Source organism: Urocitellus parryii, chromosome 9 (genome assembly GCF_045843805.1).
Source record: "Urocitellus parryii isolate mUroPar1 chromosome 9, mUroPar1.hap1, whole genome shotgun sequence".
Classification (NCBI taxonomy): Eukaryota; Metazoa; Chordata; class Mammalia; order Rodentia; family Sciuridae; genus Urocitellus; species Urocitellus parryii.
In genome coordinates, this window is record NC_135539.1 from 79,130,170 (window position 1) to 79,274,348 (window position 144,179).

The 144,179-nt window shown below is 40.1% G+C and overlaps 3 protein-coding genes and 1 non-coding gene across 6 annotated transcripts; 2 read left to right on the forward strand and 2 right to left on the reverse strand.

Annotated features, from left to right (window-relative positions):
• Positions 1–16,206: 16,206 nt before the first annotated feature.
• Positions 16,207–22,734, forward strand: Idi1 (isopentenyl-diphosphate delta isomerase 1). Its single transcript, XM_026412687.2, has 5 exons — positions 16,207–16,585; positions 18,373–18,545; positions 19,227–19,319; positions 19,890–20,020; positions 22,093–22,734. The coding sequence occupies exons 1-5, from the start codon at positions 16,455–16,457 to the stop codon at positions 22,408–22,410; spliced, it is 846 nt and encodes a 281-aa protein (XP_026268472.1). The 5' UTR covers positions 16,207–16,454; the 3' UTR covers positions 22,411–22,734.
• Positions 22,735–36,441: 13,707 nt separating this feature from the next.
• Idi2 (isopentenyl-diphosphate delta isomerase 2) lies at positions 36,442–55,320 on the forward strand. Of its 2 annotated transcripts, XM_026412726.2 has the most exons (6): positions 36,442–36,534; positions 45,187–45,315; positions 50,838–50,999; positions 51,811–51,903; positions 53,333–53,463; positions 54,840–55,320. In XM_026412726.2, the coding sequence occupies exons 2-6, from the start codon at positions 45,243–45,245 to the stop codon at positions 55,155–55,157; spliced, it is 777 nt and encodes a 258-aa protein (XP_026268511.1). In that variant the 5' UTR covers positions 36,442–36,534; positions 45,187–45,242; the 3' UTR covers positions 55,158–55,320. The 2 variants fall into 2 exon arrangements, with proteins under 2 accessions (XP_026268511.1, XP_026268515.1); XM_026412730.1 differs by lacking the exons at positions 36,442–36,534; positions 45,187–45,315 and adding an exon at positions 49,885–49,971.
• Positions 46,602–46,704, reverse strand: LOC113200214 (U6 spliceosomal RNA). Its single transcript, XR_003303011.2, has one exon. It is a non-coding gene; the product is annotated as a U6 spliceosomal RNA (small nuclear RNA).
• An 8,946-nt stretch (positions 55,321–64,266) lies between the features above and the next one.
• On the reverse strand, positions 64,267–89,466 carry Gtpbp4 (GTP binding protein 4). 2 transcript variants are annotated; one of them, XM_026412615.2, is made up of 17 exons: positions 89,359–89,466; positions 86,851–87,021; positions 83,415–83,518; positions 83,195–83,331; positions 81,609–81,709; positions 80,239–80,331; positions 79,138–79,329; positions 78,644–78,709; positions 77,360–77,449; positions 76,067–76,177; positions 74,283–74,360; positions 73,843–73,894; positions 73,181–73,281; positions 71,440–71,637; positions 68,830–68,895; positions 66,243–66,386; positions 64,267–65,088 (listed from the first exon to the last, which is right to left on the reverse strand). In XM_026412615.2, exons 1-17 carry the CDS (start codon positions 89,404–89,406, stop codon positions 64,936–64,938), a joined length of 1,905 nt encoding a protein of 634 aa, XP_026268400.1. In that variant the 5' UTR covers positions 89,407–89,466; the 3' UTR covers positions 64,267–64,935. The 2 variants fall into 2 exon arrangements, with proteins under 2 accessions (XP_026268400.1, XP_026268409.1); XM_026412624.2 differs by lacking the exons at positions 81,609–81,709; positions 83,195–83,331; positions 83,415–83,518.
• Between the last annotated feature and the right edge of the window lie 54,713 nt (positions 89,467–144,179).

Genomic DNA, 144,179 nt, shown 5'->3' on the forward strand with positions numbered 1-144,179 from the left:
ACCACATACAAAGATGTTGTGTCTGCCAAGAACGAAAAAATAAATATTAAAATTCTCTCTCTCTCTCTCTCTCTCTCCCCTCTCTTCTCTCTTTAAAAAAAAAAAAAAATAGGGCTGGGGATGTGGCTCAGTGGTCAAGAGCCCCTGCATTCAATCCCCAGTACACCTCCTCCCCACAAATAATAATAATAATAATAATAATAAAAACTATGTTAATGTTTGGAAGATCTATTTAATTCAGTTAAATCTATATTTTGCAAATGACCAATGTATGATATTACAAAATAACACATAAGAAAATATGCATTCAAGGGTACAATCAAAATCAATGTATTTTAGCCACACATGGTGTCACTTGCCTGTTAATCTCCGTTACTCTATGGGCTGAGCCTGAGAAACCTGGCCAGACCCTGTCTTAAAAAAAAAAAAAAGGAGGGGGGGGGGCTGGGGATGTGGTTCAGTGGTAGAGCACTTTCCTAGCATGTGAAAGGCTCTGTATTCAATCGCCAGTACCACAAAAGAAAAAAAAATGAATTTTAATACAACAATATGAAATGTTCATTATAATTCAGAATCCAAATAGCAAATAACCTTTAACTAACATACCTGTTTTGCTGTAGTATCAAAAAAGTTACCATGATCATTTGAGAAAGCTATTAAAATACTTCTCAATTTTCAAATTATGTATCTTTCTGAGGCCAGACTTTATGTATTTCAACTTATACAACATATACAGCTGTCTTCTACTAGACCAGAAATTAAGATTTACAAAAAAATGTACAATAAGTCTCTGAATTTTTTGTTTGGAAAAAAAAATTGCATAAAAATGCTTTTTATGATAAAATGTCACTTGTTAAATTGCAATATTGTTATTACTCCTAAGTGAATATTTTAATGTACCAATTTTAATTTTAATATAAACATGTACAAACAATAATAAGGAAAAGCTTTGGGGAGTTCTAGATAATTTTAAGTGTAAAAGTGTCCAGAGACGGGAAAGCTGGGAATGGAACCACCATTTGACCCAGCTATTGCCCTTCTCGGACTATTCCCTGAAGACCTTAAAAGAGCGTACTACAGGGATACTGCCACATCGATGTTCACAGCAGCACAATTCACAATAGCTAGACTGTGGAACCAACCCAGATGCCCTTCAATGGATGAATGGATTAAAAAATGTGGCATTTATACACCATGGAGTATTTCGAAGCACTAAAAAATGACAAAATCATGGAATTCGCAGGGAAATGGATGGCACTAGAACAGATTATGCTTAGTGAAGCTAGCCAATCCCTAAAAAACAAATACCAAATGTCTTCTTTGATATAATGAGAGCAACTAAGAATAGAGCAGGGAGGAAGAGCAGGAAGAAAAGATTAACATTAAACAGAGACACGAGGTGGGAGGGAAAGGGAGAGAAAAGGGGAATTGCATGGAAATGGAAAGAGACCCTCATTGTTATAAAAAACTACATATAAGAGGTTGTGAGGGGAATTGGAAAAAAAAACAAGGAGAGAAATGAATTACAGTAGATGGGATAGAAAGAGAAGATGGGGGGAGGGGGGATAGTAGAGGATAGGAAAGGTAGCAGAATACAACAGTTACTAGTATGGCATTATGTAAAAATGTGTATGTGTAACTGATGTGATTCTGCAATCTGTATTTGGGGTAAAAATGGGAGTTCATAACTCACTTGAAACTAATGTTTGAAATATGATATGTCAAGAGCTTTGTAATGTTTTGAACAACCAATAAAAAAAAAAAAAAAGTGTCCAGAGACCAAAAAATTTGAGAACTGGTGAAACACACGTGATTAGGTGACAAATTCAAAATTTTTAATTTCTCAGAACAGTAAATAAGTTTTATTTCAACTTCGTGTACATTTCATGATTGTTTTAAAATTTACAATTTCACATTGAAAAGACCCCCGATTCCCTGTCCAAGGAGAATCACACGAAACACTGGCTGCAAAAAGCAAGAGGGATTTATTGGGACACAGGTGCCTGCGGGTGCCCAGCAGAACCTCAGCCGGAGCTTTGGTGAGCTGGCACCCCGGGCTTGGGGATACAGAGATTTTTATAGGGTAAAGGGGCTGTTTTCGCGCGGGGGAAACAATAGGTTTCTTATTGGTTAATTTTAAACCCAGCATATAGATTACCTAAAGGGCAAAGTTGTTTTTCACTGTATGTTACTAAAAAAGAACCACATAAAAGCTACATATTTGCACTCTGGTCCTCCTGTTCCTGCTCATTCAGGCATGCCTAGGGACCTGGTCCTTTGTCCTTTCCCAACCGGTTACACCTAACTAATTATCTGAAAAATACCTCTGGTGCCTGCATAGGTTTGTGACATGCCTCGGTGGTTTTGCAACTAGGCCTGAGGTTGTTGGGCTGGGGTCTTTCATTCCCCCCTTTGTCTGGAAACTTGGGAACCAATCATGGTTCCCTCAGTTGTGGGCCTATTTGGGCAAACTCTACATCTTGGTAAACAGTAATCCTCAGGGGACAGTCTTTAACTTTCCAAACTTACTTAAAATTGGCCTCCTAGATCCAACCTGACCTGATTTACTTATCTATTCTGGCTTTGTTTACCCTAATTTTAGAAACTTTATTGCCGTAAGGAGAAGGAGTGAAAAGGGGCGATGGCTCGTTCTGGCTGCTTCAGGCTGAAAAGGGGTGTCGAACATGAGGGGGCTTGATGACAGGGGGAACGACGACATGGGGGGACATGAGTTCCCTTTTCAGTTCCATTTGAGGTCTGGTTGGGGAAAAACAGGTTGTCATCTGGGGATGGGTACCTCTATGAGAGAAACAAAAACCATGAGTACTGAATAAGTGTTGCAGCAGCTTTAACATGTCACTGTACATAAGTTCCCTCCAGTTACCAGGATTGTAAACATATCATTTAATTTAATATTATCTGATCTTGCAAAATCCTTTTACTAGTATGACCTGTGTCTAATAGAGAAATCTAATTCTGTTACTTAGGGCTGGATAACCATACTAGCAAACACCAAGCCTACCTGTGTAGGTCAGAAATATCTGTGGGCCTTAAACTAAAAACTATTCTGGCAGTTCCTTTTGATAGTTATCAGGCATTCCTACCTAAGAATCTCTTTCGCAGCCTCTAGTTTACTTATTTATGGAAGTTACATTTAACTATTATTATTATTTAAGATGTCCAGGAACAGCTGTGCTTTGGCTTTGACTGTCTTTGCTAAGTGTTTAAGATGAAGCAAGTCAAACTGACTTCTGTTTCTATAACAGTCAGCTGAATTTCTCTGGGAGTCCTCGGGAACTTCACAGCAGCTTCTCAGTTCTGCTAGTGCCATTTGCGCAAGGATGGGTCCAGGCCTTGCTTGACCACGTGGCTTCCCTCGGAAGCATCAGGGATGTCTCCCTTTTCTGATGACCCTCCTCTTCACAGCAAATGCACTGATTGGCTTTCTGTCCTCCACTGGTCTCATTAATCTCCCTGATCAGGAGGTTATGTGGCCTAGAGTTGCAGAGCTCTTTGGAGAAGTCCCCTATCCCTTGATTCAGACTGACTCAGAGGGCAAGAGCCAAATATTGGTTTTCTTGGCCCTTTTTAATTTAACTTTAATTTTAAAACTTAATCTTAAACATCCAGCAAATAAACTTTAACAGCCTTGTATTAAGAGTACTGGGCCTTAATGTTTATCTCTTTCCTGTAGGTGCTAACTCATTATCTTAAATTAACCCAAGTTGTGAGTTCTTAAAGCAGTACTTCTTTAAAACATTAACAGGCAATCCTTAGACCATCTAAAAGCAAACTACAAAACAAAACTAACTAGGATAAAAACATATTTAGTTTACGTAATACCTACCCTGAATTCTGGCAGAGTTATACATTATCATCCCCTGTTTGAGGTCCTGGCAATCGTGACAAAAACCAACTTTTGGACACAACCTTAAATGCACTGAAATCTGGCCTACTTCTTTTATAGTCACTTATGAGATGGGACATAGAGCCTTATCTCAAGTAAGGTGGGGCTCTTTATAAATCTTTTTTTTTTTTTATTGGTCGTTCATAACATTACATAGTTCTTAATACATCATATTACATGGTTTGATTCAAGTGGATTATGAACTCCCGCTTTTACCCCGTATACAAATTGCTGTATCACATCAGTTACCCTTCCATTGATTGACATATTGCCTTTCTAGTGTCTGATGTATTCTGCTGTCTGTCCTATTGTCTACTATCCCCCCTCCCCTCCCCTCCCCTCCCCTCCCCTTTTCTCTCTCTACCCCTTCTACTGTAAATCATGTCTTCCATTTGTATTCTCTTGACTTACCCCTCCTTACCTCTTATATGACATTTTGTATAACCCTGAGGATCGCCTTCCATTTCCATGCAATTTCCCTTCTCACTCCCTTTCCCTCCCACCTCTCATCCCTGTTTACTGTAAATATTCTTCTCAAGCTCTTCGTCCCTACCCTGTCCTTGTTTACACCCCTTATATCAAAGGAGTCATTTGGTATTTGTTTTTTAAAGATTGACTAGCTTCACTTAGCATAATCTGCTCTAATGCCATCCATTTCCCTCCAAATTCTATAATTTTGTCATTTTTTAATGCAGAGTAATACTCCATAGTGTATAAATGCCACATTTTTTTTATCCATTCATCTATTGAAGGGCATTTAGGCTGGTTCCACAGTCTTGCTATCGTGAATTGAGCTGCTATGAATATCGATGTAGCAGTGTCCCTGTAGCATGCTCTTGTTAGGGCTTTAGGGAATAGACCGAGAAGGGGAATAGCTGGGTCAAATGGTGGTTCCATTCCCAGCTTTCCAAATTGGCTGCACCAATTTGCAGTCCCACCAGCAATGAACAAGAGTGCCCTTTTCCCCGCATCCTCTCCAGCACTTATTGTTGTTTGACTTCCTAATGGCTGCCAGTCTTACTGGAGTGAGATGGTATCTTAGGGTAGTTTTGATTTGCATTTCTCTGACTGCTAGCGATGGTGAGCATTTTTTCATGTACTTGTTGATTGATTGTATGTCCTCCTCTGAGAAGTGTCTGTTCAAGTCCTTGGCCCATTTATTGATTGGGTTATTTGTTATCTTATTGTCTAATTTTTTGAGTTCTTTGTATATTCTGGTTATTAGGGCTCTATCTGAAGTGTGTGGAGTAAAGATTTGTTCCCAGGATGTAGGCTCCCTATTTATCTCTCTTATTGTTTCTTTTGCTGAGAAAAAACTTTTTAGTTTGAGTAAGTCCCATTTGTTGATTCTATTTGTTAACTCTAGCGCTATGGGTGTCCTATTGAGGAATTTGGAGCCCGATCCCACAGCGTGTAGATCATAACCAACTTTTTCTTCTATCAGATGCCGTGTCTCTGATTTAATATCAAGCTCCTTGATCCATTTTGAGTTAACTTTTGTGCAAGGCGAGAGATAGGGATTCAGATTCATTTTGGTGCAAATGGATTTCCAGTTTTCCCAGCACCATTTGTTGAAGATGCTATCCTTCCTCCATTGCATGCTTTTAGCCCCTTTATCAAAAATAAGATAGTTGTAGTTTTGTGGATTGGTTACTGTGTCCTCTATTCTGTACCATTGGTCCACCCGCCTGTTTTGGTACCAGTACCATGCTGTTTTTGTTACTATGGCTCTGTAGTATAGTTTGAAGTCTGGTATCGCTATACCGCCTGATTCACACTTCCTGCTTAGTATTGTTTTCGCTATTCTGGGTCTTTTATTATTCCATATGAATTTCATGATTCTTTTATCTATTTCTACAAGATATGCTGTTGGGATTTTGATTGGCATTGCATTGAACTTATAGAGAACTTTTGGTAATATCGCCATTTTGATGATGTTAGTTCTGCCTATCCATGAGCAGGGTATGTTTTTCCATCTTCTAAGGTCTTCTTCTATGTCTTTCTTTAGGGTTCTGTAATTTTCATTGTATAAATCTTTCACCTCTTTTGTTAGGTTGATTCCCAAGTATTTTATTTTTGGGGGGGATATTGTGAATGGAGTAGTTGTCCTCATTTCCGTTTCAGAGGATTTGTCGCTCATATACAGGAATGCCTTTGATTTATGCGTGTTGATCTTATATCCTGCCACTTTGCTGAATTCATTTATTAGCTCTAATAGCTTCTTTGTAGACCCTTTTGGGTCTGCTAGGTATAGAATCATATCATCTGCAAATAGTGATAATTTAAGTTCTTCTTTTCCTATTTTTATGCCTTTAATTTCTTTTGACTGTCTAATTGCTCTGGCCAGTGTTTCGAGGACTATGTTGAACAGAAGTGGTGAGAGAGGGCATCCCTGTCTTGTACCAGATCTTAGAGGGAATGCCTTCAATTTTTCTCCATTCAGAATGATGCTGGCCTGTGGCTTATCATAGATTGCTTTTACAATGTTGAGGTATGATCCTGTTATCCCTAATTTTTCTAGCGTTTTGAACATAAAGGGATGCTGTACTTTGTCGAATGCTTTTTCTGCATCTATTGAGATGATCATATGGTTCTTATTTTTAAGTCTATTGATGTGGTGAATAACATTTATTGATTTCCGTATATTAAACCAGCCTTGCATCCCAGGGATGAATCCTACTTGATCATGATGTATAATTTTTTTGATATGTATTTGAATCCGATTCGCCAGAATTTTATTGAGGATTTTTGCGTCAAGGTTCATTAGAGATATTGGTCTGTAGTTTTCCTTCTTTGATGTGTCTTTGTCTGGTTTCGGAATCAGGGTGATGTTGGCCTCGTAGAATGAATTTGGAAGTTCTCCCTCTTTTTCTATTTCCTGAAATAGCTTGAAAAGTATTGGTGTTAGTTCCTCTTTAAAGGTTTTGTAAAACTCTGCTGTATACCCATCCGGTCCTGGGCTTTTCTTAGTTGGTAGTCTTTTGATGGTTTCTTCTATTTCCTCTATTGTTATTGGTCTGTTTAGGTTGTCTATATCCTCCTGGCTCAATCTGGGCAGATCATAGGACTCAAGGAATTTATCTATGCCTTCACTATCTTCTATTTTATTGGAGCATAAGGATTCAAAGTAATTTCTGATTATCTTCTGTATTTCTGAAGTGTCTGTTGTGATATTGTCTTTTTCATCCCGTATGCTAGTAATCTGGGTTCTCTCTCTTCTTCTCTTCGTTAGCATGGCTAAGGGTCTGTCAATTTTATTTATTTTTTCAAAGAACCACCTTTTAGTTTTGTCAATTTTTTCAATTGTTTCTTTTGTTTCAATTTCATTAATTTCAGCTCTGATTTTAATTATTTCTTGCCTTCTACTTCTTTTGCTGTTGTTTTGCTCTTCTTTTTCTAGGATTTTGAGATGAAGTATGAGGTCATTTATTTGTTGGTTTTTTCTTTTTTTGAGGAATGAACTCCAAGCAATGAATTTTCCTCTTAGAACTGCTTTCAATGTGTCCCATAGATTCCGATATGTTGTGTCTGTGTTTTCGTTTAACTCTAGGAATTTTTTAATTTCCTCCTTGATGTCTTCTAAAACCCATTGATCACTCAGCAACCTATTGTTCATTCTCCAGGTGATGCTTGCTTTTTCCTTTCTTCTTTTATCATTGATTTTCAGTTTCATTCCATTATGATCAGATAAGATGCATGGTATTATCTCTACCCCTTTGTATTGTCTAAGAGTTGCCCTGTGACATAGTATATGGTCTATTTTTGAGAAGGTTCCATGTGCTGCTGAGAAAAAAGTGTAGCTACTTGATGTTGGGTGGTATAGTCTATATATGTCAATTAAGTCTAGGTTGTTAATTGTGTTATTGAGTTCTATAGTTTCCTTATTTAACTTTTGTTTGGAAGATCTGTCCAGTGGTGAGAGAGGTGTGTTGAAGTCTCCCATGATTATTGTATGTTGGTCTATTAGACTCTTGAACTTGAGAAGAGTTTGCTTGATGAATACAGCTGCACCATTATTTGGGGCATATATATTTATGATTGTTATGTCTTGTTGGTGTATGGTTCCCTTGAGCAGTATGAAGTGTCCTTCTATATCCCTTTTGATTAGCTTTGGCTTGAAATCTATTTTATTAGATATGAGTATGGACACTCCTGCTTGTTTCCGCGGTCCATATGAGTGATATGATTTTTCCCAACCTTTCACCTTCAGTCTATATATATCTTTTCCTATCAAATGCGTCTCCTGTAGACAGCATATTGTTGGGTCTTGTTTTTTGATCCATTCTACTAGCCTGTGTCTCTTAATTGGTGAGTTTAAGCCATTAACATTTAGGGTTATTATTGAGATATGGTTTGTTCTTCTATCCATATTTGTTTATTGATGTTACTAAACCTGATTTGTTATCCTCTTTGACTACTTTCCCCCCTTTACTGTCCTACCTCCCATTGTTGGTTTTCAATGTTGTTTTCCATTTCCTCTTCCTGTAATGTTTTGCCAAGGATTTTTTGAAGAGATGGTTTTCTAGCTGCGAATTCTTTTAACTTTTGTTTATTGTGGAAGGTTTTAATTTCATCTTCTAACCTGAAGCTTAATTTCGCCGGATACACGATTCTTGGTTGGAGCCCATTGTCTTTCAGTGTTTGAAATATGTTATTCCAGGATCTTCTAGCTTTCAGAGTCTGTGTTGAGAGATCAGCTGTTATCCTGATTGGTTTACCCCTAAATGTAATCTGCTTTCTTTCTCTTGCAGCTTTTAAAATTCTCTCCTTATTCTGTATTTTGGACATCTTCATTATAATGTGTCTAGGTGTGGATCTCTTATGATTTTGCACATTCGGCGTCCTGTAGGCTTCTAGGATTTGGGATTCTGTCTCAATCTTCAATTCTGGGAAGTTTTCTCGTATTATTTCACTGAATAGACTGTTTATTCCTTTGGAATGGAGCTCTGTGCCTTCCTGTATCCCAATGACTCTTAAATTTGGTCTTTTGATATTGTCCCATAATTCTTGGATGTTCTGCTCATGGTTTCTTAGCAGACTTGCTGAGCTGTCTATGTTCTTTTCCAGTTGAAATACTTTGTCTTCATTGTCTGATGTTCTCTCTTCTAAGTGATCTACTCTGCTGGTAGTATTCTCAATTGAGTTTTTAAGTTGGTTTATTGTTTCCTGCATTTCTAGAATTTCAATTTGTTTGTTTTTTATTACCTCTATCTCCCTGTGAAATTGATCTTTTACTTCCTGGATTTGTTTGTCAATGTGATCTTTCATTGTCTGATTTTGCTGTCTCATGTCTTCCTTGAGACTCCAGATCATCTGAAGCATATATATCCTGAACTCTTTATCTGATATTCCATCTGTTGCAGCTATTACCTCTTCTAAAGTTGAGTTGACCTGCATTGCTGTGGTCCTTTCTTTCCTTGTCTTTTCATACTGCTCGCGTTTCTTTCTGCTTGGTGCAACTGTTGTGTTTTGAAATTTACCCCCTATTTATTTATGTTGCTCTTGTATACTTGAAAAGTCTCCCTTGCAGGTGCGGGCGGCGGCTGTGCCCCTACTCCAATTGGGGTGACTTGTCTACCACGCTGGCGGCTCTCTGGGCCTGTTCCGGGAGTGGAAGGCGGCTCTGCTCTGTCCCTATTCCAATTGGGGTGTCGTGACTACAATGCTGGCAGATCGCTGGGCCTGTTCCGGGCGTGGGCGGTGGGCTTGGCTGGCGGGATTCCACCTAATGGCAGTCCCTAACCTCCCTGCTTGCTAATTAATGGCTTCTCTGAGGCGCCACGCCTTCTGTAGCTGCGGGGCAGGCCGCGCGAATCAGTTGGCCTGGATCTCCGGGGTCCTGCTGCTGGCTGTTTTGATGTTGCAAGCTGTTGGAGAGTGGTGGTGTATTCTTCAGCTTTCCCGGATGGTGGCCACTGACTGCCTGGATGGAGTGTCCGCTGTTTTGATGTTGCACTCTGAAGGAGAGTGGCGGTGTATCCTTCAGCTTTCCCGGATGGTGGCCGCTGACTGCCTCGGTGGAGTGTCAGCTGTGGGGGATGGGACTGTACCGCTTCCTTCCCCTTCTGAGAACCCGTGCTCGGCCCAAGGGTCCGTGTGGGCTTGGCTGGTGGGATTCCACCTAATGGCCTTCCCTAACCTCCCTGCTTGCCAATTAATGGCTTCACTGAGGCGCCACGCCTTCTGTAGCCGCAGGGCAGGCCACGCGAATCAGTTGGCCTGGATCTCCGGGCCCTGCTGCAGGCTGCTGGGATCCCTGGCACTCTATCACTTTGATTTTTTCTGCTTGCCCCTCCCCCAGCGCTGGCTAGCCAGGTTTCCTTTTGGCTGCTACTGGGAGGAGGGGTTGGAGGTCAGGTGTCTCTGGTTTCCCCCTAGCCTGTATGGAGGCTCAGCTTGATACTCCCTCTCCCGGCAAGCCTAGGAGAGATTTTATGCGAATTCCCGCTGTCTGGGGGGTGAGCTGAATGACACCGACCTGTTTTGATGTCGCACTCTGAAGGAGAGTGGCGGTGTATCCTTCAGCTTTCCCGGATGGTGGCCGCTGACTGCCTCGGCGGAGTGTCTGCTGTGGGGGATGGGACTGTACCGCTTCCTTCCCCTTCTGAGAACCCGTGCTCGGCCCAAGGGTCCGTGTGGGCTTGGCTGGTGGGATTCCACCTAATGGCCTTCCCTAACCTCCCTGCTTGCCAATTAATGGCTTCACTGAGGCGCCACGCCTTCTGTAGCCGCAGGGCAGGCCACGCGAATCAGTTGGCCTGGATCTCCGGGCCCTGCTGCAGGCTGCTGGGATCCCTGGCACTCTATCACTTTGATTTTTTCTGCTTGCCCCTCCCCCAGCGCTGGCTAGCCAGGTTTCCTTTTGGCTGCTACTGGGAGGAGGGGTTGGAGGTCAGGTGTCTCTGGTTTCCCCCTAGCCTGTATGGAGGCTCAGCTTGATACTCCCTCTCCCGGCAAGCCTAGGAGAGATTTTATGCGAATTCCCGCTGTCTGGGGGGTGAGCTGAATGACACCGACCTGTTTTGATGTCGCACTCTGAAGGAGAGTGGCGGTGTATCCTTCAGCTTTCCCGGATGGTGGCCGCTGACTGCCTCGGCGGAGTGTCTGCTGTGGGGGATGGGACTGTACCGCTTCCTTCCCCTTCTGAGAACCCGTGCTCGGCCCAAGGGTCCGTGTGGGCTTGGCTGGTGGGATTCCACCTAATGGCCTTCCCTAACCTCCCTGCTTGCCAATTAATGGCTTCACTGAGGCGCCACGCCTTCTGTAGCCGCAGGGCAGGCCACGCGAATCAGTTGGCCTGGATCTCCGGGCCCTGCTGCAGGCTGCTGGGATCCCTGGCACTCTATCACTTTTCCCTGGCACTCTATCACTTTTCAGCACTCTATCACTTTTCTAAATCTTAAATACTATAGTTCTGAAGCTAATCTCTGCTTTTTAGACATCATTTTATAAAGCCTACATAAATTGTTGTTCAAGTTTACATGAATATTAGCTAACACAACATAATATCACATCTAAAACAAGAATTAAAGAAAGGCTGAAAGCTTTTAACCTTTTGTAGAAAAGTAGCAAAGTACTTTTGTGTTTTGCAATAAAACCTTTACATAGATTAGGCTCTCATTAACTTAAAAATACATTTAAATGTATGGAACTTTACATAACTTATTGATAATAAGTACAGTTATAGAACACAAATGGTATAAATAAATTTTTAACATGTTTTTCTTTTAAGCCTAAAATTACCATACAATTTTAGAACACCAGTTTGATATAATGCTCTTTCTAAAGCTTCTGCCTTACAGACTTGTATACCTGGAAGATATGAACACATTAATGGCACCAATTACATTGATGTTTTATATTAACCAAGTTTAGCTTTTTAAGAAATAACATAGCACAATTCTCTAAAACAACAGCACTTGTTTAACCAGTTGTTTAATTTCTTTAAGATTACTTGTTCAAAAACTTACACAGACCTTTTTTATATCATTTACTTAAACTTTTTAATTATTTAACCATATAGACTCTTATCCAGAAATTTAGAACCTTTTAGTTTTTCTTTTTATCTGTTAACCTCCTTTTGTTCACATTTTGAAACAATACCTGTAAACCTTTGAATCTAAGCAGATTATTTCATAGACATCAACATTTTATTAGGGCCTTTTTGAACACCTAGGAAAACTTATAAGCTTAATTTTAAAGACATCTTTACTTTCATCTGTTTACCCAATTTAAATTGAACCATTTGAATCACGTGAATTAAAGATATTTGGATCCATTTTTAAATTTTTTCATGAGCGCTCCTCATTTGTCAATTTGTCATATCACTGCAGGATATATGGACATACACACATACAGACATACCGACATACAACACATAACAAGAGTGTGCACACATAATAGTGAAGGCCTTGTAGCTTTTCGCAGATGAAATCTCCATTGCAATGTTTCAAAAAAAACTCCAGTTGATCAAAAATAGAACTTATCAGAAAAACATTAACTTGTCTGTAGGAACAAAATCATGAGCTCAAAAAATATAGAAACTAAGAAAAGGCAAAAAAGTCCTAGAAAAATTGACCGGCCAGTAATTAGTAAATGCCATACAATTTACTCTTTGGTTTAATCTGGTTTGAGTTCCCATAAAAAGACACTTTTACCCTTTTTTTTTTTTTTTCCCTTGGGCCTGAGCTCCAAGCTGCTTCTGTTTGCATATTAGCTTAAACCCTGGCTGAGGTCTGGAAGGAACTGGGAAAACCGGAATTCTGAGCAGAAACTTTATGCCTAAGGTATTTTAACCATAAGTCACAATTTATCTTTTTACACTAGAAAAATTTGCTCACACAAAACTGAAAATAGGATCTTACTTGATAATATAAAAGCCACCATCAGAAGGAGTTTCTTCAGGATCATTAAGCTACTTTCTTTGTTCTGAAGTTTCTAAAGTAATATTAAGTTACATTAAATGGCCTGAAAAATTTTAAAAGAGAACCACACACCACCATGTATATCAAAATTAAGCTTTGAAAATTCCCAAGACTGTTTCTAATTAATGTCATTTCAATAAGCCAGACCAACGTTTTAATTTAACACTTTTTTAAAATTTTTACACAGAGAGAAACAGATACCAAATCATAATTTACTATCTTTACCCAAATCAATGCACTGTATACCTAGTGAAATCTCCTTAGGCTACCCAATTCAAAAACTGATAAAAAATAAAACTGAATGATTGGGAGTTACTTGCCAACTTGGAAGTAGAGTTCTTTTAATTTTCTATTCTAAGTATTTAAGTTCTCTGGCATGAATTATCTGAAATCACAAACTAAACAATTACCTAACCCTAACTTTTAACTGCAAGATAGTGCAATACTTTAGAAACCCATTCAGATACCAGATTGTTACAATAAAAAAATTAATTTTGTTAGACACACATTTAACTTAGATTATCCCCAAGAAACAATCTATAATAACCTTAAAACAGACCAGATAAGGAAAAAAAAATCTCTCCTAGGTTTTGAACTTCCATTTAATCATGACTTTTATCAGTGGCTAAAACAGACTATTGAAAGTTACCTATGTACCTTAGAGAACCTGGGCAGATTTTACTAATTATCTCATGTCTTTCTTAGTCCTACAACCTGAATTGCTAACATTTCTGACCTGCGAAGGAAGGGAAGCATCCAGGAGGAATGGATGCGGGGTTGGGAGTGTTGCATGGCCCATACGGAGGCAAATGTGATTGGGGCTTTCCCTCAGTGCCATTCATCTACCGATCACCCTAGATACCCCTGGGGGCTGTTGGAAGGGGGCTCAAGAGAAAGGAACCTTAAGAATTCGTCTGAGAGTAGCCCAGACCGGAATTCCTCAGTTGTTCCAAACTCTTTCCTCCACCTCCACGCATCCGAGGCAGATCGGGATTCCGGACACTGTGTACTCACGCCAATTGCTCTCCAGGCCCAGACAGAAAAGTTGGAAATGGCTTTGGCAGAACCCAACATGCCTGCTCTGTACTGAACAGGTGATTGAGAGCTGCTTAGGCCGAGAAACCTTTCACCCGAGTCTTGAAGAGTGGCGGCTGCACTAATTGCGTTTAAGTAGCCGTCGGGTGCCCACCTTATCCTCCAGAAAGAAAGAGAGAGAAAGATGCACCTCAAACAGACATGGGGTGTGTGCACTTACCTCGGTGTAGAATCTCAGTCTGGGACAGAATTTATGACTGAAAGTTTGGCTCCCATCCCCGAAGCCAATTAATGCTAATTTAATAATGAGGACAGGGTTTTGAGAAAAGTTAAAGCGAGATATCAAAGTTCTTAGATCCCCAGCAGGCATTTCTTAATTGCAGCAGGTGCACTCAGGCCAACTACAGGAAGAAAAGAAAACACTGCTTCCCTAATCTTGCTCACAATTTAGGTTAAAATCTAGCTAAAGTTATCTCCACACCTCTAAGGCAGATTGGAATTTGGGACTCTGCATCGGTCAAACTAAAACAATGCCATCACACTTAACAGAGACACAGACAAAAAGACACACACAAAGACATAGATTCCCTTTTCAGATTGTCAAAAAATGAAAGTGGGTGCTGGCCCCAAGCCGACTGGGGCCTTCCCTTCAGACAAGCGAATTGGGGGAGCATCCCCCTCAGATTGGGTCTGACAATACCAGATTGGGAGATTAGTTCTCTTGCTAATGGTCGAGGGTGAGACTCAAAGGGATCATAATTGATTGCCCCATGTTAGTTTCAGATGAAGGGATTGAATACAGAGACAGAAATAATAACCACAATAACACTGCAATCAGACCAAAGAGAAAGAGCACTGCGCAACTTCCAAACAGATGGCTTTGGTAGAGCGAAAGTTCCACCATTGCCTACAGATACAGATGGCTTAGATGGAGCGGGAGCTCCACTGTTGCCTACAGATGGCTTAGATGGAGCGGGAGCTCCACCGTTGCCTACAGATGGCTTAGATGGAGCGGGAGCTCCACCGTTGCCTACAAAAATCCCTGGGACGTCTCCCAGGGTGGCAGGGGAGAAGTCCGAGTTCGTCAACTCCTTCTCAAGCTGCCCAGAATACAGAGCGACTACGCGTAATCGTACAGGTGCAGCGCATAGAAACAAAGTATCAGCCAAGAATTCCAAACATTACAGACATAAAAGTGACACCAGACAACACGACAGACACGACATGAGCTGGCCAGCTTACCTCCCAGTGATGCCGGGTAGTCCTTGGGCAGGGATCCAGACAGGGTGGGGGAGGAGCAATTATCTCGGTGGAACCTCCAAATGAAAAGACCCCCGATTCCCTGTCCAAGGAGAATCACACGAAACACTGGCTGCAAAAAGCAAGAGGGATTTATTGGGACACAGGCGCCTGCGGGTGCCCAGCAGAACCTCAGCCGGAGCTTTGGTGAGCTGGCACCCCGGGCTTGGGGATACAGAGATTTTTATAGGGTAAAGGGGCTGTTTTCGCGCGGGGGAAACAATAGGTTTCTTATTGGTTAATTTTAAACCCAGCATATAGATTACCTAAAGGGCAAAGTTGTTTTTCACTGTATGTTACTAAAAAAGAACCACATAAAAGCTACATATTTGCACTCTGGTCCTCCTGTTCCTGCTCATTCAGGCATGCCTAGGGACCTGGTCCTTTGTCCTTTCCCAACCGGTTACACCTAACTAATTATCTGAAAAATACCTCTGGTGCCTGCATAGGTTTGTGACATGCCTTGGTGGTTTTGCAACTAGGCCTGAGGTTGTTGGGCTGGGGTTTTTCAACATGTAATCTTAAATTTATTCGCATGAGAAAATGATTGCCACCTTAGGGCTTAATAGGGTGCCAAATTAATCCTACCCAGTGTAGAACATACCCCAACCTGCCTCTCCGTCCCTCAGCTTTGCTAAACAATTGTCCTTGAGTTGCAGAGTATCTAGGAAATATCATGTAAAACAGTGGAGAAAAATTCTTCAACGATTCCAAACTGGTCACTTATGGGGCGGGAGGTGAGTCTTCTCAACGGACCCTGAATGGTGACTCCTGGGTTTTCCCTGACTTCCATCAACCTAGCCGGGCGGAAGTCCCCTGCCGCCCTCCGCAAGCGTCTTACAACACCCGCGGATTGCATGCCGCACGCCCACTGGGGACGCCCACGCTCCGCGCATCCTCTCCAGGTAGGAGCAAGCAGCGGCAGGACTCGGTGGCGAGCTCCGAGGCACCTGACGTCAGCAAGTACCCCAGCAGCGCCCCGGCCACGCCCTTTCCCCGCCTCCCGCCGCCGGGCTTTATCTGGGGCACAATTGGCAGGCAGTCGGCGGGCGAGTGGCAGCCAGGCGCTTGCCCGCTTGCGGGGCTTCTCCCGGCGTTGCAGGGTCCAGTGACCACCTCAGCCTCCCTCCGGGGTCCGTATGACCTCAGGCTCTCCGAGAAGGGGTCCCCACGCTCCCCGAAGGCTCCGGCGCGTCTCCGTGAACCGCGATCAGGAGAAGTGGCACCACCGCTCGACAGCCTAGCGCGGCCGTGACGTCAGGCGGGCGCGAGCTGCGATTGGCCAGAGCATGTGGTGTGGGAGGGCGCTGGTGCAAGTGGTTGGGCTCGCGGCTCGAGGGCGGAGCCAGGGAGCGGGGAGCTCGGCTCTCCGGGCTCAAAAGGGACGCGCTCCTGGGCCGGCTCGCATCTCTGGCCTGAGGTACGCGGGGATGGGTGGGAGGTTGGGAGATGGACTGGGAGCACAGGACGGGGCGTGGGGACTCTGCGAGACGCGGAACTTGGGTCACCGCGGCAGCAGCGGCTCCCACTCTCCCTGGGCCCCGGGTGCCCCGCTGCAGGCTGGTGGGTTCTGAGGCAGGCAGCACTGCCCGCCGTGGGAGTAGACGTCGACGGGGGCGGCGGTGGGCTCGTGGACCGGGAGGGACTGGGCAGGGTCTGGTGGCCCCCGCGCCGCGGCTGCGGACTCCGCCTGGGCTCCCTGAGCTGCGGGGGAGATGGTTAGAGAAATGCCCGGGCTGGTACGGGAAGTCCGGCTTCCCCTGCGGAACCGGCCTGAACCCCTGGGTTACTGCAGCGTGGGCGCCTTCACTTGTCTGCCCTGGCAAGAGGAGGTCAGTCCAGCCTTGCTCCTCCAGTTGGAGGGCGGGCTTGCAGGTTTTGTGCCTTGGTGTCCGTGTGCCTGTTTTAAAGGAGAGAGTGTGTGTGTATCAGAAATTATGGAACAAGTTCTTCTAGCTTTAGGCATTTTAGACTTTGCAGGAAAGTGTAGAAAGCGCTTTAATAACTGGTTTAAGGAGAGAAGAGTTGTTCAGTGGGAGCATCCTGGTCTCATTTAACAATCATATGCGGGTGATTTACAGTACCCTATATGCGGGTGATTTACAGTACCCTAAATGAGTCTGGATTGCCTAAGGGCAAAATCTGGCCTGCTGCCAGTTTTTGTTATGTCCCATGAGCTCAAATGTTCTCATTTTTAAATGAAGAAGAATCAAAAGAAAATATTTTGGAACACGAAATTTAAGTGCAATTCAGATATCAATGTCCATAAATGGGTTGATTGGAACACAACCACTCTTAGTGTACACGTTATGTGTGTTTGGGGCATTACATAGTTATTGCATTGCTTAGTCTACAAAAACAGAGTTGATAATGTCTGGCCCATTATAGAAAAAAAGTGCCAAGCACTGCAATGACATCCATTGAATATTATTAAATTTTGCCTATTTAGAATGAAATTAGCTGTGGAAGAATTATTGAAACAGTCACACAAATTATTTTACTAATTAGGAGCTCAGATTGACAAAGACTGAATTAAATCTCACTGGGACATTGGTAAAAAGTTTTGGAATGTTTAGCATTGAAAAGTGAATTCAGCAAACATTGGTATGCAGCATTCTTGGGCAGCTTTGTAGAGGCAGGGAATGGCAAAAATATTTGACTCTGGAACAGGGAATCCAGAAGTCATTGTAAAAAAAAAAAAAAATAGGTTGGGGCTGCATCATAGATGAACAAGACTCCTTAGGAAGAGGGTCATACAAAGGAAGAAAGACTGTCTATGAAGTGCTTCAGAATCTCAAGTCAAGAATTGGAGTAGAAGGCTGGGATATAGCTTAGTTGGTAGAACGCTTGTTTCTCATGCACAAGGCCCTGGGTTCAATCCCCAGCACCAAAAAAAAAAAAAAGGAAGAAAAAGCATTGGAGTAGGACGTTGAGTTGGCAGTTAAGAGAGTGATTGTGGTAAGTGATCAGCTGTGATTGTCGGTAGGAAAAATGATGGTCAAAATAGGGCTGACCAGTGGGCCAGCAGCATTCCTGCAGGAGCCCAGTGGATATGAAGAGTGTTGAGGCTGCAGATTGGAGTCATCATTGATAATCCGTGAAATGGCCGAATTCATTATTGGGCTCAGATCTAGAACTGCTCCTTCACTAGGGTTCTGTGACATTCAGATAAATATGATATAATGGACTTCTTTCTCTTAATATTAGTGTTTTAGGACAGATCAGACAATTTGTAACAATGCCTGAAGTAAAGACCAATCATCTAGATGAGAAACAAGTCCAACTCCTTGCAGAGATGTGTATTCTTATTGATGAAAATGATAATAAAATTGGGGCTGACACCAAGAAGAATTGCCACTTGAATGAAAACATTGACAAAGGTATTATTTAAAAATATTCTTAGTTATAAAGTGATTTAATCTAGGCATTTCAGGTTAGCTGAGAAAAGTACTCTGGTAAAGGAGATTCATTCTTTCTTTCGTGGTGGAGGGGAAGGGCCAGGGGAGTGCTGCACCACTGAGATATATTCCTAGCCCTAGGAGTTGCAATTCTTAATCCTGTATCTTATGTTTGATTCCAGTTATGTGATGTAATAAAAATCTGCCTTTCTGCCTTCCTTGGTTAATAGCTATTTCCACTTCATGTCTTTTACTATGCCTATACTGGTTTCGTGTAAAACTGGGAATAGACTAATTTATACCTGTGGAGCCTTAAACCTTTCTTTCTAATGAATAGAGAGAGGCAGGTATTGTAAAGAGGTGCATGTGTCTTCACAACTCCCCCAATAACAGAAGACTAATGGCCTAAGCTGAATCTCTCTGAAAAAACATTTGGCCTGTAGCAAAGCTGCCAAGATCACTATTTCTTTCACTTGGCAGCTAACTTCCTTGCTGGTATGCCAGAACTCTTCTCCATCATAGCACAAAGATTATTCAAAGGTAGAAGATTATGGGGAAAAAAGCAAAAATGGTAGCAAGTTGCTAGTAGTATTCTGAATTGCAAGGAGATAATTGGGCAAATAATTGGTATTTTTTGACTAACGGTATTTCTTTTGCTTTCAGGATTATTACATCGTGCTTTTAGTGTGTTCTTATTTAACAGTGAAAATAAGCTTCTGATACAGCAGAGATCAGATGCTAAAATTACCTTTCCAGGTTAGTACACTTAATGTACAAGGTAGATTTTTGGGAACTCTATATTTTATTCTTTATCACCAAACTTCCTGGAGCTATGTCAAAAAGGAAAATCCTGGGAATGACATAATTTAATAGTTACATAAAATAAACTTACAGAATGTGTACAGCCTAATTAAACAGCAATAAAGAATGTGTACTCAAGGGATAGGGGTGTGTGTGTGTGTGTGTGTGTGTGTGTGTGTATGTATGTATATAATGTTTTGTTTTGTTTTTGTGGTGCTTGGGATTGAACCCAGGGCCTTATGCAGGCACTCTACCAAATGAGGTATATCCCCAGCCCTGTATATATGTTTTCTAAAATTTTGAGTCTTCTACACATTTTGGTCTTTTCAGTTAAGGAGGCATTAATAAAAATCTTACCTACAGATGTCCATTTTACAAAACAATTGCTGATAGCCCATTATAACTGATTTTAAAACCCTAAAAGATCTTCTAACTTATTTACCTGTTAATTCATAAAACTTTGTCTTGATCTTTCAGACCTACCTTGAAGAAAAGTTAATTTATACCTATATTAACATTTTCCAGGTTGTTTTACCAACACTTGTTGTAGTCATCCATTAAGTAATCCAAGGGAGCTGGAAGAAAATGGTGCCATTGGTGTAAGGCGAGCAGCACAGAGGCGTTTGAAAGCTGAATTAGGAATTCCTTTGGAAGAGGTAACCAACTTTATTGAGCAGTTATATAAGCTGAAAAATAAGTGTATAGTAAGACATTTTTAAAAAATATATGTTAGAAATTCTTTGGGGGGCTGGGGTTGTAGCTCAGTGGCTGAGCACTTGCCTTACATGCGTGAGGCACTGAGTTCGATCCTCAGCACCACATACAAAAATGAAGGAATAAAACGGGGATATTGTGTCCACCTGCAACTTAAAAAAAAAAAAAATTTCTTTTGGCATCACTGGGGACTGGACCTGGGACCTTGCACATACTAGGCAAGTGCTCTACCACTGAACTACTCTTCCAACCCAACACAATTTTTAAATTCAAGTGTGAGGGCTGTGCTGTGTAACTTGAATTATAATTATACTCAGAAGGCACCTTGAATAAAGAACATTATTTAAATTTTGATTTCTTAATATCACTTCTCAGAATTTCACTCAGTACTGAAATCAGTTGATTTATTAATCGGTCTATAAAATTGACTAATTGGTCAAAACAATGATGGAGGGGCTGGGGTTGTGGCTCAGCAGTTCTACTGCACGTGTGAGACCCTGGGTTCGATCCACAGCACCTCATAAAAAAAATAATAATAAGTGAAATAAAGGTGTTGTGTCCAACTACAACTAAAAAATAAATATTAAAAAAAATGATGGAGCCAGGTATGGTGGCACATGCCTGCAATCCTAGCAACTTGGGAGGTTAAGTCAGGAAGAGCACACCAGCCTTAGAGATTTAGCAAGGCCCTAAGCAACTTAGCGAGACCCTGTCTCAAAAAATTAAAAGGGCTGGGGGTGGAGCTCAGTGGTAAAGCACCCCTGGGTTCAATCCCAGTACCCCTCTCCCCATAGTGGCTATTTTCTTGTGGAAATTGTAGAATCTTGAACTACAAATCTGGTTGTGCAAATTGAAATAATTCAGTTTGCAGGCACGGTGGTACACACCTATAATTCCAGCTATTCAGGATGTAAAGGCAAGAGGATCACAAGTTCAAGGCCAACCATGGCAACTTAGCAGGACTGTCTCAATTTTTCAAAAAAGGGACTGGGGGTGTAGCTCAGTGGTATAGTACCCAGGTTCAATCCCTAGTTCCAAAAACAAAAGCAATGAAAAAACCCTTTTTACCCCTGCTGTTGTCCTATGTATTTTTTTTTTTTTTACTGGTTCTTTTTAGTTATACTTGACAGTAAGATCCATTTTGATGTAATTATACAAGTGTAGAATATATTTTAGTTAATTTAGACCCCATTCTACTTAACAACACCTAGGTAAATAAAGAGTATGAGTATCTCATCTAGTTAAAATGGTAAATTTTTTCTCCAAAAGTAATTCTAAAACATGAATGTTATATTTCTAGTTTAACTACTGTTTTTTTAAGTAATTTTATTTTTAGTGCATTGTGGTTATACGTAATAGTGGGGTTCATTTTGACATATTCATAGATGCAAATAATATTTTTCTGTATTAGAATGTCTAGTACTATTCCCTCCCCTTCCCTCTCCCTCATCCTCTTCCTTTTCTCTATTGGACTTCCTCTTTTTTTTTTTTTTTTTTAAACAATACCTTTATTTGTTTATTTTTATGTGGTGCTGAGGATCGAACCCAGTGCCTCACATGTGCAAGGCTGGTACTCTACCACTGAGCCCCAGCCATTTTTAGGGCAGGGAGGTACTGGGATTGAACCCAGGGGTGCTTTACCACTGAGCTCCATCCCCAGCCCTTTTAATTTTTTGAGACAGGGTCTAAGTTGCTGAGGGCCTTGTTAAATCTCTAAGGCTGGTGTGTTCTTCCTGTCTTTGCCTCCCAATTGGTGTGTTACACATAACATTGGAATGAATTGTGATGTTTCTAAAATTTTTTGAAAAAAAATTCAACTATGTTTGGTTCTATGAAAAAAAAAATTAAAACATGAAACAATGTAATAATTTTTCCATTTATCCTCAATAAGAGAATAATACTTTAGAAGTTCTAATGCTACAACTGTACTGCTGTTCAAGATATTGATGAAATGTGGTGAGTTAATTTTGGATTACTTCTTGTTGAGGTTTTAATATTTCTTTTTACATCCTAGGTTCCTCCAGAAGAAATGAATTATCTAACACGAATTCACTACAAGGCACAATCTGATGGTATCTGGGGTGAACATGAAATTGATTATATTTTGTTTATGAAGAAGAATGTAACTTTGAATCCAGATCCCAATGAAATTAAAAGCCATTTTTATGTGTCCAAGGAAGAACTAAAAGAACTTATGAAAAAAGCAGCCAGTGGTGAAATTAAGGTTACTCCATGGTTTCAAATTATTGTGGACACATTTCTCTTTAAATGGTGGGATAACCTGAATCGTTTGAATCAGTTTGTTGACCATGAGAAAATACATAGACTGTGAATGTGTAAATGAATGATTATTGAAAAATTTCCTTACCTAGTAAACTTAGGATGGTTTTATTGTTGTTTTAAAATTGGATTCCCCATTAGGACAACTTTTATGATATTTGGATACATTACAACCAGAGTTTGTGTGGGGGAAAAAATTCAGTTGGCATATAATTTTGCTACACACCCCATCTACATGCACTGTTATTTGTAAAAAACATTTATGAGAGAATTGTAAAATGAGAGAACAAATAAAACGTGAACTGTCCAAATACACAGTTATGACAAATTGAAGAAATAGTAAAGTTCTTCATTTTTTTTATATTTTGAAAAATATTTTCAGAACACTCGGCTTGCTGTTGGCCTGGTGCTTTGTATATAAATGAATTTGTATCACAGTCCAGAAAAATGAGCAAAGAAAACTGTTTGCTTAGATCCTTTAAATCATTCCTTATTAACATATTAAACTGTCAGAGCAGGTTTAAGGGAAACCTGTGCACAGCCACCTCTGGGTATCCACACAGATTTTGTTTGGGGACTTCCTTCATACCAAAACCTTTAGTTTGCCTATGATCTACACTCATCGTCCCTTACACTTTAAAAATCTCTGGATTATTTAATAATGTAAATGCTACATAAATAGTTGTTCAATGACAAGGAAACGTTTAATACACATGTGATTTTTTTCCCAAATATTTTTAATCTACAGTTGATTGAATCTTTGGATATGTAACACAGATGTGGAGGGCCAACTGTATATCCTAATTTCTGTCATTCTAAGTTGATTCTGTGATTCAGCCTTTCTGAAAGTATCGTTTTGATACTTAACTGTCAACTTTTGGTAATGATTTTTTTTAATAAATTTTCTTTTAAAAAGTATTTACAACTTTGCAAAGTTTTTACAGTGAAAATTTCTTACTCTCTGTTGGGAATTGAGTCATACATTATAGGGTTAAGAAAACTATAGGCACTATGGACATTTGTTCTGGATAGTTCTTTGTTGTGGCATTAAGCAGCATCTCTGGGCTCTATACACTAAATGTCATGACAACCAGAATTACACCAATATCCACTAGGGGGCAAAGTTGCGTCTTGGTAAGAACCACGGTTCTATATCTTTAGTAGGGGAAGAATAGCGTGAAAAATCTGCATAGATTCAGATCATGCAATGGGTGTATGTTAAAAATGTACCTTGATTCATGCACTTTTTAAAACTTGCCATAGATTTCTCAAATTTGAAATCTTAAAAATAGTTTTATTATCTTTAAATGCTGTATAATAATAAAAAAATTATTTCTTAACAAAGCTAAATGTTTTACAATTCAATTTCTTGTTAATCCTGAACAATTAACTTATAACTTAAGACTGTGTTACAAGTATTTTATTGAGAAGCAAACACAATAAACAGTTACCACATTTTAATACGGTTGTCTAGTTTGTCAAGTATTAATAAAATAATAGGTTAGACCTCTATTTCTTTTGGTACCAGGGATTGAACACAGGATTGCTTAACCATTGAGTAAAATCCCCTGGCCTTTTTATTTTTTATTGGAGTCAGTTTTGCTAAGTTGCTGAGGCTGGCTTTGAATTCGCCATCCTCCTGCCTTTGCCTCCTGAGCCACTGGGATTACCGGCCTGCGCCACTGCATCTAACTCCATCTATAGTATCTTTTTTTTTTAAATATTTTTAGTTATAGATGGACACAATGCCTTTATTTTATGTGGTGCTAAGGATTGAACCCAGTGCCTCACACATGCTAGGCAAGCATTCCACCACTGAGCTACAACTGCAGCCCTGTCTATAGTATCTTTTCTTTTTTTAATGAGAGAGAAAATTTTTTAATATTTAGTTTTCGGCGGACACAACATCTTTATTTGTATGTGGTGCTGAGGATCGAACCTAGGCCGCACACATGCCAGGCAAGTGCGCTACCGCTTGAGCCACATCCCCAGCCCCTGTCTATAGTATCTTAAATATGATAAATGCCATAAATTTCAAATAGTTCTTTAGTTTTATTTTTTAGGAAGTTTTAGACTCCTTGAATGTGATTACTTTATAGCTGCATATAAGGAGTAGCTACTAAATTGGACAATGCAGTCTTAAACTGCTACCTGGTGCTTTGTAAGTACTAGCAAGTGTCAGATATTGCTGTTACTAGTGTGCCACTGCAGCACATATAAGCATAAATGACTTAACTCCTTTGAACCACTGCCTTTTTATGAAGAATAGTATCCTCCTGGAATATACCTACTTCTGACCCTAAAGGTAAGAATTTAGGTATGTTCGTTCTAAACTTGAAAGCTAACAGATTTTAACACTTTTTTGTAAACTAAAATTCTTAGTCTCCAGAATATTCGATTATTTGATTCTAGACAAACCATTGCCAGCTCCCATTCGGACAAAGCAGAGGTGGTTTATGAGATTGTCTTCCATACTCATATTGTCCAGAGAATAAGGGAGGAAGGAAGGGAAGTTATTTTCTTACAGTGCCTTTCTGGAAGCTCAGGCATGTTAGCAGACAACTGGGGCATGAAAGAAAACAGGTGCAGGACTGATCACACAGCCACATTCCAAGGACAGGGGCGTAAGCAGATTTATTATTAGGCCCCTGAAAAGTTGCTCTGCAGAAAGAGGGACAGCGGCAGGACAGGGAGAGCAACAACATCTCCCCCTTGAGCATTACGTTTTATAGTCTAGAATCATGGCCGCGCATTAGGGGCGGGCTTAGCCCTTGTGACTGGCATAGCAAGCATCACCTGAATTTGCAGCAAGTTTCTGTTCATTGGGAACAGACATGGGCATATCTTTTCTCTCTCAAGGAGAGACCAGTAAGTTTTTATCTCGGTCAAGTTTCTATTTCTTGAGAAAAAGAACAGCATTCATAAAGTGGGGGTGAGGAAAGGAAGATGGCTGTAATTTTGCCAACAGAGCATGCCTAGGGTAGTTTTCAGGTGACATTTGTCCTTCTGTCCATTCCCTTGAGGATGCTTTATGAGGAATAAAACATTTCCTCAGGTGGGTCAGTCCCATATGTTGGACCTTACCATAGTGGAGGCTCCCTTGTGGGTTGAGGTATGCTGAATCCCTTGACATTGGTTTTGCCTTTTTAAATTTTTTTTTCATTTCAGCTATATCTCTTCCTTGACCCAAAACTGGATGCTTTTGCAGCCCTAACCATGTACTTATGCATTGTACAGAATGGATTTGATCATATATTTGTGTGCATTTAAATATCATGACAAATAATTTTATGCTTTACAATTGTCACACATTTTTTACCTTATCAGTGACATGTTTTAGACTCCCAAATGTAAATCTTAGCTCAGAATTCTTTTTATTTTCATAAAGGTGAAAGAATAAATGGTATATTCAGATAATGGAATATTAATTATTCAGTGCTATAAAGAAATGAGCTATTAAGCTACAAAAATAGATGCACAGCGCCAAGTGAAAAAAAAGTCAAGGAAAAGACTGCATACTGTCTGATTCAAACAAAAGGAAAAGGAAAGGAAAAACAGGAATAATGAGTGGTTGGCAAGAGGGGAGAGGGAAGAGACAGATAAATAGGTGGGGCGTGTGTGGTAAATACATGTCACTGCATAATTGTCCAGACCCATTGAATGTCCAATACCAACAGTGAACTTTGATATGAACTGGGGCTCTGGACAGTAGTGATATGTCAGTGCAGGCTCATTAGCTGTAAGAATGTACCACAGTGGAGGGTGTTGGTAATGGGGTTGGCTGTGCAGGAGCAGAAGTGGGAGGGATATGGCAATGCCCCAGACCTTAAGCACAATTTTGCTGTGAATCTGAAGTGTAAAGAAGTTTTAAAAACATTCAACTGGGCATTAAACATAAAAATGAACTTAACATCATTAATCATTGGGTAGCTACAAATTAAAACCAGAATTTAAAGGACTGACATTACCAAGTAGTGACAGGATGTAAAGTAAATGCTGTACTTAAACTGGTGAGAGTGCAAATGTGCTACTATAAAAAATTAGTATGAATTGTAGCTAACAAGGGACATATCTGGATGGTTCTTATGGCTTGTTTGATTTCCATTTTGCTAATAGCATCTAGACCTTTGGTCCTCAGTGTGCAGATGTTGGCCCTCAGTTTGCAGAACCACGGATACTGTTCCAAGCCAGGAAATGATTGACATATTCATTCTTACTTGAGAAGCTAGAGTATCCAAGGTTCTCATACTACCTTACAAATATGATGCAGTATGAGGAGGATTTGTTCTTACATAGAGCCCTTTAGTGCATGTGCAGCCTGCTAGCTCCAGAAGCCCATGCAGAATAGCAATCTTTTGTACAATTGCTATACACAATATGAATAAATCTTACAGAAAAAATCTAAGACCAAAATGCCAGAATCATATTGTGTGATTCCAGTGAAACAAAGTTCAAAAAACAGGCAAAGCCAAGTGAAGATGTTGTAGGCTGAGTAGAGGTTACTTTTAGGGAAGTAGAGCCTGAAAGGGAACAGAGGGAGTCTTTTGAGATTTTTTCAGAAAGATTCTCTGTCTTGGATGGATGTTGGTTAAACGGATGAATGAATATTTAGAATTTATTGAAGTGAAAATTGTGCATCTTACTCTATGTAAATGATAGCTCAATGTAAGTGCAAAAACATAGAATTAAAGTCATAGAGATGGCATCTGTGGCCTCTCACCTCCTGGTGGTAGAAACCTGAGTATCTCCACTCACTACATCTCAGTATTGGAATCACCAGGAAAACATGAAGACAAGTAGAAGACTTCACTCACACAGAGAAGAGACAGCAAGTGTAGTTCCAATAGGGGGCGTCAAACCCCCACAGCTCCTCCTAGAGCTGACACAGGATATTGGTAGGGACAGTCTCATGCTATAGTAACCTTATCCACTCCCCACAAGGAGCAGATAGAGCAATGAGGCTGACCAGGTGTCATATGTTGTGCACATAGGATGTATTGTGTTTGTGCAGAATAAAGGATCACATGTTGCATCTGAAAAGGAAAGATGCCCACGCAAGGTAGCAAGTCCAATGCTGGCTGTGAGGACTCTGTCTCTTGGCTGTGTGAGTGAAGTCTTCTAATTGTCTTGACCTTTTGCATCTCAACGTCTTCATTCCTTCCCTTCCATCTGGAATGTGCATTCCCTTTGTGTGCATCTGGCTGAATTTGACTTTATCTTAAACTCTTAGCTTAAATGTTACCACATGTAATCCTTCCAGAACCCATAAATCTAAATTATTGAATAATGTGGAGCCTAATAACTATTGGTTGAATAAATGTCTGCATGAATGAAATTTTATAAACATGCTCTTTTGAGCAGGGCACGGGGGTACACGCCTGTAATCCCAGCAGCTTGGGAGGCTGAGACAGGAGGATAGCGAATTCAAAGCCAGCCTCAGCAAAAGCAAAGCGCTAGGCAACTCACTGAGACCCTGTCTCAAAATAAAATACAAAATAGGGCTGGGGATGTGGCTCAATGGTTGAGTGCCCTTGAGTTCAATCCCCAGTACCAAAAAATAAATTAAATTAAATAAACATACTCTTTTAAATATGCTTAAAAGAAAGGCATAATCTCTTTCACAATAGCTGCTGTTCTAACAACAGTCTTACCTCTCATATCAAAGACTGTTTGCTGTTCGTGCTTCACTACTGGTAGAGACAGGCCAAGCAATGGCACACAACCCAACCACCTAGAACATATGTCAAAGACTGAATGGCTCTCAAGAAAAGTATGAGGCCAAAATCCCAAGGAAGGAAATCTGGGCTACCTATTTCCATGGGTCACTGCCCAATTCAAGTAAAGGAGCAGAAAAGCTGAGAAGTCGAACAGAGTTTTTGGCAGATGGTTAAGAAAGGGAGAACAAAGACCAGGCATAGTGGCCTGCTGAGAAAGGTCACTTTTGTTGGACCCTCCAAGTTTTGGATCCTGAGATGAACTAAAAATAGGCTGGTTATCATAGAAATTTAGAGCCAGCCTAGAATGGTCTAAAATAAATCATCTCTGATTTAACATCATCATCTGTGAGAATAACATCATCACAGACTCCAAATTACCCCTCTGGACTTGTTCTTATTTAATATCAAGTCTCAATAGGAATAAATAGGAATAATAAGATATATGAGCCAAGGCAATGTGACTGATACCAAAGAAATAAGAGCTAGTTGTAGTAAACCCTTAGAGCACAGATAATGATTAGCCACAAACTTTAAAATATAAAGCTGAATATCATCACAGAAATCAAAGACATGATTGACAATTTTGAGATGAACGGGATGATATTTAGTGAGGCAAGCAGACCTAGATTTCAAAGGACACTCCGGAGAGCTCTGGGACACAGGCTGAATCAATGCTGATGAGTCAGCACCACCTCAGTCTGATATAGATAGATAGATAGATAGATAGATAGATAGATAGATAGATATAGATAGATAGAATAGATAGATAGATAGATATAGATATAGATAGATATATAGATAGATAGATAGATAGATAGATATATTTTTTTTTTTTGGAACCCAAGGAATTGAAGGGTGCTTACTACTGAGCAATATCCTTTGTTTATACTTTACTGGTGCTTAACCACTAAGCAAGAGCCCTTTTTTAATATTTGATTTAGAGACAGGCCTGCTGCAGTCTGGCTGGACACAAATAACTGAGCCACCACGAGGCACTTGTAGGTTCAAACAGGAACTACTTTATTGCCTGAACTCTCACCGGCACTCCACCGCACACTCCTCAGGAACTCTCCCAGCCCTCAACGGGGCTCTATGAGAACTCAACAGGAACTCCGGGAGAACTCAAAAGTAGCGGGCGCCTGAGGCAGCAGGAGCCTCCCTATTGCCGGACAGCAGGGGTCTATATACAACTGAATACACAGCCTGTTTCAATCCAGCATCATCCAGTCACAGCAATTATACACAGCTTAACTTAATTATCATCATCTTAATGGTTCGCTGGCATCACCTCTCAACTACTCCTTCTGGCAAAATGCCAGGCACCATCCCAACTCGGCTGTGGCTCTCAACACAGGCCCTTGGTGAGTTGAAGCAAAGTCTGAGACAGGCCCCATCAACACAGGTGTGATTCAGGTGACTTGCAAGAGCATCATGAAGTCATTTGCAGCACTGGAAAATGGGGCTTGAGCATCTGGGGTGAAATGAAACGAAGCATGAATCACATACTGGAGAGCTCAAGTCTCAGGATGGTTGAAGGATTAATGTTCTTACTTTTTGATAGCCTCTTCAATAAATGGTGCTGGCAAAACTGGAAATCCATATGTATCAAAATGAAATTGAATATCTCTCACCCTGCACAAAAATCAACTCAGGGGGGCTGGCTCAGCGGTAGAGCACTTACCTAGCACATGTGAGCCCTGGGTTCAATCCTCAGCACCACATAAATAAAATAAAATAAAGATATTGTGTCCAACTACAACTAAAAAATAATAAATATTAAAAAAATCAAATCATATACCCTGCGCCTAATAGAAGAAAAAATAGGCCCAAGTCTTCACCATGTAGGCTTCAGACCTGACTACCTTAACAAGACTCTTAAAGTGCAAGAAGTAAAATTAAGAATCAATAAATGGGATGGATTCAAACTAAAAAGCTTCTTCTCAGCAAAGGAAACAATCAATGATGTGAAAAGTCTGAAGAGAGACTGGGAAAAAAAATCTTTGCCACATGCACCTCAGATAGAGCACTAATCTCCCAGATATATAAAAACTCAAAAAACTTAACACTGAAAAAACAAATAACCCAATCAATAAATGAGCTAAGGAACTGAACAGATACTTCACAGAAAAAGAAATACAACTGATCAACAAACATATGAGGAAGGGGAGTGGGCCAAGCTGGTTCCAGACCAGTCTGCGGGTGCTGTGGTGAGGGCAGAGGAGTGTGGAGAGGAGTGAAGTCTCGCCTAGATCTCACACTGGCAGCCCGAGAGGTTCATAATAAAGGTGCTAAGAAATAATGTAAGACAGGAAAATAACTAAATATTTTTATCATGTTGTCAATGCAGTGCTGAGAATCAAACCCTGTGCTTCACACATGCCAGGAAGAAGAGAACAGGAGAGGAGTCTTTGGAGCAGACAGGAGAGTTTGGTTGTTATGAAAAGCAAGGAATCCATGTCCTCTGTTGCTGGAAATCTCCAAGTCGCTTGCTGGTTTTGCTGAGCCGGGTCTGGGTGCCATCTGGAAATGGAAGAGAATATTTACAAAAGAAAATACATTCTTCAGGTCTATATTGAAAGTGATATGTGGTTGTAGTGACCATTGCCCAATGTGCTTCAATTAATTCTGCTGTGAGAAACTGCCTGTGAAAAATCCACCTGAAATTGTCAATTCAGTAATCTTTTACATTTTAAGACTTGTCTGAAAAAAAACACTCTTGCAACCACAGTTATTCACACTTAAGATGTGAATAAAATTATGTATTTAAAAAAACATTTGAAAAAATGTTCATCATCTCCAGCTATAACAGAAATGCAAATCAAAACTAAGATTTCATCTCACCCCAGTCGGAATGGCAATTATTAAGAATATAAGCAAAAATAAGTGTTGGCAAGGATGTTGGGAAAAAAGTACTCTCATACATTGCTGGACTGCAAATTGGTGCAACCACTATGAAAAGCAGTATGGAGATTCCTCAGGAAACTTTGAATGGAACCACCATTTGACCCAGTTATCCCACTCCTTAGTATATACCCAAAGGACTTAAAATCAGTATACTACAATGGTGCAGCCACATCAATTTGCAATAGCTAAACTATGAAACCAACCTAGATGCCTGTCAATAGATGAATGGATAAAGAAACTGTGGTACTTATGCACAATGGAATATTACTCAGCCTTAAAGAAGAATGAAATTATGGCATTTGTAGGTAAATGGATGGAACTAGAGAATATCATGCTAAGTGAAATAAGCCAATCCCCAAAAAACAAAGGCTGAATGTTTTCTCAGATAAGTGGATGCTGACCCATAGTGGGGGGGGTATGAAAGAAAGGAATGAAGGAACTTTGGATTTTGCAGAGGATAGTGAGGGAGAGGTGGGGCTGTGGAGATGGGAAGGAGGGTAGAATGAGGCAGACATTATTACCCTATATACATGTATGATTACACTACCAGTGTGACTCTGCTCCATGTACAGCCAGAGGAATAACTAGTGCTCCATTTGTATACAATATGTCAAAATGCATTCTATTATCATGTAAAACTAATTAGAACAAAAATTTAAAAATTTCTTAAATGCTGTTCTTTTTTCCCTAGCTGAAGAGTAGGAGAGCTTGTGTGTGGAGGGAGCACTGCCAAGTGACCCCAAGACTGTGAAGTGGAGACTGGTTGTGAGAATCAGGCCATCCTGCCATTTTCTCCAGGAAAAGGAAAACATGTACAGCAATTCCTTTATTGAACTCCTACTGGATATATGAAACGGTATCTATTTTCTGCTAAATGTGAAATTTAGAAATACCTGGACAACACTGCTTTGTGTTAAGATGTGGACTTCTAAGTTATGTTGCCAACAGATCTCCAACCTACCTTAGCCACAAGAAGCCCAAGCCAATTTTCTTTTATGAAAAGCATTCATAGGGGGCTGGGGCTGTATCTTAGTGTCAGAACACTTGCCTAGCATGCGTGAGGTGCTGGGATCGATCCCTGCACCACATAAACAAACTAAATAAACAAAATAAAGGTATTATGTCCATCTACAAAAAAAAAAAACAGCATTCATAGCTGAGCAGGGAACATAAGTAAAGATGGATCATCCTAAGCAAGCTGCAAATTCATTTTTAAAACATGACACATGGGAGCAGACAACCGTGACCCCTCTGTGTCGCCTGTGCAGAAGGAGTAGGAGCAGGTGACCACGACCCTGGCCCGCCACATAGTGGGAGATTTGTCCCATCTACCAAAGCATGTGGTGGTTTTCCCCACCAGCTTCCATCTTGTGACAACAGCCAGGGCCTACAAGATCATCACCCAGGTTCCTGCAGGGATGCTACAAGATTATAAAGTAGAAACTGTAATACCTTGAATTCACACTGCTAGAGAGGAAGACATACAGACAATATGAAGAAACAAGAAAGTGCCTGAAACAAATCATGCTGATACAATAATAGATTCCATTGACAGCACAATAGCTGAAATGTCAGAGAAGGAGTTCAGAATTTACATAATTAAAATGGTCTACAAAGCAAAGAATGAATTAAGAGAGCAAATACAGGCAAAAATTGATCACTCCAACAAAGAGAAAAGATAGCAAATACAGGTAGCAAAAGATAACTTCAAGAGAGAGCTAGAGGGGGCTAGGGATATGGCCCAATTGGTAGAGTGCTTGCCTTGCATGCACAAGGCCCTGGGTTCAATCTCCAGCACCGAAAGAAAGAAAGAAAGAAAGAAAGAAAGAAAGAAAGAAAGAAAGAAAGAAAGAAAGAAAGAAGAAAAAAGAGAGAGAGAGAAACTCTGGAAAAAAAACCCAGAAATCCTTGAAATGAAGGAAGCAATAAATCAAATAAAAAATTCAATAGAAAGCATCTACAACAGACTAGCACTTGGAAGAAAGACTCTTAAGCAATGAAGACTAAATATATCATCTTGAAAATAAAGTTGGCCACACAAGATGGTGCAAATGGTGATAAACCATGAACAGAACCTCCAGAAATTATGGAACAACATGAAAATAACAAATCTAAGAGTTATCAGGATATAGGAAGGCACAGAGATACAAACCAAAGGAATGCACAATCTCTTCAATGAAATAATATCAGAAAATTTCTGAAACATAAAGAATGAATTAGCAAATCAAATATAAGAGGCTTACAGTTTACCAAATGTACAAAATCACAACAGATATGCACTAAGGCACACTATAATGAAAATGCCTAGCATACATAATAGGGATAGAATTTTAAAAGCTGCAAGATAAAAGTTTCAGATTACATATAGGGGGAAATGAGTTCGAATCTCAGCAGATTTCTCAACCCAGACCATCAAAGCTAGGAGATCCTGGAAGAACATACACCAAACTCTTAAAAGAAAATGATGCCAACCAAGAATCTTATAGCCAACGAAATGAAGCTTCAGGTTTGATGACAAAATAAAAACCTTCCATGATAAACAAAAACTTTAAAAAAATTAGAACAAGAAAGCCTACACTACAGAATATTCTCAGCAAAATATTCCATGAGGAAGAAATGAAAACAATAATGAAAAATCAGCAAATGGAGGAACTACACTAAAGAAAAATCTAATCAAAGGAGAAACCAACTCAAATTAAAAACCAAATGACCAGGAATATAAACCATGTCTCCATAATAACCCTGAATGTTAATGGCCTAAACTCATCAATTAAAAGATATAGCCTGGCAGATTGGATTAAAAAAAAAAGATCCAACAATATGCTGTCTTTAAGAGACCCATAGGAAAAGACATCCACAGACTGAAGATAAACGGATGGGAAAAAAATATATCACTCACATGAGCCATGTAAACAAGCAGGGGTTTCCATCCTAATATCAGATAAAGTGGACTTCAAACCAAAGTTAGAAGAGATAAAGAAGAACATTTCAGGGTTGGGGCTGTAGCTCAGTGGTAGACCGCCTCACTTGTGTATGTGAAGCACTGGGTTTGATGTACAGCACCACATAAAAATAAATAAAGATATTGCATATATATATATATTTTAAAGGACATTTCATACTGCTTAAGGGAACCATACATCAACAAGACATAATAATCATAAATATCTATGCCCCAAGCAATGGAGACTCTATGTATATCAAACAAACCCTTCTGAATTTCAAGAAGCAAGTAGATTACAACACAATAATAATGGGTGACTTTAAAATACCTCTCTCACCACTGGATAGGTCTTCCAAACAAAAACTAAACAAAGAACTATAGAACTCAATAATACAATCAATGCTTTAGACTTAACAGACACATATAGAGTATTTCATCCATCATCGAGCAAATATACCTTCTTCTCAGCAGCACATGGATCCTTCTCTAAAATAGACCATATATTATGCCATAAGGCATTATCTCAGCAAATATTTAAAAAATAGAGATACTACCCTTTATTCTACCAGATCATAATGTAATGAAATTAGAAATTGATGATAAAATAAAAAAATAGAAGCTACTCCAAAACCTGGAGACTAAATAATATGATATTCAATGAGCAATGGATAGCAGAAGATATCAGGAAGGAGATAAAAAATTTATTTGAGATAAATGAGAACACTGATACAACATATTAAAATCTCTGGGACACTATGAAGGCAGTGTTAAAAAGAAAGTTCATTGCATTGAGCTCATTAATTAAAAGAGTAAAAAGTCAACAATGACCTAACATTACATCTCAAAGCCTTAGAAAAAAGAACAAATCAAAACCAAAAAGTAGCAGAAGACAGGAAATAATTAAAATCAGTGTTGAAATCAATGAAATTGAAACATAAGAATCAATTCAAAAATTGACAAAAAGAAAAGTTGGTTCTTCAAAAAATAAATAAAACTGATAAGTCCTTGGCCAACTAATGAAGAGAAGGAGAGAGAAAACGCAATAAAATTAATGATAAAAAAGAAATTATCATCACAGACACTATTGAAATACAGAAGATCATTAAACACTATTTTGAAAATTTATACTCCAATAAAATAGAAAATCTCAATGACACCAACAAATTTCTAGAAACATAAGATCTACCAAACCAAATCAGGAGGACATACACAATTTAAAGAGATCAATTTCAAGCAAGGAAATAGAAGACGACATCAAAAGCCTACTAACAAAGTAAAACCCAGAACCATACAGATTTTTAGCCAAGTTCTACAAGACCTTCAAAAAAGAACCAATACTCCTCAAATTATTCCATGAAATAGAAAAGGAGGGAACCCTTCCAAACTCATTATATGAGGCTAGCATCACCCTGATACCAAAACCAGTCAAAGACAAAAAGGCAATAAAACTTCAGACCAATATCCCTGATGCACATAGACACAAAAATTCTCAATAAAATCCTGGCAAATTGCATATAAAAATATATTCAAAAGCTAATGCACCACAATCAAGTGGGGTTCATCCCAGGAATGCAAGGTTGGTTCAACATACAGAAATCAATAAATGTAATACATCACATCAATAGATTTAAAGACAAAAATCATATGATTATCTCAATAGATGCTGAAAAAGCATTCAATAAAATACAGTACCCCTTCATGTTCAAAACACTAGAAAAACTAGGAATAGTAGGACATACATCAACATTGTAAAAGCTGTCTATGCTAAACCCAAAGCCAAAATCATTCTAAATGGAGAAAAATTGGAAGCATTCTCTCTAAAAACTGGAACAAGACAGGGATGCCCTCTTTCACTACTTCTATTCAACATAGTCCTTGAAATTCTAGCCAGAGCAATCAGACAAAATAAATTAAAGGGATATGCATAGAAAAGAAGAACTCCAACTATCAATATTTGCCAACGACATGATTCTATATTTAGAAGATCCAAAAAATTCCACCAGAAAACTTCTAGAAATAATAAATGAATTCAGCAAAGTAGCAAAATCAATACCCACAAATCAAATGCATTTCTATACATAAGTGTAGAGAATCAGACGTGACTGCTTGCATGCTTGCAAACAAGACTCTTTGCAGTCTTTGGTGGAGGTTGTCTGCAAACAGGATGTTCTGCCAAGGATGTAGAGAATCAGATAGGATAACTGCTTGCGTGCTTGCAAACAAGATGCTTTTTGGTCCTTGGTGGAGCTTGCCTGCAAACAGGATGTTCTGCCAAGTGGGCTGGAAGGACTCTGAGAAAAGAACATTACTTGCAAACAAGAATGTTCATCTGTTCTTAAGGAGCAGAGCTCAGAATGCTCCAGCCCAAGAGTAGATTAAGACATGATCAGCAAGTTACTTCTGATTAGTAAGCTACTTCTGCACATAATGTTCTGCAAGCTTATAGACCTGAGTCATTGCTGTTGGAATGGTGCCTTCTTTGTTCACAATACTATATAAAGACTGCTATATTCAATAAAGGGAGCTTCTTCTTTTTCTTCTTGCTCATGCTGACCTGCATTTGAATTCTCTGCAACAATTGGTGTAGTTGACAGTATTCAGCACCAAAAGGGTAAGCACCCCCGGTTGAGAAAATGAAAGGGGGACTTTTGGAATTAACATGGGAAACTCCCAATCCTTAAAGGAACAATATGTAGAATTACTACAAGGATTATTGCATTACATAGATGTAAAAACATCTCATAAGAGACTTAGGGAGTTATTTAAAATTATAGAATGTCATTGTTACTGGTTCCAGTATCAAACCAAGGTCCAGTTAAATTTAGGGAAATGGAAACTCATTCAAAAAGAGCTCCATAAGCAGCATCATGCAGGAAATGTTATTTCTTTAAAGATTTGGACACTGTGTGGCGCTATTACTCAAACATTACAATTATTAGAGAGTAATAGTGAAAAGGGTTCTCATCATGAAGTCAAAGTTGATATGTCAAAATCTGATACTAAAATTAATAAAACGGAGCCCAGGAAAGATATCTGTGATACTGTAGGTGATTCTCCTAAATCAGATTTGGATGATGAAAGGGATTTAGAAAGCTCAGATAGTGACTCTAGTATGAAAAAAATAATGGAGGCCTTTGTAGAACAAACGAAATTAAAAAAGCGAAGGTCCTCTCTTAAACCCTACTGCTCCTTCTAATGCTTCCCTTTTTCCAATTACAAAGTCTAAAGTTGATGTGGGTAGAGAACATCAGCTCTTTTCATTTTCTCTTATTATGATATATGATGATGATGATGATCTTCCAGCTCCCCCTGGCGGTTTTATTAATCTACCACATTTGTTTCCTATTACTAGACAACAAAACCCTCATAATCCCCAAATGATTGATGTTCAGTATACTGCAATGGAATACAAGTTTATAAAGGATTTAAAAGCTGTGGTCTCTCAATATGGCCCTCAGTCTCCCTTTGTGCTAGGTATGTTAGAAAATTTAGGAACTTCTAAATTACTTATTCCTTTGGACTGGGAGGCATTAGCAAAAACAGTTTTAGAAGGATCTCAGTGGTTGCAATTGAGAAGTTGGTGGGAAGATGAGGCACGGAAACAAGCTCAAGAGAATGAGACTCAAAATCCCCCTGGACCTATGGAGGATAAGATAATGGGGGAAGGTAATTACCGTGCCTTAAGAGAACAGGCTCAATATACAGATCAAGATATTCAACAAGTTCGACAGGTTTTCTTGAGAGCTTGGAGACGTGTAGTACCCACTGGTCAAGCACAACCTTCCTTTACTAAAACCATACAAGGGGCTACTGAACCTTATACTGATTTTCTTGCGAGACTGCGTGCAGAAGTAATGAGGGCGGTGGGTCAAGATCAAATAGCAAAGATATTATTGGAAACATTAGCATTTGAAAATACAAAACCTGAATGTAAACGTACTTGGGGGCCATTAAAAGGACAAAACGCCTCATTGGGTGAAAATGTGAGAGCTTGTGCTGGAGTGGGAGGAATTAAAAATCAAGCTTCTATATTTGCTACAGCAATGGCTGGAGCCCTTAAACCCAATAAATCAGGAGCTTGCTTTAATTGGTGAAAAGCAGGTCATTTTCTAAAAGATTGTCGCAAAAAAAAGGTAATAATAGTAATAATAGTATATCTCCCAAGATGAAAAAGATACCTCCTAAAGTTTGCCAACATGTAAACCAGACAATGGGTGTCATCCCTGGGGCCCATAAACAATACCAGGGACCACTTCTCACTTGTTTCCCAGCAACAATGACCCCTGAGTTGGGTCACCCACCAAACAATCTCAGGATAATACTAAGTTAATATTGATAATCTTTATGCAGCTACCCAACAAAGTGCTGCTGCTGACTTACCTATTAGTGAAAATATCTTAATGTCTCCCAGAGGTGGTACTTACAAAATAAAGACTGGTGTTTATGGATCTCTTCTCTCTAAGAGTTTTGGATTAATTGTCGGACTTAGTAGCTCTGCCTTAGTAGGCATCCATGTAATTCCTGGAATTGTTGATCCTGATTTTACAGGTGAAATTTTCATCATGACATATTCTACCCAAACCCTTTCATTGATTAGTGGAGAATGCATTGCCCAGATTTTGTTGTTACCTTTTTTAAAAAAAATTCTTTCTAAAAATCAATCAAGAACTGGAGGATTTGGTAGCACAGGGAAGCATATATTTTGGTAAACTTTAATTACTGATCAGAGACTCTCTTTAACTCTTAATATTCAAGAAAAATATTCTGAAGGATTATTAGATACTGGGGCTGATGTCTCAGTTATCTCCATAAAACAATGGCCACAAGAATGGCCTAAACAAAAATGCCAAATAACATTAAATGGATTAGGGGCAGTGGCAGATGTGTGGGTCAGTTCTGGCCCTCTATCATGTCATACCTTAGAAAATATCAGGTTTCTAACAACTTTTTACATAATTAATGTCCCAATTAATATTTGGGGCCGAGATATTTTTTCTCAACTTGGAGCACATATTCACATTCCTTCAAAAAACTTATAACCACTGTTCAGTCCCCTCAAGCAATGCCATTAACACAGTTAACCAGTACTCTTAAATGGATTGACCAGTGGCCTTTAAATAAAGAAAAGCTGGAGGCATTAAAACAATTGGCTACTAAACAATTACAGGCTGGACATATTGAATATTCCACATCACCTTGGAACTCTACTGAATTTGTTGTTAAGAAGAAGTCAGGAAAATGGTGACTATTGACAGATTTAAGGGAAATTAAGAAATGTATTAAACCTATGGGGAGATTACAATTAGGACTTCCCTCTCCTACAATGATTCCAAATAAATGGTCAATTTCTGTTATTAATTTAAAAGATTGTTTTTTTTACTATCCCTCTCCAACCTCAGGATAAGAAAAAATTTGCTTTTACAGTACCTAAATATATAATCATCATCAACCTGTTAAATGTTATCAATGGACTGTGTTACTTCAAGGTATGATTTAATAGTCCTACTGAAAGGGTAAAGTTTCTAAGCTACAAAGCCTGAGTTAAAATGTAAAGGACCAGGCATTGTAAAGCTGCTTCTAAGCTGCAAAGCCTGAGTTAAAATGTAAAGGACCAGGTATTGTTAAGTTCCTATGCTACACTCAAAACCTGAAATTCCTGTAGCTGTTAGGACAATTCCCGGGACTGCCCAGTAGATATTCCCCCTGACCATTTTGTTGTTTAATAACCTAGGATCCTGTGCAGCTTGGCACGTAGGCATCTCAGGGCCCAAACCAATCAGTTTGAATGTACCCCCCTTCTTAGGACTGACCTATCACTCCCGCCGGACCTGTTCCCGCCAATGAATGTACTAATCATGTTTGAGAATTGTTGTTTGAGATTTTCCCACGGTGTATGGTGATTTGTTAAAGGAGACTGTGATGTATGCAAAGTCCCTGCCCTCCCTAAAAAAGTGTACTTAAGCACTGCTCAACCCCTGCTCGGGGCTCTTGGCCGTTCTCCCTTCTTGAGTGAGCACGGAGCCCCAGCTCGCCCTTCAATGGATGAATGGATTAAAAATGTGGCATTTATACACCATGGAGTATTTCGCAGCACTAAAAAATGACAAAATCATAGAATTTGCAGGGAAATGGATGGCATTAGAACAGGTTATGCTAAGTAAAGCCAGCCAATCCCTAAAAAACAAATGCCAAATATTTTCTTTGATATAAGGAGAGTAACTAAGAACAAAGTGGGGAGGAAGAGCATGAGAAGAAGATTAACATTAAACAGGGGTGAGAGGGGGGAGGGAAAAGGAAAGAGAAGGGAAATTGCATGGAAATGGAAGGAGACCCTCATGGTTATACAAAATTACATACAGGAGGAAGTGAGGGGAAAGGGGAAAAAAAACAAGGGGGAGAAATGAATTACAGTAGATGGGGTAGAGAGAGAAGATGGGAGAGGAGGGGAGGGGATAGGGGATAGTAGAGGATAGGAAAGGCAGCAGAATACTGCCGCAGTCTGACTGGGCACAATTCAGGAGCCACTTGTCAAAAGAAACAAACTTTATTTTTAAAACTACAAACGCCAAGCAAAACAGCTCCTCAGGAAAAACCCTCAGAGCCCAACTGCCACCACTGGCTTCCAGAAGCCTCTCCCCACACAAACCACCACACCTCCCCCAATCCTCCTGCTCTTGAGGCCGATTGGCTGGGTCGCGTGGGCGGAGCCAAAGAAGTCCCCCAATGAGCAGTTCCGTAGTCTGAAGGGCAGGGAAACAGCCCAATGAACATGACTGCAGAGGAGCCAATCAGCTAGATGTTGCTGGGGTCACTGTGAGCCAATCATCAGCTGGCAGCTTGAAGGGCAGGGAAACAGCCCAATGAACATCGCCGCAGAGGAGCCAATCAGCTAGATGTTGCTGGGGCCACTGTGAGCCAATCATCAGCCGGCAGCTGGGAGTTTGCTGGCAGCTGGAAGTTTTCTGGGGCCCCTTTGGCTGTGGCTCTCAACAGAATACAACAGACACTAGTATAGCAATATGTAAAACAGTGGATGTGTAACGGATGTGATGCTGTAATCTGTATACGGGGTAAAAATGGGAGTTCATAACCCACTTGAATCAAAGTGTGAAATATGATATGTCAAGAACTAGGTAATGTTTTGAACAACCAACAATAAAAATTAAAGAAACAAAAATAGCTTCAAGGGCTGCAATTGTGGCTCAGCGGTACAGTGCTCGCCTAGCACAGGTGAGGCCCTGGGTTCGATCCTCAGCACCACATAATAAAGATATTGTGCCCAACTACAACTAAAAAATAAATATTTAAAAAATAGCCTCAAAGAACATAAAATACTTGATCTAACAAAAAGAGGTGAAAGACCTCTACAATGAAAACTACAGAACACTAAAGAAGGAAATTTAAAAAGAACTTAGAAGATGGAAAGATCTCCTGTGCTCTTGGATAGGCAGAGTTTAAATTGTCAAAATGACCATACTACCAAAACTGTTATACAGATTTAATGCAATTCCTATTAAAATCCCAATGACATTCTTCATAGAACTAGAAAAAGAAATCATGAAATTCATTTGGAAAAATAAGATAAAAAAAAAAGTGAAGAAGGAGGCATCACAATAACAGAACTTAAACTATACTACAGAGATATAGTAACAAAAACAGCATGGTATTGGCACCAAAATAGACATGTACACCAATGGTACAGAATAGAGGACATGGAGACTAACCCACATAAATACAGTTATCTTATATTAGAAAAGGGTGCCAAAAACATACATTGGAGAAAGGATAACCTCTTCAACAAATGGTGCTGGGAAAATTGAAAATTCATATGTAGCAAAATGAAATTAAACCTCTATCTCTGACCATGCACAAAACTCAAAGTGGATCAAAGACCTAGGAATTAGACCAGAGACCCTGCACTCAATAGAATAAAAAGTAAGCCTAAATCTTCATCAAGTTGGTTTAGGCCCCAACTTCCTTAACAAGACTCCTAAAATGCAAGAAATAAAATCAAGAATCAATAAATGGGATGGATTCAAACTGAAAAGCTTCTTCTCAGCAAAATAAACACATTGAGGTGAAGAGAGAGCCTACAATATGGGAGCAATTTTTTACCACATGCACATCAGATGGAGCACTAATTCTAGGATATATAAAGAACTCAAAAAACTTAATACCAAAAAAAGAAACAACCCAATCAACAAATGGGCACTTCTCAGAAGAAGATAAACAAGTGAACAACAAATATATCAAAAAGTGTTCAATATCTTTAGAAATTAGAGTAATGCAAATCAAAACTACTCTAAGATTTCATCTAAATCCAGTCAGAATGGCATTTATCAAGAATACAAGCAATAATAAGTCTTGGAGAGAATATGGGGGGAAAGTTATACTCCTACATTGCTGGTGGGACTGCAAATTGGTGTAACCACTTTAGAAAGCAGAGTGGAGATTCCACCGAAAACTTGGAATGGAACCACCATTTGACCCAGCTAACCCGTTCCTTGGTCTATACCCAAAGGATTTAAAATCGGCATCCTATAGTGACATAGCCACACCAATGTTATAGCAGCTGAATTCATAATAGCTAAACTGTGCAACCAACCTAGATGCCCAGCAATAGATAAATGGATAAAGAAACTGTGGTATTTATACACAACGTGTTGTGGGGCAGGTCTCTCAGAAAACACACCAAGTTCCTGTTTTGTCCAAATTGAAGAGTTTTTATTTAGCTGGCTGGCTGGCTGGCGACTGCTCCCCACAGTACCCATAACTGTCTCTGCAAGGAACAGCCCTGAGCCTGAGCATTTTAGGTTATTTAAACGCAAAAACCACATCTGGGTTGACGTAGCTGCAAGCAAGCAGGTACAGAAGCTGAACTGGGCAGTTAGCGAGACAATGCAATGGGTACATTGGTATTTCCCACAGGACTTTCCAGGTTGGTATAGCAGCAAGCAAGCAGAAGGGAACTGGATCAAAATGACCCTAGTTCAGTACAAGTTAGAGAATGGTTACTAACGTCTAGACAATCAATCTCTGACAAGGTACATTGCCCAAGAAAAATGGAAACCAAAGAGAAAAAATTTACATTGTATAAGAATTGCTATTTTGTGAATGGCCAGGTATGCTATGCTAGGTAACTATTAATGGGTACAGAGCCAGGCTTTCCCATGGGAGAAGCATTTCTTACATGATATGGAATCTCAGGGTAAAATAGAGTCTTTTGGGGCATTGTTCATATACCCTGGCCCATAACAAATGGAATATTACTCAGCATTAAAAGAGAATAAAATTATGGCATTTGCAGGTAAATGGATGGAGTTGGAGAATATTATGCTAAGTGAAGTAAGCCAGTCCCCAAAAACTGAATGTTTTCTCTGTTTAGTAGATGCTGACTATGATGGCAGGGGAGTCATGGGAAACTTTGAATTGGGGAAACAGGAGGGTGGGGCGGGTTATGGGGGAAAGAAAGATGGTGTTATGAGATGGACATCATTACCCTAGTAACATGTATGATTGCATGAATGGTGCATCTCTATACTGTGTATAACCAGAGAATTGAAATGTTGCACTCCATTTGTGTGTGATGAATTGAAATGCATTCTGCTGTCATGTACTGCTAAGTAGAACAAATAAAAATAATAATAATAAAAATAAAACATGACACAGAGCACAACTCTGCAACTATTATCTGGATGATCTTGTACATATTCCCAAACTCAGCACTTGACTTTCCTTGACTCGAAACTGAGTCATGGTAGAACTCTGGGGTTTGTTGTTCAAATTAAATGAATTTAGATACAAAAGCATTTTTCATTATTAATTGATGTTAGTACCATTCATATAGGGAGAGAACTAATCCTCATTTTTTTCCTGTGTTTATTTTGTAAGGGAAGGACAGCTTTACATTCCAGGTTGCTTTATAAACAGACAACTGTGTTATATAGATAGTTAGGATACTCTAGTGTGGGCAATTTAAATTTTTTCTGTGTGTATTATTTTTTCTTCTCTGTAGTGAAATTTCAGGGTACCGTCCTCAGCACTGGGCTTCTTATAGGGAAATGTTGGTAGTCACTAGCTATAGAGTGATGGGAACTGCATCATCTGCTACAGTGAGAAAATCACAATGGTACTCTGGTATGGACACAACTGAAACTTTGGAAGTTTCTGTATTCAACACCCATGACATGACGAATCCAATGACAGTGACAGATATCAATGAGGTATTAAGTGATGCCAGCTGAAACCAACACCTGCAGTGGCACTGAGAGGACAAACTGACTTTGTACTAGCTCCATCCTTTGAACATGTTGTCTCTGTCATTCAGCAGATACCTCTGAGATTATTTAATGAAGTCTTCACGGAATCCCAGCCAAAGGCTGAGGAACACGTGCATGGGTACCTCATGTCTATTTTCCTTCTCCTTTTGTTTATTTTACTGAAATGCTTATTCTGCTGCAAAGTAAATCTCGTATTTTGTGTGTCCCTTAGAATGTGATAAGGTAGATTCTCTTACTCTCTCCACCCAGGTTTGTACCTTCACAGGCCCAATAATGTCTTTTCCTTGATTTCCTTGATAAAATGCCTCAAGTCAGCCATTCTATAGAACATTCCCTTTGAGTCACTGAGAGGAGTCGCCTGGAAGGAAGAGTTACCTAAGCTGTACATGTGGGAAAGAAGTGTAATAAACTCCTTTGCACTTTTATGACTTCAAGGAAAATCTGAGGATTTGGTAGTAAATCAGAGAAACAGAAGGACCCTAATCTGAACCCAATAAGGGCAGTCCTGACAATCAGCCCAAACCTGACTTTCTGCTGAAAGGGCTGGGAATGTGGATTTAGATAGGGGTTAGTTTAATTATAGAATACTTGGTTTCAATCTTAAATAGAAAATGAGGGCCTTGAAACTGAGTGATTACGAGAACCAATATGGAAATAAGTCATAGTGGACTCTGCACTCTAGCTAGCAGGACTATTGGACCCCTGTCAGTATAAGAGGCCAGAAGGTAGATTCGGAGGCCAAGGAACTGACTGTCAATGTGTGCTGTGTACCCAAATTTATTCTTTTCTATTTATTTTTTTACAAAATAAATTATTGTGAAATAATAAATGTATGCATTTATCCACATATTTTATATAAACATGGAAAAGTACATAAGATACAGCTGTTGGATTTAACAGATAATTATCAAGTACACACACAGGTGGCCCCCTCCTTGATTTCTATGGTTAACACATCTTTGTTTTTCTTTATAATTTTGCAGACTATGGATTCCCAAACAGTATAGCCTAGTTTTGCCTGATCCTGAGCTGCATATAAATGGAATGCATTTTTTCTGAATCTGGATTTTTTTTCCCACTCTGTATTATGTTTGTAATACAGGTACATACAGGTATGTTTGGCCCCCGAGGTTGTTTCAAACTTGGTGTTGTCTCTTTTTTTCATTTTGTCATTTCTGTGGGAATATGGGTGGTTCCATGTCATATTTCATTTTGCCTCTCACCATTACTAATGAATTGACTCTTTTTTCATGTTTATTGCCACTCAGATACTGCTTTTGTTTGTTTTGTGATGTGGTAGTTTGAGATTTTGCCAATTTCTGTTTTATTGTGTTGTCTTTTCTTCATGATTTGTCAGAGTTGTTCTATATTCTGAATAACACAGCCATTTTGGATATAAGCATTGCAAGTATCTTTTCCCTTTCTTGGGGGTTCCTCTCATTCTATTTAATAGTATCTCTTAGAAAAATAATTTCTTAATATGACCCAGTTTGTCAATTTTGTCCTTTGTAAGTAATGTTCTTTAAATCCTCTTAATTTTTTTCCTACTCCAAAGTCATAAAGATGTTCTGTTTTCCTCTAAAAGCTTTTATGGATTTACCTTTCATATTTAGAACTACAATCCATCTACAATCAATTTTGAGTATGGTATAAGGTCTATGTCAAGATTCATTTTTTCTTATGAATATCCAGTTTACCCAATATAATCTGTTGGACAAACCATCCTTTTCCAACTTGCCCTGCAGCACCGCCATGGTCATAAACCAAATGATAAAGTATATGGCATTACTATGTGACGTCACGCAGAGATCACCTTGATGAGGCGGTAGATTCAAAGTGCACTTCAAGGCAAGCCATTTCAGATACCAAGCTAAGCAATCTGAGTGAGTTTCATTTAATCAATGAAAACACAAAGTGAAAAGCAAAAGGAAAGAGAAAAGGGAATGAATTAAAAATTTTTTTCTTTCACTGTTTTTATTACTGCATTAGAGTTATATATAATAGTGGGGTTCATTTTGACAGAATTATACAGTCTTTGAGTACAATTTGCTCCAATTCTGTCCCCAGCGCTTTGCCTTTCCCTCCCTTCCTCTCTCCCCTGTTGTCTTTCCTCTGCTGGTCTTTCTTCTATTTTCTCATATTTCTTTTTAAATTAGAATTTTTTAAATGTATATCTCTGCTTTATAGATATACATAAAGGTGAAGTTCACTGTGGTATATTTATACACACTCACGATAGTTTGGTGGATATCATTTCTGGTGTTCCTCCCTTTTCCCACTGCTCCTCCCTGCTCCTCACTCCCCTTCCTCCACTCCCCTGATCTCTCTTCCATTTTCATGGGATGCCCCACCACCACTTTTCCCCCTTATTTTGGTCTAGCTTCCGCACATGAGAGAAAAAACTACGGAACACTTGGTGAATTTACATGTCATCCTTGCACAGGGACCGTGCCCATCTTCCCTGTATTGTTTCAATTCTGGTATATGTGCTGCCAAGGCAAGCGTGCGAATAAAAGTTGACAAGGAAGAGATTGGAAAGTGGATGAGTGGTGCTATGGATATCCACACTATCCGGCTCTCTGTTTCTCTCCCGCTCCTGGACCTTTCCTTCCTTCATCATCTTTTTTTGTATTGCCCTTTTCCCAATAGTATGTGCAAAAAGAAGAAAATTGGATATAAAGAAAATTATAGCCGGACACAGGGGCACATGCCTGTAATCCCAGTGAGTGGGGAAACTGAGGCAAGAGGATTGCAGGTTCAAAGCCAAACTTCACAATTTAGTGAGACCCTGTCTCAAAATAAAAATTAGAAAGGCTGGGGATGTAGCTCAGTGGCACCCCTGGGTTTCAACCCTAGTACCAATAGATAAATAAATATTACAAAAATTGCACTTAATAGCTTTGGAATAAAAAAGAGAAAACTATAGTGACAACAATTTTCAAGACACCAAAAATAAACTGACAGTCTTTTAACAACTGCAGCTTTGTCACTAAATCTGATTTCCTCACAGCAAATGTTCCAGAGCCTTGGGAGCCATTTCTATCACATAACTAGTCCCAACAGCTCAACCCTTCTGAGTCTCACTGGGACCATATACAAATGATCTATCTCGCTGTTATCAGTAAGCAATGCTGACAAAGTGGGAAAAACCACCCTAAGATTTCTTAGACCCATGGACACAAACCAAGACTATAAATTCATGTTATGCGTTTTACAAAGGGTCAATGACAAGTTAGAACTGCAGCCAATCAGCTCAGGTGAATTCTAGGTCCGCTGGAATAAACTCTCACAGAGCACATTAAAAGTAATTTTAGTGGAATGGCTGATTGAAGTGGATTTAAGAGAATATTACAGTGCTGTACTGCTGAGTTTAGTACATATACAGGCCTAATAGGAGCACAACAGAGGGGAGAGTGGGGCTGTTTTGGCTTAGGTCTGTATTTTGCTAGAATTAAGCTAGTTTTACTCTAAAGTAGAATGTGAAAAGTTCAGATTCATGTTGTAATGCCTAAAGCACCACTAAGAAAATTTCTCATAAAATATAAACACAAGAAGAAAATGATACAGCAGAAAATACATATTTACTATAAAGGAGGTGGTAAAGGAAGATAAATGGATCAAAAACAAAACTTATAGACAAAAAAACACAAAATAAAAAATGGGAGTTGTAGGCTGGGATTGTGGCTCAGTGGCACAGCGCTTGCCTCGCATGTATGAGGCCCTGGGTTCAATCCTCAACACCACATAAAAATAAATAAATAAAATAAAGGTATTGTGTCCATCTACAAGTAAAGAAAAAAAAATTGAAAAGGCAGGTATAAATTCATCTAATTCAATAATGACACTAAGGTGAATTAATAAAACATGCTAATATGAAAAAAGAATAATGATATTCAGTGTGAGTGGATTAAATATTCAAATCAAGTCAGAAATTGTCATTAGAAACTGGATTAAAAATTCAATTATATTCTCTCTACAAGAAACACACCGTAGTTTCAAAAACACAAATAGATTGAAAATAAAAGACTGGAAAAAGATACACCATGAGACCAGTACCCAGAAAAAAAAGTAGAGTCATATATTAATAATGAATAAAACAGACTTGGGACAAAATACATTCCTAGAAGCAAAGAAAGAAATTTTATATTGAGAGAAGGGCTAATCGATCAGGAAGAATTAAGAATTCCAAGCATATACTTATGTATGAAAGAGCTCCAAAATTGTGTATAGCAAAAACTAACAGAATTGAAGGGAAAAATATACAATTCATCAATAATAGAGACTTCAGTATCTATGATCAATAATGGACACAATAACTAAACTGAAAATCAGCAAGAATGTAGACTGTGATCCACCCAGTTGGCCTTATTGACATCTATGAAGCACTCCAACCAGAGACAACAAAATACATATTCCTCTCAAGCACATATAGTATACTCTCTAGGGTATAGTTGGCCATGTACAAATCTCAATAAATTTAAAAGGATCTAAACCATACAAAATATATTCTGTGACTTCAGTGAAATAAAATTAGAAATCAACAAATGAAGGACATTTGGAAAATCCAGGAATATTTGAAAATTAAATGCACACTACCAAATAATTCACAATTCAAAGAAAATCACAAAGGAAATCAACCAAATATTTATTTGTTCATTTATTTAGTGCTGGGGATCTAACCTAGGACCTCACACATGCTATGCAAGCACTTTATCACTGACCTGTATCCCCAGCCCTTAACCAAGCAGGAAGAAAAATGCCCACAACATAACTGGTACATGGTGTTTAGGAGAAAGTTATAGCTACAAATGCCTATATCAAAAAAAGAAAGAAAAGAAAAAAGGAAGGAAGAAGAAGTCAAATCAATAACAAAAGTTTACACATTAAGAAACTAGGGGCTGGGGATGTGGCTCAAGCGGTAGCACGCTCGCCTGGCATGTGTGCTGCCCGGGTTCGATCCTCAGCACCACATACAAACAAAGATGTTGTGTCTGCCGAAAACTAAAAAATAAATTAAAAAAAAGAAAGAAACTAGAAAAAAGAAGAGCAAACTAAGCACACATTTTAAATTCATATGGAGAAGTAAGAAAGTAACTTTATTCCTTTAAAAAAGCAAGCCAGATATCCCATCAATACTCAAATAATTACCTTTTCCATATCTATTTGAAATGCCACCTTACGCAAACATCAACATACCATGCAACAGAACATAACTTCTCCTAAATTTAAAAACCAAATGCAATGGGCTAGAGTTGTGGCTCAGTGGCAGAGCGCTTGCCTAGCATGTGTGAGGCACTGGGTTCGATTCTCAGGACCACATATAAATCAATAAAATAAAGGTCTATCTATCGACAACTAAAGTTTTCTTTAAAAAAATACACTAAAAAAGGTGAAGTTGAGTCAAAATGATTTTCTATGATCATCTGATTCACAAAGCAAGTCATTGAACAATGGAAATGGTTTGTTACATTCCAAGGCACTGGAGATGGTATGATCTGGCCTGTTAAACAAATGAGTGACACCTGGAACATTGGTTTACAGGTTGAATAAAAATTTTCAAAAGAAGGTGTGTACCACGAATACGCAGAAGTCTGATGGAAAGACAGAAGCAGAGAAAGGTCAGGGTATGGTTTCATGTTTAGAATATAAATCTTTGAGATCATCTTCATGGCATCTTTCCACACACCTCAAAGGTATAAAAGACCCTGGTTCAATCTGAGTGCTCAGCTCCACACCTGACACCCAGGAGTCTCAAATTTCCACGAACGGTTAGTGCGTATTCTTTTTCTCATGGGAATTCTTTTGCCTATTGATCAAATTTTGTACCTATTCAGCACTTGTTCTCTCTATATTTGTGTTCTGTCCCCAGTCCACATGTCTAGTCAAGCAGCCTTTTTACTAAGAGGATGAACGGATTGCTGAAAATAATAATAGAATAATGACAAGGGACAGAAGCAATTGCAATTCATTAAAAAGTAGGAAGGGATAATGAAAAGATTTTGGTGAAAATAAATGGTACTGAAAATATGATCTGGGGAAATTGTTATGTGGGGATCTATCTGGCTCTGAAGAGGATGCATGAGACTCAGGTCAATGCAGCTTTTCTAAAAGGTGGCGAAATCGCCACATCTGTTCCAATCCTGATTCCTTTTCCCAAAAAACACTACAAATAATGTTATCTGAACTTGCACTTATTTCTTTTGTGGGGGTTTGTTTGTTGTTTGAATCTTCATTGAAGGACCCCTAGGGAATATATTTTATATACACACACACACATATATACACACACATATCATACATATACATATATATTATATATACATAATAATCACACATATATATGCATGATATATATAATTTATATATATTATATATGATATGTATACATGACAAATATATATAATGTATATCATATATAACATGTTACATATCTATATGTATGATATTTGTATATATATCTCTCTCCAAGATTTCCTATTCAGAAAGACACTAAATTATAAACACCATACACCTCTTATATCTAACAATAGTTCTACTTCAATACCATATGATAAATCCTGAGGTGCTTGGTAACAAATAGCAAAAATTAGATATGATCCTCTGCACAAGAGGAAATGTCATGCACCCATTTCAGGCTGGCTCCAGCTCGCAGCTATGTCTGAAGTCCATCCCGACTGGCTCAGTGAACATCAACTACAACGCCTAAAGGAAATGCTTGTTGTGGTTGATGAAGATGACAAGGTCCTTGGGGAAGACACCAAGAGGAACTGCCATCTGAACGAGAACATCAAGAAAGGTGGCACCGCATGTTTTTTTGTTAATTTTGCAAGATTTTCTCATTTTTCCCACCTGAGAGAGATGGAGAGGCAGGCGAATCTGGGCTTTTTGCATAAGGAGGCCATATGGGCACCTTGTCCTTTCACCGCTTCTCTTTTTGGGAAAAGATTCTGAGGCACCCACCTTGACAAAGAGTCTCTGCTCAGCCTAAGTGTCAGCAGAGTCCGAGCCTCCCAGACAACTGTGCGCTCCCCTTATAAAACCCAGCTCAAGCAAGAATCCTGCTAACTTGGTTCAGAGAGACTCCTGCCCTCTGTATCTGCTCAGGTCCTCATGCCACACCATCCTCAGGTGATGTCTGATCACCCAGGTCTTGAGAAAGAACCACATTAATCCTGTAGACCTAATTGGAATGCCTCTTGCCCCAGACATACCCTCCTAGAAATTTTCCCTCGGCCTTCCTCCATTTTGCTCCTTAGGGACAAATTCCCTCCTGCCAGTGCTGATTTCAGAGTTGATACCAGAGCTACTCTAAGGTCTCTTTTCCCCTACTGCAATAGTTGTGAATAAAATCTGGTTTTCCTGATTGAACTACCATCCAGCTCTGGTCTTCTCTGACAAGCCTAAACTTTTACTTTGAGTTTCACTTTGTCAAACAAGTTTAATTACTTAAAGGTTTCAAAATGTCAATTTAGACAACTGCATGTGCTTGAGTAGGGACTCAAAGGTCATATACAGATTTTTCAGACAAGACGCAGACTGAGGACAGAACCGATGACTATTGCAAGGACTCCCCGTGTTCACTCACAGTCTTGGGCTTGTCCTCCCAGGGCTGCTGCACAGAGCCTTCAGTGTGGTTTTGTTCAATACAGAGAAGAAAGTCCTGATTCAGACGCGATCAGACATCAAGCTGACTTTTCCTGGTAAGTCCACTCAGTTGAACCTATGACTTAACAGAAACTTTCCATGTAATCTGACCTGGCGGATTCCGAGACATTAATTATCTGCACAGCCAGATGACATTTTAGGAGGAAACTGCAGACCCATACTTACCAATCTGGTATTTCTTCAGTGGCCTGGGTTTTTTCTAGTTGGGATTTTTTTTTTCTGGCAGTATAAAGCTATTTAAATCCAGAAGAACTTATCCGTCTAAGGTATTGGGGAACTAAAATAAATAATATTTAAACATAAAATTAAGAAGATAATGAGGGCTGGGGATATGGCTCAAGTGGTAGCACACTTGCCTGGCATGTGTAAGGCACTGGGTTCAATCCTCAGCACCACACAAAAATAAAATAAAGATATTGTGTCCACCTAAAGCTAAAAAACAAATATTAAAAAAAGAAGATAATGATAGAAACTATCATCCTACCATCCAAGTCTTAAGACTGAATTTTTCTATACTTCCTAAGATCATGACAAATGTAAGAATATCCCTTTAGAAGCGAGGATAGCAGATGATGACATTCATAAATTATCCTGAGCTACAGAAAAGAATAGGGGCAGGGACTTCTGGAGGGAAGTGGGACAAGTTATGGAAGAGTAAAGGAAAAAATAATATGGGGAATAAAGATTGCCTTGTGATGCAAATATAAAATCTTCCCAGGTAATAGGAGATCTCAAGGAGGAACTGTCAAAATAGGTGCCACCTGTGAAAAAGCTATCTGGGTGGGGAGCCCCTCCAATTTCTGCTGGTGGATCTTTGCTGGGCATCTTACTGACTTCCCAGGGAGAAGATGTATAATGTTGTTTTCATTTTCTCTGGTCAGATAGGGCAAGTTCAGAGCAAGCCCCCTCCTCCACTTGCTCTTTTCCAGGTTTTCTCAGTTTGGAGTCCAAAGCAGCAATTTTGGTGTGGCATTTCCCAATCTCCTATTCCTGCCATCATATTTCGAGGTGGTGTGTCCCAAGCCCAACACTCCCACATATGCCCTTTACTTCCCCAGCAAGACTCTAAATCCACCGATGCCATACACACATGCGCTCATCTCTTCTTCTCTCAAATGGGATTTCAGATCCATCATGGGACATAAATCTGCCCAAGAACCGCTTCTGGTCCTGAGACTGACTTGGAGAGTGCAACAGGGCATGTGGGTGAGCACCTGCAGCAGGCAGCCAAGGCTGAGTCTTAAGAACAGCTCCGCAAGTAGTCACCTAGAGGCACCTCACCCAAACCCTCACCCCATGGCAGCAGGAACACAGGCTCTGCCCTGAGCACCATAGCAAACCTGCACTTCCCACCTGCCAGGCTGATGATGACAGATAATGACAATTTTACCCAAAGAGTCTGTATTTGTATTTAATATATTCAAATAAAGTAAGAGGGATGTTTCCCTTGTATGTTTTTTCCAGGGCATTTTTCTGACTCCTGTAGTAGTCACCCATTATACAACCCTGCAGAACTGGAAGAAAAGGACGCCTTGGGAGTGAAGAGGGCAGCCCTGAGACGCCTGCAGGCTGAGCTGGGAATTCCCCAGGAGCAGGTACGAATATCTGCCCAGTAACAACTGTGCTGTCCCAGGAACTGGATCTGTGCCCTTGGCCTGGCAATGGTGCTGTTGCAGAGGACAGGGTCATAGCACATTGGTTTGTTCTTGGCAGGGTTGGGATGGTTCAGGAATCTGGTTTTCTATAAAAAAAAAATTGAAGAAGAAATTGCAGTGTACGCTAAAAGGAATGCCCAGGATCAGCCGTGACTGTCCATTACCCATTTGTTAACTTTATCTGTAAAGCCAGTAGGTGAGAGAGGATGGCCAGTTTTCATTGGTTTTTCTGTTGTTGCAGGTGGAGGAGTTGGTCCTTCAAAATAGGACAGAGATACATTTGTTACAGCAAGGAAACCAAAGTCAGATTATTATTCAGACTTGAGTCCACAAAACTTTAGTTAGTTCTCTCTGCTCCCTGGCTACCACAGGGTGAGCAGCTTTCCTTCGCCATGCTTTTAGCCATGATGCTACAGCTCATCTTGGCCAGGGCAATAGAGTTGGCTGATCATGGACTGAACCTCTGAAGTTCATTAACAGTGTAGACCACTAGCAGTCTTTGCACTTCTGGTACTAACACGGTAGATACAAGGACCATTGCTCCTTAGGAACAGTTTCCAAGTGAATACACAGGGAGTCTTAGGCCCTTGGACTTAGACATACCCATCACAGATGACATAGTTTCAAATGAGAAGGGCATATCCCATGACAGCAGGGGACAGGAATAGGCCTGAGCAACAGCTCTCCAGCTGTTCCAGAGCAATCAAACCAATGTCTACTGAGACAACCAATGGTTAAAAACAAGACCACACCTGTAGAGTGTTCACCAGAAACCCTTGACACACCAAAGTGCCACTGATTACATCATCATCATTTTTTGGAAGGAAAGAATATTCATGCCATATATGTCCCAAATATGGACCTGGTATTTGTCCATCGTCATAACATTAAGGAAAAAACCTGAGAAAGATCACATCTGCTAAGGCTAACTGACTTTTCAGGGAGTCTACAAGCTTTTCCCATCTGTATCAGCTGTTTTATACCCATTCCTAGGTCTCAAAGGCAATTTTAAAAGGTAGCATGCATCCATAAATCTGCATAAAAATGCATAATGCATACATCTGCATAAAAATTGTGCATTGTCAAAGTGATCTGCCATTTCTTGAATCAATTTTATTTTTGTGTTAGTGCCAATAAAGTTTGCAATCTCCCCTTAAAGAAAAAAAATCATTTAAAATTAAGGTTTGAATAATAATCAATTACCAACAGAATTTGTTTATCTCCTCTGAGGTAAACAAATGTGTTTATTTTCTCCTTTTTCCTGTACACTGTATTTTATGCTAATGTTATTAATATTGCATCAATTTCTGCCACAGCTTTCTACAGAGGACATAGTGTTTATGACAAGATATTTTTACAAAGCAAAATCAGATCAAATTTGGGGAGAACATGAGATCTGCTACCTTCTCTTAGTGAAGAAGAATGTGACCATCCACCCAGATCCCGACGAAGTTGACAGCTGCTGCTACCTGGCCCAGGAGGAATTGGAAGAGCTCCTGGAAAAGGCAGCCAGGGGCGAAGCGAGGGTCACGCCCTGGCTGAGAATCATTGCAGAGAGGTTTCTGTATAAGTGGTGGCCTCACTTGGATGAAGTGACCCAGTTTGTGGAGCTTCATAAGATACAGAGAGTGTGAAAAACAGGGAGGAAAGTGTCTGCCAGGAAGGGCCAGATAGCAAAGGCTATGCTTGCAAGTGGGAGACTCTGGTTTAAATGGGATTACGCACCTCAACCAAAAAAGGGAAAAAAAGGGGACTTGATTGCTAATCATCTATAAATCACTACTTTTGATCATTTAATCTGCTTTGTCATGTTGTCTTCATTTCCCCCTTTTGCTTTATTTCTGTCTTTCATCTGCCTAATTGAAGGGAGGGAATTTATTGTTTTCCCCAGATGCAATTTCTAAAAAATTTTAAAGTTCATTTTAAAAATGGAGGAAAAAAGAAGAAGAGAAAATCCCACAAGTAGAGATCTGAAATCAGCATTGCAGTAGCTAAATATCACATAACCATCTTTAGACAGCCCTTGGATGGGTCTCCAGGCCTCTTTTTTTTTTTTTAAGAGAGAGTGATAGAGGGAGAGAGAGAGAGAGATAATTTTTTTTAATATTTATTTTTTAGTTATCGGCAGACACAACATCGTTGTTTGTATGTGGTGCTGAGGATCGAACCCGGGCTGCACGCACGCCAGGAGAGCTCGCTACTGCTTGAGCCACATCCCCAGCCCTCTCCAGGGCTCTTATTGAAAGAAGCACAGGAAGCCAAATCCAGCTATTAATAGTCAGTAATAAAATTTGGCAAGAACTGAAATGCCTAAATTACACTTAAGCTGTCCTGCTTTAACTTGCAAGAACTAGATTGTCTTCTAAGAACTACCGTATTCACTTACCCACATTAAGTATTTCTACGTAATGCACAGTGGTCATAGTACATATTCATTAAATGAATGAATTAGGGATCCTTCAGACAAGCGTGAAATAATGTTTTAAAGTAGTTTCCTTTCTTGGAGTAACTTAGAATTTTCATTGACTTGAAACATACCCAAAAGGCCTGCCTGCTGTTAGCTGTTACACTTTACTTGTGGAGGGAAGCCAGAGCACCATTCTTCAACTGTCATTCTCACATTTTATTAAATTTATCCCTGTGTTTGGAAAGCAGTGGTCTATTTTTTTTTTTTTTTTTTTGGTACCCGGGATTGAACCCAGGAGTGCTTAACCACTGAGTCACATCCCAACCTCTTTGTGTACTTTATTTAGATACAGGGTCTCACTGAGTTGCTTAGGGCCTTACTAAGTTGCTTAGGGCCTCACTAAGTTGCTAAGGCTGAATTTGAACTTATAATTCTCCTGCCTCAGCCTCCCAAGCTTCTGGGATTGCAAGCATGCACCACCACACCCGGCAGCATTTGTCTATTTTTTTAAGTCTGTTCCCTTTGGGGATGGTGGTACACACCTATGATCACAGCCTGTTGGGCAGCTGAGGAAGGAGGATGGCAAGTTCAAGGCCAACCTGCACAATTTAGCAAGACCCTATCTCAAAACAAATATAAAAAGGACTGGGGATGCAGCTCAATGGTAGAGCACCTATGGGCTTCAATCACCAATACTAAGGGAAAAAGTCTATTTCCACAGTCATAGGTTCTGGCCAACATCTTAACACTTTTAAAATTTTTGTTGTTTTTGATTTAGCCCCCTTAATGGGTAGAGGTAGTAGTATCTCACTGGTTTTTTTTTTTAATTTGCATTTCCCCAAGACTAGGTGATGTTGAACATATTTTCATATACTTATTTGACAATTTGTGGATTTTTTTTGAGAAATGTCTGTTCAAGTCCTTTGTCTATACTTGGTTTGTTGTTGTTGAATCTTAGTTCTTTATGTATTATGAATATAAATCCCTTATCATATGTGAGTTTTGCAAATATTTTCTCCCATTCTGTCGTGTCTTTTCACTCTGTTCATAATGTCCTTTAGTACAAAAATTTTAAATATTGATGTAGTCCTATTTGTCTAATTTGCTTTAGTTGGCGTTGCTTTTGGTATCATATTCAATAAATCATTGCCAAATCCAATGTAATGAAGAATTCCACCCATGTGTTCTCCTAGAAGTTTTAAGTCTTACATTTAAGTCTTTAACCCTTTTAGAGTGGTTTTTTTCTTCCCCATACCCTCATGGTACTGGGGATTGAACACTGGGCCTCTACCACTGAGGTGCATATCCAGACCTTTTTATTTTATTTTGAAACAAATTCTCCCTAAGTTGCTTGGGCTGGTTTCAAACTTGCCATCCTCCAGCTCAGCTTCCTGAGCAGCTGACATTATAGGCATTCATCACTATGCCCAACTGTTTTTTATATTTTATTAATGCAGGACTTCACTAAATTGCCCAAGCTGGCCTTGGGATTGCTATCCTCCTGCCTTAATCACCCAAATAGCTGGGATTTCAGGTGTGTACCACCACACTCAGCTTCAGTTGTATTTTTGTGTTGTCCTATGAGGAAGAGTCCAACTTCATTCTTCTGCCTGTACGTATCAGGTTTTTCCAAAACTTGGAGAGACTCTCCGTCTCCTGTCTATTCTTGGTCTCCTTGTTGAGGTCATCTGACTGTGTGTGGAAGGTTTTATTTTGGAGTTCTATATTTTGTTCCCTTGGTCTATACATCTGCCTTTAGGACAGTACCACAATGTCTATTACCATTGCTTTGTAGTATTTTTTAAGAATCAGAACATGTGAGTTCTCCAACACTGTTCTTCTGTTTCAAGATTGTTTTGTCTGTTTGGGGGGCCCATGAGATACCATATAAATTTCAGGATTTTTTTCATATTTGTGCAATAAAAGAAAAAAGATCTCATGGGGTTTTGATAGAGGTTGCACTGAATCTGTAGATCTCCCCAGGTTTACAGACTTCCAATCTGGGAACAGTGGATGGCTTCCCTCCTCCCTGCCTCTCTTGCCTCCTGTTTTTGTATTTGATTTATCTTTATTCATGTTTTGTAGTTTTCAGTATTTTTCCTTCTTGGATTATTCCTAAGTATACATTCTTTTTGATGCTAATACAAATAGGATTGTTTTCTTAATTTCCTTTTTGGATTGGTCATTATTAGTATATAAAAATAATGCTGAATTTCTCATATTGAGTTTGTATCCTACAACTTTACAGAAATCATTAGTTTTAACTCTGTGTGTGCGTGTGTGTGTGTGTATATGTGTGTGTGATCTTTAGAATCTATGAAAAGAGATTTTACTTCATCCTCCCACTTTTGATCTCTATTTGCTTTTTGTCTAATTGCTCTGCCTATGTCTCCAGTAGCATATTAAACCAGAAAGGGAGGAGCGGGCTTTCTTACCTTTCTTCTGATCTTAAATGTAAAATTTTCCATCTATCAACATTACGATTTAGCTGGGGATTTTCCCATATCTGACCTTTATTAAGTTGAGGTAGTTCCTCAGTTTTTAAAATGTTGGGATTATTGATTAAATCTCCTTGTGAATTATAGGTTTATTAAAATTTACTATTTCCTAATGATTGTCTTCAGTTTTGCCTTTCTAAAAATTTTTCCATTTCATCTGTTAACCAACTTGTTGGATACACTTGTTTATAGTATTCCATTATACTCATTTTTATTTCTATAGAATCAGAAGCGATGTTCCCATCTTCATTTGATTTTAATAATCTAAGTCTGGGGCTGGGGATGTGGCTCAAGCGGTAGAGCATCGCCTGGCATGCGTGCGGCCCAGGTTCGATCCTCAGCACCACATACAAAGAAAGATGTTGTGTCTGCCGAAAAACTAAAAATAAATAATATTTTTTAAAAAATAATAATAATCTAAGTCTTTCTCAATGTAGCTAAATGAACTTTTCATTAACCTCTTCAAAGAACCAATTGGTTTCATTCATTTTATTGAGGATTGAATCCAGGGTTTTGTGTATACTAGGTAAGCACTCCACCACTGAGCTACATCCCCAGTCCTTCTTATTTTCTTTTTTATTAGCTCGTTTTAGTTATACATAATATTAAGGTTCATCGTGACATAATTAGACAAGAATAGAATATAATTTATACTCCAATTCAGTCCCTACTACTTTTCCTTTCCCTTCTCTCTTCCCTCCTCCTGTTCCCTTTCCTTCCTTCTAGTGATTTTTCTTCTATTTTTTTAAATTAGTGCATTATAATTTTACATAAAGGTGAAATTCATTGTGATACATTATTTTTAAAATATTTATTTTTTAGTTGTATTTGAACACAATACCTTTATTTATTTATTTTTTAAAATATTTAGTTAGTTGTAATTGGAAACAATACCTTTATTTCACTTATTTTTTTATGTGGTGCTGAGGATCGAACGCAGGGTCTCACACATGCGAGGCAAGCGCTCTACCGCTGAGCCACAACCCCAGCCCCCTTTTATTTTTATGTGTTGCTGAAGATTGAACCCAGGTTCTCGCAGGTGCTAGGCAAGCACTCCACAATCCCAGCCCCTACTGTGATATATTCTTCAGACAGGGTGTCACCAAGTTGCCCAGAGGGCATCCTTGTCTTGTTCCAGTGTTTAGAGGGAATGCTTTCAATTTTTCTCCATTAAGAGTGATGTTGGCCGGGCTAGGGATGTGGCTCAAGTGGTAGCACGCTCGCCTGGCATGTGTGCGGCCCGGGTTCGATCCTCAGCACCACATACAAAGATGTTGTGTCCGCCGAAAACTAAAAAAAATAAATATTAAAAATTCTCTCTCCCTCTCTCTCTCCCTCTCTCTCTCTAAAAAAAAAAAAAAAAAAAAAAGAGTGATGTTGGCCTGGGGCTTAGCATAGATAGCCTTTACGACGTTGAGATATGTTCCTGTTATCCCTAGTTTTTCCTAGCATTTTGAACATGAAGGAATGCTGTATTTTATCAAATGCTTTCTCAGCATCTATTGAGATGATCATATGATTTTTATCTTTGGGTCTATTGATGTGATGAATTACATTTATTGATTTCCGTATGTTGAACTAACCTTGCATCCCTGGGATAACCCCACTTGGTCCTGGTGTACTATTTTTTTTTGATATGTTTTTGTATTCAATTTACCAGAATTTTATTGAGAATTTTTGCATCTATATTCATTAGAGATATTGGTCTGAAGTTTTCCTTCTTTGATGTGTCCTTGTCTGGTTTTGGAGTCAGGGTGATATTGGCCTCATAGAATGTGTTTGGAAGTATTCCCTCTTATATCTCATGAAATAGTTTGAGAAGTACTGGTGTTAGTTCTTTGAAGATCTTGTAGAACTCAGTTGTGTATTCATCTGGTCCTGGGCTTTTCTTGGTTGATAGGCTTCTGATGGCACCCTCTATTTCCTTGCTTGATATTGATCTGTTTAAATCGTGTATATCATCCTGATTTGGGCATATCATATTCCTCTAGAAATTTGTCAATGCCTTCAATATTTTCTATTTTATTGGAGTACAAATTTTCAAAATAATTTCAATTGTCTTCTGTATTTCTGTAGTATACGTCGTAATATTTCCTTTTTCTTCAAGGAAATTAGTAATCTGAGTTTTTTCTCTCCTTCTCTTTGTTAGCATGGATAATGGTTTATCAATTTTATTTATGTTTTGAAAGAACCAACTTTTTGTTTTATCAATTTTTTCAATTGCTTTTTTTTTTCAAATTCATTGATTTCAGCTCTGATTTTAATTATTCCCTGTCCCCTACTGCTTTTGGGGTTGATTTGTTCTTCTTTTTCTAGGGCATTGAGATGTAATATTAGGTCATTTATTTGTTGATTTTTCCTTCTTTGAAGGAATGAACTGCATGCAATGAACTTTCCTCTTAGAGTCCCAGAGATTTCGATGTTATATCAGTGTTCTCATTTATCTCGAATAATTTTTTTTATATTTATTTATTTATTAGTTGTAGATGGACAGCATACCTTTATTTCACTTATTTATTTTTTATGTGGTGCTGAGGACCAAACCCAGTGCCTCACGCTACCACTTGAGCCACATCCCCAGTCCTCTAAAAATCTTTTAATTTCCTCCTTGATGTCTTTTGCAACCCATTGTTCATTCAATAGCATATTATTTAGTCTCCAGGTGTTGGAGTGGATTTTATTTCTTATTTTATCATTGACTTCTAATTTCATTCCATTGTGGCATAATATATGGTCTATTTTAGAGAAGGATCCATGTGCTGCTAAGAAAGTGTACTTGCTCATTGATGGATAATATACTCTATATATGTCAGTTAAGTCTAAGTTATTGATTGTATTATTGAGTTCTATAGTTTTTTTGTTTAGCTTTTGTTTGGAAGATCTATCTAGTGGTGAAAGAGGTCTGTTAAAGTCACCCGGAATTATTGTGGTCTGACTCTTGAACTTGAGAAGAGTTTGACTGATGAACATAGATGCTCCATTGTTTGGGGCATCTACATTTATAACTGTTCTGTCTTTTTGATGTATGGTTCCCTTAAGCAGTATGAACTATCTGTCTTTATCCCTTTTGATTCACTTTGGCTTGAAGTTTACTTTATTTGATATGAAAATGGAAACCCCTGCTTGCTTATGTAGACCATGTGAATGTTATAAATAAATAAATAGATCTACCAGCCTATGACTTTTGGTTGGTGAATTTAGGCCACTAACATTTAGGGTTATTACTGAGACATGATTTGTATTACCGGTCATTTTTGTTTATTTTTGGTATTTAGCTTGACTTGGTTTCTCTTTTGGTTGGCTTTTCCTTTATTGTAGTTCTTCCCTTTGCGGAATTTCATTGTTGTTTTTCATTTCCTCCTTGTGGAATAGTTTTGTCAAAAATGTTCTGTAGTGCAGGCTTTCTTGCTATAAATTCTGTTAGCTTTTGTTTATCATGGAAGGTATTTATTTCATTATCAAATTTGAGGCTTAATTTTGCTGGATATAAGATTCTTGGTTGGCATCCATTTTCTTTAAAGAGTTTGTTGTTCCAGGATCTCCTGGCTTTGAGAGCCTGGGTTGAAAAATCTGCTGAGATCTAAATTGGTCTTCCCTCTAACATAATCTGATTTTTATCTCTTACGGCCTTTAAAATTCTATCCTTATTCTGTATGCTAGGCATTTTCATTATAATGTGTCTTGGTGTAAATCTGTTGTAATCATAGGCCTCTTGTATTTGATTTTCCAATTCATTCTTCATGCTTGGAAAATTTTCTGATATTATTTCCTTGAAGAGATTATGCATTCCCATGATTTAAATTTCTGAATCTTCCTCTATCCCAATAAATCTTAATTTTGGTCTTTTGATGGTATCCCATAATTCTTGGATGTTCTGCTCATGGTTTCTTACCATCTTCACTGTGAGGTCAACTTTATTTTCAAGATTGTATATTTTGTCTTATCTGAGGTCCCATCTTCCAAGTGACCTAGTCTGTTGGTGATGCTATCATTTTGTGGAGGATTGAACCCAGCACCTCACAAATGCGAGATGAGCACTCTACTGCTCAGACATAAACCCCAGCCTCTATTGAGTTTTTTAATTGACTTATTATTTCTTTGTTTTGAGGGTTTCTGGGGCTTTTTTTCCCATAATCTCTTTCTTGAAGCAATCTCTTACAATCTGTATTTGCTCTCTTACCTCTGTGTGATTGATGGTTACCTGAATTTGTTCTCTTATCTCTTTGTTGAAGTGCCTGTATCTGCTCAGGTTGTTCTTTAATTCCCCAATCATTTAAATTTTGTTTATTCTGAACTCCTTCTCTGACATTTCACCTACTTTGCAATCTATGGATTCTCTTGTTGTAGAATCTTGCTTCATTTGGGGCACTTTCCTCCCTTGTTTTCTCATGATGTCCATGTGTCTTCCTCTCTTATAGTGTAGATCTGAGGTATTACAGCTTCTGCCCTATTGTCTTACAGTGTCCCTACAGGTTACCAAAAACCACTTTTAAGGGAGACATCAATATTACAGCACTGAATGTACCCAATGTGCAGCCATATATCAGTTAGCTTCTATTTTTACATTTAGTTTTGTCAGTATAATCAGAAATGATGAGTTCGGTTATCTTCTATCATATAGTCAATAGGTTTGCATAAAGGTTCACAGTTTCTGATGGTGGGGGGTTGGCTGAGATGCTTATAAGGTAGAATGTGAGAATATGGAGGTATTAGATTATATGACTAGTGAGAGGGTAATCCTAAGAAGCTAGCTGTTAGTAGGAGAAACAAGAGATAGGCAACCCATGTAAGACTCTGTTACCTCAGTAAGAGGATATCTGTTAGCAACCCTAGTAGAGAAACCTTTGGTGCAGCCAGGCCCACAGGGACCTTGATGACATCTTACCAGGTCATTATTGTTGTCCTTTGATATAAGTGGCACTATCCCAGTTTGGTGGCCGTGGCAGCCTCAAGCCTATATATACCCTAATATTGGGCTGTGGAGCCATGCTTTGGTGAATAAGAACCCCAGGGGTGGTGGCTCTCCTGGAACTCCAGGCTGCGGTGGATGGCGTGGGGCGGGCAGTCTCACGCAGTTGCTTTTGAAATTCCTTATCCTTAGCTTCTGAAAGTACTAATCCTTAGATGTCTGGTCCCAAATGGGGAAAAAACAAGTAAAGAAAGCAGTGGCCCTTTAATTTCCTTATAGTTTAGCTAATGGGGGTTTACAATAATGGCAACTCATCCATTCATCATCAGAAGCAGCTACTGGCAATCAGAACATAGATGTCACTTGAATCTGATAATTTCTTAATATAACCTTTCCTAGCAGTCATCATTATGCTCCCAACATATAATACAACAATATAAACATAAATATGCAGAAAAATCTGAATTATATTTAAAAAAAAACATAGAAGATACACAGGGGTACTTGAAAGGGTACTAGGAGGCATGACTTGCTGAGCCAGGCAGCTTCTATCTATTCCTTAACCGCATACAAAGTCAGTAGTAATGATGATAGTGCTTTGTAGTCAAAACGTGGTATTTTTCCCTTTAATATTCTAGCATGCTTGTTACATTTTACAGTTTAGAGGGTTTTGAGCTTACACATACCTCTCTATTTTCCCCATTTAATATTAAGTGAAAATAGGTCTAAAGAGGTAGCTTGGTGATGGTATGGTGGCATTTTTGTTATTTTCTTGAACATGTCACACTGGATTGCTATAACCTTAGGCACTTTACTCCTCAAAATGTATTTTTGCTTTAAAAACAGAAAAGGTCATACCTTTTTTCCTTTGACCAAATCTATAGTGACTTGTAACAAATAGCAAAGAAAATCAAAACAATTTTCTTCTGAAGGTTTATTCTCGATAAAATAGTTGAAGACAGATTACAATGATATATTGTACAAAAAGACTAGAAAATAATTTAAGAGAGAATTTTAAACATAGGGTTCTAACACACTCATAAGTGGATATGCCTCCTATCATTCAGGGGAGGGCTGGTAGCCTCTGTCTTCGCCCAACAAGTAGAGTGCTTCCTCACAAAAAGGGCTCTTCAGGTGTGATGATCCAAATCTCCCTCTTGCAAAAGTGTTTTCTCCATCAAAACAACCAAGCAACACCAATACTTCTACTTCTGCAAATCTTCCCTAGCAGTTTGTTGAAAGTCTATTATCTATTAAGTCAGCTACAAGGGATGGCTTTATCAAGTTTTTACTTTATTAGGCCATACTTTGTTTCATTGTGATTTTGTTGTTGAAAACTTGACATCTGAAGCTTATATGGTGACTCTGAAGCAAACACTCCGTTAAATGCAGAAACACATCTATTCAAAATTATAGTATCATGAAGTGATTAAAATTTCCCACACCTATATATGGTTATCCAGTTTTCAGGAAAGAAAGAAGAACTTTAGTTACTTCCACTGTCTTTTCAGTTACTAGATCATGATTCCAATTTCATGAAACCAAACCAAGAATTAAACAGTAACACTCTAGGCAAACCATGTCAACTGAAAAGGATGCTATCTCCTGTCCTTTTTACCAGCTTTCCTCTTTCCAGAGAGTAAGTGCTTGGGCTTCATATCAAACACATGTCTATCTGCCTCCCCTTTCTTCCCCAAGCGATTCATCTTCTTCTGAGCATTCTTCATCATAGTCTTGGCTTTCTTCACCATCTATAGAGATGAAGACAAAAAAGTTAATTAATCAAACCCAAGTAAGTCTCCACCAGGTGCTAAAAGAAGAAACAGGTTTTCTCTATAAAAGGATCCTAATAAGTCTCATCCACTCAGGTTCACCACAATATCTGTAGCAACTCAATAAATATTTATGAAAACCATATCTAGTATCAGTTTTGTACTTGGAAGAACTGGGGCACAAGGTATATCTGTTCTAAGTCCTTATAAACAACACTGAAAATGGGGCTCAGGATTCACATCTGACTGACAACGGGGCTATGCCAATATTAACACCCAAATTTCCAGATGGAAACAGCACGATGGAATGAAAAATTCAGGCTTCCCTAATGTAAACTGCTTGCCAGTATACATATAGACTTTCTCCTGTATCTGAATTCTCAAGATATGAAACAAAACATTTTTGTGTTTTTCAAAAAGACATTTCATCAAAGAGATTGTGGACATTCAATGTGCCTTTGTCAAGAAACTAGAAATGATGATAGTGACCCAAGTTATCAATTTGAACAGAAAACATTCCCATAATAAAATGAAAAGAAACAGATCATCTCATGATCATCCAAAACAGTTCCCTCCAGGTTGGTTCCTCATGTGGGCTTGTTGGGATTGAGGCCCCTGATGCTAATTTCCTAGCACTGCTCTGAATAGCTGGGACCTAAGCTCGGACTGCTGGTGTATTATGAGATCATGCTTCTGAAGGAAAGGAAAAGGAAAAGGAAAGGGAAAGGGAAAGGGAAAGGGAAAGGGAAAGGGAAAGGGAAAGGGAAAGGGAAAGGGAAAGGGAAAGGGAAAGGGAAAGGGAAAGGGAAAGGGAAAGGGAAAGGGAAAGGGAAAGGGAAGGAAAGGAAAGGAAAGGAAAGGAAAGGAAAGAATTAAAGAACGGTCCACTCAGGGCGACTCCCAGGGGCATCCAATTGTTTGTTCCATGGCTTAAGCTCATCTATAAAGGATGTCAATAAACTAAGGAATGGAGTGCACAGCTAAATTCCTGCCTGTAACTCCTGCTCCTCCAAATAACTGTTGGTGTTTTCCCTGAGCCCTCAAGTAACAAATATTCTTATTTATTTTTTTTTTTTTTTACTATTACATATGAAGCTCTCATTTTCTCATTATTACATATCATAGAGACTAACCTTGACATCCCGAAGACCAGAAACATCACGTGGAGGTCGAGAGCAGCTCCTACTCCGGGCTACAGAAGAGGGAGGAACAGATTCTTCCCGCTTTCTCTTCCTAGTGACACTCCGAGATTTTCTTGCCTGGACTGCATAGTGGGCCTGAAATGCACAGAAAACAAACTTTGGTGCTCTAGATCCCAGCCTTGCTTTCAGGGCCAGTGATAATCAAAATTAGTCTAACAAAAGGAATGGACAGTAAGGAGTTTTAAGCTAAAGATCTTTTAAGATATACATAATTAATTTCACATAATTACTGGTGAAATATTCTTAATATAAGCTGCTTGATGCTACAAAGCTGATTTTAGTCCCACTTAAAAAGTTAACTCAGAACCTCCCCTTCAAAACTGAACCTCAGATTTAGCATCACAACAGATTATTTCATACATTAAAAAATTACCTCTCTCTTACCCCACCATTCTGGGGTTATCCATCTGAAACAAACTGACAACCAACACACGGAATGTTCAACCCTGAGGTTCAAGCAAAGGCATGTAGTCTGCCTAAGAGGATGTGTTCTGTAGTCAGACCTTAGTCAAGTCACGGCTCTGCCTCATGCTGGGCATGGGACTTTAAACAAGTCCCTTAACCTTGTTCACCCACAATTACCTGGTCTATAAGATAAGTATAGTGAAACTACCTGGAAAGGCATGTACGCATTAAGCCTGGCACTGAAGAAGCAACCAAATGTCAGAAGCTATAGACAAATATTAGAAAAATTCTCCAAGCAAGCACATGTGAAGCTATTAGCACTCACACACTGGTGTTTGAATCTAAATTATCCTACTACTTTTGGAAAAACGGAACTCAATGTTCTCTTTTTAGTTTGGCAATTCCACTTCTTGGAATCTTTTTTGAGAAAACAATCTAGGAACATGAAAAGGATCTTTTATATGAAGATGTATAAGCTCCAGCATAATTCATCACAGGAAAAAAAATCAGAATTATTAACAGATATATAAGATGCTTTCTAGTCTTTGAGATCCCAGGAAGATAAATTCTGAGGTGACAACAAATGAATTTTTGAACTCAAAATAATCCAAAAGAGCTAAAATAAAAATACATTATTACTCAACTTAAAATGTGAGAAACTGACTCTAAAATGGGGGGGGGGGGCGCGGATATACCACAGTGAGATGTAGAATATGTGGAGTGCAATCATAAATATATATTTTAAAAAGAAAGACTGAAAAACCCTCCACTGAAGCCTACTTTATGGGGCTGGGGTTCAGTGCCTGATGCACTGAGTTCGATTCCCAGCACCACATTAAAAAAAAAAAAAAAAGTAAACAAAATAAAGGTATATTTAAAAAAATAGAAAACCTACTTTATTTTTGTATGATATAACTACTAGGTAAGGACTGTTTTTCTTTTTAGTTTAATATTTTCCAAATTTCCCATGAAAGAGGTAGATAAGCAAAAGCACTGGGTTCATCTGACTTACCTGATGTTAATTAAAACTAAATTTTATGTAACAAACAGGCAAACCTTACCCATCCTCAAGGATGAGTTTTAATTAAGGACAAGGGAACATGTGAGATCTTAAATTCTACTTGAATTATTAGCGGTAAGAGCCGAGTTCTGAGAATGTCATCTTTCTGTACCACTAACACGAACAATGAAATAAGTCCCAAAGAATTCCCCAAGAGGGAACTGGAACAGTGTGTCTATCTCTCTAATTGCTAATCCATCACCTCAAACCAGACCCTACAGCAATAAATCTGCTCACCAGAAACACAGAATGTTCCTATTTCTTCTCCCTGTAATTCTAGCATCAACTTTGTGTTTCACAAGTTTCCAAGATCTTGATTTTCTTTATTTAAACAAAGTTGAAGCTAGCCCCATGAATACAGTCACATGCAACATAACAACACTTTAGTCAATGATGGATCACATAAAAGAGTGGTCCCACAAATTATAATGGAAGCCAGGTGTGGTGGCACATGCCTATAATCCAGGGAGCTGTGAGGCTAAGGCAGGAGGATTGCAATTTTGAGAGCAGCCTGAGTAGGTAAGTGAGCCCCTAAGCAACTTAGTGAGACTTTCAAAAGAATGGGGATGTTGCTTAGTGATAACACAGTTGCCACAACATCATACCACTACATGTTACTTAGATTTGTGGTCATGCCGGTGTAAACAACCTATTATGCTGCCAGTCACATAAGTGTAGCACATACAATTATATACAGTACATAACACTTGAAAATAATAAAAGACATGTTACTGGCTTCGTATTTTACTAATTTTATCATTTTTTTAGAGGGCACTCCTACTTATTAAAAAAAATTTGCTGTGGAATGGCATGCTGCTATTCTGGCAGCAGCCTCACACAGCTCATGTGTACTGCATATCTTTATCGCATCATTTTCTCTTGTGCTTGACTTAATTTTGTTCACTGGCGCTAGAAGCAACAGGCTACAACCTCTATGTATAGACACACACACTGATGCACTGCTGACCAATCACATAATGACAGATTTATTGGAACTCATCCAAGTGATTAAGCAGGGCAAGACTACACATAAAACCATCTCTGCACACTTACATTGTCTTTATCATCCATGTCAACACCAAGACTACGCATCTCATTTTCCAAAACTGTGCGCTGAACCTGTTTAAAAAAAAAAAAGTTTTTAAGTAAAACTGGTCTGATGAAATGTTTAAAAAGAAATAAAAAAAAAAAATCAAAGGAAAACACACATCTACTACTATGGTACACATTACTGGTTCATAATTCCTACACTCCTTGTTATTCCTAAATGACTAGAAGAGTAAGATGAAGCAGCTATAGAGCAACAGAGGTGAAGGACAGTCTTTGCTATAACTAGGGTATTTCAGGTCTCAGGAAGCAAACTGTCTGATCTTTTGCTCTCCTTTCTCTGGTTCCTTTTTCCTCTAAGGAAGCTATTCCTCTTTCTCAAGGCAGGTCAAACTAAAAATAAACTCCAGTCTTCCACTGCCTTTCTGTCTTGAAGTTGGTCATCAAGAAATCATGTACCTCAACCAGGTGTGGTAGCACATACCTATAATCCCAGTGGTTTAGGAGGCTGAGGCAGGAGGATGGGAGTTCAAAACCAACCTCAGCAACTTAGTGAGGCCCTATGCAACTCAACAAGACCCTGTCTCTAAATAAAATATAAATAAGGTCTGAGGACGTGGCTCAAGAGCATGCCTGAGTTCAACCCCCAGTTCCAAACAAAATTTAAAAAAAGAAAAATTATCTACCTCATTTGAAAGATGATCAGAAAGATCCCTGGAAAGAAGGAATGCTATAACATAAGACCAAGAAGAATCTAAAAAATAACCTTGCTGGGCTTCCCTGTTCAGTCTACCCCATGAAAATCCAGAAGGCCAGGGTTTGAAAACCTTCTAGAAGGTTGAACATGTGGAAGCCTGCAGTAGTGTGGACAAGAACCCATTCAAGTGTAGGGGAGGATGGTACAGCCCAACAACAAGGAGACTCCTGTGCTTGGGACATTTCCAGATCTCATCCTACTTGTCTCTTCATCTGTGTCCTTTAAAACGTACTTTATAATAAGTAGGTCAATGTGTGTACTTGGTAAGTGTAGTGTTTTCCTGAGTTCAGTGACACACATTGCAAATTAACCAAAGACAGAATCTTGGGAACCCCAATTTACAGCTGCCAAGTCAAAAGTTGCAGAGGCCTGGACTTGAACTAGTGTCTGAAGCAGGAGCAATCCATGAGACTGAGTCTTCAACCTATGGGTTTTGATGCTATCTCCAAGTAGACAGTATCAGAAGTGACTTCAATTAGAGCATGCCCCACTGCTAAATGCTGCAGAATTGACTGCTTGCTTGTTGACTGAATGGAACCTCTCCCTCCCCGCCCCCACCCCCCACACACATATTCTGGAAATCACATAAGTAATCTATGTTGTGGGTGTACAATCGGATAAGACAAACTGAGCCTGTTTTTTCTCTATATCTACAGATCATACCTTTTACAATGACCTGTAATACATTTCTGTTAGAAGGTGTATTTTTTACTCAGGATTACTTGCATGTTTTTGGATACTTCAATTAAATCAATCCCATGAAAAATAACATTTACTGAGCTATTCCTCTGTTAAGATACAAGGAATACTGTCCTTTCATTCTTCATAAAAACCCAGGGGAGGGCTGGGGCCGTAGCTCAGCGGTAGAGCGCTCGCCTTGCACGTGCAAGACCCAGGTTTCGATCCTCAGCACCACATAAAAATAAACAAATGAAATAAAGGTGTTGTGTACAACTACAACTAAAACATAAAATTTATTTAACAACAACAACAACAAAAAAAACCCAGGGGATAAGAGAAGGACTGTCATGGTATAGATGAGATAGTGAAGTGATGGTAGTAATACACACTGAGACAGATTCAGTGTGCCAACATCTTTCCTCCCAGAGATCAATGAGTACCACCAGGAAAAATTAAAATATCCTAGTTATGTCAAGAACCATTCATTTATCACGTTTTAAAGCATGAATATCTTCTGAGAAGTTTTTATAATGTCAAATTGTTTTTCTTCCTCTCCTATTATATTTTAGCTGCCTGCCAGTTGTCTTCTTTCTGTGGAAGTTGTTGCTCCCTTACCTCACTTCCTATGGTCCAGGAGGGGGATTATAGAACCCTGCCATGGCTGTAATGCTTGGGTGTGCCCACGGCCTGGGAGGCCAGAGGCAGAGCTGAGAAATGGGAAGGATTTTGACATTGCCTGACCCATTCATGTCTAAAGTACAACTCTGCCCACCCTAACCAGTTACAGGAGCCAGATATCACCTTTTGAGTTTAAGTAAGATTTGAGTTAGGTTTCTGTAAGTTTTAAAAGGTAATAAGAGTCCTTACAAATACAGAAAATTTTAAAAAAAGATGTTAATTGATGGCTTTAAAACTGTAAGTTACAATTTTAACTTGGTACAACTACTACAAAATGATTGTATTTACAATTGTGCTGAATTTAAAAATGAAAGGGCACAGTAATCAAAATATAATAGATCAAGACAAACCGCCTTGCAAGTCAATATACACCAACACATCAAAGTAGGTGTAATTTTATAGTCACAAATGAGTTGAAACCTCATCTTTAGTAATGACTTACACAAGAATCCAATACACAAAATATAGGTTGTCCCTTTTAGGAATGACACAAAACTTGCCTTCTTAGCAGTTCGAGGCATCCTGGGTCCCTGTGTATCCTTTTCCTTTGATTGTAGGATTTTCAGCTTCTTTTTTTCTCTAATTTGTTTTGCTAGCTGTCTGATTTCCATCATTTCCTCATCTTCACTTTCAGATTCACTATCATACTCTCCCGCAGCTGTTCTTAGCTCTTCTTCTTTTTCTAACTCTTCCAATTTCTTCAAAAATAGAGTAGTCACAATTAAACAAAATCAACAACAAAAAACTCCTAAGTAGGTGTGGTAACATGATCCAGTCACAATTGAGCCCTGATCATGTGTAGAACTTATCTCACCGAAAACAGGTTCTGTGAACAAAACGGACACTACATGGACACTCAGGGTTCACATCCAGCACCATTCTACGCCACTGCCCTTTCTCCAAAAGACAACTTCAAGTCTAAAAATGTGCAGAGACCACTTCCCTCATTCCCCAACATTCCCAACAGAGACAGGTAATAAACTTGTATAATATCCAATTTATCAATTCTCATATCATTCTAAATATAATCTATGAAGTTGTTAAGAAAAAATAAAAATTTTAAAAATACATACATGTATATTTTACTCTAATAAACCAATCTGAACAGAAGCTTAACAGACAGGGGAAAAGGAAAGAGGCTGGGAAAGGATGGGACAGGCCAGATTGGCCAACCTGTCTTGGAAACTGGAAATGACACAAGAGAAGATGAACACACAAGACACAGAGGGAAAACTTAAGGGCATCACATGATTGCTCATATATGGGAATGAGAACACAGCATGAAAGGGGAAGAGGCTGGAAAAACAGGGAGATAATGGAAGAGGAAGAAAGGATGAAAATTAGATGATAGAAGACAAGGGTAACAAGTAAGTGAACAGTAGGAATGAAGTGAAGGAGGCTGACATTCAGGTTCATTCTTTGGGCACTTTAACCAGCTCAACTTCTATAGTGGAAATGAGTCTGACATGGAGGACGTGAAGAGCTTACAGAAAATGAAACTGAAAAAATAAATGAAAAAAGGAATTGAGTAGTAGAAAAATACAGAAAGCAAAGATTTTATAAAGTATTTTTCCCAAAGAGTCTGAGAAAAATAAGATATGAACTAAAGGAAGACATAAGGATAAACAAAGCTTTTGTTTTTCAAAAAGACAAGAAAATTGTGGACATTTATGTGCTAAGAAAAAGCAAGTAGGGAGGAGATACTGAGAAGAAAGATGCTGGTTATGGAGCAAAACTCTAAAGAACCACAGATCTAAAAGAGGCTGAGCAATCTCCAGAGTTAAATCAGAGTCTCTCTCAGATTAGAAGGATAGCTGAGACAGGGACAGAAAACAGGAGATCAGAAGAGTTCACCCATGGAATTGCGATTTTCTTGATAATGTGACGCCTCCTGCTGGACAGAAAGAAATATAGGCAGGAGAAATACAGCCCCAAAGCCTGACAGAATGCAGGTCAGTAACAGGATTCACAATACTGCACCAATATTAGCCAGACTGACAGCCCATTACAGCACAGGGAGAAGAGCTCAGGATGTCTCCAGGACCAGGGAGGGAAGAGGAGGCAATGCCATCAGGGATGGAGGGGTGGTGATGCCTTAGAGAGAAAGGGAGGGTGGTGAAGGGCAGGGGCAGAGGGATATACATAAAGAGAACGAAAAGAACAAAAAATCAGCAAAATGTGCTTATATCTTCCAACAGTCACACTAAAAAGGAAATATCAATAATTTTAAAAATGACAGACCTTCATGATGGCAGGATCAATATAATCAGCTACATTATGGCCTTCCCAGATCTCTGGTATCTTATCATATTTTTCAGATGAATTCATTAAATCCCAGTATTCTAAAGTTAAAAAAAAAAAAAGTTTATGGTAGTTTCTAATATCTTAATGTACATTATGCCCCAAACGAGTTATAACTTATACCAAGTCTCATCACTTCATAAATATAACAGAACATTTGTTAAATACTGTGTAAGTCACTACTAACAAGATCAACCCTGACTGGGCTGGGGATGTGGCTCAAGCAGTAGTGCACTCGCCTGGCATGCATGGGGTGCTGGGTTCAATCCTCAGCACCGCGTAAAAAAAATAAAATAAAATAAATATTAAAAAAAAAAATTCTCTCTTAAAAAAAAAAAAAAAAGATCAACCCTGACCAACAATTGTTCAAGCTAGAAAAATACTGTCTCATCTGAAAACAGAATATGACCTGGAAAGAAGAAATCTCAGAGCCCTCTAAGTATATAATTTAGTTTTCAATAAATTAAATTGAAAAATAAAAAGGAAAAAAAACCTGACAAATATGCTTGGAGACTTCCACTCTTTTAAGTCTTGTCTTTTTTTTCCTCAAATACCTCACATATAATCAGCATTTAAAGTAACTATTACATTCTAGTCCTTACTTTGAAGATCCAAAATATAATCATCTCCCATTTCCAGCTCAAGATCCCGTTCCTGCAATGGAAAAAAAAAAAATTTACCTAGTAAGCCCACAATCACCTTGTTGCAATGTCCTCTACATCTTTCAGTACCTCTGGGGTTCAACTTCTATTTCAGGTAGGAAAGCTACAGCTGGACACTATAATGATTACATATCTTATATAGTTTGTTTGCTGCAATCTACCATCAACTAAAGAGCTGCAAGAGAGCAGAGATTTTTGTTCAAAATTCTCTGTTGTGTCCTGGAATCTAATAGGGTGGGGACCTGGGTTTGCTCAGCTTGTGTCCCATTTTCCAAGCCTCCTTCAAGACTTTAATATTCCACATGTTCAAGGCCACAAGCCTATCACTGTGCATATTCTGCTCCCTCTCCATAAAACTAGCCCGAGTTATAGCAACATACCCTTTTCTTCTTGGGCTCCCCAATTTCCATTCTCCTCTTGCGTGCCACTACTCCCTCTGGGATAAAAGGGGGCCTCTCCTGAGAAGACATTATTGAAAATATTTATGTGAAGCATCTTGCTGAATGAGAAAGAAACCTTAAAAAAAGAAAAACAAGGAGCAAATTCTGTCTAGAGAAACTATAAAAACCATACCCATATCAATTCAAATAAACCATAAAGGTAGAGGAGGAGGGGGGTAAGCACTAGGGAGTAATATTGGCCAAATTATATTGTTACATTGTGTGCATGTACTAAAAAGTAACAACAAATCCCACCATTATGTACAACTATAATATATCAATAAAAAATTTGGAGAAAAAAACATTCGGGGGGGTGGGGGGGGGGCATGGGTTTCAAGGTCAGTTTGAGCAAGGAGGCCAGGACGATTCCACAAACTGGTCCTAATGTTTATTTAGGGAAAAAAAAAAATCAAAGTTATTAAGAAAAATTATGTAAGAAAGTAAAGCAGAAGAAATAACAAATGAATTAATGAATAAGAAACTTAACACATAAATCCAAGTATGTGTTATGAATTCAACAGAAAAATATCAATAATCAGTTCTGAGATAAACGACTATTAACTGCAAACAGAGCTAAGTAGGTAAGTAGTACTTGCATCCCCCTTGGAACAAAAAAATCCAAGACAGTGAAGAAATGTAGCCAAAAAAGAGGTGAATTAAACAAACAAACAAACATGGGAATATGAAAGAAAAAAGAGTTTTTTAGATGACAGAAAATGCAGCAGCCATAAAGGAAACATTATACGTTAATAGTTGAAAAACATGTAATTCCCTGAGGTTAAAAAAGAAAAACACCCAAACATGAAAAGTGTGTAACAGAGGAAAAAATATTCATAGAACTTATGAGAATTGGATTTTTTAAAAAAATCACCATGAAGATGATTACAAATCAACCTGAAGATGATAACCTGATGCAGTCAATAATGAAAACAAACAAAAAGAAAAAAAGCTCAACTGCATTCATCATTGAAGAAACATTTAACAATAAGAAAACCATCTTTATAGTCTTAAGATGACCAATTAATACCCAACATGATATCCCAACTGTTAGTGTGATATAAACTAGACAAGCATTTTTGATGGTAGCATTTTTCAATTCCACACCTTGAAATTAATAGATTTCCAAAACACTCTAATTCCATGTATAAAGGTGTGCAGTGTTTATAGTGGCAAGAAAGTAAAAATTTAAAAAGAAAACATGTCCATCTGCTTAAAATTTTTTTTTTTTTTAAAATCCTCTATCAAAAACGTTCCTGAGCCAGGCGCAGTGGCACACACCTGTAACCCCAGTGGTTCAGGAGGCTGACCCAGGAGGATCAAGAGTTCAAAGTCAGCCTCAGAAAAAGCAAGGCACAAAGCAACTCAGTGAGTCTCTGTCTCTAAATAAAATACAAAATAGGGCTGAGGATGTGGCTCAGTGGTCAAGTGCCCCTGAGTTCACTCCCTGGTACCAAAACAAACAAAACCACATTCCTAGAAGGATAAACAAGACTGATAAGTTAAAAGTAACTGCATCTGAGAAGCTGGTTTTACATGGCACTTTACTTTCTTTGCCTCCCCAATTCTTTACCATGTATACAAGTAACTTTATTATGAATGAGAAACAAGCTTAATTATGAAGTCCATTTGTGCTTGTGTGTAACTAGATCAACCACCTTGGGGAAAGGCTGTGGCCAGCACCAACATCACAATATCTCAAAGGTTCCCTCAAAAGGCCACCTTACCTTATCATCTCTCTTGTTAGGCACAGCTAAATGCAACCTGTTCAGCACATCATTCACTTTGTTTCCTTTCATTTTTGTTTCTACTCGGTGTGCCAAAAGCCTGTCACAAGCCTAACAAGGTACAAAAACAAAGCAGAGTCATAAAGACATAGGAGCCCTATGCCTTACATTGAAGGAAAAATCAAGAATCAAACCCCCACTCACTGATTAGATTGGAACTTCTAAGCATTTTCTCTCAATAGTTAACTATGCTGGTGCAGGTCACTCTCTCTACAAAGAAGAGGGCCAACCTGAGCCAGAATCCTGAAGAAGCCCTCCCATGTCCCATACAAGGCCTCACTTCCACCATGAGCAATCCTGTGTAGACGAGTGCCCTCTATTTGCCTCACCTAGATGCAAGGCTCTTGCCCAGGACTCAACCAACATGAATAACTAATCCACTCCAAGTAAAATATAACATGCTAATGTAGAAAATAAGATAGCATGTGAAACTGAACAGAAGACTGCCTCTCCCAAGATGTTCTTGCTTTTAAGACTACTTCTTTCATTCTATGGCTAAAAATGTTCTATAAAGGATTTTTTACTATGGCCACAGAGGAAGGTCAAAAGATAGAGCAGCCATTTTAATACGTCCTACAGTGGGAACTGTAAAGTACATGACCCTCCATATACAGATTCCACATCTACCAATTCAACCAACTATAGAGCAAAAGCATTTGAAGAAAAACTTGCTCTCAACTAAACATGTACACACTGGTTTTTCTTCATCATTATTTTCTAATATAATATAGCAACTACTTACATATCATTTACAATGTACTAAGTATTGTAAGTAATCTAAAAACAATTCAAAGTACATGGGTGGATGTACTTAGGTGATATGAAAATACCATACCACTTTATATTGAGGGGCAACCGTTATCTCTTCAAATCCCATCATTCACCTGAATGGGGAACAGCATGAGTGTTCTGTGTCCATGTGGATGATCCATCTTACACTATACCACTCCTGAGTGTTAATAACTCCTAAAAAAATCGTACCCCACCCAATGACTTTTCATGTGTCACACACAAACACACATACGTACATACACACGCACACATATATTTCTAGTTGTAGCTGGACACAATACCTTCATTTTATTTATTTTTATGTGGTTCTGAGGTTCGAACCCAGCACCTCGCACATGCTCTACCACTGAACCACAATCCCAGCCCCCCATCTTTTATTTTATTTCTAAAACAAAAGATGGGCAATAAAAAGATTGATACCTGACTTACTCAAGTACTGACCTCTGTTTTAACTTTAATAACACCTTCCTCAGTCAGAGTACTGGTCTCTATTACAGGGAATCCTTCGGCTTGCAAGTCTACAAATATTTTCTGTGAACACAAAGGAAAAATGAGACATGCAATATTGATTTTCAGTTCCCTAAGGAACTAACTGTATTGTCATGCAAATGAGGGTCTTAAATGCTAACTGCTCAATGTCTATGATGTAATTTTACCCACAAAGAACAGGCATCTAAAAATGTACATTTTGTCTAGGATTAATAACCATGGAAAATTATGGCTGAATTTTGGTGAAAATTTGTTATGATGGTGATATTTTAGAATTATTTCTTTAGAGAAAGTTCTTGTCACTTTGCTAATATAATAAGTACTTACCAAAAAAAAAAAAAAAGAACAGGCATCTTAGTTGTGGTTGGACACAATACCTTTATTTTATTTATTTTATGTGGTGCTGAGGATTGAGCCCAGACAGCATTTCTCACTCACGTGCAGTGGTTCTCACAACTCTAGTGCATTCCAGTCACCTGGAAGGCCTGCTGGACTCAGACTGCTGCCATACCCTAGGCTTTCTGACTCAGTAGCCAGGTATACCCAGGAATCTACATTTCTGACAAGTTAGCAGGCAGAAGTGATAACAGTGCTCCAAGGACCAGTGTGAAAACCACTATAGTAATACATGTCTCTCAAAGCATATGTTCATCCAAAAAGCTGCCTATTAAAAAGGGCTACAGAGTCAAATTTATTTGAAAAATCACACTTCGTTACATTGCCTGCCTCCCGGAGAATATGTTAGCAGACACTCACAATTCTGAAAAGCCCCACTTTATAAGAGTTTAGAGATTCTTGTTGTCTTAATCACTTGTTTCTGAAACTCATTTCACCCCAGAATCCCTTCTATCAACACCTATGTATGTACATCCTAATAAGAACTTTATTCTGGAAATGCTGCCCTGGTATACCTGATATTCTGAGGCCTGGAAGAGATAAACACACCTCCACACCTTACTTCTTATAAGCCACCAATTCAAAAGAATAATCCTTTCGAAGTAACGACATTTTTCAAAGGTTCAATGTATCAACCCATCAAACACACAGATGGTTCCATAGAACCTGTGTTTTAGGTTTTCCTAATGGTTATGCCACTTACTACAGAGGATAGTATCTGGCCTATTAAGGCTAAATTCCTTCAAAACTTAGGCTGATAAGAGAACTCAAAATAGTGAATAAAAGTTAAGAGAACTCAGAATAGTGAATAAAAGTGATTAAAATATTAAGGTGATTTACCTGATCATCTTCAGAAAGTTCAGTTATTCGTTTCACATCACATTTGTTTGCTACAATTATAAGAGGCTAGAAAGCAAAAAACAAAAAACAAAAAATTATCTCTTTCATATTGAGGAATACTATAATCCCCCACCTGTAAAATATTAAAATGGAAAATTTTAGAAATAAACAATTCATAATTTTATACTGTACCCCATTCTGAGTAGTACAATGAAATCTTGTACCACCCGGCTCCATCCCACCCAGGATGTAAATCATCCCTTTGACCAGTGTCTTCATTCTGTGTATGCTACCAACCAGTCAGTAACTTTTTGTAATCTCAGTTATCAGATCAACTATTGTGGCATCATGGTGCTTTTGTTCAAATAGCACACACTGTTCAGTACTATCTGTGATCTTAGGCATTGCGGGGGGGTCGGGGGAGGGCATCTTGCAATATATTCCCCACAGATAAGGCAGAAGTACTGTGTAAATTAAAATGTGATTGTAAATACCTTATTGATAAAGAGAGGTCTGATATTCTGGAAAAGTTCTAATTGCTCTTTCAGCCCGTGTCCACACTGTTCAGACAAGTCCATCACATACAGAACCGCAGCTCGAAGGTGCGCCAGGGCCGTGATAGCCTGCATTTCGATGGTGTTCCGATCCTCCAAAGGATGATCCAAAATCCCTGGAGTATCTACAACCTAATAACCAGACTTTATTATTCCTACATACACTTACTCATAAACTTCTTGTCCAGTACAACCCAGAAGTCGTTTTCACATACCTAAACTAGACCTAACAAAACAAGTAAATGATGACATAAGGCAATAAGAAAAAAACACATTCTTAATACATTAAAACAAAAGAAGTGGGGGAGACCTTGCAGAGCTAAAGAGCTAACCAAATACCTTGAGAGAAACTACTCCTTTTCATTAATGACATAACGTAAAAACTGGAATAACTAGCAAACTCCCCCAGGTTGTAAGAATTATTTTGTTATTTATAAAGTCAAATTCATTTGTGGAAATAAATTGTTTCATGTTTTTAAACAGCTGATGCCATTTCTAGTGGCAGAGTTAGGAATGATACAAAGAGAATTTCATTTCATTGGCAGCAATCACTAATGAAATGAAGCCGGGTGTGATGGTGCACACATATAATCCCAGCAGCTCAGAAGGCTAAGGCAGGAGGACCCCAAGTTCAAAGCCAGCCTCAGCAACTCAGTGAGACCCTGTCTCTAAATAAAATACAAAAAGGTTTGGGGATGTGGCTCAGTGGATTAGGCATCCCTGGGTTCAATCCCTGGTACCAAATAATAATAATGAAATAAAATCACTAATGCGGAAACACACACTGGCAGCTGGTTGCCTCCTCTGAATTATATATAAAATATGAACTGCCCTAATACATCCCCATTTTTCATGACATCAGAAAAATCTATCTTTCCTAATCCTCAGAATCCTCTCTACAGGACAGTGCTCATACAGGAGATAAATAAATAAGTGCACTATGGAATACAGACAAACACTGTAGTTCTTTAGGAACATCAACCCAAAACATTAATCCAAAAACGAAAAGGTCTGTTGTATATGTACAGATAAGACGCTTACCTGCCAACGCAGATACTTATAATCCATGTGCCCAACAAACAGAGACTTGGTGGTAAATGCATAGGGCTGAACATCCACATCTGCTCTCGTCACCTTGAAAAAAAAAAATGAAAACTTCCACAATCACAAAGTTCCATAACTCATTTCTTCTCAAATAATGTAAGCACAATACCTATACATTATTAAGACTGATTTTTAGTAGGGAAAAACCCAGAAAAACTTCACATGATTAAACTGCATAGGTCAAGAGCTATTAACTTTGGTAAATGCACTGATTCCTCATCCCTCACACCACTGGACCTGTCTCAGGAGGCAAAGAAGGCCCAGCCTAGGAGGAAAACACCTCCTCTCACTCTCCCTGTACCTGTACCACCCAAGAGTGCTTTCTGTTGACAGAAACTCTCTATGCCTGCACTTTCCAAATGGAGCCCCACCAGCAGTGTGGTACTAATGAACAATTAATATATGGTGCCTGTGACTGAGAAACTGAATTTTTCATTTTAATTAGTTTATACAATTTAAAAGAGCCAGATGTAGCTAGCAGATGCCACACTAGCCCCCAGAGTCCTGGCTGGTCATAGAAAGGTTCAGCGCATGCTGACAAGCATTCGACACTTCAACCAAGATCATGGAGAGCTTTGCTTGTTATCATGCCAGGGCAACTTGTCAAAATAAAACCACTGATCTGCTTCAGAGCAAAAAATTATTCTTGGTACCATGTAAGCCCTAATATTTTAGCAATTTTTTTTGATACCTCAACGGTTGCTAGTTTTAAACTAACATTTTAAATGCTGTTTCCATTCCTTTTAGGTTCCTCAAGATCAGCTAAATTGTTCTGAAGTACCAAATTACTCAATTACTTAAATATTACACTTGGATCTTAATAAATTCACTCAGGTAGAGAAACACTCAACAACTGACCACTACAATGGACCTCATAGTTTATATAAAAGATGACACTAATTGTCAAAGTGACAAACCACCAACAGAGTAGCTGCAGACTAGGAGAGTCCAGCTCAGTGTCACCTGCCACAGATAGTCTTCCGGCACAACCATTCCTAGGATAAGCTGATAAAACACTCAAATTTCTAAAATTCCTCAGAAATTGTGAGGCACATACAAGAATTTAAAATAATGTTTTGTTTTGTTGTAATAGCAATATAAGTATAGGTTCAGACAACAAATTAAACTTCCCTGAGGGGAACCTGGTATCAGGACCTCCTGAAGACTAGGGTAGTATTCACTAAAGCACTAACCGGTCACCCAGAAACATTACCATGAGCATCCTAAATTCCACCAAGTGAGAATACAGTATCACTTCGTCCTAGTATAGTCAAATAATCTGCTTTATAATAAAAAAACACACCTACCTTATTAATGAAACTGGATTTCCCAACATTTGGGTACCCACACAAAAGCAGAGTCCTTGTATTTGGGTCAATGGTTGGCAAGCGGGATAAATGCTGACGCACTATGAAAAGTTTAATTTGAAAGATTAAGAGACCCAAAATTTAAGATTTGCTTGAAATATTCTTTTCAATTTAGCTACACTACAAGCTCATAGTTACATTAATCTCAATTTTTTTTTTTTTAAAGAGTGAGAGAGGAGAGAGAATTTTTATTATTTATTTTTTAGTTCTCGGCGGACACAACATTTTTGTTGGTATGTGGTGCTAAGGATCGAACCCGGGACGCACGCATGCCAGGCGAGCGCGCTACCGCTTGAGCCACATCCCAGCCCTAATCTCACTCAATTTTTATTACCCAAACATGATGGAGAAAATATAAGTGAATGAACAAAAGGAAAAATTGCAGAGTAACAGCATATATGTGCATATACAATAGTATTTCCCAAATGTAGATGAATCAAAAATTTCTAGGCCTACCAACCTGCTATTTTGATTCAATAAGTCAAAGGTGAGGAGGCCAAAAACACAACTGGAGAAGCGTCCAGATGATTTTTGTTAAGTGAGGTTACTGGGACAGCAGCATGTTTGGAAGCACACACACTGTAACCTCCTGGCTATCCCATGAACTACTTCCATTTAATTGCCTCATCTGCAATACCACACACTTGAGTGGCACCCGCTAGGGTATCCTGCAGAGCCAAAAGTCATGTAGGAAAAAATTTTCAAAGTACTCAAGTATCATAAAACTGGTCAAAAATGATATAGAAAATGCAATGGAAAGGAGAACAAAACCAGAAAAGTCAAAATGACTGTAGTGTAAAAACACATGTATGGGAGGTAGTTACTCTTTCGACAAAATTTTTCCAAAATTCAGAAACTGTTCTGTTAAATAAAAGCATTTTTAAAGATAAAATTGTCAATAATAAACAAAACTGTTACTTTTCTTTCATATATTCTTCAGTATTTTCCTAAGATTCATGCCTATGTCTTACCTATTCAGTATTAAAAACATGTATTTTTGTTTAATAGTAATTATAGTTTGTAGACATTATAATTACTATGCACTTTTTCAATAATAACTAGCCTACTAGAATTTCTTAGATTATGCTAAAAAAAAAAATCATTTGATCCCATCATCTCTAAAACGAACACCTTAAGAATAAGTCCTCAACAAGTATCAATCACCTCAACAAAACACATTAAAAAACATTTGTGGGCTGAGGCTGTAGCTCAGTGGTAGCACACTTGCCTGGCATGTGAGGCACTGGGTTCAATTCTCAGTACCATATATAAATAAATAAAATAAAGGACTATTAACAACTAAAAAATATATGTATGTTTTGCACCAAAAAAAATTTTTTAAAGAAAAAAAATGTATATTTTAAAAGGGGGGGAGGGGCTGGGGTTGTGGCTCAGCAATAGAGCGCTCGCAAGGCCCTGGGCTCAATCCTCAGCACCACATAAAAATAAATAAAATAAAGGTATTGTGTCCAACCACAACTAAAAAATAAACATTAAAAAAAACTGTGCTCATGTAAAACAAGTACCTTGTTCCAGATATTCCAAACTTTGCCTCTGCCGCTTGATAATGGTGCACATTCGCCCAAGGGCAGCACGCTTCAGCTGCTTACAGCGGTAGAGAGAATCGCCGTACTTCATAAGCCGTACATAATCTTTAGCAACACTTTAAAAATAAAAAATATGTAAGCCTGTTTCTATCACTTTTGACAATAACTTAAAAGACACTATTTTAAGAAAATACCTTACTTGTCCACTAAATTTTTGGCAATATTAATCTGTCCTAGAGCCAACTTGTAATGATCCTTGTCATACAGAATATTCATCAAATCAGCATAAAATGGATGGATATCCTAAAACAAACAAACAAAAAAGACCAGTTGTGTTGGTTCAATAGTTTCACATCCTTACATTTAAACAACACGGTGAAGAATAATTTCCTTTTCCTCTCTATTTAAACCCAAAGCTTCTCTCCAGACCCCTCTCCTAGCCAATGACCCTTTCAATTTAGTCTTCTAAGAGCAGAAGAAGCTGGGCATGGTGATGTGTGCCTGTACTCCCAGATACTTGGAGGGTTAAGGCAGGAAGATTATAAGTTTAAGGCCAACTTAGTGAGACCCTATCTCAAAAGTCTGAGGATATATAGCTCAGTGGTAGAGTGTTCACCTAGCATGTGTGAGGAGATAGGGGAATGTTCCATTCCCAGTGCCAAGAAGGGGGAAAAAAATGGAAGCAGAAGCAATCAGAAGAGAGGCAGCATCTACACCCTAACCTTCCTTCTAGCCAAGGACAGCCCTCCCCATATGCACCAGATCCTACCCTCTCCTGCTACTCAGGAACTTAAGCTCCAGAAATTCTTCCCTCCACCTGACTATTTACTGGTCAGGTGTGCTGCTAGCTGCCAAATTTTTTTTTTTTTTTTGGGGGGGTGGAGGGCGTGCAGGGATTGAATGCAAGAGCACTTGACCACTGAGCCATATTCCCAGCCCTATTTTGTATTTTAAATAGAGGCAGGGTCTCACTGAGTTGCCTTAGCACCTCGCTTTTGGTGAGGCTGGTTTTGAACTCAAGAACCTCCTATCTCAGCCTCCTGAGCAGTTAGGACCATATCTTTTAAAAAACTAAAAATTCCTCAATCCCATAATCCTTCTGCTTCTTGGTCCATTTTGTTGTTCCCTTCTTGGCAAATGCCTGAATGGGGTGCTCAGAAAGCACCCTTGGGTTCAACTCATGAGGCTGAGGAAGAGGATACCAAGTTCGAGGCTTAGTGAGACCCTGTCTCAAAATTAAAAAATATAAAAGGACTAGGGATGTACCTCAGTGGTAAAGCGCCTCTGAGTTCAATCCCCAGTACGTACATATAAATAAATAAATCTGTTTCTACATGGCTTTGGCATTTCTACTCAGATATCTCACACACATCTCAAGATAGCATGTACAGATTGGACCTGCTCCTCTTAGCCTTCCTCAGTGTGCTGAACAGCAAGACTTGTCATCCAAGGTGGAGAACCCTGAAGTCTTCCCATTTCTTTCTCTCAACACTGTATCTAATCTATGAGCATATCCTTTTAGTTCTGCTTCTGAAAAATCCTGAAGCTAATCACTTCTCAACACCTTTCCACTATCCCAATTATCTAAGTTGCCATGATTTTTAAATCACACATCCTAATCACTGCACTGACCTCCTAATGGTCCCTGATCCCCTACAGGCTAGGTATCCCCAAAACCCTCCAAATTCTTCTTTAAGGATAGAATTCGAAGACCTTCTCACACTGCCAGGCCCCTCCCTTTCCTGTTCCAGTTCTCCCTCACAAACCCTGCCCCACCCCCTGGGTCTCCTCCACTTCACAGCCTTTGCATTTGTTGTTTCTTGACCTACAGAGCTCACTCACTTCTGGTGACTGTTCCACCTCCCTGCAGACACTTCTTACTCCCCTGACCTGGCTACATTTCTTTTATCTGACATACTATGTACCTTTGGTTTACCACTCTTTCACCCACTGAAATGAAGACAGGGACTTTATTACTGCTGTATTCCTAGTGCTCAGAACCATACCTGACACAGTAAGTGTCCAATGAGTGACTGACTATAGTCAATTATCTGAGAACAATTTCAGAGTAGAGAGTTAGACTGTTACTAGGTAGCAGAAATACAATGTTCATGTAGTTGAACTCTTCCATCTCTAATGTATAAAAAAAAAAGTGAAGAGGAAGAAAAGATAAGAATTGTTACAAAGAATCAAATGAATTCGATGGTAATTACATTAGAATAAAAATAAATTGTTTGCTAAATCAGGTGCTTCTTAATATCAAGTTAGATTAGAATAATCTTTCTTTTTTTTTTGGATACTGGGGATTGAACCCAAGGACACTTAACCACTGAGCCACATCCCCAATTTTATTTAGAGATAGGGTCTCACTGAGTTGCTTTTAGGGCCTTGTAAGTTGCTGAGTCTGGATTTGAATTCTCGATCCTCCTGCCTCAGCCTCCCAGACTGCTGGGATTACAGGCAAGTGCCACTATGCCTGGTAATACTCTCATTTTTTTTCTTCAAATTTTTTGTAGTTGTAGATGGACAGCATGCCTTTATTTTATTTGTTTTTATGTGGTGCTGAGGATCGAACCCATGCCTCACATGTGCTAGGCAAGCACTCTGCCTGCTGAGCTATAGCCCCAGCCTCAATATCATTCTTAATCTCTTTTTTTCATCCTTGGGTAATCTCCAGTACTTGACCTCCCCCAATAAATCATTCACTCATTCAATATCCACTGAGCACCTGTGTCAAGTTCTAGAGAGAGAAAGTAAGTGCCTGTCTTTTACAGAAATTTTTTACTTTGTATTTTAAACACTTTTGTATATTTAGAAAATGTCATTATCATTTTTTTAAATATGAAAGAAAAAAATTTCACATAAACCCACCTTTTGTCTCTGTCTCACCTATATTCCAGGACCACTTTACAGCAATGACCAATTTAGGCTTTAAGACTATTCTGATACCCAGATCCTTCACAACCTCAAATAACCTTGCAACTCTGTGATTCTACACAGCCACTCACAAATTTTGCTATTAAGTTCTGTCAAGCAGTTTCTACTCATATTTCTATAGCTAAGTATAGAAATATACTTAGTAAACTGCAGTATGCTGAGGAGTAAGGCAATCACTCAGCTTCTTTAGCTTAATGCAGGAATCACAACTCCCTCTGCCATCTCTTCTTGATAGTGAAGAAAATTATCAGTGCTGAACTGACCATCATCCGCTGATAAAGTAACAAGATCACAGTGGTGGACCTCAGCCCATTAACCTTCATCGAGCCAAGAGGAAAAAGCCCCAGCCAGAGGGAGGAGACAAAGCCCAGACATGCCAGTGTGTCCTAGTGAGCCCTTCAGAGAATCCTGAGCTTTAGAGTTTATAACCACAGCTTTCATCTAGTTTGGGTTGGTCCCTGCAAGCCTACAGGTTTCAAAGAAAGTCAGGGAAGATAGCTTTGGGCCTCACTGGATGGAGGAAAAACACTAAAAATAAAAAACAAAACAAAAAACAGATCCTGTTCCCAGCTTTAATGCTAGCATATCAATTATTTTTTGTTTCTTTTTCTGTCAAATGACTATATCAAACTGGCTAAATGGTGATTCTCTGAAGGCCCACATTTATATGACCATACACAACTCCTAGAATCACTTACATCCAATTTGGGAAAATCAGTTACAATCTGTGAGAGTCTGTCATGGTAATTCTGCTGAGTAAATTTGACTTTTCTCATATAAAAATGTCTAATGCGATGAATTTGGTAATGTTTATGAATCACTGTTGGAGTCTTTCGTTGAGTCTTCGATAATGTCAGGTCGATAAAGTCCTGCAATCAAAGAAAATAAAGACACAATTCAACATCTACCTTTCATCCACTTGTTCGAAATCTTCTTAAAACACTAATACCTAACTGTACTACATATTTTAAATTACAAGTATTTTTTCTAACTAAATTTTTAATATACAACTTTGTTCATCCGTATGGTTCCTGGCCCTTAAGGAACACTGAATAACTGCTGAAATAAATTTTGCCCCATACCTAAAAATATTTGAAACTATAGTCAGACAATTAAAACATAAATCTGCAAAACAAAGAAAAAAAATCTTGCAATTTCCATATGCATGGCTTTGACTTTTAAAAGTACCTAAAATAGTGGGTAAATTAAACCTACTGTTTGTAATTTCCCATAAGCACGTAAGTGACCATTAGAGGATATAAAAAAATGTTTGCAATGCATCCCCCAGTGCAACTAGCTTCTGTTTCTCTTTAATAAGGAATCTATCCCCCTACTTCTTCAATCATATATACAGCCATAAAAAAAACTACTTGATTTCTCCTCAACACTTTCATTAATTCAACAACACGGATCATTTTTTATCCTGGAATGACAGAAATACTTAAGTACTGAAGATAAAATAATGAACAAGACATTGATCCTTCCTTCTAGGAACTCAGGATCCAGTGACAGAGAAAACAGTGATCGAAATACAGTCTTTCAATTTTATGAAAGGCACGAATGTTCACATCTTTTGTTACTACACATGGGATCTCTATTCTTCTCCCCAAAAGAACCCATAAAGGGTTAGTTCAAAAGGCATTAACTACATGAAGTTTCCCAACTCTCCGATTGTATGTGTTCAGTACATATGCATTTTTTTAGCAAAGTATTTTCTACCTTCAGCTGGTTAATCCAGATGTGGAACCCACAGAAAACCAAGAAGCCAACTGTATATACTATATATTTCTTTGTTATAACAATTCTGTTATTTCTAGTGTGGTTATAAGTGCTTCTTTTACACCTCTAGATAACTTCCACAATGATATCTTATGTATTTTGTACCCACAATCCCTGGCACAAACATCACTCACTCAATAGATTCTACAATGAACTGTGTCCCCATACTTTCCTACTGTGATTCCTTTTTCACTTCCAATCATCAAAGGAAAATTGCTGTCATCTTTTAGACATAAGCAAATTTATCTGTTCTCTAGAAATACAGATATCACTCAAGACAATAGAAGATAGAAATTGTATTAATATATTTTAAAGTTCTCCATGAGTCTTTATATGAACAAAGTTCATATTATCTGAAGAGCTGTATTTCAGATAAAACTCTGCAAATTACTTAAACTTGACAGATGGATGAGAAAATATCATAAGAGCCAAAAAATACAAACAAAACATGACTCCTACAAACGATTTTTTTTTCCAGATAGTACAATCTAGAGAGAGCTGTACCAGAATGATTATAGGGAAGAGGTAAAAATGAACTAATTCGGGCTGGGGTTGTGGCTCAGTGGTACAGTGCTTGCTCAGCGCGTGTGAGGCACTGGGTTCGACCCTCAGCAACACATAAAAATAAAGTCATCCTGTCCATCTACAAAAAAAAAAAATTTAATGACTACTAATATTATGCTAGGAACGTAAAATACTAGCTTTTGGAGAAGCTTTCCAAGGCAATCTCATTCCACCTTTGGCGCTTGAATAAAAGGAAGAACACTGTCTATATTCACAGTGCACCACGTTCAACGAGAGCAACTCATCCTCTGCATTGGCTCTGTGAAGTGCCCCACGGATTGCCCGACAAACACGTGTTTCCTGATAAGCGCTTTCGCCATCACAACCTACACCGCAGGTCCACGGAAAAACCTGACTGAACATTCTCAATATTCAACCCTTTGGGGGCTGCCTCTTGCTACTCCCGAATAACGCTATAGAAACGTTTACCCTGCTGCGACTGAAACAACTGCGTTTCCCAAGTCCGACGGGAGGAGAAAAATCTAAAACTAAGAAGTCGTAAACAATGACAGCAATGAACCACGGCCTCCTGCGCGGGAGGCCCACGACTGGGACGTCTCCTCACCGCTCGCCACCACCCACCCTTTGGGCAGTCCCTCCGGGATCACCTGCTCTCGCAGGGACCCTGGTCTCCGGGGAACCCCTGGCCTGGGGGCGGAGGGCTCGGACTCAGGCAGTGAGGCCGCTGTCTGGGGGTCCCTGATGGCCAGAGGACGAGGCCTTCCTGGAAGCGAGGCCCAACACCGGGGGACGAGAGGGGACACCACGCCCCTCTCCCGGCCCCAGGGCTACAGACTTGGCCCTCCGCACAACCTATCCAAGGAAAAGGGCAAGAGATGGGGAGCCTCTCCCTCAGCGCCTACCTTGGCGGACGGCACCACCGTAATCTTCTTGAAGTTGTAGTGCGCCATGCTGGCGGCGGGTAGCACGAGGAGACTCCGCCAGATGGACCAGACTTCCGCTGTCAAGGGTGGGCGGGACTTCTGCCACCGGCTGCGCAATGCATTTCCGCCGCCGGCTAGGTAGTAGCGTCACTTCCGGAGTCTCCGCCGGGCGCCGCCCGAGTCCCCCACGGCACGCGTGCATCTCACAGCACCCCCTCGCGGCCCGGAGGTACGCCGCCGAGGGATGGGCGCCAGTTGAACTGGGGCGGCCGGGGGCAGCACCGTCGGGTTTGAGGGGTCAGGAAAGTTAGCTCCTTGCTTGGTAAGGAGGGCCTCAACCTGAGCCCCGCTTTGGGTGCCGCAGCCGTCGGGGCTGCCTGACTCGGTGGCGGGAAGCGGCGGCGCGTGGTGTCCTGCTGTCAGCGCGTGCTGCCCGGCCAGGTGCGCTGCAGAGGCCCTGCTCAGGCCCGGGCCAGGGGCCCCAAGTACCTAACCAGTACCCGGGGCCCGCCGGGGAATGGGCGCCTGCGGCCGACTGGCTCGCCGGCCTTCTTCCTGCCCTCTCCCTGCCTGTTCAGCTCGGCCACCTGTTTTCATCCGAGTCCTGGCGTGTTGCGTCTACTCCCGATGGAGACAGAACCCTCCACGTTCCTCTGACCCATCTGTTTGTGGCCTTTTCTCGGGCATCTGTTTCCCTTCTTTGCATCTCCTTCAAAGACTCCTCTATTCCTGTGCTTCTGTTATGCTGCTCTCCTCTAAGGTCTAACTCGGCCCTTGCTGACCACCGTCCGGACTGCCTCCCGCTAACGGTGGGTACTCCTCCAGCTCGTCCTCCACCCTAAGCTCTTCCTCTCCAGAATCTCTTTTTCTGAGCGGTTACCTTCTCAGATAGCCTCCACGCGGATGTCTCCAGGAAACGATTTTTCCAGCCTGATTCTGTCACAATTGCAGACTAATGTCTTCAATCAGTTGTGAAATTCCTACTTTTATGATTCCAAATATGTCAAAGTCAGCATATCTGAAAATCAAAACTCACTACCATATGCTTTTTATAAATAAACCCACCGTGCTGTTAGAGAGGGCAGCCCACAGGCCGACTCCCACTGAGACTACGGGTACGAGATTGGGCACAGAGCCAGGAGCTGGGCAGACCAAGGAACACCGGATAGTGGATAAGGCATGCAGGGGCAAAGGTGAGATCGGGAAATGGAAAGAACGGGCCAAGAACAGGGGAAGAGAGGAGAAGCTTGATACAGGGTGAGAAGCAATGGTGCACAGGAGAACCAAGGGGACAGTTGAGAGTCACGGGCCTCTTGAGGCCCATTGAGGAGAAAGTAGATAAGGAAGAAGCACTTGGACACTTACCATGGTAATTTCCATTTGTGGTAGGATGATTCCCAGGTAAGCCAGGGCTACATCCCTTAAACAGGGCTAATCCTGAATCAAGCACTGTACAAAGCAGTTGATCCCAGATTAACTCATTTAACTCCTACAACAGCCATATGAGGTGGGTGAAGAATCCAGGGCACCACAAGGCTGGTAACCAGCACATGGTTGTACAGCTAATGGGCACTAGAGTTGGGTTTGAACCTAAGCAGCTTACCTGCTTACCATACTGCTTCTTAATCAGTCATTCCCCCTCACTGCTGGACTCTTTGAACAAGTTCTCTTGTTCTTACATGATAATGTCTCTCATAAATTCCTGACATTTCAATTTGGAAAATCGTCTTGAATCACAGTTTTCTTATTTAACTATTCTGCTCTTTTTTTAAAAAAATTAATCCAGTGCCTTTTTTTTTTTGTAGTTGTAGATGGACAGAATGCCTTTATTTTATTTGTTTATTTTTAGATGGTGCTGAGGATCAACACAGTGCCTCATGCATGCAAGGCAAGCACTCTACCACTGAGCCACAACCCCAGCCCAGTATACTGCTCATTTTCGTGTCATCAGCAAGTTATATAAGCTTGCCTCGTATGTCTTTGTGGCATTTCTAAAGGAAGCCTCCAAGACCATTAAAATTCACTGACTCACTAATTAGAACAAATAAAAATAATGTTTAAAAAATTCACGGACTGGGGCTGGGGTTATGGCTCAGCGGTAGAGAGCTTGCCTAGCATGTGCAAGGCCCTGGCTTTGATCCTCAGCACCACATAAAAATGATAGTAATAAAAAAAGAATGGAGTCAAGATTTTAAAAAGAAAAACAATTCACTAACTACACTCATTTTCTAAATCACTGGACAGTCTTGTCCACCATTTCTCAGATTAGCAAAACTAATTACTCATTGTTTTTTTCCAGGTTCCCCATATTCCCTTGATCTTTTCCACTTTTCCTATAGCCTGCCCCTTTTTCTTTTATTCTGGTATTTAGATAAGACCAATCAATCCTTTAGCTCTTAACTCCAGGCAATAATTAAAAGATATCTTAGATTTGTGAGGTGCTTTAATGTTTACAAAGTGCTTTACTTTTGAGTATTTCAAAAATTCTCCCAACAGTCTTCTATGTGGTATTAAGATTAGATATTTGTCTCTTATCCAAAGTCACACAGCCTTAAGTGGCAAACAGGACTGGACCCAGCTAAGGCCCCATGTCTTTTCAGTTAAACACAAACATCTGTATAAATAGTAGGTACAGGGGACAGAAGTTTTTACATGATAACAATATAAGATACCAATATATGTGATTTTCTTGGTTTTATGCAGTACACTTGAAGACTACTTGTTCATATAGAAGAACTACCCCTTAAAAGAAAGTAACTAGATGGGCTGGGGATGGGGCTCAAGTGGTAGCGCGCTCGCCTGGCATGCGCGCGGCCCGGGTTCGATCCTCAGCATCACATACAAACAAAGATGTTGTGTCCACCGAAAACTAAAAAATAAATGTTAAAATTCTCTCTCTCTCTCTCTCTTAAAAAAAAAAAAAAGTAACCAGCTGGATGTGGTGGCCTACGCCTATAATTCCACTAAGCAACTCAGTGAATCACTGTCTCTAAATAAAATACAAAATAGGGCTGGAGATGTGACTCAGTGGTCGAGTGTCCTTGAGTTCAATCCCTGGTACCCCCCCCCAAAAAAATAATAAATAAAATAAAGTAACTGATGAAAAGAAAGTATATTAATATTCAAGTCAGAACATAAGTGTGAGAGGATTTTTATATGAATGAAAAATGAATACATATTGCTATTTTTTGCTATTTTCCTGAGAACTTGAAATTATCTTTCTGAACAACTTATTATTTTTAAATAGCCTGAGCTGTGGTGAAGAGTGAGAGGGCCTGACTTTTGGCTGCAGCTCCAGTTTGCAAGTGGTGTGAGCTAGAGCAGGTCACTTCACTCCTTAGAGCTCTGGTTTCCTCTTTCACAAAAGGCCCCTCTCCTAAGGGTTGTTTATGACAGCTGTGCAAGATAAGTATGCAAAGCACAAGGCACAAAAGGAGAGGCACTCATGTGATGACTCACTAATAAAATTTAACTCAAAAACTTTATTTGGGTCAAAGTTATTAAATGCCACATTTCTTATCAGGAATTCTTAGTTTCCACAGATGCCAAGAAAATAATTCCTTCATGTGCTTATGAAACCCAGGGAAAGCTGCATGAACCCTGTAGCTTCCCTTACTTTCAGTTACTTGCTTTTAGTTGACTTACAAAAAATCAGTAATCTTGGAGGTCACACAGCTGAGCAATATATCATTCATCTCCCACTAGCTTTGCTGTGGATAATACCTCTGATGTGTGGGTTATGATGATAACGGTTGCCTAGGTTACTTTTCAGGGACTTGAAGGCCACTTCTGTTGAAACCCTGACTCTGCACTTGGGCCTCTGCAAGTCTCCAGTGGGTGACTTTTTGATACCAGGAGGCCTAAAACTCTGCCAGAGGATCATGTAGTGTGGCCGTTTTCTGAACATACGTCCTGTGAAGAGTCAAATATTGATTGCACATGTGCTGACCAACAATTACTTCACCTTGAGTCATCTTCCCCCATGCCTTAAATTACCTTGCTTCTTTATCCCATGAATATCCTCCAACTCTGTCCTCTGTGAGGTGGATTTAAGACTTACCTTCTTGTGCTTAGTGCCTCATGATTAAACTCTCCTTTGCAAAACTGGTAATTTCAGTGATTAGCATACTCCCCTGCAGCAAATGGGTCGAGTTGAGTAAAATTTGGCTATGCAGAACCTGTATTATTTGTTTTTCAAGAAATAAGAATTAGCACATAAAACAAAGAGACATAAAACACCTTCTTATTGCATGTCTATCCGTGTGACTAGAAAAGAAGGAATGGGCGGGGCTGGGGATGTGGCTCAAGCGGTAGCTCGCTTGCCTGGCATGCGTGCGGCCCAGGTTCGATCCTCAGCACCACATACCAACAAAGATGTTGTGTCCGCCGAGAACTAAAAAATAAATATTAAAAAAAAAAATTTAAAAAAAAAAAAGAAAAGAAGAAAAGAAGGAATGGGAAACAAGACCATTTATGAGGAGCTAACTTCTATCAAGTTGTCAGCCGCAGAGGATGCCTGTGAATGCACAAACATCAAACTCTTCATGGGCCAGAGATATAACCCAATGGTGGGATACCAAGCATCTTACATCACCTGCGTATTAAGGAGAATCACCATTCCTCCCTATCAGCTCGTGATTTCTCTCTCCGCCTGTGACTTCCTGAGGCAGGTGTGTTTGTGTCTCTGATTACTGAGAACAGGACAGGTTTCACTATGAACACTGCTGGTTCCCTTCTCTGGAGAACCAAGCTATCAAGGTCCTTTGTTTGAGAAGTGTTGAAAGCCACCTTCAGCAGAAGTCCAATTCCCACAGCTGTGTCACACCATGGAGATGTGGAGGTAGCAGAACTCAGAGAGGTGACTTGTGATGGGGGAAGGCTCAGCTATACTCAGCTATACCCTCAAGGGGTGTTGCCAGGCATCTGCCTACCAAGCACTCCCTGGTAAAAAGTCTTGTTTTTCAGAGCTTATTTTGTGGGATTGGTCTCCTCTGTTTTACTTTCTTGTTGCTGTAATTCTGATTGATGAAAAGTACATCTTGCAGTAGACTCTGTGCCAGGGAAATGGGACTAAACTTCCTGCCTAAAAGGAACCTTTGTGGAAGGATTAGCCATAGGTAGCTGTGCTGTCGTGGAAAATGTTAGGAGTGCTCCATGGAGTCTGTAGGCCATTTCCCTGATTCTGGCCACTCGTTCAGCACAAAGCACATGCTGCTCTGAAATATCTAGATGTTCCCCCAGGTATATCAAATTTCTAAAAGAAGGAGCCGACTCTTCAAGGGCAGGGACTGTGTCTCTTCTGCTGTACCTCACAGCAAGCACCATTGCCCTGAGCACTCCTGGTGACTGTGGGCCTCCACTGATTGACAGCTAGATTGAGTGAATTCCTAGTGCAGCCAGGTCTAGAACACTCAGAATCTGAGTGCTCCTCAGTCCTCTTACAGAACTCACAGTGCTGTCACAGCAGCCATGCAAAGCCCTAAATTAGGTCAGAAAAATCAGACCACAGAGAGAAAAACACCAGCCCTCCAAACTAAGCACAGCCAGGGACCACTCCCAGGAAGGTGCCTCAGGCCTGGGGCTCCTTGGATTCTGGTCCCCAGAAGTGATGAGAGAGGCTGAGGGCCTGGGGTTTGGAGGCTGCACACTTGAGATCTGTGAGACAGTGTCTACATGGATGAGTCTTCACTCAGTAAGCCAACTGCCAGTCCTGCAATGTGAAGACACACTGCAGCTGAAGGGCCCTGGAGGAAGGCAGGACGACACCTCACTAACACCCATCGGTGTTGCTTCTGACTCTTGACCTGTGGCCCCCTGGCATAAATTGATGATGCCTCAAGTCCTGGATGCAGGGTCAGGGGAGCCCACGCAATGCAGATCTGCCATGTGCAAATGTCTATCTGTGTCAAAGTGATTGGTACCAAGAGAACTCACTGAAGGATGCAGAGGTCAAGGGTTTCCTCATCTCCAATCTCCTTTGATACTGAAAACTCAAGGCAAGGAAATTTCATCAGAGTGGCATTACTTAGCAAGTGGATTTTATTCATAACAACACTAGATTTATAGTGTCTGTCAACCCAATTCTGAGAGACTTGTGGAATCTTAAGTGTAGCAACAGAACAGGTTTGAATTCAAAAGTCACAGGAAGTACCCTCATTTGTAGAAGGCAGTTCTACATTAGGATACATTAGGACCACCCTCAAAAGTAGCAACCAAACATTCTTTTCAGATTTATATAATGATTTAATAATGTGGGCTCCATGTTTGGACTCCACGTGACCCCAGACAAATTTTTCATCCCACTAAACCTCTATTTCTTCACCTGTAATGCCTACAGAATAATGCTGGTGTGGCGGGAAACTAAGAAAGGTAAAGTGTTTGTCACATGCCTGGTAAATGTGCAAAAGATTACTTTTATTTATATATTATCATGTATTATCTATGTTCCTATAAAGTACTTAGTTACAATAATATCTCCTAAATTTCCGTTTGCACATTAAATTCTCATTGAACCTCTTTAATTGCAACACAGGGAAATCTTTCTACATGCCAGATACTACTTGGTGTCTCACAATAGCTCAGCGAGGGAGGAATGGTCGTCCCTGTTCTGCAGGTTAGAACGCTGACTTTGGAGAGGCTGAGTGGCGTGCTCAACACCATTCTAGGGACTGACTGATGCCAGGCCACTGAACTCCAAAGCTGCTCTTTCTGTTTTGCTGTTTTCAAGGAGTCACTTTGTTCTTGACCTTTGATGTTATTAATTTTTGGTATTCAAATGGCAGTGCATGGTAGATTACATGTGGAGTCATATCTGTAAATAATTTGTAAATAGGTGTTTGGCTAAAGCACCATATGTATACATAGGCAGAGTTTCTTTTGTGTAAATGCTCTGTTTTCGTTCTTACATTATACTCAGGTGGGACCATTGCTTCCTGTGTTGATGAACTTCTGCCCTTGCTCATGCCAGCAGTTGTTGATAAGAGGTGTTTCTATTTGTTAATTATAGCGCCAACATATGAATCCCTCTATTATACTAACACATTGATGCCATTCTTTCCATTTTGCAATAACCTAAAGGACCTTTAAGTTTACTAAATATCTTGCAACCTCTTTCTTAGAGAAGATTTGTGATAATAAAAGGCTTGGAATCTGTGTCTTCATGTTTGATTGATTGATTTCTAAATGATTCCTAACTTCTATAGGCAGAGTTTCTTTAGATTAGCATTCTGCACCATCCCCAAAAGAAACTCAAGATAAGAAAAGACAGGTTTCATGTTGCAACAGATGTTGGAATTGTTGGTATTTATGGAAGCTGGGTAAGCAGCTAGTTGTGCTGTCTATCCCTCAGGGTAAAGCCTGGAACAAATGACTTGATGATGTGATAATATCAATTTAAAATAATTTAAAAATTGATTATGAAGGTCTGAGGAAAGCATGATATTCCAGAAATTTCAGTTTCCCAAGGATAGAAGGTTTAAAGTTCTAATCCCAACCCTGCCACCAACTTTTAGATTACTAGTAAGCTAAGGGCCTTCACTTCAATTGCTTTTGAATTTAAAAAATTCAAAAATTGTGTAAGATAAAAAATAAATATCCACAAATGGTGTGACTCTACTTTGAGTACAACCAGAAAAATGAAAAATTATGCTCAATATGTGTACTATGAATTGATAGCATTCTGCTATCATGTATAACAAATTAGAATAAATAAATAAATTTAAAATTTAAAAAATAATATCAAAATACTTTTTTCAACTATAAAATTAGAACATATAACCTTTATATTAAGGGATAGCCAACAAACCCTTTGATTATTCATTATTGCAGGTTCACAACCATACTGGCTAATAAAGATACAAATCTTCTTTACAAATGTTCACTCATTGAAAAACTTCAGAAACATATCAGTTCACTCATTGAAAAAACTTCAGAAACACATCAGTATCTCTGAAAAGTGACAAAATTTCCAAACTGTTAAGCAAACACAGTGAGAGAACACTAGTGAATAATTCCTATGTGGCGTTTTAGAATATCCTATTTCCTTTTTTCTTATGTCCATCTCTATTGATGTAAGTCTTCAATGCTCACTTTCCATTGGGACTCATTCAAATCAGCTTTGATTTATTTTAATGTTTTTCTCATGTTCAAAATTTTGGTGGCAGAGCCCATGCCAATATCAGTAAAAATAGTTGAAACATATTCAAAATGGAAAAGAACTGGAATGAGTAATAGGTGGAGAAAGTGGAATTGTACAGAATTTTAATAATTTTAAACTGTAAATCTAGAAAACTGACATATAACACTTGATGATTTGATATATTTAGGCAAAGATAAATTGCTACCTGCTATCCTTGGCTGTCTCAGATGGTGCTTCCAGTATTTCAGCCTCCACAATGTGCTCTTTTTCTCCCTTTTGACCCAAATTTCCATGAGCAAATATAATGGAGTCTAAATTATTTTTTTAAATAAAATATAAAAAGTTATAGGTTGAAAAAGTAGAAGACCTAGAGTAGTTTTGACTAGCACACATGCTAGGTGCAGGTTTACCATTGGGTTAAGAGATGTAGGCAATTTCACCTCTTTCCTGTGCCACACAATAGCAAATTTTAAAATGAAGAAGTTCCATTACTTTCACAGGGCCAGCTAGAAACCCAGATCAGTCTCATGCTGAATACAATCGAAGGTGCCAAAAATATTTTTAAACACTCTCCAAAACTATCCAAAGATTATTTAGGAAGGAATTTTTGGTGGACACACAGAGGGAAAACCATATGAAGAACACAGGCACAGACAGAGACAGCCCTGGGGCTCGAGTGACAGGAACAAAACCTAAGGAATGCGAAGGATTATAGGTGGACATGAGAAACTGAAAAAAGCAGAAGGGACTGTCCTCTGGAGCCCTTGGAGAGCTGGCCCTTGATTTTAGATGCCTAGCCTAGGTGTGGACGGTGGGAATCTGCTGCTCGTGCCATCAAGCGTTTGGTACTTTGTTATGGAAGCCACAGGAACCTGATGTACAAACACATGGAAGTCTCAGGAATCATTTTAGCTTTGTTCTCAAATAGTCGCTACTGTTTATCACGGCAGTACACCAATACCATCTGTCATCAGTTAATGAACAAATCACAAATAGGAAGTCCAAGTAAGATGGGCCATGCTTTAAGAGTAACTGTCATACTTAAAAAATAGTTACTCAAAGAGTAATAACACAAACAAAAGCATGGCCTACACACAGGATGACATTAGGTCTTCTTTAAATATGCTGAAAGACATTAGGGTAATTTCCCAGGATTAACAAGGAACATAATGAGATGCCACTCATTATCATTGATCATTTGACACCCACTGGCAGCTGTTGTGAACAAAGCTGTATTGTATGAAATACCTTAGTGGAATATAACAGTACTTCACACCCTATCTTCCTCTTAACCAGGGAGACAGGAATGGAACAGGTAACAATTTAAACCAATACCATATATATTTATAAATAACCAAAGCTCAAGTATGCCCTCCTCTCCTTACTCTGCTTTTCTCCCTCCTGAACCTCCTTCTTGCCTTGATCTACTGTACCCTCCTGAAGCCATCCCCTCCCTCTAGCACGATGTGCACACACTTCTCTCTTCTTGCTGCCTAATCAATCAGACAACACAGCTCCACGATAGTTCCCTGGAGCTGTGCCAACGTTCCACTGCTCAGAGGTGCATTTCTTTCTTTCTTTTTTTTTTCCCCCAGAAGACTTAAGTTTATTTTATTTATTTATTTTTTACTTATATATGACAACGGAATGAATTACAATTCTTACTACACATATACAGCACATTTTTTCATATCTCTGGTTGTATACAAAGTGTATTCACACCAATTCGTGTGTTCATACATGTACTTTGGATAATAATGATCATCATGTTCCACCATCATTTCTAACCCCATGCCCCCTCCCTTCCCCTCCAACCCCTCTGCCCTATCTAGAGTTCATCTATTCCTATACACAATGGAATATTACTCAGCAATAAAAGAGAATAAAATCATGGCATTTGCAGGTAAATGGATAGAGTTAGAGAAGATAATGCTAAGTGAAGTTATCCAATCCCAAATAACCAAATGCCTAATGTTTTCTTTGATATCAGAGGTGCATTTCACACCCTAGTCCAGCAGAATATTCGTGTGTGGTGTCCTGAGAACTTTGCCAATTTTGATTTAATTGCTTATGGGAAAGCACATTTTTAAGTCCCCAAAAATCAACTGAAAATTAACTTTTAAAGCTGTTATAACACAAGCCCATGAGAACTGCTCAGATTAGAAACATAGATCAGTGGTTTTCAAGCTCCATATTATGGGCATATAATTGTCCTTGTGAGACTTGTTATAAGCCATTTGTTACAAATTACAAAGTTACCAAGTTTGTCAACACATTCATTTTTCTTTTTTAATGAAGTAGCACAGACTGAAGACTCCCTATAAGGCCATTCAAGGAGATCTCTTGACTAGAAGAAAAAGGGCAGTGCTCCAAGAATTACTATACCCCATACCTAGTTAATTTAGGCTGAAAAATGTATTTTTTTCTCCAGTGCCAGGGATTGAACCCAGGGTCTTGTGCTTGCTGGGCAACACTCTACAACTACACTATACCCCTAGCCTTTAAAAAAATATATTTTAAGACAGTCTCTCACTAAATTATCCAGGCTGGCATCAAACTTGTAATCTTTCTGCCTCAACCTCCTGAGTAGCTGGGATTATAGGCATGGACTGCCACACCTGTCTACAAAACAGCATTTCTGTACACTCCCAGAAGTATGTAAATATACAGCACTTATGAATATAATCATCTCATGCATAGCAGCAAGAGAATGTTGAGAAAGGCTGGTATAGGCAATCTGTCCAGCTGACAGGTAGGGAAGACTGACAGGGGCTGTTGGAATCAAGAAGGCTTCATAGAGATGGGAGGGGAGGGAAGGGGAAGGGGAGAAAGGAAGGACACCAGAATAAAATAGACATTATTATTGCTGTATGTATATACGTGACTGCATGACCAATGTGATTCTGCAATCTGTACACTCAGAAAAATGAGAAATTATACCCCATCTGATTCAAATGTATGATATGTCAAGATCATTGTACTGTCATGTGTATCTAATTAAAACAAATAAAAACAAAACAAAATTTAAAAAGAAGGCTTCATAGAGAAGGCAGGATTCCATGGGCATCTTGCAATATGGTTACAATTCCAATAGGCAGAAAGGGGGCATACCGAATAAGGGGAATTGTTGTTCAATAAGAATGACAAGTCATAGGATGAGGAGTGTTAGGAAAACTGACTGGGGCCAATGGATGGTTGGGTTCCTTAAAGGTTTGTTTGTTTTTGTTTTGTTTTGTTTTGTTTTCACTTTGTCAATGGGTAAAGCATTTTGATGCCCATGAGGCAGATAAGATGATCCCTTCGATGTCTTGGTTGTTTTTTGATACTGCATACAAAACATATCAGAAAAACAACAGTCCACATGTACTGAGCCCTGACCAGCAGGAAGTTCCTGTGTTTTCCATTTCATCCTCACAGTAGCTGTGGGAGGAGGGTCAATAACCCCCAAGTGGGCACTGTTCTTATCTCTGGCTTGCAGATAAGAACATTATGCCCAGAAACTTCCAAGTTTCCAAGCCAGACAGAGCCAAGCTCAGGATGGACTCCTGAGCTTCACTTCTACCACTACACTAGACTGAAGACCTCCTGAGACCAGGTTCTGATGCAGGCTAGGACCCCTTGAACCACCCGCTGATGAGCAAAGACCAGCCTGAGCGATGAATGTCCATTTATTCATGAAAGGCATGGGGAAAAGTGAGATGTGTACTTAACAAAGTGGGCATGAGAACACATGGCACAAACCATTTTTATTTTATTCTTTAATCAATGGCAATGTTTTGGTTCCTGCAGCTTCTGCCAACTGGGGGCTGAGAATCCATGACAGTCAGTTGGGCAATTCTTTGGAAGAATGAGGCCATACAGCCTTCATCAATACTGTGTATTTGAGTGGACATCTCCCCAAAGGAGACCCCTACCCACTGCTGGTGAAGACACACCTTGAGCACAATATAGTTCGGAGGGGGTTTCTTGGGATTTGCCCAGCTCATTTTTTTCTGATCCTCATTTTTTTTTTTAACCAGGGATTGAACCCAGGGGTGCTTAACCATTCAGCCACATGTCCAGCCCTTTTAATATTTTATTTAGAGACAGGGTCTTGATAAGTTGCTTAGGGCTTTCTAAGTTTCTTAGGCTGCCTGCTGGGATTGATCCTCAATTTTTTTGAAAGCATTACTCCTAAATGAAAAATGATTTGTTGGTCAGTCAGAAACTATTCTATTTTGAACAAAGATATTTTGCTGCTGCTTCACTTTTCTCTTTTTTCTTTTTCATGGTGTTAGGGAATGAATTCAGGGCCTTGTGTGTGCTAGGCAAGTGCTCTAACACTGAGCTCTGTCCTCAACCACTGATGTTTTGCTTCCTCTAAGTCAACTGTGCTAGATCATGGTGTCTGTCCAGGATTTCCTTATAAGACTTAATACTGTAAATGATATGCTCCAAATGAAAGAGCTGGACTTTGTGCTTATCTCCTGTATCATTTTAAATCAAAACAACTATGAGCTCTGAAATTAATGTGAAATAATTAGAATAGCACATTATGAATCAGATAATGTACTCTGACCTGAGACTTGTATAATGCTAATTTTGACAAAATATAGTAAGTTAAAATCATGTTGTTATTGGTCCTATTACAATAGGTCACAGAAGCCAGAACAAGGATGATAGGTAGTCCTTGCAGGGTAGAGTGAGAGTGGAGCCCAGCACCCAGTTATAAAGCGTGATTTCCCTTAGAGCTTCACCATCTGGTAAGCACTATATCTCTGAGTATAGTCCAGCATTTATACTAGTTTATTCCAGATTGCTAAATGTAGAGATGGTTGCTGAAATCTGTAGGCATGAAAAATCCATTATGTCTCTATATAAATCTATCTATCCATCCACCCATCTCTTACCTATACAAAAGGCAGAGTTGAAACGGATTTTCCTCCTTTGTTCTGATTTTCCAATGAATTATTTCTATTTATGTAAAGACCAAACATTTTCTCTTATTCCATTGGACCAAATAAAATGTCTTAATACAAACTATTAAACATTCTCTTTTATATGCTATTATTTGTGTACATACTCTGTATTCCTTACAAAAATAATGGAAAATAGTCCAGTGAAGTGGTACACACCTGTTATTCCAGCGTCTAGGGAGGCTGAGGCAGGAGGATAACAAGTTCAAGACCAGCTTTTAATGAGAACCTCAGCAACTTAGTAAGACTCTATCTCAAAGTAAGTAAGTAAATAAATAAATAAATGGATTGGGGATACAGTTTAGTGGTAAACTGCCCCTGGGTTCAATCCCCAGTACAAAAATAAAATAGAAAGTTTATTTATTGCCTAAATGCTGACATTTGACAACATGGAATGGAGCTTTGGGTCCCAAAAGAACCTAGGAATTTTTGAAAATGAGTTTCAATTAAAGTTATTATTTTTTATCATATCAATAGTTAGCATCTCATCCTATAAAATGTCAGCTTAAGGATAATGATAATTATTTCAAGGAATTAAAAGTGCTGAAGACACATAAAGTGCCAATAGACATGGAAGACATGGAACTTGAACAGGCACAACCAAGGTCCTGCCTGTCATTGTAGGAAGAGGCAGCAGGTGGTGCCTTGAGGCAGGTGGTTCACCCTTGGCTGGGCCAGAAAACAAGTTCAAAACTAGTTTCCTGGTTAGCTTAGGGGTTCTGAAGAGTGGAAGCACTTGTTATTTCAAAGTCTCAGGCAGAAATTCTTTACATGGAGTCCATATTTCAATTTAACAGTATATCTTGAATAATTGGTATTTTCCAGTCATACAGGACTTTAATCAAAAATAAATTCAACACTATTCACATGCCCTACATTTTCCCATAGACCTAAGTTCATAAGGTTGGTTCCTCGCTATTAAGCAGAAGGCAGCAGCAGGCCACTCGCATGCATGAGAGACCTAATCTTTGAGAATCTCGTTCTGCAGATATGAAAGTGAGTTCTGCAAATTAAATGGTGAGCCTAAATTCTCCTGACCACAGGCCACCTCTCCTGGGTTTCTGTCCATTATCTGACTTGTGCGTGATCACACTGCTCTGATTCTGGTACTTCCACCACCCCAACAGCTGTGTCTGTCTGCATCCAGGCTATTTGCCACCCAGTGGATGTCCCTCAAAATTGTCCCTTTAAAGATAAGAAAACAGCATTTCTCTCATTTCCTCAAACCTAAAGCTTTGCATGTGAAAATCTACACAGGGCCTGTGCTTCAGTGGCTGGGAGAAAAAAAAAGTATGTGAAATTCTAGAACATCCTTTGTGTATTTAGTACATTAAAATTTGAATTCAATACATATTTATTAAATTCCAGCTATGTGATAGGCACTGTTATGAGCAATTTGAAGACATCAATAAGTAAAACAGGCCATTATTCCTGCCCTCAGAGTATACATGCATGTGGGACACCACAGGTGCATGCTAATAACTCAATTAAGCTGGGAAGATTATATTAAACAAGCACATAAACTGGCAGCTGTTTTGTAAACCATTTCTAAGTAATAAATTTACTATTCTTTCTGATTGCTGGGAACCTATAAAATCATGAAAATAATTTGTATGTATTTTCAGTTTAAATGTCAAAGAGTCCATGAGATGGTTTCATCTAATGCAGATATTCCTATGTACTGTATAGACCAGGTGTGGCCAAGGCCATTTACTGGATGAGAAGGGAAACTGGCCCAGAGAACCAAGAGGGTCAAGCTCACATTCCTAGTCAAAGAAAAATGCTGAATCCTGTGTCTCCGGACTCCTGGCCTTGCCCCACCTCTCATTGCTATTTTCTCATTTATTGTGACATATCATACCTGTTCCCAAACCCTTTAATGACAGGGTGAGAGAGTCAAGTATTTACATGACAGCAGCAACAATACTAGCGAGCATTTGTTGACTACATGCCAAGTTGTGTTCCAAGCATTGTGTGTGCATTAACTCAATCTTCACAACAACCCCGAGGTACATATTAATATGGTATTTTACAGCTGTGGTAAATTATATCTTTTTGTACTTTTGTAAACACAGAACAGGTTACAGTTGTAACTTAATGGCTATGGGAAGTCTAACTGGTGACCTAGCATCATTCCAAGGTTCTGAGACCAGAAACATACGGATAATAGTGATTATTTATAGAAAATAGCATATGTGCTGGGCACTTTGATTCACATAAATTATTCACAGACTATTTCAAGAAATATTTTATTATTGTCAATTTATAGATAAGAAAAATGTGAACTACTTGAGGTCTCATAGGCAGCGGGAGGCTGAGATAACAGAACCCCCAGCCTCTATGAGAGAAGGTGCCATTTTAGGAAGGGAAAGAGGGAAACTGCAGAAATCAATGCAGAGCAAAACCACTTCCAGACACACTGAAGTCCTTGGAAGGGCTGTGCTTTGGGTGGGAACAGTGCTGGTGGTTACAAAGCAGAGCGATGAGTCACCCAGCCCTCAGGGACCTTGACCAGGTTGCTCCCTCCAGTTTGCCTCTGATGCTTTGCTTGGTGAATGAATGGGGTGTTTGCCAAATACCAGCTCTCCCAGACCCTTCTCGCAAGGGTATACCTCCGATTTGCCATGCGGAGTCAGACTCCTTGCCCATAGTCTCACTTTTTAACTATCTTTTTTCCTTTATCCCCAGTGTCCGATCTTGGAAACATTGAGAGTTTATTAGATGTTTGTTGGATGGTAGGTTCATCCTTTGGTGTTTTGAGGACCTTTATAGCCCCAATGGCTATCAGATGCCTGGGTTTGTCCCAACAACAAAAGGAGTATTTGGAATGTTCTCCATTCTTGAATTTGAACTTCATCTAACTCCCAGTAGTAGATCAGATTTAAGGGGATTGGAAATATTTTGTCACACTTAAGCATGAATAATAAGATACAAATCCTAGAAGGTTGTATTTTTTAAATTCCACAATATGGTTCCTTCCTTGAGATAGTGGAAGATAGTGTGGATTTGTGAGTGTGAAGCTGTTAAAACCTGGTCGGTATAACTTCTGGAAGCTCTTAACTATGGTATGCCATGAACAATACCATTTGATTTAAACTTTAGCTAATGAAAGCCAATGTGTACCTGGCAGAACATGGGGAGATGTGTTAATGTTAGAAGTCAACTAAAAGCAGACTATGCTCAGATTTTTTTTTTTTTGAGAGGGGGGAGGGAAAGGGAGAGAGGAGGGAAATTGTATGCTCAGATTTTTAAGTGCCCTCTGCATGAGGCCTTTAGTGAGGCAAGTTCTTAGCTGTAGTAATGTGACCCAGCTTGCCTGGAGCAAGAAAGGCATAAGTACTTCCTGACTGTCTAATTAATCTCCACCCCTGCCTTGGGCCCAGGAAGTCAGCTAAGGTCTCCAGTGAGAATAGGTGGTCATGGCCCTGCACTCCTGAGCCTTTGGACCTGTTTCTGTGAAAGCCCTCCAGGGTTAGACTGTGATCAGCTTTACTTAACCCTGTCACTGGACTATGAAGTTCTTAAAGCCAGGACCCTTCTTGTGCCATCTGGGAAAAAGGGCCCATGGTGAGAATACTGATGACCAGGTACATGGACATTTGTACTCGGGGTCTCACCCTCGGGGCTCCTCTGTGACTATCAGTGCTATGCATCCTCCTGGACCTGACAACAGCATCACTGTTGGTGACAACGCCAGCTCAATGAGGAAATTCAGTGCTTATGATGTCAACATAACAGAGCAGCTCTCAATAGCGCATTTGACTTGTCACCATGGCCACAGTAAAGAGTGCTCAAAACAAAGCCTCAGCAAGAGTGGTCAAGTGTCCTTAACACCAAGATTTACCAGGCAGCCACCAGCGACTGCATCGCTGTTCCCAGCTGCTTTTCTCTGCCTCGGTGGAGATGAGCTCTAGATACAGAATATCGGATACTCTCAATAACTGGTTCTTAGCAGGTGTGCTCTTCAGACGAGCCAAGAGCTAGCATAGAAATGGTGTGTCATGATCTCTTGACAGTCTCTCCTCCTTTCTCAGTACACAAACTGATGCTGTGTCTACTTTGATCTCTTTCTTTAGCTTTTAATACCCCTCCTCACCTTTTCTGAGTCAGGGTCTCTCTGTGTTGCTCAGGCTGACCTCGAACTCCTGCCAAATAACTGGGGCAATAAGCACATGACACTGTACCAGTCTCCCAAATAGCTGGGACAATAAGCACATGACACTGTACCCAACTCTTTCTTTCTCTTTTGAGAATCTCATTAAAGCTAGACACTGTCCCACAATAATGAATATGGGCTTATTTCCATACGTTTTTAAAACATTTTTTTAGTTGTAATTGGACACAATATCTTTATTTTATTTATTTATTTTTATGTGGTGCTAAGGATTGAACCAAGTGCCTCACACGTGTGAGGCAAGCACTCTGCCACTGAGCCACAGCCCTATTTCCATACATTTTTACAAATAATTTCATGAGGTTCGTAGACACTACCCTTCTGATTTGACACCTCCCCAAAACAAATAAACAAAGCCACCTCATCTTTGTGTAAACCCCCAAGCCTTCCATGGCCATCTAGGACAATGACGATGTACTTGGTCATTTCACATTATTTTGTGGCAACGTGGCTGTGTGGCTTGTGGTAAGTGATCTAACCTCTCTGAGCATCGCTTTCCTTATGTTTATATTGTATTTCTCATTTAATCATCGTGTTGCTGTTAGGATTACAATAATTAAATCAGCTATAATTAAATAAAGTACCTGCATGGTTCCTGGTGCATAAAAAATGCTCCATCAGCATCAACTCATAGAACTCACGCACTGCTCAATTTTAATTTCTCTTTGCTTTTTCCCTTGCATTATCCCTGTTTTCTAGCCCTACTCCAAGTATCATTTGTTGTTCTTTTCCAAAACCAGAAACATTTACCTGGGCTCTTCCTGTGACATGGAAATGAAACTCTGCTAGTGCACATTAACTGCAGCCTTTTGAAAAGGAAATCCTAAAGCAGCTCTGCAGAATACCTGCCTTTAATAAGTCATTTCAGAAAACAAAACCACCTTCTTCAACTTGTGCAGCTTCCAGGTATTTTTTTCTACCCTAGACACTTGAAGTCCATGACCTGCCTTCTGCTCATGCTGTGGCAACCCATGTCATAGTCTGCTCAGTCCAGCAGCCAGAGAACCTTCTAGATTGGATCTAAATCAGAAACAGCACTCCCTGGCCACTGCACCTGACAGGTGCCACCATGCTGGTTGTCCCACCTATGAAAGTCATTAACAGACCAGGCTCAGCCTCAGCGCCCAAGCTGGGAACGCCTTCAGATGCAGATGGAAGTAGACAGAAGCCTCTGGCCCCTCTCCCTTCTAGACCATCTCTCCCTTCTGGCCCCGCAGGCATGGTCTTCCTTCTGCCTGCTGCGATTTAGGCTAAGACAAACTACGTGATGTTTTGTCATGCTGCCAGGCTGCTGCAAAGAATGCCAGTAAACTGAAATCTCTACTACACAGGAAGCCATATATCTAGAAATGCCAGTAACTGTTACATTGCTTTAATTTAGAGAGTATGGAAAATGATGCTTTAAATGCAGGTAGACAGTGACACAACTTTTTTTTTTTTCTTTTTTGGTACTAGGGATTGAACCAGGGGTGCCTAACCACTGAGCCACATTCCCAGCCCTTTTTTGTATTTTATTGAGAGACAGGGTCTCACCAAGTTGCTTAGGACCTTGCTAAATTTCTGAGGCTGACTTTGAACCTGTGATCCTCCTGCCTCAGCCTCCTGAGCCACTGGGATTATGGGGTGACACAACTCTTAACAAGACAATATAGACAGATTCAATAAAGTTTGAGCATAAAAAGGGCCAAGCAACTGAGGGCCTTAGAAATAAAGTTTTATTTATTTACTCATATCATTTAAGAAATGCATTGCATGCCTACAATGTGCCAGCATTGTTGATCAGAGTGGTAACGAGAATAATGCCCTCCCAAGATGTTCATTCATTATGAATCCCCAGAACCTGTGAATTTGTTACCTTATTATGGCAAGGGGGATTAAGGCTGCAGATGAAATAAAAGTCCCTATCCAGTTGCACTTAAGGTAGGGAGACCATCCTGCACTCTCCAGGTGGACCAATGTAATCCTTGTACTCAGGGAGAGGGAGGCAGAAGATTCAGTATCACAGCAACACAGTGTGGGAAGGACCAGCCTACCACTGCTGGCTTTGAAGATGGGTGCTGCAAGCCAAAGTTCATGCTCCACCTCTCCAGAGGTGGGAAAAGGCAAGGAAACAGACTCTTTCTTCACCCTCCAGAAGAAATGCAGCCTGCTAACATCTTGACTTCAGCTCCTGGAGAGACCTAGTTCAGAATTCCAGTATAAATAACCATAGGTAATAAATACATTTTATTTCATTTTTACTTGTTCTACTTAGTTTTACATGACAGCAAAAAGCATTTCAACTCATTATACACAAATGGAACACAACATTTCAATTCTCTGTTTGTACTCGATATAAAGATGCACCATTCATGCAATCATACATGTACCTAAAGTAATGATGTCCATCTCATTCCACCATCTTTTCTACCCCCATGACCCTTCCAAATCCAGAGTTCCTCCATTCTTCCCATGTCCCCCATAAATACATTTTATTTTAAACCAAGTTTGTGATAATTAATTAGAGCAGCAACAGAAAACTAATATACCAATGGATTTGCTAATTTAGACAGATTGTCAGTCAATAGTTATCTCTATAAAGAAAAAACAGGGAAGACATGACTCATGGTCTGGAGAAACAAACATATTAACAACCAATTATATGAGTAGTTTTTATGCACATATACATATATACATGTTTCTATTTGTTGACTGAGCAAAATGGAAGAGTTAAACACAAAAGGGAAATGAATAGAAGGCATTGTCTGAGGTGGATTTTTTTTGTTTTTTCCTCACTGTGATCCCTTTGGAGCCCAGAATGGTTTTTATGGAGTTCTTAGTAATTGAGTAATTATGAATTCTTCTCAACCAATACCAGGTTGGCTGCTAGCCCATCTCTCCTTGACCTGCCCTGTGGTAGGACAGAGTGCAATGTATTCTTCCTAGAAAAACAGCATTTACCTTCTCACCAACCATTGAGAGGACAGAGTTCTGGTTGCACAGCCACGTGTGCCCCAGGTGACAAAGGCAGCTCATCCACTGAGGAAGGTAGCAGTGGAGCACCAATGGGTGCTTCCTGAGACATCCCTGTCACCTGCTGAAAGTGACAGGAAGAGGAAATTCCTCCTGTAAGACTGGAAACGTCGCACCACACGACACAGATTACCAAAGAGGTCTCACTTTATTAAAAATGGCTGTGTGTTTATATAGGTCTAAGAGAGGTAGCAGGGGCTGAGGTAGATAACAGGTCGCCCGTTTATTGGCAAGCTCTTCCATATGTCAGTTCCGGGGCCCAAGAAGTTAATTCTAATTGGGGCTAAGGCTTCCTACTGGCAGGGTTTGAACATTGGCGCCAGTGAAAGAAACAAAGAAGAGAAGGAGAGTCATTAGACGCCATGCTGGGGTTTTTCTCTGGGGTGTGGCTGCCATTATGTTTTCCCAACACCTCCCAGGTTTGGTTGTGGCCACTGTGGCTGTGGATCTCTTACCACTTTCTGGCGTTTTCCGATGCTTGGACTCTGCTAGGTTAGGGCAACGCTAGGCCAGGGTCTTTCGGAACCACCAGAAGTATCACCAAGGGAATGTGTCCCCTACATCTTCAATTAAAAAGAAAAAACTGTTTTCAGATCTAATTGAGAAAATGTAAATGAATGAGAAAGAGACCTATCTTCGAGACCCAGAAAGAATGGAAAGATCTGTTTGGACCTAGCTGGTTGCCAAGCTGGTTACCTACAGTGCCAAATTCTACTGGGGTGTCTTTCTTTTTCCCCCACGATTGTGATGACCTCCACCAGCCACCTAAAACAAGCCAACAGTGTTTAGGATTCCACTGGGCTGTTCTAGAACATACCATCTGATAAATGCTGCATGCCCCTTGGACTCAAGAAAAACAGGCTACTCTTCATCACAGCAGCCTTTAATCTGCATCTGATAACCTGGTTATTAAAAGCTCTACCACCTAAGAAACCCTTCAAATATCCCGTCTTGCATTTACTACATATTTTTGCGGTTTCATTCAGCGCTCACTGCTGAGAAAATCAGACTGTAGAACCAACAACTTCCTAAGAGGCACTGGATGTGGGGGTTCTGAGCAGTCCCAAGCAATTGGACTGGTTTAGGATTCGCAAGGTCACTCTTCCCAGGCTGTCCCTTAACCCCATGTACTGCTCCAGGCTAGCACGTGCCCTGTGGTCAGAAGGAGGAAACTGCCTGGCGTCTGCTTGGCCCTGAACAGCACCCCAGAACACTGCAGGGCTGCCCAGCTGCTCACAGGTTCCTGGAATGTTGCTTTGCTCTCTCCCCTCTGCTGAGAGGTGCTTATTAGCAGAAGCTCAGCTGCGGGACACACCTCTCAGGGTGGCGGAAGACCTGGTGACTGGAAAGAGGGAAGGCAGTGCCAGGCAGAGCTACTCCCAGGAAGTCAAAGGAAACCATGCCCAACAGCGCAAATGGCTTTTCACCACAGGGAAGCCAGTGAGGGCAGAACAGAAATTCCTACCTCTGCCAGAGTGTCCCTGACCTTTCCTGCCTGTTGACTTAGTAGCAAAGCCAGTCAGTAAACAGTCCCTGGGAAACCACAGGGCTCTTAGCCCAACTGAATCAACTCAGTGCTCATTAACTTCCTAACATGTGCTCATTACTAAGATTTTTCTGCACTATTTAAAATTCCCCCAGCAAGATCATAAGATCGTATTTGGGCCACAGAGTGAAGACCCTTAGCCATGGAACTCTGCATTCCCCATGTCTGATCTTATGATACTTATTAGTGCCCAAATATTAAAAATAATATAGAGCATGACTGTTAATACTCACCTAACTGATGCCCATTTAAAACTGTATAGTAAAAATAATTGTGCTGTAGATTTTTTGAACAGAAAATGAAAAATGTGTCAAGGGAGTGAACTATAAACCTAAACACAAGAATACAAGAGAAAACACCATGAATTGAGTAGAAAAGTCATGGGTGAAGGATGGAGGGGGCTCACAAAAGGAGGTTCTGGTTGGAAAGATTAGGACCATCTCCAAGACTGCCCCCAGGGTGGGGGCCATGACCAAAGTTTCTCAGGATAGCCTGCATTTCGGATCCCCAAGCCCAGGCTGCACCCCAGCACAACTGGTTAAATCTCTGGGATGGGATCAAGGCACTTTTTTTTTAAACTCCGTAGAGGAGTCCAATGTGCAGCCCAGGCTGGGATGTTACCCCTGTAAAAGGGGCTTAGCTCACCACTGGCTGCACAAGAACACAGTCAACATTCCTCCTAACTCTTTAGGTTCATCATCCTATACATACAGCCATACCAATCACAAAGGAATTTCACGGGTACAAAATGTGTCCCGTGTTCCGTGTCCCTGTCCACTCTGCAGACCCATTGCCTCCATCTCACGCTGGACTGGACAGCTGACCACAGGGGGTGGGGGTGGGGGGTGGCGGCTGCTGAGCACTTGGCATTTGTATGGTGCGATTGGTGAGCAGGGAGCACAGAAACATACTGATATTGAAACATTAGTGCAAAATGTCCCATTCATCATTTTAATATTGGTTGCATTTTGAAAAGATAATATTTTGGTTATGTCTGATTAATAAAATACATTATTAAAATTAATGTATGCTGTGCCTTTTTATTTAAATGCTCAACAGATGGCAAAATTACAATGCTCGAGTTACATTTCTATGGACAATGATGTTCCAATATACCCATTATTGCTGACCAGGGCTAATATAAGCTTCTAATTGGGTTTCTGCCTGGCTTCTTTCTCTCTCAGGACAAATCTAGGTGCCTCACTCCTTGCCTCCCCGCCTCACGTCACTCCCACCCCCAGCAAGTTAGTCTTGGCACATAACTCAGATGTGACAAGGCACCTACTCCTGTTTGCCTCTGTCACTCTATATGGGCCACCTGTCCTGGTGCAATTTGTTACCTGCACTTCCCACACCCTGTTTCCTCTGTTCAGAATCTATGGGGGAAGTCCCCTGTCTGTCAGTGGGAATTCTGACTCATCTATCCACACTTCCCCCTCTCCAGCCAACGTAGACAGGTGTGCTGTCTCTCTGCCCTATCCTTCAGGAGCTAGGGACCTCAGATGAGCTCTCCTAGCATTGATCACACACTATAGTAATTGGTGTGCAGCCTCTTCCCTGCTATATGTTTTGGCTTCTTGAAGACAAAGAAGTAGCTCATTCATAGCATCATGCTTTGTGCTTTGTAACAATTAAAAAATGTTGATCTTCAGAAGAAAGTAAATGAATGAATAATACAACCATGAAAACAGAACATGGGAAAAACTCCCATATTTACACCAACAGTACTCAGCGATTACTGTGCCAGGTATCAGGTATAAATGGTAAGCATTCTCATTAGATAACTCCTACATAGCTCTCTTTTCCAATGGCCTCCACCCGTATTGCTCAGTCGTCTACCTCTAAGAGGTAAAGTTACAAATGCAGTTCCTCCCCATGAGGGTCTCCCTACCGGGGTCTCCCCACCTTATGCCTAGGGCCTTGACAAGATTTGGGAGCAGAAACTTTGGGAAAAGACCCTGCAGGCCACACCCTTGCTGGAGTGGGCCAGTATGTTCACTTAGAGGAAAGAATTATGTACAAGGGTGTGGGGAAGAGCTGGGGATCCCAATATGTCAGTCACAAATCCTGCAACCACTCCCAGAAATCACACCCAAACCTGCTGAAGGAAGTTCACCTTTAGATATAACCCTAGGCCATCACCTCCCACCACCCGTGCACTCAGGAGACAGTGTTTCTCATTGTACAACCAACATGCCTGCTATGAATACGTTTTATCAAAGAATTAGCATTGTTATCATAGGTCACTGGAAACTTAAGGATGAAAGAGAAGAAAAAGAGGCAGAAAGGGGGACTGAGACATTAAGGACAAGCTTGAAAACTTCTGAGTTACTCTTCTCCTGTTGAAAGGGTAAAGTTTCTAAGCTGCAAAGTCTGAGTTAAAATGTAAAGGACCAGGTATTGTTAAGCTCCTGCTACACTCTAAACCTGAAATTCCTGTAGCTGTTAGGACAATTCCCGGGACTGCCCAGTAGATATTCCCCCTGACCATTTAGTTGTTAAATAACCTGGACCCTGTGCAGTTTGGCACGTAGGCATTCAGGGCCCAAGCCAATCAGTTTGAATGTATACCCTCCTTAGGACTGACCTATCACTCCCTCCCGACCTGTTCCCGCCAATGAATGTACTAATCATGTTTGAGAATTGTTGTTTGATTTTCCCTCGGTGTATGGTGATTTGTTAAAGGAGACTGTGATATATGTAAAGTCCCTGCCCTCCCTAAAAAAGTGTACTTAAGCACTGCTCAACCCCTGCTCGGGGCTCTTGGCCGCTCTCCCTTCTTGAGTGGGCACGGAGCCTCAGCGCTCTGGAACTTCAATAAACCCCCTTTTGCTGTTGCATGAGTTGGTCTCTTGGTGGTCTCTTCCTCCGACGTTCGCCGGACCCTTACACTGTCTTCTGCCTCCTGGGGCCATTTAACTTCTTACAGTATTTCCACCCAGGAATTACTCAACAGATGGAAAGCAAATGAAACTCCTGGGGTCTGCTCTTTGTTATCCCTGTCATTCATTTAACTAGTCTAACTTCCTGACCAGAGCCCTTCTGGAGCCAAAGGATTGAATTTGGTTTCACTCCCCTGACTTAATTAGTTCTAGAGCCTTGAATGAGTGGTTTGCTTCTGTGTACCCCAAATTTCTTTTAACAAAATTGGATTTAATAATGATTCATACCATGGTGGTAAGAATAAGTACCCGCCACCCTCAAGATGTCCACATCCTAATCCTCAGAGCCTGTGAATGAGTCATCAACTGTGGGAAAAGGGACTTCACAGATGCCCTTGAATTCCAGATTAGGAGCTCTGCAGATGGCTGCAAACTTACTGTGTGTGCATTTATTTTTGTTTTGTTCATTCTTCCAGAATTCCTACTTGAAGGCAATATTGTTTGCACTTCATGTGAGTGTGTGTGTGTGTGAACTCCTGGGAAGCAGTGGGAGGCAGAGCCCAGTCCCTTTCCTGCTTTGTTTATCTTCAGAGTCTGTGGAACACAGCCTAACACCTGGTGTCACTTGAAAGGGATGAGCAGAGGCAGGGGTTTGCACTAACAGGCTCCCAGGGGCTGTGTAACCTGGGTCCTGGCTGCAGTCACTGTGTGCAGCATTGCAAGGAGGTATTGTGCTTGTGTTCACAAAGGAGCACAGACCAGGAAGCAGTCCAAGAGACTGCCCTGGATGCACCCCTGGGGGCTGGTCCCACATTAACTACTCATGTCGAGGTCAGTGAGAGGACCTGTGGCCCTCCTGTTTCTCTATATGTTTTGATTCACAGCATCACGATCGACCATCTCAGAGACACAGAATGCTCTTGGAAGCATGTACCTGCTCAGGGAGAAATCTGGGTAATGACAACTGAAGAGTGCGGAGGGACAGGTGCCAAGTGCCTCTTTCCCTAGATTCAAGCAGAGGCACAGTCCTCAGAAGGTTTCCTCCTGCAGGTCCCAACCAGAAACCACTCCACTGTCAGTGACACGATGTACAAGAAGGAATCACTGAAAAATGCTGCCTGCTGTTGGCATCTTTTCAAAACCCAAGCTGAATTTCTCTCCTCGTGTCCTCTCTTATCCCTCTCTTAGCTCATTAGCTAATTGGCCTTGAGTGTAACTGAAGCTGGAGCTCTGACTCATGGGGCCAACCTTACACAAGGGCGTGGACTCCAAGAGCCTGAACAAAGCTGGGAACCCCATGTCATCGGGAGCTGTGTACCAGCCTGCCAAACGCCAGCCAGCCGCTCCTGCTGTCTGCCCAGATCCCCTTCCTGCCTGTGCGTTGGCTGGGATGTGAAAACAAGTGAGTCCTCCTAGAAATTAATCATGATTCATTCATGTAGCAAACTCTTATGTTGCACCAACTGTATTCCAGGACCTCTGTGGGGCACCAGGGATACAATTAGGCATTGAGGAACTGTGTGCTTGAAGGATCTAATAGATAATTTGATAATAACATTTTTCTGAATATGAAACACGCGTGTTTATTGTGGAAATAGAGAAAAGAATTGAGAAAAAAACAAAAATCACTCAAATATGTCAACACCTAAAACCAATTACTGTTATTTTTTTTTTAATATCTTACTCGCCATCTCCTTGACAATTCTGGTCATTTCTCTTTCTTGTCCAGTTTCCATCTGGTAAGCAGAGCTTCCTATGGTTTCCTGTACAGGAATCAAATATGTGAAATGTATTAGTGGTCCTTCCCTTGATCAGGGGTTTTACTCTCTAGCCTGTTGGTGGTGGTTTGTTTTTAACTGTATAAAGAATGTGAATGAGAGTGTCTCGATTTATCAATTTCCCAACTATGAAATGTTCACACTATCTTAATGTACATTAAATGTTACACCTGTTCCCTCTATCAGAGTTGATATATTCTGGCACATTCATTAGAATCTACCCAACACAACTAGAGACTTAAAAAAAAAATCTATCTTCAACCACAAAATAAATCAAACACTACCAGATGTTCTGTGACTTCAGATGCTGGGTGGGAGTGACAGACAGCATTTCTTTCCCTGGAAGATAGCAGGGCAGGAGGAAGGTCAATGCAGGAAAAGTGCCTCTCTTAAAAAGATTAGACCTGTCCTTTGCAAGGTCATGTAACGTACATAAAGTGTTGTATATAGTATTAGAATCTTAACATTTAACTTGTCAAACTCATTTCCGTATGTCCTTGCCCAGGAACTATAAAAATAAGCTATTTTTAAATGAACCACTCTCAAATTTTGCTTCTCCTAGTCAGTAGTTATCAAGAAAACAGCAGGAACTAGTGAGCATCTCTTTGGCAATGATGAGCAAACAGGTTTCATGAGAGGACACCAGCAACCCCTCTCGCCCTTCTGTCTAAGCTCCTTCTTCCTTATTTAGTACACCTGTGTCAGATCTCAAGTCCAAAGTCAACATGCTAATCACCAGCCATGGGAAGTGTCACCCTCACGCCCAGGGCAAACAGCAACTATCCAGAGAGTTGCAAGAAAAGGCTGTTATGGAACAGAAAACATACTGATAAAATTTTCACACTTTTTTTTTGTGAAATCACAGTAAAACTAGCAACACAAAAATCATTCCCAAATAAAGCCTATCTCTTTCTCCCTTTTCTCTCTCTTTTCTTTTTTGTGATGTTGGAGAATGAACTCAGGGGCACTTTGTTACTGAACCATATCCCCAGCCCTTTCTTATTTTTTTATTCTAATGAAAAAAAAATTTTTTTAGTGCATTGTAGTCATAATAGTGGGGCTCATTTTAACATTCATAAGTGCAGTTTTCTTCATTCCAATCGCCAGAACTTCCTGTCTTTCCACTTCTCTTCCACTGCTGCATTTTTATTTTCTATTTTGAGACAGGGTCTCCTTAAATTGCCAAGGCTAGCCTTGCTCTTTGCAGTCCTCCTGCCTCAGCCTCTGGACTAACTGGGATTACAGCATGCACCATGTGTCCGGCTCACTCTGGCTCTTTTGTCCATGTGCCTGGATGTTTGTGGTCACTGCTCAGGCACTGCCGTTACTTCTAGTGATGACAGGTCTTGTGTGTGGGATCAACCACTAGCTGGGGAACAGGGTTCCTATAGGATTCTCTTCCCCACTAGTGGTTTCAAATCCTTGTATCCCAAAGAACAGAGTCCATAAGTGGGTGTCTCCTGCCTCTTGCAAACACCTGGGCCTGGCTCTTGCCTCTTTGGTGCCTCAGGTCTTTGCTCAGCCTAACCTAAAGATGGCAGGAATTTCAGAACCTCACCAAGAGTCCTGGTGACTTCAGCTCCTCGTTGCCTTCATTCAGTCAGCACTGTGAGAAATCAGAGTGCTAGCAACACTGACAGACTCAATCCCAGGAGAGGGATGCATCTAACCATTAGCCAAGTGGCTCTCCAGTGTCACTTAGGCAGGGACTCCTGTTTCAAGGGTAAATATGATACAAAACAGTTCACAATCTTTAACTTTTAAACACCTGATAGCATCAACTCCCAGTCCACTTTACATCATTTTATAGAAACACTGTAACATGTCTGCACTGTTTAGAACTTTAAGCAGTGAGTTTTGCATGGATGACTTCACTTGTGCTTCACAGTGACGTCCGCACAGCAGGTGGGAAGGTGGTGATATCAAGGACTGTTGTCATCATTGTCATTGTGGCTAACATCATCCCCACTGGGAAGCAAGAGCATTTTTATTTTTATTTTGCTTCCCTCCTGAAGCAGGAAACTAACTTACCTTCCCTGGAAGTCTCCAGTTCTCAGCCTTTCCAGGGTACAGAAAGTCCGGAGTGAGGTTGGATGGGATCATCGGTTCTTAGATGCAGTACACAGTTTCCTTCCCAGGAGCACCGGTGTAACCTGATGAACTTGTAGTAAATAAAGGTTTCAGACCTGACCCCAGACCTACTGTTCACTTGAACATCGATCTTGAAGAATAAATCCTTGCCTGGTGATGTTTTAGGGCTCCTAATTCTGAATGAACTACCCCCAACCCTCCCTGGCCTGTGGTTGTTCACTGGCCATATGCTCAGCAAATTCCATGTTCTCAAGGACACCCTGTCCTTCTGAGCACATGCTGACCTCCAGTACCTTTGTTAAACATCTGTCCTGCTCTGAACTATTCACAACACTGAAGATGTATTTCCCCGTCAAGTATAATGCACTATATTAGTCTACTCAGGTTAAATGTTATGGTTTGAATATGTGGTGTCCTCCCAAAGCTCCTGTGAGATAATGTGAGGTGAAATGATTAGATTATAAGAGGTGTAACCTAATCAGTGGATTAATCCACTGATATGGATTAAGTGGGTGGAAACTGTAGGCAGATAGGGTGTAGTTGGAGGAGATAGGTATCTAAGGTGTGCCTTTGGGGTGAGCAGAGCTTTCTCTTTGCTTCCTGACACTGCCATGAGGGGAACAACTTTCTTCCATTGGGCCTCACCTGAGCCCAGAGCTGTGGACTTGGCCAAACATGGACTAAACCTATAAAACCACAAACAAAAATAAAAATTTCCTCCTCTATGTTGTTCTTCTCAGGTCTTTTGATCACAGTGACAAAAAGCTGACCAAAACAACAAAGTACCATAGACTGGCAGCTTAAACAACAAAAATCTATTTTTCATATAACAAACTAAAAATTAAAAATAAATTTAAAAAAATTATTTTCTCATAGTTCTGGAGGCTGGAAGTGAAGATCCAGGTTTTGGTGGGTGTGGTTTCTTCTGAGGCCTCTTCTCCGGGCTCACAGCCCTCTCCCCAATGTCCCTCTGTGCATGTGCTCTGCCACTGGACCCCCTTCAGGGAATCTTTTCTTATAGGATGAGGCACGTCTGCCATCAGATCATGTCCTTGTCACATCTCCTAGAACCTAGGAGGCTGACAGTCCTTCTTCTTTCTGTTTCGCTTTCTCTCTTTTCTTTAATCCCAGTGGGCCAGCCTTCTTATTTGTGGCTCATGCTCATACTGAACTTTAATCAAGTGGCTGTTCAGTCACCCCCTTAGTTCTGAATAGAACTATTAAGAACAAGCTTTCTTATTTTTTTGGAACACAGATAGGTGAAAACTTATCTCAATCTTCAAATTCTGATGCTTTAACGATTCAATCTAACACGTCTCTCCTCTCTTACATTTTATGATGATCAGCAAGGAGAAACAAGTTCACACCTTCAACACTTTGCTTGGAAATCTCTGCTAAACATCCAAGTTCATGACCCACAAGTCTTACTTTCTACCCAACTCTAGGACACAATTGGTTCCGACTCTTTCCACTTTAGAACAAGGATTTCGTTTCCTCCATATTCCAGTAGCATGCTCCTTATTTCTGTCCAAGACTTGACCAGACCTGTGACACCCATATTCCTACTAATAGTGTTTTCAAGGTAATCAGGGGTTTTATTATCATGCAGCTCAAAACTTTTCCACACTCTCACCATTTTCCCTTTCCCAAGTCACTTCCTCATTTTAAGGTTTGTTACAGAAACACTCACTTCTTGGTACCAAAATCTATATTGGTCGATGTTCTTCAGAGAAACAGACCTGATAGGGTGTGTGTGTCTGTGTGTGTGTGTGTGTGTGTGTGTGTGTGGTGTGTGTATGTGTTTGTGTGTGTGTGAGAGAGAGAGAGAGAAAGAGATTGATTGGTTGATCAATCGATTTTAGGGAATCAGTTCATGAGTTTCTGGGGGCCTGCAAGTCCAAAATTTGCAGTTCAAATCTGAAGGCCTTCTACAGGCTGAATTCCCTTTTGCTAAGGGAAATCGAGTCTTTTGTTCTACTTCAGGCCTTCAACTGATTGAATAAGATCCACCCATGTTATGGAGGGCAGTCTGATTTACTCAGCCTTCCAATTTAAATGTTAATCTCATCCAAAACACCCTCACAGAAACGTGCAGATAACACCAGGCTGAAGGGCCAAATAGAACCAACACTGAGGTCTGCCACGCCTCTCCTCTTTACTTTTCTTGTATCATCATCTCAGCTGTTTTCTCATTAACCCAGAAAGGAAGTCTGAGGCCAGCCTGGGGGACTGGCAGCACCCTACCCAAATAAGGAAGCATGACTTCAAAGACACACTGCACGACAGTGGCCAAGCCAAGGGGCAGGGCTCTTCCCTAGGGTTGCATGCATCTCTTCCCAGAGTGGAAGCACAGGTCAAGACAACTGGCAGAGGGCTGGGGATGTGGCTCAGGGGTAAAGCAGTTGCTTGGCATGTGTGAGGCCCTGGGTTCGGTTCTCAGCCCTGTACATAAATAAACAAGTCAAATAAAGGTTCATTGACAACTAAAAAGATATTAAAAAAAAAAAAGACAATTGGCAGAGGCCAGTTTGTGGTGCAGTAATAAACAGTTGCCTGAGACTGCTGGCATTCATTTAGCCTCTAGGTCAAATTGATGGTGAGGCCAATAGCAGAATCAAAGTACTCTTCATCTATTTTTATCTTATTTTATCTGTTTTTATCTATTTTTCATCTTTTTTATCTAAGCTAATTAGTCTATTGGTTTATTCTAGCAAAGACAAATATAGAGCAAACCCTATGATATTTATATGGCTTTGCTTTTGCTTATTTAATATAGGGTTGGGGATATAGCTCAGTTGGTAGAGTGTTTGCCTTGCATGTAGAAGGCCCTGTGTTCAATCCCTAGTACCACCACCAAAAAGAAAAAAAAAAAAGATTAGTATAAATACTAATATATTTTTTAAAGTTATAAACAGGTTTATAACTTTAACAGTTATAAACTATTATAAACAGTCATAAACTGTGTTTGCAGAGCTGGTCCAAGGTCAAGGGTCTATATCTGCAATGGCCTTCATGCTGGCAGAGGTGGTGCAGGGCCTCCTGAGGCAAGAGACAATTTGTATGTGTATGTCTAATATGTTTCAGTATTTAAGTAAAACCTTAAGAATGAAACAGCATTAATAATTTATGTTGCAGAAAAATAACGGTTTGCTTCAGTGCTATCCCCCACTCTCTTGGCTTACACCAATTTTGAACACATGTCAGGAGATATATGTTGAGAAGAGAATTCGGGACTAAAGTCTACTAACAATAGGCACCTTACCACCCATACTCTTGGGGAGAAGGGTTGACCACCTTGAAGATGTTCATCCTAAGAGGGGCATCCAGGAGTCATGCTGCATTGGACAGCCAGAGTGGCTGTTGGCTTGGCTGCCCATCCAATTTGTATCATCAGCATCCGGCACATTTCCTGGCCCAGAATCTGAGATTAATCAGTAGGACCAGGGGAATGAGTGAATGTATTTAACTATATTTATTCAGCAATTATTACTGTGTATGTGCATTATTTTAATTACTTTACAAATGATTTAAAATTTAATTCTCATAATGACCTTATGTCAGGTACTATTAGGTTATGGCTTGAATTGAAGTGTTCCTCAAAAGCTTGTGGGTTGAAGGCTTGTTCCCCAGTGCAGCCATGTTTAGAGGTGGGGCCCTGGGAGGTGATTGGGTCATGAGGGCTCTGACCACAAAAGTGGGTTAATTCTTTGATGGATTTATGGTTTAATGCCCTATTCAGAGGCGATAGAAACTTCAGGAAGTGAAGATATGTTGGAGGAAGTAGGTCAGTGGCGGGTGCCTTTGAAGGGTCAAGTTGTCCTCAGACTCTTCTTCTCTCTCTGCTTTCTGGCTGCCCTGAGGTGAGCAGCTTTGTCCTACCATGTGCTCCCCACCGTGATATTCTGCCTTATTACAGGCCTAAGAACAATTGAATCAGGGACCATGGACTAAAACCTCTGAAGGTATGAGCTAAAATAAATCTTTTCTCATTTAAGTTGATTTCTCAGGTATTTTGTCACAGTAACAGAAATATAACTGACACTATTAACCTCATTTTACAAATGAGAAAATTGAGGCACAAAGCATTTCTATTACCTGCATAATATCACATAGCTCATCAGAAGCAGAGGCTGAATTTAGACCCAATCCATCTAACTCCACTATTTGTTCCCTTAAGAATTGCAAATGAATGAATGAATGAATGAATGAATAACCTTGGAAGCAGGTTGTGACTACCAAGTGAGCTGGAAGTTTTTTTTTTTTTTTTTTTTTTTTTTTTTGTGAGAGAGGAGAGAGAGAGAGAGAATTTTTAATATTTATTTTTTAGTTCTCGGCGGACACAACATCTTTGTTGGTATGTGGTGCTGAGGATCGAACCCGGGCGGCACGCATGCCAGGCAAGCGCGCTACCGCTTGAGCCACATCCCCAGCCCCCAGCTGGAAGTTTTTAGGTATTTGTCTATCACCCTGGTAGCTGTCTAGAAGTCACTAGACGGAAGCTTCCCTACACTAGAAAATAGTCTTGTCTTGATAGGACTGTGGTCTTAAGTGAGCAGCCATCAGATTACCAGTCTTGCGAGGACCAGGCATTGGCTACATCAGCAATTTGCTGTTTTGATGCAGGGAACTGAGGGGTAGAATAAACCCAGTTCATTGAGTACAGTCATGCTCACCTTCAAAGGGGACACCCTGCAAAGAACTTGAGGAGCCTCTTGGCAGATGTGGATATGGTTGGTGTTCAGCATTTCAGCTAACCAGCAATCACAATCTGGCCCATTAATGACAATGGGTCCCATAGGTCAAGTGTCCACTGCTCAGAAATTCCTGATCAAATAATGTCCCCCATACTGACAATGCCCTGCTCAGACTCTCACTCCTCAAGTGAAGATGATAGACCCAACCTGATCTTTTCTTAAAATTGGGCATCTCGCCACAAAGCCATGAAAAGCTAATTTCGGCTTTACTATAAATTACTGCAAATTCTGAACCTGCTTGGAATGCCTGCCCGTGCCTTGAACTCACCCATGCCTGGCTCTCTGACCAGACAGCAGCCCTCTCTAAAAGTTTAGTGACACCTCATAAATATTGGCCTTCCCTGGCCAGACAACGACCCTCTCTGAGGCTCTAATGGTCCTCATAAATTCTGATGTTGGGGCCAGCAAAAAAAAAAAAAAAAAAAAAAATGTAAACTACCATTAGTGTGATGCTTGTCAGAGTTCTGTTATCTGTAACCCCCCTTTGTGTAACTTTCTGGGCTATAAAGCTGGGCTGCAGGAAAGCTGGGGTGCTGTCTTGTTCCCGCTGTTTTGGGAAGGAGAGGCAGCCCGGCCAGTCGAAATAATAAGCTTGCTTTAATTTGATTTTAATTGGAGTCAGTGGTCTTTTTTTGCGTCCTGGTCTAACAAAGATTCCTGAGAAATTGGCAGCAGAGTAAAGAAAGACCTGTCTCAGGTCAGTCATTACAGTCAGACCTGCTCCACATGGAGGTCAGAGACAGCAGAAGAAGACAGCCAGGGGCTTTAACATGAGCTAACAGAAAAAAATGGTGTGGGGGAGATTAAACATCCATGGCATTATGGAATGGCCACTCTCAGTGAAATGTCTCCACATTTACCGCAGCTCTCTAAAATTCACATTTTTAAAAAATTGTTGATAAATCTTTATTTTTATTTATTTATTTATATGTGGTGCTGAGACTCGAACCCAGTGCCTCACACATGCCAGGCAAGTGCACTACCGCTGAGCCCCAGCCCCTAAAATTCATATTTTAAAAGACAGAATAAGAGCTGGAATATAGTCCCAGCTCCTCAGGAGGCCCAAGCAGGAGGATCCCCTGAACCCAAGAGTTTCAGGCCAACCTGGGCAATACAATCCTGTCTCCTGCAAAACTTTAAAAATAGAGAAAATTAAAAATAGGACGAGAATTATAATGCAATAATTGAAAATGAGCACATTTAATAGAAGCTTTTAAAGAAAAACCTGTCAATATTTTTTATAAACACTTTAAAAATATAAGAATCTTTAATAATTATCTCCAAATCCTGGTGTCATGTTAATTGTGACTCTCTTCTAGAAGCTTATATAAATTTGTATTTTCTTTGACAGTAAGTGATTATGCTAGATGGCTTTATGGAAAAGACCTTCATTTTATTCTTAGTGTTTAACAAGCTGTTAGCTACCCATCCTTCCAGAATCTTCACACAGGAAATTGAGAAGGATTTAACCCAGAAAATATGACCAAGCCCATTAATCACCTCAAATGAGGAATTAGGCAGTTAAGGGAGGAGTGGAACAGGAGAGTTCTTCTGGCCGAGCAGAGCCAGGGGCACACTTGGGGCCTTGTCTCAGCCAGCCAACCAATGAGCCTGCAGTGGGTAGGCGGGTCCTATGGTGGGGAAGAGAGATCGGGCATGGCTTTTTTTCTTTTTTATTGTTGGTTGTTCAAAACATTACATAGTTCTTGATATATCATATTTCACACTTTGATTCAAGTGGGTTGTGAACTCCCATTTTTACCCCGTATACAGATTGCAGAATCACATCAGTTACACTTCCATTGATTTACATATTGACATACTCATGTCTGTTGCATGGCTTTGAATACAGTGTGGGCATGGTAGGATTTACAGTCAAGAAGAGGACTGGGGAGTCAGTGGATGGAAAGCTACAAAGACTGGAAGTGAAGGGCATTTAGCTAAACTGACCTGACAGGATTCTTGCAGAAGACAGGCTAGGGTGACCAGACATCTTCCTTTGGGTGGCTCAGAGCAGGAGGCAGGCAGCAAACGTGGGAGAGACGCTGAAAGCCAGGGTGCAGTTAGAGGTCTGGCTGAGGACAGGAAGGGGTGTTGGAAAAAAAGAGGAGTCAAGGATGCTCTGTGATTTTAGCCCAAACACCTGGAAGAAAGTTGTGCAATTAACTGAGATGAAGGGTGGGAAGTGGCTTGAAGAAAAGCATCTGGAGCTCACTTTTGGACACAATAAGGAGTAGCAAGTTCAGCATCCAGGTGGAAACCTCAAGCCAGATTCACTGAATGAAGGTCTGGGAGGAAGATAAAAATGTGGGGATCAACCATATACTGAGGACACTTAGAGCTGAGACCAGAAAAGATAACCACAGGGGTGAGTGTACAGAGGAGAGTGAGGTGAGGGGGGGTCACAGGAGCCACCAGGAGAACAGAGGTGCACCCTGAATCACGGGCTCAGCTCCAAGACCCCTTTCCTGGTCCACTGGCCTCTGCCGTTTTTCTTATCCAATGCTCTGGCTCCAGCCAGGGTTGGCATCTAGCCTGACCTGTAGCCTGCTTGGCTAGAATCCTGTGACCAACAGCCTTGGTCCAGCCTTGCCCCCAGGGGTCTGGCCTCTGACTGCCTTCCCTGTGAAGAAACCAGTTCTCTAGAACTAGATAGCTGCTGGTGGAAGCTGGGTGGCTCACATCCCCAGAAACCCCTTCCCCATCTCAACTCCTGAGTGTCTAATGCACCACGTGGAATGATCCCTTGTAACTCTGGGCTGCTGGGATCCTGTCAGTCCAGAAGGCATCAATTCTGCTCTGTGGTTCTCTCTTGTCTCACATTTGTGTCCAAACATGTCCCTCGGTTTGTTGGGACCCAGGAATCATTTAGTACCACTGTGACATGAACTTTGCACTTTTCTGGGTCATCTGTTACTTTATAGTGTATATTTTTCCAGGACTTAGGTCTCAGAATGAACCCAAATATTATTTGTAGTGGTAGGAGAGAAGAGAAAGGAAATATGACTGAACACCAATACCTCACTGAACATTTTTCTGATCTTATGTAATTGAATTTACACAAAATCCCATGCAATAAGTTTTATTCCTGCTTATCAGATGAGGAACTGGAATTCAGCAAGACTGAACAATTTTACTAGTTACCAGCTAATGAGTGGCTGAACTCATTAAATCCAGGCCTGACTGGCTCACTAATCTTTATTTATATTTTCTGAGGTATAGTGATACAGCCATCTACCATCTATGAAACTCTGTCCCACCAAGAACTATACAGATTTTACCTCTATTCTCTCATTTAATCTTCAATCAATCCTTTGATTAACATCAACAATGTTTATCTCATTTAATCTTCATATCGATCCTACACAATATTGTTCTCATTTTACAAACAATTTGACACGCAGAAAGAGTAACTTGCAAGAGTTTGAACCCAGAAGGTCTGACTCCAACAACACTCATTAAATGCAATCAGCATTATATAATCTTCCTTCCTTCCTTCCTTTCTTTCTCTCCTATCCCATTCCAAAGGAGTATTAAGCAACTTACAAAAAATACGCTTTATAATAAAATGAAAAATATATGAAATATTTTTTTAAAACACAAAGGTAAAATAAGAATCTGAGGCCTGTTAAAGAAGCTACACAATGACTCTTGTGCACAGAGAGGCAGGCCGTTCAGGACCCTTGTAATTGGGTTAGGGACCACTGCAATGGGGTCCTATGGTGGGGAAGAGAGATCGGGCATGGTTTTGAATACAGTGTGGGCATGGTAGGATTTACAGTCAAGAAGAGGACTGTGGGGTCAGTGGATGGAAAGCTACAAAGACTGGGAGTAAAGGGCATTTAGCTAAACTGACCTGACAGGATTCTTGCAGAAGACAGGCTAGGGTGACCAGACATCTTCTGGGGGATGGTGGAGGAGGAACCTGATCAGATATTGGGTGTGATCAGATACCAAGGATGGGGGTGTTCTCCATAAAGTGACCTAGCAGGGGTCTTTGCCAAGACAGTGGACTTTATAAGGAAGTGCACAGATGGGTCTAGCAGAAGATTCAGAAGCTTGACAAAAGTTTGGCCAAGTAAAGGATCTTTGTCAGGCCAGAAAAAAAAAAAAAAAAAAGGAATACAAGGAACCCATGCTGGGGATGTACTGGGCTTCGCAAAAAGAGAATAAAAAAACAAGTCAAATGAGTTTAGGCAACTCAAACACATTGTAACAATTTCTGACCTATCTCGGAGTATCCAGTTTAAAGATTCAAATAGATGAACCCACAAACCCTTCTTTTGTCCTACCAAGCCTCTAGGTCAAAGACCGGAGTCTTTGGAAGGTTGATAAATCTGCTTCTCAAGATACCAACAAACCTTCAGAATCTGAGATAAGGCCAAAGGGGTCTGAAGCCTCTCACCTGGGATCAAACCACAGCCTCAAGTTCAGGAAATAAATGAGGGACTTGAAAGGACTCATTACATTAGCCATCCTTACTCCACAGGAGGTAGGAGATAGAATAGCTTCTCCTGCTGCTGCCCTGAATTTGTTTAAATTTGCAATCTTCAAACGTGTGGAGGTCAGTTCTCAGTGGCAGACAATGAAAACAACTGTAGCTGAGAAAAGCACACAAGAGAGTTCCTGAGCACAGAAGTGGGCTGTGGGTCCAGAGGCTGGATATCTAACCCTGAATGAACCAGAAGGCCAGCAACACTTGACCCTTGAACACACTGAACACAGCACACCACCCAACCCTCAGTCCATGCTGTAGGATGACCCTGGTCCAGTGTTTTAAATTGCAAACTCTTGTCTCAAATTCTGAGTCCAAAGTGTCTGGCCAAGGCTAGGGCATGGGTCTGTGTTCCTGCAGTGCAAGGGGCCGTGAAAGAAAGTACCTGGACTTTGAGTTCTAATGGAATCAGACTTTGCCCTCCCTCTGCCCAGTCATCAAGGGAGGACTTGCCCAAGCATCACAGGAGATACAGCTGGGGCTGGGGGTATATCTCAGTGGTAGAGCACATGCTTAGCATATGCAAAGCCCTAGGTTAAATCCCCAGCACCAAAAATAAAAAATATCTTAAAAAAGGACATAGCTATGCATACATAGTTTTGGCCCTACATGGCATAGTTCTGTCTCCAGAATCTGTAAGTATAATAAATTTCTTTTCCTGGGCCTGTCCTGTATTTTCTCTTGCAACTGCAGCTGACTGACTTTCATATAAGACAGAACACCCTTTATTCTTGACGTATGATCAGTACTCTAAACAGTATCCCTTCTGGGATCACAACAGTGCTTGACGAAGCCCTTCTAAATCCATGGACTTTGAACTCCAAACTGTCTCTCCTTGGTCACAAAGCTGAACAGTAGTTACTCATAGTTCAAGAGCCAGCCAGGAATGCAAGATGTGTCTTTGCACAATTTTAAGAGATCCTATTTTGTGGGTCCCTTCCTTATTTTTCTCTTCAATTTCTAGCCCTTCTGGCAGCTTCAAACTTTAAATCTTTCTTTTCATCTCAGTAAAATTGCCACTTTGAGTTTAAACTATATCCTCACATGCCCTGGAGGAACAGGGGAATATCCTCAGGGGAAAGATCAGATGAATGTGGCTAAACCAAGTTTACTCAGAGTGTTAGTCAGCTGTCTGTCACTGTGACAAAATACCTGAGATCATCAACTTATAAGGAAGAAAGGTTTGTTTTGGCTCATGATTTCAGAAGTTTCAGTGTATAGTGGCTTGGCTCTATTGCTTTGGGCCTGTGGCAAAGCCATCAGTACATAATAGCAGGAGTGTGAGGCAGAGGAAGCTGCTTATAGCATGATGGCCTGAAAATCAAGACAGACAGGAAGGGCCCGAGGGCCCAATATCCCCTTCATGGACATGCCTTCAGTGACCAGACTTCCTCCCACAAGCTCTCTCCTTTTAAAGTTTCCACCTTTCAAGAGTGTCCCAGGCTGGGGACCAAATCTTCAACACAGAGGCCTTCTGGGGGAAACTTATCCAAACTGTAATACTTAATTTATTTCCCTTATTTTAAAGATCCGCGTCTTTCCAATTTCTGTCTGATTTTATGTGATCTCTGATGGCTTCAAACTGCAGTTGTTAATATTTCATACAGAGTTTTCCATCGTTACTAGCAGGAGAGTTAGTCCAGCAGAAGCATCTCTCCCATGCCCAAGACAGATTGGCCCACCTGTTTTCTCCATGTGGAAGTACAGTCAGATGATGGAATTACATGCAGTCAAAATCAGAAATTCTTACTGAGAAAAATCATTTTCCCAGTATTGTTATAAAATAGTTTTGGTCACCTCTACTTCTTAATTCCCCAAATTCTACAAATTATAGAACATAAGCAGTTGACATATTCTACACCTAAAAAACATCATATCAGAATAATTTCTTTCTCCTTTACATCTTCCTCTTCTATGTATTTAATATCTGTGGCATTCTATAGTTCTTTATAACAAATCGCTTGAGTAACAAAAAATCATTTTTATGTGGATTCAGAAATAGGAAAGAAAAGTGGTTTTTTCACCCTTTTTCATATTTGAACTAAATGGACTTCTTGTAGCTTTCACTAAAATGAAAAACAATTAAAATTAAAGAACAAAATTCTGCTCTGACATTTCTGCACAAGTAATGCTCGTCGAAAGCTGTGTCTGGGTTTGAATACCTGCCAAAGGAACTGGGCGGAAGACTTTGCTCCGGTAGCTTGGTGAGGGTGTGTGAGTGTGCTAATGCTGCTTTAATTGGTTTGTGCCAATGCTGACAATCCATCTGATACACAGTGGAATGGTCACAGGACAATGGAGCCAAGTGCAATACTTGGAGCCCCAACGTTTCCCGTCATAAAACTTGGGCTTGGCTTGGGAGTGCCACTGGTTACATTTCCACTCTTTCTTTTCAGTCCCCATCTTCTCTTTCCTCTGTCCCTAATCCTTCCAGTGGAACTTCCAGTACATACTCCAAATTTCTTCTTTGTTGATGCTCAGTTCACTCTCTCAGTTACCATAAAAAAAAAAAATGAAAGAAAACACATTCCTTAGACATCAAGAAAGAAGAAAAGAACACCCCAACTTTGAGAACAATCAAAGCTGACGCAGCTGTCGTTTCCCTCTTTGAAAATGAGTTTAGTCACCCATTCTAGGAACCAGAGTAAAATAAACACTTGAGTTGTTATTCAGTGCAAAGTGTTATGATACAGAATTCCTAATGACTGCTTTCAGAGGGCTCCTGGGCAAATATGTACCAGCTGCTTAGATTTGGAATCCCTCACCCTCTTGTGAACCAGGGATTCTGTTGATCCATACAATCACAGAACCCAGCATTGGAAAGGATGGAAACATCACTAAATCCGGTTTGTACCACCTATGGTAGGATTTTTTCTGTCATACCTGCTGAAATGTGGGCATCAATTTTCCACCATGTGACGGAAGCTATGGTTTCTCAAAGCAGGTCCATCCTTGTGGGACAGGGTCAATGGTTAGAAATTTCTTGCATTAACTAAAATCCTCCATCTAGAACCTTCTTATTGATCCTCTCTGTGTCCTTGCTATTTAAATGTTTTCTGAAAAAAATTGTCATTTCTTTGAATCAGTTTGTATTCATATCTGAGCTTCCTCAACTATTAATGGTAATCCTCTCAGTCAGAATCTGATTCTCAGCCACTTGCCCACAACCCCACGGCCAGAAGGGTCCCAGCAACTTAAAGTAGAGCCAAATATTCAGGGAATGTTCTTGAATCCTATACCAATCAGTCCATGGTCTTGACCCTGGAGTGCTCATAGCTCCTTGAACTTCATGTCCCATTTGAGGCTCTTGTGGTGTGGAGGCTACAGACAACCTCCTCAGGACACTCCATTGAACAAGAACCAGATTGTTTGTGACTTTGGGGCAAGCCACCATACATCCATTCCCTTCCCTCAGGATAACTTTTTTTCTCCCTATTCTTAAAAAGGTCACTCCTCTCTTGACCATTTGTTGAATTTCTTTTTTTAAAAATCATTTTTTAGTTGTAGTTGGACACAATAAGTTTATTTATTTATTTATTTTTATGTGGTGCTGAGGATCAAACCCAGCACCTCGAATGTGGTAGGTGAGTGCTCTACTGCTGAACCACAACTCCAGCTCCCTATTTGTTCAATTTCTTCCAAGCTTTTCTAAAAGTTAGGAAAAACCCTTTTTATGAAGAATTCTCCCTGCAACAATACCTCCCAACAATAGAATTCATTGTCTGATCCTCATCTGACATGGGCTTGAGTGGAAGGGAAAATGGGTTAGCTCCTTATTGCTCTGAATACAATACCTGACAAGAATGACTTAGAGAAGGAAAAGTTTATTTTGGCTCACAGTTTCAGAGATTCCGTTTATGAGGGGCTGACTCCATTGTTCTGGGCCCAAAGTAAGGCAGAACATCATGGTACAAAGACATGGTGGAGGAGAAGTGCTCCGCTCACAGAGGGCAGGAAGTGGGAAAAGGGCTGTAATAGGTAAGATGCACCCCTCCAGGACACACCCCCGTAACCTACCTTCTCCAGCCATGCCCCATCTGCAACAATTACTGCCCAGTTGGTCCATTCAAATGAAGATGGACTGATTATATTAGAGAGCCAATAAGCAACCTCCCACATTCTGACATTATTAACCCAGGAGCTTTTGGAGACACCTCATATCTAAACTATAATAGAAGAAAACAAAGGTGGATGTAGGAAGACCAAATACAAGTTGCAACTGCCCTATCTAGTAAAAGTGGAATCATTTTCTTAATCTCCTTCTAAATATTTGAAAATGTTTTCCTGAAGTCCTTTCCAAACCAGAAATTATTCCTATTTCTTTCAATTATTGCTCATAAAACATAGTTTCCTGGGTTTTGTTATTGTTGTTTATTCTTATTTAAACCTACTGTTTATCCAAGTCTGTCTTAAAATATGGTATCAAGACCTAAACACAGTGCCCATGATTTGGTCTGACCTGGGCAAAAGATCTTATGGATCATGGGATAGCCATTTTTCTGGGACATATACAATAAAGTTGAAGATAATATCAGTTTTCTCCCCAGACACATCATATCGTGTTGACACACACTGAATTTGCAATTAAAATGGAACTACAGGGGCTGGGGATATGGCTCAAGCGGTAGCGTGCTCGCCTGGCATGTGTGCGGCCCGGGTTTGATCCTCAACACCACATACCAACAAAGATGTTGTGTCTGCTGAAAACTAAAAAATAAATATTAAAAATTCTCTCTCTCTCTCTCTCTCTCACCTCTCTCTTAAAAAAAAAATGGAACTACAACATCTCTCTAGAACTTTCTTTGGTATGCATGTTCCCTGGTGACACAGAAAGGAACTCACTTCTGCTACTACCACAAATTCCAAGATGCAATTTTTACCCATTGTTTCCATCACTTCATTCTATAAGCCAAGTTCTTTCTTGTGGCTCCAGAGGGTTTCAGATTTGAAATGATCAACAAAGCAAGTGAAATTTTCAGAGGCCAAACTTTTGGGACAATCAGATTTAAAGCAGCTGACTATGAAGTCACAGTCTCCATCCTCAGTAACTTGTCTTTGTGTTCATTTGATTAGAACTAGCCTCATTAAAATCATTTTTCTACATCTATAGTTAAGATGCCTACAAAGGGTAAACCCTATCAATTTAGGCAAATTAGAGGAAAGCCCAATGGAATTAGTGAAAAGTCAAGCACATTTAGTACGAAAAATATGTGAATACAGAGTTGCTAAGTAGAAAAACATTCCTTGGAAGCTATCTCCAAGAACTATTTTAATACAAATTATTTGTATGGCATACCTCTAATAGTTGACCTCAATTTACTCTTTAGCAGCATTTCTTGCTTAGAAAGACTTTTTATTAGCTCAAAACTATACTACAACTTGAGCCCAGTAGGATTATTACAAATTACCAGGTTTCAACTTAATGAGGTTTTCATGCCATAAGGATTATAGGTCTCAGAGAGAAGGAATTTTAGTGGGTATTAAATCCAATTTTCTATCCATTTCTAGAAGCCACTGCTTGAATATTTCCTGAGCCAGATACGTTTACATGGAGGCGTAACACAATCCAGAAAATAAGAAAATGCTTATCAAGGGAAAAATAAATTTCAGGTTATAAGCACTATATTTTAAAAAGATGCAGGATTTAAAATGAGTAGAAATGAATGCTTAATTTGCAAGACTGTTCAGAACAAAGTGTTTGCATGATATTTGAGCTGATGTACAAAGAAAGTAAAATGTAAGTGTTATTATCCTCATTATTCCCAGGGAGCTGTGTTAACAATCCTTACCATTCATAATGGAGACCAAGCTGATTCCAGCTGATGAAATGGGTATTTTCACCAGAGAGAGCTATGGAAAGAACAGCATCTGACTCAGAGCATTTCACAAAATTGCTGTTGAGAAGAGAAATGTAGACAAAGCAAAAGCACTTACACAGAATGTCCCAGAAGCCTCCCAAAAGATGTTTATCTTGTTCTTATTTGGGACAGAATCTGACCCATCTTGTCAGGGGTAAGGCCCAGGCCTCTCGAGTGAGTACAACAGCCTGCCTGCCCACCTGTGGGCCCACAGAGCAAAGCCATAGCTAAACATTAAAGGAGATGAGGGCAGGCAGGGGGATGGAAAGGGACAGAGGGAGATGAATACAAAGGAGAAGAGCTGGGCACACAGTAGACCAGGGCAAGGAGTGGCCCAGCAGCTGTACCTGGTGCCACAGACAGTAGCCTGGCAGGACTATGTCAAGAACCCAGATGCCCCAAGTCAGGAAGGCTTAGAATAGACCCTTTGGCCCCTCTGGGCAAGTCACTTAGCTTCCCATTCTATTTCCTAAACTGGAAGATAAGCATCTTGTATCTATACTAATAATCTTTCCTCTATAGGGTCTGGTAGGGATTATCTAAGATAATATCTACAAAAAAACATGTTAGCACAGCACCTAATACATAGTAAACACTCAGAAATTTCTCTTTATCATTTCAATGCAGTCTTGAGGACAATCGCTACATCAGCATCAAGTCCTACACAGCAGTGGCCGAACCTCCTGCCTGAGTTGTGTAAGTAGTATCAATGAACACAGAATTTCAGTTTTTCCAAACCCACACTCTAGTTGCCCCAAATGCCAACACATAATTGCATTTCTTTCTCTTATTAAGTTTTTGTGTTTTCTCAGCAGTAATATATAATTTTTATTACCAAAAAGAACTTTTTAAATATTTTTAAATTTTTAAAATTTGCTCTTATTAGTTATACATGACAGTAGAATGCCATTTGATACATCATACACAAATGGAGTATAACTTCTCATTCTTCTGGTTGTACATGATATAGAATCACACCAGTTATGTAATCACATATGTACACCACAGGTTAATAATGTCTCACTCATTCTATTACCCTTCCCACTCCTATACCCCCTCCTTTCCCTTCACTTCCCTCTACCTAATTCAAAGTACCTTCTATTCTTCCCTGCCCCCCTGCCCTTATTGTGAATTAGCATCTGCATATCAGAGAAAACATTCAGATTTTGGTTTGGGGGGATTACCTATTTTGCTTAGCATAATATTCTCCAGCTCCATCCGTTTACTGGCAAATGCCATATTTTCATTCATCCTTAAGGCTGAGTAATATCCCATTGTGTATATATACCACATTTTCTTTATCCATCCATCTATTAATGGGCATCTAAGTTGGTTCCATAGTTTGACTATTGTGAACCGAGCTGCTATAAAGATTGATGTGGCTGCATCACTGTAGTATGCCAATTTTAAGCCCTTGGGTACAAATAGAGGAGTGAGATATCTGGGCCAAATGGTTGTTGCTTTATCCCCTGAGTCTCACATGCACAATCTGTTCTAAGCTTATTATGAAAAATACTGAATCTGCTAACACGTAAATACTTCTAATGTAGACCACATATTTATAAGTGAAGAGGGTCTGACATAATCCAAGGATTTCAAATTAATCAAACACACGTGTACAGGTTGCTCTGTCCTCACTCATCCCTTTCTGCTCCTCAGAGACAACTTCTTCAAATGTTTTTAGCAGCTTTTAGTGAGGAAGATGGATATTTCTATCTCTCTTAATAAATGCATACAATGCTACCTCTTGGTATTTTTGTTTTAGACATTATCCACAGATTTCATCTTGTATGATGGGGTTTATCTCTTCACTGCTGCTGTTCACAACCAAATACACACACACACACACACACACACACACACACATAAGCACACACAGGCCCCCACGCACAGGCATGTACACCTCACCAACATATTCTCGACATGCTAGATCCGAAATATTTGGTGTTTTCTTGTATCTGTGTAAGCACAATCTATGTGGTTAACTATGATTCCATTTCCTTTCTTGTATAACTATTAGCTCCAAAAGTGAATGGATGTCATTTCCTTCCTCTTGTTTAACTTCCTGTGAACCTATTAGGGACTCATCCCTAAACTCTACCATAAACACAAACTCCCAACCTGTGCTAAGGTTTTGGGAACTATTTGATCTCCTTGACGTAGATCTCCTGGAATCCTCTTGTCTTCCTGCTCTAAGCTGGACTGTATTTTTCTGGGCCCACCCTACTAATACTAGGTAGAAAATTTTACTTCTCTCCTGTGTTAGATTCTTTTTTTTCCTGAACACAGTGTTTTTTTTTTTTTATTTTTTCCTCTGTTTATTCCCTTGTTCAATAAGAACACATCCTCCATGAAAGAGTACGTGAGAGATAAATACATTGAGACCCTTCAACCTTGTTAGACAATTTAGATGGAAAATGATTTGCTGGCAGAGCATCTGGTATTGCTCTGTTATCTTCTAAAGCCCTGGGCTGCTTTTGAGTACTTCAATGGCATTCTGGTTTTTAGTTCTGTCTGATGCTGAACTTTTCCCCTCCGGAAGTTCTTAGGATTATTGCTTAATCCCCAGAGTTCTGAAATTTCAAGATATCACTTGTTATGGACCTTGCTAATCCTTTTTTAAAAAACATTTATTAGTTGTAGTTGGACACAATATCTTTATTTTACTAATTTATTTTTATGTGGTGCTGAGGATCGAACCCATGGCCTCTCAATGTGCTAGGCAAGCACTCTACTGCTGAGCCACAATCCCGGCCCCTTGCTAATCCTTTGTTCAAGCTGGAACCTCTGTTTCTATTAAATGTTATACCTATTAACTGAACTACTAATGCATTTTTATACCTTTATTTTTCATCTCTTTGGCTTTTGGTTAAGAGATTTTTTTGGGGGGGAGGGGGTACACCAGGGGTTGAACCCACTGAGCCACATTCCCAGCTTTATTTGTTTTATTTTGAGACAGGGTCTCCTAAATTGCTAAGAATGGCTTTGAACTTGTGATCCTCCTGCCTTAGCCTCCCAAGCCACTGGAATTACAGGTGTGCACCACCACCCCCAGCCTTTTTTAATTTAATAAATGTTTTTTAAAATACAGGATCTCACAAAGTTGCTGAGACTGTCCTTGGACTTTCAATCCCTGTGCCTCAGCCTCCTGAGTTGCTGGGATTACAGTAATGAGCCACCATGCTTGATGTTTTCTGAGAGTTTTGGTTTTTTTTCGAGAACTTTTACTTTCCAACCTTTCCATTGAGTTTGACATTTATGTGATCAAAGAATTTTTACAGCCTCCCCCCCCCTCTTCAGTATGTTCCTTTTTAAGGTATTCTGTTCTTGTTTCGTGGTGCAATATATACTTTTCTCTATCTATGGATGTAAATTGTAGTGTTTTTATTCCTTGAGGTTTTCTTCTTCCTGAGTAATGTCTATTTCCTCTGAATGATTTTCTGTTTGTTCTGGTGCCTGAATTCAGCATTAGATGACTTTTGTCAAGAGTTTGATGATTTGGGGCTGTCTACTCATCACATCAGGCCATTACCGAGCTGACTGGTGGTTCTGCACTGGGTTCCCTCCAGGGTTCAGCTTTCCTTAGCATAATGAACCAGTTACCATTCATCCATTTTCTTTCTAGTTTTTAGAGCATTCTTGCTCTCAGCTTCTCTTCATTTACTTTATCTTCAAAGGCCATTCCACATTCTTCTTTCTAACTTTCCCTTTTTTCTCTCCTTCTCCACTTTCTTTCCTTCTGTTGTCATTTTAGAGAGACTTCAGATAGGAACAAAGAAAAAACTATGTTTCAATTCATTATAACACTTCAGTTCCTTGTTGCTTTTTAAAACAATGCTATGCTCTGTTATGGTTTGGATGAGATATCCCCCCCAAAAGCTCCACTTTAATGCAGAAATATTTAGAGGTGAAATTATTGGATTGGGAGATATATAACCTAATCAATTCATCCTAGTTCCAGGATTGACTGGGTGTAACTATAGGCAGGTGGGGGTGACTGGAGCAGGTGGTTCCCTGGGTGGGGGGCATGCTCTGGAAAGGTTCCTCTTCCCTGCAGCCCCACCCACCCCTGCTACCTGGCCTCCATGAATGAAGCGGGTTTCCTGCATCACACCTTTTTGCTATGATTTTCTGCCTTTCGTTAGGCTCAGAACAATGGAGTTGGCCAACCATTGACTAAACCTCTGAAATTGAGGGAAAATAAACTGTTCCTCCTCTAAATTATTCTTGTCAGGTATTTTTGTTATAGTGATGAAAATCTGACCTACACAAAAATTGCTGCCAGCAGTGGGGGCATTGCTGTGACGAACCTGACCTTATAGTTCCAAAGCCTTTGTAGCTGTTTTATGGGAGGGATTTGGAAAAATGTGGAGGTGTGTTGTGGAAAAGATGCAATGTTTTAAGTGGAGCTTAATGGTTGACTCTGGTGGAAGCTCAGAAGACCACTACAGACAGTAAAACCTGTCCATGAGGTTTCAGAAGGAAATAAGGACTCTATTGGGAGTCTATAAGAATTCTAGAGGCTTTTCATGTTACATTTTGTCAAAATAACTTGACTAAATTTTGCCCGTTTAAATTTCCACGTTGTGAAATTTTGTGTGAGGATGACTCTAAATGTGAAGGACTAATTAATCTGGCAGAGGACATTTTAAGGCAGCATAGCATTCAGGCAGTGGTGTAGATTTTCCTGGCAATTTTTAATAAGATTTACTGTGAGGATCAGTGGCAGAAAGCAAAGCTGAAGGATTTTTAAAATTTGCAGTTTGACCAGAGAAGTACACATAAAACTAGGGCCCAGGAAGGTGTGGTCCTTAGAGATAACAGCTGCTAAAGAGATGCCAAGTACTTTGCCCAGAGACAATAGGAAAGATAAAGGTTGAGGGCATCTTGGGAATTTGCAAGACCACACTCACCATAGGCTCAAGGGTGTAGAAAGGAAAATTTCTTTAAAAATAAATCATGGGAGCACACTGCTTTCACAGAGGAGCCTAGGAGTTGTTTCATCATACTCAGCAACCCAGGTACTAATGGCCACTGCAACTCTGATCCCAGGGCCCTTAGCTACTGTACAAACTGGCAGCAGATTTTAGCATTATCCATTTATAGCTGGTTCTGCAGGAATAGAGGATGTTGGAGTTAGGGAGGAGTCATGGAGTCTTCTGCTAAGATTTCAAAGGAAGGCCTGAGAGGCCAAGTAAAGTGCAGCAGGATTATAGTCCCTGTTATCTGCCCTGAGAAGATGTTATGTGAAACTGTGAAGAAGAAGGTGAAGCTGGAATGGAGACCCCAGGAATTAAGAGATTCCAGCAATAACGACTGTCCACTGAGGAAAGCTGCTGACTGCAGAGACAGTCCACCTAAAAGAAAACCCATGTGCACTGCAACTGGATAAGGGCAAAAGAGCAGGACTGCCCAAACCCTCTGGAGAGCATATCCATTACCATGTGTCCCAGATGCTATATGTGGAGTTATGGGACCTGTTTGGCTGGATCTCAGCCTTATTCTGGTTCCATCCCTTCTTTCTATACCTCTGTTCCTCTCTTTTGAAATGGTGATGTTTATCCTGTGCCAATGAATATTGAATATATGGAAATTTCTTTTGATATTACAAGGATTTGCAATCAAGAGTTTGCTTTGAGTCTCAGATGAGATTTTGGACTTGGACTTTTTGGGCAATGCTGGAACTGTTAAGTTTATGGGGACTCTTGGAGATGGACTAAATGCATTTTGCCATTGTGAGGTAGACACATATATAACATAATCAATTCATCCTAGTTCCAGGGAGCTAGAGGCATAATTTTATGGTTTGCATATGAGGTGTCCACCAAAATCTCCCATGTTAATGCAGTAATATTCAGAGGTGAAACTACTGGATTATGAGATCTGTAACCTAATAGTCCACCCTAATTTGAATGGTCTAACTAGGTATAACTATACATAGATGGAGAAGGTGGATCAATGGGGACATGCCCTGGAGGGTTCATCACCCCTGTATATCCTCTATCCCTTGCTTCCTATCCTCCATGAATGGAGCAATTTTCCTCTATCACACACTTCTACCATGATGTTCTGCCTCACCTTGGGTCCAGAGTAATGGAGTCAGCCACTATGGGGTGAATCCCTGAAACTGGGCCAAAATAAACTTTTCCTCCTCTAAGTTTTTTTTTTTTTTAAATCATGTATTTTGGTCACAGGGACAAAGAGCTGACTAACACATACTCCAAACTGAGGAATAAATTAAAGTAATGAATGAGATCACTGTGAAACCTTTCTCTGCTGAATCAATTTTCCTTCCTTCCTTCCTTCCTTCCTTCCTTCCTTCCTTCCTTCCTTCCTTCCTCCCTTTCTTCCTTCCTTTCTTTTCTTATTTGTTTGTTTTTGAGGCAAGGTTTCACTCTGTTGCCGAGGCTGACCTTGAGTTCCAGGGCTCAGATTTTCCTCCTGCCTCATCTTCTCAAGTCGCTGGGCTACAGAGCAATGCCATTGTTACTAGAAGCCATTCTCTTCTAAGTAGCAAAGCATACTACTGTGGGGAGGAGTCTAAAGTTCTATTTCCATTAGTCACGATTCTGAGAAAGAAACTGAACTAAAATTCCATCTCTATTACATTTATTAATTGACATAACTTCTCAGCCAAAGACACAATCACCTCCATGCAGCAATTTTGCCATATCTTTTTTTTAAATATATCTTTAGGCCTTGGCATCTAGTAGGTACTGATTAACAGATGTTTGCTCAGCAACTTGGTAAATAAACAAAGTCTCATCAATTATTTGACTATTCAACAACTGGTTAGTGTAGCAATGATCAATATGACATATTTCTCTTCTTTAGTTTACTTTTGCTTATGTACAAATATCTGTAATTTGCTAATTCTCTTACAACTTCTGAATTTTGTTCTCTCTTACTAGATTTTATGCTATTTGAAATTATTGATTACCTTGGAAGTATAGAATCATGAAAAGAGGAGGAGCACCACGTAGCTCATTGGTCATTGAAGAAGTCAGTGTGGATGGAGAAGGGTAATGAGGATGGAGAATGGTAGGACATGACTTCAGAGAGAAGCAGCCTCAGATCCTGTGGGCTTAAAGTCAAGATGAGAACTGGGTCTTTGATTCTGCCATAGAAATGAATAAGCACCGCCAATCCTCTGTCCTTGAGATCCTCTGATGGACAGGTACGACAGCAAGAGAAGCCAATAGCCAAGCCTGGGCTTCTTGATTTGACACTGCCTCTCTCCACTGGACCTACCCACCCAGACAACACACAGCGGGGAGGAACCATTCTCCAAGGGAAACCAGTGCATAGAGAATAAGAACAAATGCATGTGAAGCAGTAACAGCAAATGCCCACTCAACCCAACCTGGCCCCTTCCTCTGCTTTCAAGCTAACCAACAATGCAGCCATCTCAGAGGCTCAGCATGGAAAGCAGAGGATGAGGGGTGGAGGCCCAAGCTTGCTGCCATTTTCTTTGCCAAGGTGTCTACACTGTGTGTCAGTGTTTCATAACCCAATAAGCCCTCTCTCCCGCAGTGGTGACTTATCCTTTCCATTTGTTTTTAAGAGCTGTACTTTCCTGAGCTGCTGGCTCTGGCCAACCTCTGCTTCCACGCCAAAGCCATTGCCTAATGAAGTCTCACTCTCCCCAGCAGTCTCAGCCACTGCCACAGTCAACATATCATGGCAACTGTCACCTTTTCATCAAAAACAGTTTTGTTACTTAGTGGTGTTAATAGTGCCACCCCCACGGAACCTGGAAACCAGGATTCACCCTGGGCTTGGACCTTGAACCCTGCATTTTGTGTCCTGTGGTCTTTAACCTTGACTTGGGTTTTAACTTCTGCCTGTTTATTGAACCAAACCACTGGTTAGTGTCAGTGACTTCCAGTTTTAAGTTAGCCCAAAGTAATTATTTGCCAAGACAATATTTTACCTCCTGGATTCAGGATCTTTCTGTCTATCATTGGCCCTAATCCAAGGATAGATTTCTTGGGTTGTGCCTTATGCCATGACAAAATAATATAAAATTATTATTATTGAAACTATCATTTAAAAAACTAACCTGATTGCTCTCAACTCATGGTAATATAGTCATCCCTCTGATTTCTGGGTGGGGGAAGGGGTTCCAGGACCTTTCCCAACTACCAAAATCCATGCTCAGGTCCTTTATATAAAATGGAATAATATTTGCATAGAACCTGGGCACACCATCCTGTATGTGTTCAACTGTCTTAGTTTACTTATGGCACCTAATATCTAAAACAATACTCCATATGATTTCTGTTTGCAGCAGAGAGGAAGAAAAGGATCCATTCACTAAATAAAAGCAGAATGATTTGGTGTATAAATCTGTTCTCAAGGTTTTACTTGATAATCAAAGGCTTATTTAAATAACCCCAAGGGAGCCTGTACCCAGGAGTCCACATTAAAACAAGTTGCAGTCCTTCAGGTAGAAGGAAGCCTCCTCCTGACCCAAGCTCGACAGGGAAGGCAGGAGGGAGGAGGCCAGAGTTCATATGTGTTTAAACCTATGGCAGCGGTGATGGCCCAGCAGAGCTGAGAGACACCCTGTTCAATAGGAGGTTCTTTGTTAGCCACGGAGCTATTTAGTTATCGCCATGTTTATTGCAAATGCCATATAAACAGATGCAAATGCCATATAAATAGCTGATATACTACATTATTGTTTTTATGGATAATGACAAGGAGTTTGTACATGTTTGTACAGAGAAATTATATGTGTGTGTGTATATATATATATGTTTGTGTGAGTATGTGTATTTAATCCACATCCATAGATGTGGAATGCACAGGTACATTGATAAGTGGTAACATGGTGAAAAAGAACAAAGAAGAAAAATGGGACAATAAAGAAGTCCATCGTTACTTGTGAAGTCAGGATCTCTCAGGGAATCGTGCCCTGGGGATGTGACTTGCTTCTCTCTCTCTCTCTCTCCCTCTCTCTCTCTCTCTCTCTCTCTCTCTCTCTCTCTCTCTCTCTCCCATTTAAAACTATGTGCACATTCAGCTTCAGGGAACTGTAGTGATCCAATTGGGAGAGGAGGTGGGGCTTGACTTGTCAGACATCCAGAGATAGAAAGAGCAAGTGAACTCAAGTCAACAAGTAGCCTGGACTCAAATGGGATGCAGAGATGGAGAGAGCCAAAAGAGTGGGTGGAGGGTCATGGCCTGAACTCCACCTGTCCCACTTAGATACCATTGGCCCAAGTTCAGCCACATGGCCACCCTTGGTTGCATGAGAGGCTTGGAAATGCAGCTTTTCCACAGGTGCCCATTTATACAGCCCCAAAATAGGAATGTTAAGTGAAAATGGATGATGGGAGTTGATAGCTAGGAATCCATGCTTCAAGCAGTGGCCATGGAACATTGGACACTCGTTAGTGGAAATATTCAATTGATTATTTCCAAATAAGACTGTTTCAAATGACAAAGATTAAGAATGCAAAATATCACCATCAGCAAAGGGATCAAGCAGTAAATTATTTAGTAGATATGGTTAATTTCATAGAACTAATAAGGTATGTTTAGATTTCCGGTTTGATCTATAAAAGAGCCCAGTTATCACTTTCACTTACCGCAAGAAAAAAGATGAACAGACTGAAATTCAACAATTCTTCTTAGAACCACGAGAGAACTGAAGTCACAGGGCAAACTGCCACCCCCAAAACTGGAGAAGCAGGAGGACACAGGAAAGCCGAGTCTGCCCTGGAGCGGCACTGGGGAGGAGCATGAAATGATAACTGATGCTTGCTGGAGGCTCACAGTAAAAAAGAAAAAGAAAAACATGAATCTAGAAATCTGTGTCCAGAGAAACTACCCTTTAAGAGCAGTAGTTAAATAAAGACTTTCTCAGACAAACAAAAAAATGAGGGTGTGTGTTGCTAGGACATCTGCCTTGAAAAAAAAATGTCAAGAGAAATTCTTCAGACAGAAGGATAATGACATAAGTTAGAAATTCAGATCTACATAGAGGAAGAAGATTTCTCAAGGAAAAATAGAGGTAAGATAAAATTTTTATTTTTTCCCTGACTCTTAATAGGTAACAGTTGGTTCAAAATAGTAATAATAATAACAGTGATATAACAGAAAATTAGAGCTTATGGATGATGAGATGAATACCAGCAATGTTACAGGGGTTGGAAAGGAGGCAAAGGAAGAACTAAGTGCTGGGCTATGTATAAGTGGATTTGATTTAGTTACAAAAGTCCACTGAAAACTGTTGTTAGGCAACCACTGTTTCACGTTTCTTGTTTAATTCACCTTCATCTGTCATCAAACTCCACAGAATTGGTGTACTTACTTCAAAACTGAGTAAAAGTTGACTTCCATGCAGATACATCTCTGATTCTGCTTTTCTGAAATCTAGACTCTGTCTCAACTTAATTTTTCAGAGACATTTTGGGCATTCATGGCTCAGAAAGGCAATTGTAAGCCAGGGTGGCGCACACCTGTAATCCCAGCAGCTAGGGAGGCTGAAGCAGGAGGATCGGGAGTTCTAAGCCAGCCTCAGCAACTTAGTGAGGCCCTAAACAACTCAGTAATACCTGTCCCTAAATAAAATATATTTAAAAGGCCTGGGAATGTAGCTCAGTGGTTAAACACCCTGGGTTCAATCCCTGGTATAGGGACCCAGGGAAACCAAAGCTCAGCCTGGTGAGTGGAAACAGTAGAGTCTTTACCTCAGCCACGGAGCAAAGGCCATGCAACCAAAATGCCAGCAGGTGCTCTCCTCAGGTTCGCTGTACCCAGGCATGGGATCACAGGATGGTTAGAATGTTCCATCTACACTGGGGAGCATGTCTGGGATTCCCAATGATCCTTTCTAACCCTCTCCCCTCCTCCCACTGAAAGCTGCCATCCTTTCTGCTCCACTGAAGCATCATTGAACAACTTCACCAGGACATCCTCTTGCCAAATCCTCTGGCTCTTTCTAATGCTATTGACAGCTCAGTCCTGACAAGACTCTCTTCTCACTCCATCCTGGGCTGGTCCCAGGGGATCTCTGGTAGCTCCACCAGACAATTACTGTCAATCCACTTTCTCTTCCTGCATCCCTCTACATATCCACAGTCCTAGCACCTTGTGGCCAGCTATTCA

What these genes read in the sequence shown, in the direction of transcription:
- Idi1 (XM_026412687.2), top strand. Translation starts at nt 16,455, where the DNA reads ATGTGGTGTGGGAGGGCGCTGGTGCAAGTGGTTGGGCTCGCGGCTCGA. An exon ending in GCTCGCATCTCTGGCCTGAG is followed by an intron (nt 16,586 to 18,372) that starts GTACGCGGGGAT and finishes TCTTAATATTAG; the next exon opens with TGTTTTAGGACAGATCAGAC. An exon ending in GAATGAAAACATTGACAAAG is followed by an intron (nt 18,546 to 19,226) that starts GTATTATTTAAA and finishes TTTTGCTTTCAG; the next exon opens with GATTATTACATCGTGCTTTT.
- Idi2 (XM_026412726.2), top strand. Translation starts at nt 45,243, where the DNA reads ATGGAATGCATTTTTTCTGAATCTGGATTTTTTTTCCCACTCTGTATT. An exon ending in TGTAATACAGGTACATACAG is followed by an intron (nt 45,316 to 50,837) that starts GTATGTTTGGCC and finishes CACCCATTTCAG; the next exon opens with GCTGGCTCCAGCTCGCAGCT. An exon ending in GAACGAGAACATCAAGAAAG is followed by an intron (nt 51,000 to 51,810) that starts GTGGCACCGCAT and finishes TTGTCCTCCCAG; the next exon opens with GGCTGCTGCACAGAGCCTTC.
- Gtpbp4 (XM_026412615.2), bottom strand. Translation starts at nt 89,406, where the DNA reads ATGGCGCACTACAACTTCAAGAAGATTACGGTGGTGCCGTCCGCCAAG. An exon ending in GCCAAAAATTTAGTGGACAA is followed by an intron (nt 83,332 to 83,414) that starts GTAAGGTATTTT and finishes TTATTTTTAAAG; the next exon opens with TGTTGCTAAAGATTATGTAC. An exon ending in ATAAGTATCTGCGTTGGCAG is followed by an intron (nt 79,330 to 80,238) that starts GTAAGCGTCTTA and finishes TCTGGTTATTAG; the next exon opens with GTTGTAGATACTCCAGGGAT.